This window comes from Crinia signifera, chromosome 7, assembly GCF_055691185.1.
Source record: "Crinia signifera chromosome 7, ASM5569118v1, whole genome shotgun sequence".
In the NCBI taxonomy this organism is placed as follows: domain Eukaryota; kingdom Metazoa; phylum Chordata; class Amphibia; order Anura; family Myobatrachidae; genus Crinia; species Crinia signifera.
In genome coordinates this window covers 174,466-318,644 of record NC_139223.1, presented here as the reverse complement: position 1 = coordinate 318,644, position 144,179 = coordinate 174,466, and the positions used below count along the sequence as shown (strand labels likewise).

The following is a 144,179-nucleotide window of genomic DNA, read 5'->3' as shown; positions in this document are numbered from 1 at the left end:
TTCCCAGGTCACCCGGCAGGTGCACAGGTGTACTCATTACTCACTGACACATTTCCCAGGTTACCCAGCAGATGCACAGGTGTACTCATTACTCACTGACACATTTCCCAGGTCACCCGGCAGGTGCACAGGTGCACTCATTACTCACCGACACATTTCCCAGGTCACCCGGCAGGTGCACAGGTGTACTCATTACTCACCGACACATTTCCCAGGTCACCCGGCAGGTGCACAGGTGCACTCATTACTCACTGACACATTTCCCAGGTCACCCCGCAGGTGCACAGGTGTACTCATTACTCACTGACACATTTCCCAGGTCACCCGGCAGGTGCACAGGTGTACTTATTACTCACCGACACATTTCCCAGGTCACCCGGCAGGTGCACAGGTGTACTCATTACTCACTGACACATTTCCCAGGTTACCCAGCAGGTGCACCTCTGTTGCCGGCGTCTGCCGCGCCGCCTCTGTTGTTTGCGGTCGGCTGGGGTGATGTGTATCACAGTGGATGAAGGTACCCACTTGCGGGGATCAGGTCCTTGTAGGGCAGCGTGATTAGAGACCCGGAAACAGGCTTGCGCCTCAGTTGGTAAATTACCGGCGTCTATCGTGCTGCTTCTATTGTCGGCGTCTGCCGCACCGGTTCTGATGTCTGCGGACGGCTGCAGTGGTCAGTGTCACAGTAGTGGAAGATACCCTCTTGCGAGGATCAGGTCCTTTATAAGTGAACGTGACTTGGAGGCCGTAGGTTAGTGTCGGTCAAAAAGCACAGCGGCAGTGATGTGCCCGTCGGGTCCTAGGCTGCAGTGTTCAGTAAGTGACTCCTCAAGAAAACTAGTTTCGCCACGCTCAGGTGGCTTTTTCAATTGATTCCTGAATTGAAAAAGCCACCTGAGCGTGGCGAAACTAGTTTTCTTGAGGAGTCACTTACTGAACACTGCAGCCTAGGACCCGACGGGCACATCACTGCCGCTGTGCTTTTTGACCGACACTAACCTACGGCCTCCAAGTCACGTTCACTTATAAAGGACCTGATCCTCGCAAGAGGGTATATTCCACTACTGTGACACTGACCACTGCAGCCGTCCGCAGACATCAGAAGCGGTGCGGCAGACGCCGACAATAGAAGCAGCACGATAGACGCCGGTAATTTACCAACTGAGGCGCAAGCCTGTTTCCGGGTCTCTAATCACGCTGCCCTACAAGGACCTGATCCCCGCAAGTGGGTACCTTCATCCACTGTAATACACATCACCCCAGCCGACCGCAAACAACAGAGGCGGCGCGGCAGACGCCGGCAACAGAGGTGGTACGGCAGACGCCGGCGGATTACAACTGAGGCGCAAGCCTATTTCCAGTGGAAAGGTAAAACCAGGGGATGCTGTAGTGACAACTATTCAGCCCTGTCTAACACAAGATTTGAAGTGTCACTCTTGCGTGAATAAGTGCTATTTACAACACAGGTGCCACTAACAACTATCAGGCATCCAAATAGTGAGCGGCAAGAGGTGATTAACCCATTTTGTTCTGCACATTATTATACAGCTCTTCCTATTATAACTCTGGAGAGGTCTGAACCCGTGATGGGACTATAAATATTGGCCCCTACACCATCCAATCAGGACTTGGTAAATATTTGCTGCAGTTCAGTTTTTATATCCATTTTTTCATTTTTATTATTTTTCTCAATTTTTTGAATATCTCTATACAGAATATACATTTTTATTCTGTTTGCATGCATGCATACTATTCCTCATATGTAATCTGTGTTTTGTGTATTGTATCTATGTGTATATCGATTAAATCTTTTTAGTGTACAGAAGGCGCCCACTGGCTCTCTTTTCTTTGTACCCAGCAGATGCACAGGTGTACTCATTACTCACTGACACATTTCCCAGGTCACCCGGCAGGTGCACAGGTGTACTCATTACTCACTGACACATTTCCCAGGTTACCCAGCAGGTGCACAAGTGTACTCATTACTCACTGACACATGTCCCAGGTCACCCAGCAGGTGCCCTGTCGACCTTCAGTCATGTCGATCTTCATGTATGTCAACTTTCAGTGGTGGACATAATGCTTGTCTATCCTATGATCCATACCCCATTATTGATGGGCCCAAACTACTGCATTCCCCGGTGGCCCCGTCATGCACCAGTCTGACACCGGTTCTTTACCAGCTCACCAACCTGGGACATTCCTCTGTGAGAATTATTCAGTTTTCTAAAATCATTGCGAAACCTTGTATCCCCTGAAGGCTTGGTTCCAGCACAGTAGGGTTTTTCCAGGCACTCCTCATTATAACGCCTAGGTGCAGCATTTCCTCCACTTCTCATCTTACCGCAGCTCGTTTAGCCCCAGGAACACAAGAAGGTGTTTGTGCTATCACCAGCGCTGGAGGTGTAATGACATCATTCTGTATCACCTGGGGCCCTGGAGGTGTAATGACATCATTCTGTATCATCTGGGTTTTCCCAGTGATAGAAGAAAAATAACATCCTGGGCGAGATTTAGTGGGTTTACCGTTTTTGCGAAAATGCGATTTTTTTCTCAATTCGCCCTATATCGCCGTTTATTCAAATGACATTTTTTTGTCTGAAATCGCGTATTTAATGGCTGGCGTAATGCCGCTCGAAAAGTGCGATATATGGCGATAAATGGCAATATGGTGCGAATCGAGCCGCAGTAATACGCCATAAATGTGTGATTTCCGGGTTAGGTCATGTGCGTATTTGCGGCCAACCGGAATGCGATTTACACCAATACACCTGATCAGCCCATACAACATGCTAACCTATTGGCCCACCTAAGTCCCTTGCAATACGCATCACACCCCCTATATAAAGGGGCGCAGACGCTATTTTACCCTTTGAAAGGGAGTAAGGCGTTTGAGATGGAGAGGAGCAGTGATAAGGTGCAGAGGAGGCAGAGGGACAGCCGGCTTGGGCCCAAATACCCCAACCACTGGGAGAGGTAGGGGCTTGAGAGGCAGCACTGCCAGAGGCAGGACAGGGACAGCCAGCATGCTCCCAGCAAGAGCTGCGCCAGGGAGAGGCCACATGGTGGAAGCTGAGCAGGTGGCTATGGAGGATGAGGAGGAAGCAGGCACAAGCCAGGAGTCCTCACAGGAGGAACAGAGTGCCAGGCACACAGAGGAGGAGCTGCAAGAGGGGGATTTCTCAGAGGTGGACTGGCCTGTGCAGGAGGCAGAGGAAGCTGACTTGGAGGTGCTGGGGGAAGAAACAGGACAGGAGGAGGAGGGTGCCCCTGAAAATGTGGAGGAGGATGATGCAGTTCGTACAGCTAGTGGGAGGAAAGTCAGGTTCTCTTATGAGGAGAATATGGCCCTGGTGCGTGCACTCTTGCCCCTGTATGACCGCCTGCTTGGTCCTCACCATCACCGCACAAGTGTCGCAAGGAAGAAGGGGATGTGGGACAATATAACCTCCGCGGTCAATGCAGTCAGCACACACAAGAGGAGTGTGCGTAACGTCAAGAAGCGATATAATGACATCAAGCACCTCCTCAAAGCCAAGCTTGCCCTGGAGAAGAAAGAGACCTGTCGCACAGGAGGTGGACCTAGGCAGCAAGTCCGCTTTAAGGCCTATGAGAGGCTGCTACGCCGAATCATCCCACCGGAGGTGCTTCCCGGCATCCACATTGCCGACACAGACAGGCCCCCCACTCCACCGCCAACTGGTAAGTGTCCACACATGTCAACTACACATTTTGGTATGTCATGTGCGCATGCAATTATGGGGAAATGGTTTATGATTTGTGTCTGTGGAACTACGGTACATATCCCAGCAAAAACACATGTTACTAGCTTGGGTTGCTAATTAATGGACTGGGCATTTTGCTGGGTTTTGTAGTTCCACGCACCAATTCATGTGTGCTGTCCTTATCACTGCAGTGTAGATGATTGTCAATCCTCAGGGTAGTTGAACAAGCACTTTACAGTCACTTTCACATGTGTCACCTGATGCTCTTTCCTGTTTGTACCAAATGGAGGACAAAGATCCTGCACTGTCCAAATACTTAAATGAGCTCTTAAGTTCAAATATGTCAAAATCCTTATTTCAAAATATCACAAGAGAACTATGGCTTGGTTTTACTGTATTATCCACATTTTTGTAAGAGTGCCAGTTAGGTGCCAATGTTAACACTGCAAAATGTCTTCCTCTTTTAAACAGCATCATCTATGGAGTCCCAGCCAGCTGTTGTGCGCCATCACCCGCATGCGATTGTTCCCAATGTCCAGTCTGCAGGTGATATATCATACTGTTACACAAAGATATTGCACATTTCATACATGCCTGCCGCCAACACAGTAGCCTGTGCCAAAACACAGCCAGGTCTGCGAGGATCCAAATCCAGAGGTAAAATAATATGTAGTCAGCCATGTAAAGTGCCTAACACATGCATATGACTGCTATGCCTATCATGTCATGTCACATCACATTACATTGCAGTGGCCGATGATAGAGTTAACAATGTTTACCTTAAAAAATGACCTGACCACACATGATGATTGTTTGGATGCATGAACACCATACAAAGGACTGAGAAACCACAACAGCAATAATTGCTCAGGGACATAAGTTGAAAACCACCCCCTGCATGCACAATGCATGAGCGAAACATCAACATTCCAAATAAGTTACCCTGACCCACCAAACAGCATTCTGCATAGCATACTTACCACTGTTATCTCATTCGTAGGCCCTTCACAACCGATGCCAGAACCCACTGATCCCATGCAAACTATGGACGACATGAGTGAAATTATCCTTGAGACGGTGTCATCGTTGGAACCTGCACAACACAAAGCACACCCAGTCAATGTGGCCCCCTATACGCAGTCACATAGCCAGCAGCCCCCAATCAGTCCAGCCACCAACACCCCCACTAATGCGGAGGAGTTGGCTCAATCCATCCATATCTTTAAAGGGAAACAAATCTCTTTTATGGAGATGCAGATCACCCAACTAGAAAGCATTAAGGGGTATGTGCGTAACATAGATCAACAAATGAGTCGAATTTCCCAAAGTGTGTGTGCTAATGTAGGGACACAAATTCGTCTTGTCTCCACATTAGACACACGCTTAGCCGAGATTGGCCAAGCCATTCAGGGCCAAACTACTTGGAAAAGACCCAAGCAATTAATGGGCAAACAACTGCGTTGATGTCCCTACAAACCCAACTCAGCCTCAGTGCTACTAGTTTGTTAGGTCAGCACCAAACCACATCTACGCAAAGTAGTAGCGTGTCCTCCACACACATGAGTGTGTCCCCCACTGCTCCCCCACGGCGTAGTGTCCGTACTAGGGGTGGAGGTGCCACTAGTGGTAAGGGTGCGAATACCCGTGCTCAAGGGAAAAATGAGTAATGTTGTGTGCATTTCCATTTAACATGTGCTGTTCTATCCTTCTACAGTCATGCTGTGATTGTTACTCTGTAATGTTTCTATGCAATGGGCAAAGCCTACATTTTTACGCAAGTAAAAATTATTTGATGCCAGCAACCTTGTTGACATTATTTCCACATGTTTACCCAGACAGTACTTTGAGGTCTTTTGAAATTGTGTAATTTTAGCACATTTGGTTGTGTGTGCTTAATTGTCATATTAATTGTAGTAAATAATGACATGTGAGGGGGATCAGCATTGGCCAGTGCATACTGTAGCTAGCCGCCAGTTGTTTTGGTGAATTCCAACCACGTCAGATCAATAATCCATGTCAGCTCCATCCATTACCCCTATGGTAATTAGCATTTACAATCATTTCCACCAAGTAAGAACTACTTACATTACAGTGTCACAGGTGTCATCATGTTGCAGGAGATGATTTGGACCCTTACGGGGGTGCCAACTATGCAGTGTCTGGGCTGCAGAAATTAATGTGTGCCCTCTACTACTTGGCCACAGGCTCCGCTCAGTCTGTGACCTCATGGTCGTTGAGGTCTCACAAGCCACTTTCTCTAAGCATTTTGCTCAAGTGTTACTTGCTTTCAAGAAGTTGTGGCGCACATACATCAGATTCCCACGTTCTGAGTCAGAGTGGCAGAACCTTAGGGTGGCTTTCAATAGGCCCTCAGCATTTCCTAACATGCTGGGAGCTATAGATTGCACGCACATTGGGCTTCGGGCACCGCACATGAGGGGACACGTGTACGTCAAAAGGCGTGAGCGTCACTCCCTCAGGTGGTTTGAGATGTCAACCTCAAAATCCTCAGTGTGGTTGCAGGCTACCCAGTAAACTGCCATGATGCCTATATTCTGCGGCACTCAGCCCTCTGGGACCGATTCCAGGACCAACAAATGCCAGAGGGCTGGCTACTTGGTAAATACATTTAGCTATTTACAAATGTTTGCCCTTTATGTATAGTGTTACAATGTGTAAATTAAGATACTAAGAAATTACTTCACTCCTGTGGAGTGTCCCAATAGTGTGTGAAACTATACCCACAACTACATGAAATCCTCATTACTATTACAATATGCAGTCAGTCTGCCTAAAATACAACCAGTCATTACCAACAGTAAGTGTTCCCTGGAGTAATGTGCATGTTGTTTTACATCTAAAGTGCCACTGTAGTGTGTAGTCCCCTCTGATATGTGCAAAATGTAGGTGGAACCAGTCCCTCTACTTTAACAGTTTTGCCATGCATATTGCTGTTGTCCCACCTACTCATGTTACCCCAATGCACATACCTTACCATATACTGCACTGACCTCATCTTTTCTGTAAAGGTGACTCATTATATGGGTGTCTCCCACGGCTCATGACACCTCTGCGATCCCCAGAAGGCCCTGCACAGAACCGCTATAGCGAATCACATGTTGCCACCCGCAGTGTTGTGGAACGCACCTTTGGGGTGCTGAAAAGTGGTTTCAGGTGTTTGGACAGGTCATCAGGAATACTGCTTTACCACCCAGCAAAAGTACTGATGATCGTCCAGGCTTGCTGCATGTTACACAACATTGCCCTATACCAACCATCCTTGGTGGAGGATTACAATGCAGCAGTTGTGCAGGAAGCAGAAACTACCACACATATGGTAGTGAGGGGTACGCAGAGGGGGATCTGATGCGTACAGAGATCATCAGCCGCTACATGTGCACTTTATACTAACATGTGCCTTTGGTGTAAGTGTGTTTACATACCATAAACCATTACCCATACATTATTACCAATATTTAGGGGAGTAGTCAGAGGCCAATGGCAGAAGCTGGTTAACCTGAGGTAGCCCTTGCTGAATACATGCTGGTAGGTATATTATTACAATTCGGTATGCCAATTGAAGTTATTACCATACTCACAACATCAATTTACACCCATACCTGCACATTACCATATTGCATTCAGGGCAGCCGAGAGCCCAGGCTTGCTAGAGGGGCCCCGCAGGAGCCCTGGTCCAAGCCCTCCCTCCCCCCTCCATCCCTCCCGGGTAGCAACAGCTGCACACACTTCTACAGCATATGCTGTGCTGACAGCAGGCTTAGCATGTGTGTCTCGCTGACAGCGTGACAGGTCATGCTGAGCCTGCTGTCAGCACAGCACATGCTGTAGGTGTGTGCTGCTGCTGAGATTACAGTTTTTAGAGTTTTCTTTCACCCTCCTCTAAACATTTTGGGGACGTGGCCTAAGTGCGGGAGGTGCCCACAGCTCCCACACTTAGGTCATGCCCCCAAAATATTACCGGGGCCCGGCATTCCTCTCGGCTGCCCTGATTGCATTACAGCATTTAAGTGTTATCAAGTATACATTTGGATATAAGAAACCACAGACACATTTGTATGGTAAATAACATCTTTACTAATGTCATTGAAAAAATAGACTCCTTTTACTGAACCAAACATTTTGTATTCCAGAAAAAATATTGGTACTTATTTCCTAGCACAGCGCCCACGATCTAGATTGTATGTGTCGGGCTGATATCGCAAGCATTGCATGCTTCTTATGTGTTTGTGCGGCAGATTTTTACATTGGAATCAATGTGAAATGGTCCCTGACACCCAATTTTACATTTATTCCAATGTAAAAAGCCCCCAAACCCCAATTTTAATTGCTAACCCCCCCTCATGGGTGAAATGCCCCCCCCCCCCCATTGTTAACGCCACCCCACTATTGACGGCAACCCGAAGCGTGGCGAGCGCGGCGAGCCCGCGAGGGGCGCGGTACGCGCCCCCCGACCTTTTCATACCCCCACTATCCACGTTGGCGTGGAGTCGATTTTATATAGTGTGGCGAGCGCAGCAAGCCACCGAGCCCGAAGCGTGGCGAGCGCAGCTCGCCCCACGAGGGGACGCGGAATACATGTGAAGTAGTCCGCGGGGCTCGCTGCGTTCGCCACGCTTCGGGTTGGTGTTGATAGTTGCCGGTGGCGTTAACAATGGTTATTGGGGGTTTTATTACGATTTTTATGTTATGGCATCTTATGGATCTCATGGATCTTATGCATCTTATGGATGCATAAGATCCATGTGAGATCCATGAGATGAGATCCATAAGATGCGATATTGTACATACAATTAAAAATCTTTTCAATTGTACAGATTGTATGCCTTAATTAAGGCATACAATCTTATGCGATGGGCGCCGTGCTAGGAAATAAGTACCAAAATACTCAATATACAAGTGCTCAATAACAATAGACATCGTTAACATAATCAATCATTTTTTAGATGCTTGAGCACGTGCACATCCCCCCTTTGCCCCTGACCCCAGACCACCCCTGGTTTGCACACTCCGACGTGGGGGGGAAGTGGGTGAGCCACTCACTGCTGTACTGGAGACACTACTTACAGTAGATGTAGGTACCCCTAATAAATTCAGCTCCATATGATTGATTTGTCCCTGCATAGCAATTAAGGCATCGGTCTGTGCAGCTATACAGATGTATCGGGCCTTGTTGTTGCTGGCGATCCGCCAGCAGCATGCTGCTGGTAGATCGCCAGCAACACGGCGCCTCTATGACTGAGACGCGCGTGCGCCCCCCACGCACGCGCGTCTCAGTATCCGGGCAGCGGGGCGGCGAGGCGGACGCAATACTGTCCGCCTCCCGCTCGAGGGGGCTGGGGGGGGACCTCTGGCCACTGTGAGGGCAGGGTTGCCGACTTTCTAAATCTCGTCTCCGGGAGAAGCCAGACATTCAGCAGGAGTTCGTGGGGGCGGGGCTTGAACGTGACATCATTAAGCTCCACCCCATGCTTGAAAATAATCCGTTTTGCACATCTCCGTGGAGGGGGCGGGGCTAAAATGACGCAATTATGACACTTTAGCCCCCTCATCGGAGATAAGCATATCGGGTTATTTAAATGGTGCGGCGGGGGAGTTTTAGCCCGATCAGGGGGGGGGGGACGGAGCGGGGGTCCCTCAGAAACCGTGAGGTTTGCCCACCTTTCCGGGGGACCGGGAGGGGGACCTGATTTTCGGGACCCTCCCGGCCATTCCGGGAGGGTAGGCAACCCTGGTGTATTGAGTGTTATGTCCAGGGCCGGTGCAAGCCCCCCACCCTCCCCAGGCAAAACCCCCCGCACCGCCCGCCGCCCACCGGGGAGGGTGCGGCACGGGGGGGGGGGGGGTTTGCGGAGGTGCGATACTGCCGCGCTGAAATCCCCCCCTGCGGGGAGCGGGCGGCGCGGGGGGGGGGGAGATTGCAGTGTTAATTAACGGGCAGGATGGGGGTCGGGGTGGGGGAAGAGGATTACAGACTCACCTGCTCCCCGCATGCTGGTGCCTCTCTATGGTACTGTACCTCGGTGGCTCAGTACCGCCCTCCAGTGGCCGGCGCCCTAGGCAAATGCCTAGTCCTGCCTAGTGGTGGCGCCGGCCCTGGTTATGTCACATAAACAATGGGTATTATGTACTTACTCATGTACCCCGTGACTTTATGTAATGATAACATTGATAATAAGAGTGATGGCTGCTTCTCATTACATTCATTTCTGTTGGTATGTAGCAGCAGTAGAGGAATGTAATGTAGGCTATTGTGTATGTAACATGGGTGTGTGTACTGTATGTGTAATGCTGTCACATTCATTTCTGTTGGTATGTAGCAGCAGGAGAGGAATGTAATGTAGGCTATTGAGTATGTGAAATGGGTGTGTGTACTGTAAGTTCAATGGTGTCACATTCATTTCCATTGGTACGTAGCAGCAGTAGAGGAATGTAATGTAGGCTATTGTACCTGTAACATGGGTGTGTGTACTGTATGTGTAATGGTGTCACAATCATTTCCGTTGGTATGTAGCAGCAGGAGAGGAATGTAATGTAGGCTAATGTGTATGTGACATGGGTGTGTGTACTGTATGAGTAATGCGGTCACATTAATTTACATTGGTACGTAGCAGCAGGAGAGGAATGTAATGTAGGCTATTGTGTATGTGACATGGGTGTGTGTACTGTATGAGTAATGCTGTCACATTCATTCCCGTTGGTATGTAGCAGCAGTAGAGGAATGTAATGTAGGCTATTGTACCTGTAACATGGGTGTGTGTACTGTATGTGTAATGGTGTCACATTCATTCCCGTTGGTACGTAGCAGCAGGAGAGGAATGTAATGTAGGCTATTGTGTATGTGACATGGGTGTGTGTACTGTATGTGTAATGCTGTCACATTCATTTCGGTTGGTACGTAGCAGCAGTAGAGGAATGTAATGTAGGCTATTGTACCTGTAACATGGGTGTGTGTACTGTAGGTGTAATGCTGTCACATTTTTTTTCCATTACCTGCAGCCTCTGCATCAGCACCCATGTGTCTTGATCACTGTGGTGCAGTTGCACTTCGGGATGGATGATCTGCAAAGGAAATGATGGACAGGCGTTACAGACCTTGCATGGACAGCATTTATTACCAGCATGCAGCGGCGTAGCTTTGATTGGGGCGCCCCCCCCGCCGTTAATGGGGGACGCCTCCCCTCCCTGCCCGTCCGGCCGCCCCCCCGTGCCCCCTCCCCCAAATGCCGCATGCTTACCTGTCGGCGCGTCCCGGCTCCCCTCCTGGCTTCAATAAATTCTATGCAGACAGACCACGATAAAATGGCCGCCCAAATACCGCAGACAGTTTTAGAGAACAGTCTGCTTTATGGGGCGGCCATTTTATCGTGGTCCGTCTCCATAGCATTGATTGAAGCCAGGAGGGGAGCCAGGACGCGCGGACAAGTAAGCATGCACGGGATGGGGGGCGGGGGCATTACTATAGCACCGCAGCCCCCCCGGCGCCCCCATATGCACAGCGCCCCCCCCCTGCGACCGCAGGGGCTGCGGTGCTATAGTTACGCCACTGCCAGCATGTTTCTTTATGTTACAAATAACCCCTAAGACTCACATGGGTGATGGAGACCAATCATTTATGTACATTAATTTGCTATATTTTATTTCATATTATTTAAACATATAATAAACATTGTTTCTGACTGAAAACTGTCAGAAATTCTGCTGTAAGGAGGCGTTACAGCTATGACAACATGACACCTATGTTTGGGCCCACAGACATGTTAACCTATAACATAATATGATTTACATTTGTCCTAAACAAGCAGGTGTGGAACTACATGGCCTAGCATCACCAACAATTGCAATCTATGACCATAAAATTTATCTAGGTTACCCTTGCTGGGATATGTAGTTCCACAGCAGCACTATTGTTATGCTAATGTTACAAGTAGAGATGAGCGAGTCCGGATCTCCGGGATCCGACAGATCCAAACATTGCGATCCGAGCCGACTCAGGAGTTCCCGCCTGAATTCCGGACCGAAAATGAGGCAAAACGTCATCATCCGCTGTCGGATTCTCGCGGGATCGGGATGTTATATAAGACACACGCGGCCCCGCCATCTTCACTCCATTATAGGAGAGGGAAGAGGGTGGGTGGGAGATCTGTGCTCTGTGCTCCGTGGCCTGTGTTGAATTTGATTGATTTTTTTGTTGTAACTAGATGCTGCAGTGCTCACATTCAATTAGGGTCTACAGTGCATGCAGGGGCTGCAGTGCTGCTGACTGTACACTCAGTGTACAGGGGCTGTAGCCTGCAGTGTCCATTATACCAGGGGCTGTGTCCAGTGTGTCAGGGGCTGTGTCCAGTGTGTCAGGGGCTGTGTACAGGGGTGTGTCCAGTGTACAGGGGCTGTGTCCAGTATACAGGGGCTGTGTCCAATGTCCAGAGGCTGTGTCCAGGGGTTGTGTCCAGTGTACAGGGGCTGTGTCCAGTAAACAGGGGCTGTGTCCATTGTCCAGGGGCTGTGTCCATTGTCCAGGGGCTGTGTCCATTGTCCAGGGGCTGTATCCATTGTCCAGGGGCTGTGTCCATTGTCCAGGGACTGTGTCCAGTATACAGGGGCTGTGTCCAATGTCCAGAGGCTGTGTCCAGGGGTTGTGTCCAGTGTACAGGGGATGTGTCCAGTAAACAGGGGCTGTGTCCAGTATACAGGGGCTGTGTCCAATGTCCAGAGGCTGTGTCCAGGGGTTGTGTCCAGTGTACAGGGGCTGTGTCCAGTAAACAGGGGCTGTGTCCATTGTCCAGGGGCTGTGTCCAGTGTACAGGGGCTGTGTCCATTGTCCAGGGGCTGTGTCCATTGTCGAGGGGCTGTATCCATTGTCCAGGGGCTGTGTCCATTGTCCAGGGACTGTGTCCAGGGTGATGGGCTGTATCCGGTGTCCAGTGTAACGGGCTGTGTCCAGTGTGACAGCCTATATCCAGTGTCCAGTGTGATGGGCTATATCCAGTGTCCAGTGTAATGGGCTGTTTCCAGTGTCCAGTGTGACGGGCTATATCCAGTGTCCAGTGTGACGGGCTATATCCAGTGTCCAGTGTGACAGGCTGTGTCCAGGGGATGCAGTTAAAATCCCGGCGGTCGGGATCCCGGCGTTCAGAATCCCGACGCCGGAATCCCGACCGCCGAAATCCCGACACTTTCTCCATCCGTGGGTGTCCACGACACTGCTGGAGGGAGAATAAATTAGCGTGCCAAGCGTAGCGAGGCACCAGGCCCGCTGCGTGGCCAGTGTGAGGCCTATATCCAATGTCCAGTGTAATGGGCTGTGTCCAGTTTGACGGCCTATATCCAGTGTCCAGTGTAACGGGCTATATCCAGTGTCCAGTGTAACGGGCTAGGTCCAGTGTGACGGACTATGTCTAGTGTCCAGTGTGACGGCCTATATCCAGTGTCCAGTGTAATGGGCTGTGTCCAGTGTGATAGACTATATCTAGTGTCCAGTGTGACGGCCTATATCCAGTGTCCATTGTAACGGGCTGTGTCCAGTGTGACGGACTATATCTAGTGTCCAGTGTGACGGCCTATATCCAGTGTCCAGTGGGATGGCCTACATCCAGTGTACAGTGTAACGGGCTGTGTCCAGGGGCAGTGTCCAATGTCCAGGGGCAGTGTCCAGGGACAGTGTCCAGTGTGACAGGCTGTGTCCAGTGTAAAAATAAGAAAAATAAATAAGTAATAAAATAAAAACACATTTTTGGAGGATGATGGAGGAGGAAATAGTGGGAGATCAGCAACCTGATAGAAGTGCTGGAGCTGCTACCACCAGTCAGACTCAGACCGAGAGAAGAGTCAAAGTGTGTCCGCGGATGCCATATGTGAGCCGGACCTTTCAAATACTGTTTATGAAGAGGAGGTTCATTCAACCATTTGCGTGCCCTCTGCAAGTTGTGGAAGATCATCCCCAGTCAAGATGCTGACCTGGTTATTGAAGATGCTTCTGAGGAATTGGATGAGGATGTGTGTTCTGTTGGTGTAGCTGGCACACAGAAGGATGTGGATCATAACGATGTTGTCACGGACGGCCGTTGCAGGTCACGGCGGGTCCGGTACTCACCCCTCCGTGCCTGGCGCCGCCTGTCCGTTCTGGGGGTCTGGTGCGGGCATGCTGCTGAGTCCTGGCCGGCCGGGAGGCACTGTGTGTTGGGCGTGGGTCCCTGTGAGTCTCATGGGAGTTGTGACTGATGAGGTGCTGGGAGGCCGGCGCCGCCATCTTGGATGTGGGCAAAATGCAGATTGGATGCCAGGTTCAGGTTTCCTGCCCTCCTGCACCGTGTAAACCAATGACAGCCACCCACTATTTATTTAGGGGATCTGTCCTGGTGAACTGGTGTCAGTGCAAAGGTTTCCTAGTCTTGTGCAGTTGGAGACTCCTGGCTACTCCTGACTCTGGGAATCCTGACCTCTCCATGCCTTCCTGCTTGTTTGCCGGTGATGCCAGTGCTACTTGCCCGTGGCCTCCTGCCGGTACCCCAAAGTCCGTCTGCACCCCACAAAGTGACATCACCTCCTGGGGTATCCTGCAGCCTGGAAAACAACCCTTTTACAGTCTTCTCCGTACCTCCTGGATTATCACCCACTTCTTTCCCGTGACCTTGCCTGGACTGTTATTCATTTCCATCATTGCCTGTCTTTGCCATAAAACCTCCACTCCACCATCAAAGCTCTCTTTCCCATGTATTGGATCTCCCTCAGTCTCACCAGCCACTTCGTGAGTTATGCAAGCCGTATTGCCTTTTATTATTATTTCCATTGTTTCTAAAGACTTTTGCTCAAAGACGTTATTTGGGACTTTCCATGTTTTCCTTATGTCAAAGCCGTTATTTGAATAAGTGATTTATTTTCATTTATGAAACCATCTATAATAAAACCAGTTCGCTTTAACCCTACTCCATCTGGTCCTAAAGTGATTCCTGAGCACCACACGATCCAACCCAGCCCTCCACCCGTGACAGATGTTGAGGATGATGTTGTTTGTTTCAAGGCACCAATGGAGATAGTTGTTGTCCGGGGTGTGGAAAAGCCCATTCTCATGCCAGGGCAAAAGACAAAAAAATCCACCTCGTATGTATGGAATTATTTCCACCCATATCCGGACAACAACTGTCAAGCCGTGTGTAGCGTTTGCAAAGCTATTGTAAGTAGAGTTAAGGACGTGCAGCACCTTGGGACCTCCTCACTGTTACGTCATTTGCAGCGCCTCTGTAAGGATAAATGTGTGAACACATAAGAGGCGTGGCTACGGAGAGCAAGGAGTGAGACGTGTTGCTCGAGTCTCTCCTGCTCCATGAGCCATCCAGAAATCCTGTTTGATTTGCCCCAGTGACGAGTAGTCCTTGGCGGGAGGAAGCAAGCGAAATTATCCCCCCCCCCCCCTCTGACACAAAGGGGAATAGCCATTACTCACCCGGAGGTGAGGGAAGTTGAGTTGCGGGCTGCCGGCTTCTGACGTGGCGGGAAGGCGCGCCGCGAGACACGGAAGCAACCCAGGCTGGACGGTGACCCCGGATGTGAGACGGGGCTGCTGCCCTGGTAATTGCGGAGGGAGCCTGATCCGGAGACGCAGCGGGGGAGCGCCCAGCAAACCGATCACACAGACCGGCAGAACCTCCAGACAGCACGCGGCACCGTGTATGCGGCACCATTAGCATTGAGCAGTGAGGAAGAGGCGAGAGGTGGGAGACGCCGGCTGAGCACAAGGGGGTGTTGGACCCAGCAGCGCCGGCAAAAGCTCCGAGTGAGAGACGGAACTTGCACCCAGAGGCTGCTGGAAGTAGCGGAGCAACAATCAAAGAGACACTAGACAGTATTGGCGGTCTCAGTACAGAAATTACCAGTAACTGACTGCAGCTCCTGGTGAGAGACGGAGCTGTGGATACTAGAGCCGTGCAGTGAGGCTTTATCTCTCCCCCCGAGTGTGAGACGGGGTGGCTGGAGTAGAAGAGTCATCTGCTTGCTGATATTACAAAGTGAAAGGTGATCATCGGCTCTAACATACAGTAAGCCAATACTGAACGTGAGTAACATTCACCTTTTTTTTTTTTTTTTGCTCTGTTTTTTCAAATGTGATCAAGATAAAAAAGCTTGAAAAATATTAGAAAGTAATTCTAAAGTCGGACTAACAACACCCAATATATCCAAAAAACCTCCCCTCCTCACCGTCTCATTAAAGCATCAAATTGAAAAAGTGGTGCCGAAAAAATGCCTAAAAGCCAGAATGCGGCTGCGGCCAATAAACTAGCAAAATATGCTAGACAATCAGGTACCCTAACACTCCCCACTAGAGAGGAGATCCCCCCTCCGGCCACCCCCCCAGAAGATGAACAAACCGGGCCTACCATACAAAAAGTACTAGACGCCCTCGCAGCAAGCGAGGGGCGATTGGCCAATAAAATCGAAAAAGTCCAAGAAGATCTGGACATAATGAAGCAAGCAGTACAGAGGGTTAAGGAAAGGGTTAAAGAGGTAGAGACCCGTACATCAGTATTGGAAGATCAGGTCTCCCCTATGACTGAAAAAATGGAAAATATGGCCACTCAGCTAAAATTAATTAACTCTAAAATAACAGACCTGGAGGGGCGTTCCCGGAGAAATAATTTAAGGCTGGTGGGTCTGCCCGAAAAAATAGAAGGATCAAATCCGGAACTATTTCTACAAAATTGGTTGATTAAAGTTTATGGCCAAGAAGCATTTTCAAAATTCTTTTCAGTAGAAAGAGCACATCGTGTACCTCTGAGAACACCCCCCCCCCGGAGCACCTGCCCGTACATTTATAGCGAAGATGCTACATCACTCTGACCGGGACACAGTTTTGAAGTTGACCAGAGTTCAAGGTCCATTACTCTGGGATAATACAAAAGTGGCAGTGTTCCCAGATTACGCTATAGGGGTGCAGCGGGAAAGGGCGCAATTCTATGATGTGAAAAAGCGTTTGAGAGACTTGGAATTACAATGGCCCTTATTCAGATCTGTGCGGCCGGAGCCGCATACGGTGCTCCGGCCGCACAAACCAATCCCCGCCCACAATACGGATCGCCACGGCCGTCCGTACACGGACGGCTGGCGATCCGCATGAAAATGGTGGGGCATACGCCTCCACCATGGTGGGAGCTGCCCCCTGCATTCGATGGTCTGCGACCATCGAAGGCAGGGCCGCACGCCCCACCAGCTCCCGCAAGCTGAGACCACACGGACAATCGTCCGTGTGAAAGCTTGTATGGGGGCGGAGAACTGACATCCGGCGATGTCAGCTTTCCGCCCCCATCACTGGCGTCATAGCCTCATTACCATGCATACGCCCCGCGTTTGCATGGGAACGCCCATGAAACGCGGGGCGTATGCATAGGGAAATGAGGGTATGAAGCCCCTCACGCCCCTATACGCCCCCTTTGCGGCGTAGAAACTTTATGTGCGGCGATTTCGCCTGCACATGCGCAGATTGACCTCTGCGCATGTGCAGAGTGAAAACATCGGCGGTACGGCCGCACGCGGGCCGTACCGCTCAGTTCAGAATAAGGGCCAATATGCCATACTTTTTCCGGCTAAGCTTCGTGTAATTTTTGAAGGCGAAACTAAGTTTTTTCTTACACCCAAGGAAGCAGCGGCCTGGCTGGACATTAAATTTCCTGGCAGACGCCCAGTAGGACCTAATTGATCTTGGAAATACCGGACTGTCGAGACCCATGGGGTGTGATGGAGCTTTCCCCCCCCCCCTTTTTTTTTTTTTTTTTTTTTTTTTCTTTTTTTCTCTGTGTTGCACAGGATTGAAATTTAAACACACAAATGAAATAATGATGTAATTGGCACTGTTTTATGAGACACAGAATCTAATGATGTAATTGGCACTGTTTTATCAGACATAGAATCTACAACAGGTTGATCTATTAATGTAGGATTGAAATGATAAATGTTGGGGTGTAAAATTAATTTAAGTCACATGGGGGGTAGTAACAGTAAAGGAGAATTATGTTGATATACAACAGGATGTTGTATTCTCACGAATGCTTGGAAAACACGTTAAAAAGTAAACAGTAATGATAGACACTTAGGTAAATGAGGCTATAAGTAAACACAGATAAAAGGGTATATGTGAAGAAACTTTTATTTTTTATTTATTTAATTATCTATTTATTTATTTATTTATTTATTTTTTTTTCCTTTCTCTCCCTCTCCCTCCCCTTGTTGCATAGTATTGACATTTAGCACCTAATTGAAATAATGCTGTAACTAGCACTGGTTAATGAAACACGGAGTTTATAATAGGATGGTTTATCAATGATGGATTAAAATAATAAATGTTAGTGCACAAACCAAAGCTACGGGGTAGTATTAGGAAGGGAAGATTATGTATATATATAATAGATACTGTGTTTGTATGAAAAAAAAAAAAATGGGATCACTATAGTAATTATAGATAGACAGTTAAATAAGGTTAGAAGCAATCACGAGTAAGAAAAAAAGGGGAGTTCTAAAAAGGGAAGACTTATTGTTAGAATTGAATCTTGATTGATGCTATAAAAATGGATTGGAATAATACAAAATATGAGACAGCAGCAGTAAGGGAGGATAAATTCCTGGGAAAAATAAAAATTTAAAACACGCTGGGCGCTCCACAAGGCACCATTATAAGCAACGTGCTGCTGAGGAGCCCCTGAAAGGGATTTAAAATGCTGACATAAACGCAAATAGAGGACGCATATAATTGCCTCGATATTCGGCTGCTGTCCTATATTTTCAGGATTTAATTGTAAATAGGATTTTAGGTTATAAGTATTCTTTTTTCCTTTTTTTTTTTTTTTTTTTTTTTGGGGGGGGGGGGGGTGTTCTATTTTCATGTCTATAAATATGGACTTCGACACTCTGGTTAGGTAAATCTAAAATGCTAATAGGGGGATGAAGGGATAAAATATCCATGTGTTGAAGATGATCCCTTTTGGATATTTTATAAAACAACCTGTAATATAAAGGCTTCTGGCGGGAGGTAGGGTGGGAGGGGGAAGGGGGGGGGAGAAATGAAATGAATGGAAAATAAATATGCCCTCCAAAGCTGAGGGACTAGTCACTGAGGATTTCCCAAGTACAGGGTTCTTTTTTTGGAGCAGGAGAGAGCACCGTGCTCGTAGCCATTAGATAAATTGCCCAAAACAAGGTGTATACTTGGACTAGGTAATAGAGTAGGGAACGGGAGAAGGAAGGTGGGAGGGGTTATGAAGCATGTCAGGAAGAAAAAAGATATGGGGCATGCAGGGTGGGGGGAAGGGGGGAGGGGAAAGGGGAAGATAACCAGGTTAACAAAGTCGAATTCTGTTATGTCACTCTGCTTATTATGTTATTTCTCCCTCTTTGAGATGGGGGAACAGAAGATAGGTATTCTTGACCAATGGTCAACATGAAATATAGCCTCCTCACATGGAATGTGAGGGGGATTAATGATAAAATAAAAAGATCTCTGATTTTGCGCCAGATCCGACAATATACGGCGGACATAATATGTCTACAGGAGACCCATCTGGTGGGAAAAAAGGTTATGGCCCTTAAAAAACCGTGGATAGGGTGGGCTTACCACTCCACTTTTACCAATACATCTAGAGGTACCTCGATATTGATCCGGAAAGGAACTCCCTTTACCCCAATAACTATCCAAACTGACCCAAATGGAAGATACATATTCATAAAATGTAAACTGGGCCCACTAGAATGCTTAATTATGACAATATATATTCCACCTCCATTTAATTTTGAAATATTGAAAAAAGCTGCCGAATTTATGGCATTATCCCCAAGAGCCCCGGTAATGATATTAGGGGATTTTAATAATATCCTCGACTCTACACTTGATAAGGATGGAAGTGGCAGAAACCGGGGAAGTGGGTTTGCAAACCTGATAAAAGACATGGGGTTAGTTGACGCCTGGAGGACAAGATACCCGGGGGAACGGAAATACTCTTGCTTTTCTAGTTCTCACAATACCTTCTCCAGAATTGACATGGCACTTGTCACTAAAGACTGGATGCCAAGGATAAGTAGAGTGCATTATCTAACTAGGGGTATATCAGACCACTCCCCACTAGAGCTGATTGTGAACCTAGGTGAAGAGAAGGGATTTTCCCTTTGGAAGTTGAATGCTAAATGGCTCACTCATTTTAAAGCTGACGAGAATCTCGAACCACAGTGGCATGAGGAAATCCGTGAATATCTTAGGGGTATTGCCCATCCAGTATTAACTGATGAATCCAGAGCCATGCTGGACGAGCCAATAAGACTGGAGGAAATAGAAGAGGCAATAAGAGACATTCCTGGAGGTAAGGCCCCCGGTACGGACGGCATTCCCCAGGAACTGTACAAGAGGCATAGCAAGTTCTTCTCGCAGAAGCTCCTAGAATTAATCTCGGGGCTTTATGCTGGAAGAACTATATCAGCTTCCATGACAGAAGCCCTAATAGTAGTAATTCCCAAAAAAGACAAAGATTTAAGTCTAGTCGAATCATATCGCCCGATCTCGCTGCTAACCAATGATATTAAAATCTTAGCCAAAATATTGGCAAAAAGATTAAACAAGGTTATCAGCGAGATAATTCACCCGGACCAATCCGGCTTTATACCGGGAAGAACAACCACTACCAACTTAAGGAAGCTCTACTGCCACCTCCAGACACCGCAGCACAATAGCGACAGCTCAGCGGTAGTTGCCTTAGATGCCGCTAAGGCTTTTGATACAATAGAGTGGGAGTTCCTCTGGCAGGTATTGGAATGGATAGGGATAGGCCCAGTCTTTATTAACTGGATCAAGATGTTGTATAGAGCCCCGGTGGCAAGGGTATCTGTCAACGGTTACATTTCCTCAAAATTTGAAATTGGAAGAGGAACAAGACAGGGATGCCCGTTGTCACCGGGGCTATTTGCAATCGCAATTGAACCACTGGCATGCATAGTGAGAGGTAGCCTGGAGGTGGAAGGTTTAAGAATAGGGCAACGGGAAGACCGTATCGCATTATATGCGGACGATATATTACTATTTATTAACAATCATCATAGGACTCTGCCAATAGTTTTAGATCTAATTAATGAATATGGAGACTACGCCGGCCTTAAGATTAATTGGGCTAAGTCATGCGCCCTCCCTCTTGGCGATAATCCCCCTCCGGGCCAGATAACATATTCTCCTCTGAGATGGGTTGACAAATTCTTGTACCTTGGGATATGGGTCTCAAGGAAGACAGAAAATTTTGAAAAGCTTAACGTAACACCTCAAATTGAATATGTCAAAACCAGGGTAAAGACATGGAGTAAGTTGCCCCTGACAATGACCGGCCGGGTCAACCTGACTAAAATGATCATCCAACCAAAAATAGCGTATATCTTGGGACACGCTCCGCAATATCTCCCTCGGAGAATATTTTTGGAGTTGGAGGGTCTAATATCGTCTTTAGTCTGGGGAGGTAAGAGAGCCCGAATTAAGAAAAATTATTTAACAAAACGAAAGGGAGAAGGAGGATTGGCCCTTCCAGATTTCTGGCTATGTTATCTGGCTGCCCAGCTGTCTCGTTTAAAAAAATGGATCCAAAGAGGAGGTGAATATGAGTTGATACAGGAACTAGTGGAGACGGTATCCCCGGGTCACAACCCATTACAATTGCTTTTGAGTGGTAATTTAAAACGCACCTGGCCACCAATGATAGTACAGGGAATTAGGGTATGGAATCATGTTGATAAATTACTGGAGACCCAGGGACTAGATCCAGAAACCCCGCTGCACAATGCTCTCCCCCTGAGGGAATTAAAAGAACTACAAATGGAGAGAACTTGGGTACAGAAAGGTATCAAGGAAATTGGGCAACTGTATGACGGGGATGAGTTGCGATTATTTCAAACACTAAAACTAGAACACTCACTCCCCAATACTCATCTATTTCGTTATATTCAATTAAAGCATGGCCTAGAGAAACAATTTCAGGGCAAAAAACTAGATCTACGTGAGTCCCAAACGAAAAAAGTGATAAAAAGAATCCCCGCTAGACATGAAACTGCATTTTGTTATAAAGTATTAATTAACAACAAACATAAAGATGGGATAGGAGAAATAAAGAGGAGATGGGAAGAGGATTTGGGACTCATCACAGAGGAGGAGTGGGGTAGAGCATTGAACAATGTAAAAACTGCTACAAACCAAGTACGCTTCCAACAGATTCAGCTTTTTTTAATATACAGGACATATATGACACCGGAACGGTTGTTCAAATTTGGTGGCAGAAGTAACACCAATTGCCCCAAATGTCAGGACCCTTCTGGAACTTTTCTTCACCTGCTGTGGACATGCCCTGGCGTGTCCAAATTCTGGGCGGAAGTTATAAACACTTTGGTAACAAAGGGTATTCCGCGTGGAATTTGCACACCTAGAGCGTGTATATTAGCCCTAGAGGAAGAGGGATTGTTGAGTAGGCCAGCGCGGCAATTTTTCAATAATGTATGTATGTTGGCTAAGGTGTGTATAGCGCGGAAATGGATGGCACTTGAAGGGCCAGAAGTAGCCCACTGGAAGGCTCTGGTTCAAGAAACCAAATTGCATGAGAGACACCTGTACTTTATTAGAGGAATGGAGAATAAATACCATCTTATATGGAATAGATGGGGTGATAGGAGCTAAATTAGAAAAGATTCTGATAAGACCAATGTTAACCTGGGGAACATGGGTAGGGTGGGAAGGTAGGAGGGGAGAAAAGAATTAAGATCTGTAATATTGCATATTATACTCGAATTGTGGTATTGGTGCTGCGATGAACTAATCCACCTACGGCTGGGTCATTGATAAGAGGCATGAGGGTATGAATAGGCATAGGTACGTTTATTATTAATTATTTAATTAATTTAAAATTTAAAAAAAAAAAAAATAATATACCTCAAAAAATAAATAAATAAATAAATAAACTGAGAACTACCAAAAGGGAAAAAACAAAATGAGCCGATGGTGGATGGCACATCGCAGCGTCTAGGGAATAAACATGTACACGGTTAAAGGAGAAATATGTATATAATAACATGTATTGTGTGTAAGTCATTTATATGTAAAAGATTTTAATGAAAAATTTATAAATAAAGATCGAATTTAAAAAAAAAAAAAGGATAAATGTGTAGCCCCTCGACCTGATGGCCCCTTAGGTACCCGTGAGAATGTAATCTTAACACTACACACCAAACGCACGGTGGCGAGTCAAGAAACATTCTGGTTTATTAGGAGTTTAACAGTAAGTTAAAAGACATGATACATGGGTGTATACAAGTGCATATTACATTCTGATTGGTCTGTTAGGTTGCAGGGCAAATTCAACAGGGGGGGGCATACAAAATATCATACACAAAGAAATGAGTAACAAGGGGGGTTTTCGATTATAGAGGAGTTTATACATGAACACACTGCATAGCAATTCCAAGAGGGGGGGTTAGGAGTAGAAGCTCAGTGTCAAAGTGATAAGGCACACAGGCTTATTATCTGTAACCTTGAAATGTAGCTATGGAAGAACAGTCTACCCATAATGAGAACAGTCTACGTGCAAATTCTTATATGCTACATGGGTTCTAAATTTTAACCCTTCAATCCCCTCTTAGAATCATGAATTTAGATGATATGATTCTTCTTACTGAATTCCTTATTTCTGTGCTTAGCAAGATATTGTTTGTAGCCTTCAGGGGAATTTGCGTGTGCAGGGGCAATGGATTCATACATAAGTGTATTCTCAATACCTTTGGTAGCAAGTTTTCTACAACATGGTATAATACAAAAAACAACAATACAGATAATAGTAAGAATAATCAATATATAGATTGTTAATTGAACAAGGGCCTGCTTCCAGTTTTCAAACCATCCAAACCATTGGCTCCATGGGTTATCGATGCCTGAATTCTTCTTCAATTCTATTGATAAATCCTCCAGTTTTTTTAATAGCTAGAGTAACTTTACCATTGGGGCCTGTGTTGTCAGGGATATATGTACAACATCCTTCAACTTTTACTATATAAACACAAACTCCTCCTTTCTCTGCTAATATCATATCTAGAGCCATACGATTTTGAAATGTCATTTGTGATGTGGCTTCTAATTGTTCTGCAATGCCTTTTAAAGCATCTTTTGTATCATTTACAAATCTCTGCTGGTTGTAGTAAATGTAATTAATCCAAGCAACATTCTTGCTTGCTGTGATTGTGGGTATGATGGATTCAAAGCCGGCCGCAACTTGGTCTCTGGCCTTGAATTCATCTGGGACCCCTCTTGGGACACCAATTGCATTAATATACACATGTGGATCAAAACTCGCTAAAGGTGTTCCTCTTTTCTTTAGTAATGTCAACATTGGGCCTAGAGGGTGGTATTACTTCAATAAATGTCAATGAGAAGATGGAAATCCATATCTGGTGCTTCATTCTCTTCAGTGGGTTCCGCTGCTTCCCTCAGTTGGAGGTCAAGGCTGTCTGCCTCCGTTAGTACCTCGTCCTGTAGGGGGTCAGAGTTGTCTACTCCCGTTAGTACCCCTTCCTCGATCTGTTCTCTATCCGGGACGTTACTCGGGATTCTCTTTACCCTGGATGCGTGTATCCACACTGGACTCTCTTCTGTAAGGACAGCCGTCCTTGTTACCGCTACGATCTCTGTTTCTGGACCATAGGTGAAATCTCCTGGACCTTTATTTTTGGCGAGGACCTTCACAACGACCTTGTCTCCGACCTGGAAAGGGTGTGTTGGTTCCTGTGGATTAGAAGGATTTTTACAAATAACACCATGTTCAATTTCACTAAGTCTGGTGATGAGGGACCTAACATACTCTTCTCTAATCTGTTCTAGGTTTCCCTCCTGGACTACTAATGGTTTCTTAGCCCAGGGCGTGGGGAAAGGTCTTCCTATTAAAATTTCAAAGGGTGAATAACCCAGAGTCTTTTGGGGGGTCATTCTAATTTCTGCTAGGACAATGGGGAGGGTTTGTTTCCATTTATTAAATGTTCCTCCTGTTGCTTTCCTAAGTTTGTCCTTTAAAGTCCTATTCATCCTTTCCACAATTCCTGAACTTTGGGGATGATAAGGAATGTGAAATTTCCAATCTATTTGCAGTGCTTTTACTAAAGCTTGTGTGATTTTTGCTGTAAAGGCAGTGCCTTTGTCGCTATCTATTTGGAGCGGGCATCCCCATCTAGGGATGATTTCTTGTGTTAGTATGCGTGCAACTGTTTTTGCATCTGTGATGTAAAAATCTTTGTTTAAAAGCATAGCTGTGGTGTTTTTGCTATGGTGTCCTACCCCATGATAGTAAGCAATGAACAATGGGGCGCTTGATTGTGGTATGCATGGTCTCCCCTCTTTGCAGATCAATCCTGTTATAGGATTTTTCTGCAATATTGGAAATAACCAGTCATCCAAGTCTTTTTGTGATGCTGAGCTTTGTAGTTCAGTGATCAGGTTTATCTTTCTACATTTGGCAAGCTCTTGTGAGCGCTATGAGTTCTGCAGCTTGTGCTGATTGATATGGAATGGGTCTCGCTTCTAAAATGTCATTTGGGAGGCGTACCACTGCGTAGCCTGCCTGATATGTCGAGTCATTGGGTCTACTACAAGAACCATCCACAAATACATGGTCAGAACCTGGTATTGGTACAGGGGAAATGTCAAGTCTAGGGGAGGTCTCTGACTCTATTGATGCAGAACAGTCAAGATCGTCAGGAATGTCATCCTGGGAGCCCTTTAGTCCTAAAAGTGCATTTAGAATGGGTGCGGGGCCTAAGGATGCGTTTGCATACTTAATGGTAAGTGAGGGGCTTCCTAGCAACAGAACCTCATATCCACTAAGACGCTGGGCTGACATGTTGTGTGTGTAGCCCTTTAAGTAATGCTACAACATTATGTGTGGTATGGAGAACAGTGGGTGAGCCTAGGGTGAGTGTGGTTGCCATCTCAGCTACCATTGCACAGGCCGCCAGTGCCCGAAGACAGGCAGGCATACCTTGGACCGACACCGGCATCACTTTGGAAAAGAATGCCACGGGGCGCAGCTTACCTCCATGTTCTTGTGTCAGCACACCTGCCATGGTTTTACATTTTGTCCCTTGCATATAAATGAAATAGTTGTACATAGTTTGGGAGGGTCAATGCCGGACTTTTCATCAACATACATTTCTTTCATATGCATTTAACATTTCTTGTGACCATTGTATCTGTTTAGGTTTGTCATTGAGTGTGGCTTGTCTCAAAATGTTATCATAGTAGGAACAGTCAGAAATCCACTGTCTGCAATAATAGTGTTTGGGCGGACCAGACCCAGTACAGACTGAATGCGTTGTGGGCTGACTTTCCTTTCCCCTTTTGTCAAGACAAAACCTAAATAATCAACATTCTTTTTGCACCATTGCATTTTTGCTTTTTGACACTTTGTGCCCACATTCACAGAGCCAGTTTAACAGTGATATACCATCCTCTCGGCATGCCTCCTTTGTTGAACTACAGATAAGCAGATCATCTGCATACTGTAGCAGGACTGAACCATAGGGGGGGTGCCAGGGGGTTGTGGCTTGGAGCACGATGCTGTACACAACAGGGGAGTTAATATACTCCTGTGGCAGTCTGCATCATGTTAACTGCTGGCCTCAAAAGAAAATGCAAATAATAGGTTGTGTCTGGGTGTCCACAGGTATGCTAAAAAATATATTTTTCAAATCGGTTACTGAGAAGTAGGCGGCATCTACAGGGATGGCTGAGATGAGTGAGTTTACATCAGGTACAATGGGTGCAATGGGGACAATTAATTGGTTTATTGCTCTGAGGTCCTGTTGACCATATCTGAGGATTTACAGTGTCTAATTCTGTGTTTGGGTCAGAACTGTCAGTCATGAGCAAGTGTGGTGATGAAACATCAATTCCTTTTCCTGCTTCTGATGGACTGATTGGGATTTCTAGCACAGAGAGAAGATCTCTGCCTAGCAAATTGATTGGGCAGTCAGGTATTACAGTAAATTCATGTTTTTCTATGTCATGGCCCTTTAAGGTCTGTCCCTGCCAGTCAATCTGAAATCTGGGGTTGTCTCTAGGTCTGGGTTGGCTGGGCTGCATGGGGTTACTGACCTGTCGGGGTTTGTTTGAAGGGAACGGACAGTCTCTAGCCCAATGGCTATGCCTTTCACAGTTATAGCAGCTTGTCTGCCTGTTGGGTGGGGTCCCGCAGGAGCCCTCTGAGGTAGCCTGTCTCTAGGAGGACGGAATGGTTTATTCTGTCTCCTAGGATTGTTTTGATTTTGGAAGCGTATGAACGGGGTATGTGATGGTGTGACAGTGTTTCTTTTAACTTCAAAACAATCTGCTGCTTCCTTTTTATACAAATGTTTTTCAAAATCCTTCACTGTATCAGAGGTCCAAGTTGAAACACTCTGCTTCACAGCGAGGATATATATATCGGCAGCAGATTTTTAATGAAAGTAGAAACAAATAAATTATCATTATGCAGAAGCGGCAGACCTGCTTCCTCGGTCCAGCACTTCTTGAATCTCTTCCAGAAATTTGTCACTGTCTCTGTTTACAACTTACAGCGATGAGCGTGCTTTAAACACTTCATTCATATGTGCAGCAAGTTGATCCCACATAGCATCTATGCCTTCTTGTGTGTTAAGTGGGTAACCTACAGCTGTTTGTGTGACTGAGGGTACACTGATAAGTGGGACTTTTTCCCAGTCTCATTTATTGTAATGGTCAATTATATCATTAACAATGAGTCTCATATCTCCTTGGGTAAAGCTGCGTCCTTTGCATGCTTTCTTTAAATATATTATACATCCTATTGGTGTTATTATTGGTTTGGGACAATTTTTAATTATCCTATCCATCCTGCTAAATTGTCTACTCAAGGGTTAATAAAATAGTAATTTGTGGGGGAGACACGGGCAACATATTCTTTACATGTCTCTCCTAGTAAAAGCGGGGGATATTCTGTTTCTTTACTCTAATATAATCCCATAATATAACAGTATATTAGTCAATATGGTCACAATAATATCTGTCACAAGTCAAGTCGCAATTGTACTTAAAATTACTTTAAACAAAATAACATTCAGTAGCCAAATCACTTTGCAAATCTACTTAGGATCACTTTAAACAGCAATAACACTCAGTGGCGTACACTTACCACCCGTTCACTGAGTATCCTTAATACAAAATATACAGCACAATTGTATATAAGACAGACAGAACACTTCAGCGTACGTGCACTTACCACCCGTCTACTGAGTGTTTAAACAAATACACAGTTGCAACATTAACAGACAAACATGTACATACATAAATTTAGGCGATCAGATCGAGGAGGCTTTCTCTGTGAACCCCTGGTTCAATTGCGGTATCCCGGATACCTGTTTCGTAATCTCAAGTCCCGGACTTGAATTACCTTTACGTGGACCCCAGGTCCTTGTATCCCTGATACATTTTATGACGTCATAAATTTCCTTACATACAATTACGTAATATTAAGTCCCGGACTTAAATATTACCTTGTCACGTGTTCCCGGAACACGGAGTGAGTTCAGATTCTCAAATTCAGCAGGTGGCCGCAATCCCGTGGAGGGGACGGCCGGCTGAATCCCAGACGAAGCCCCCAAATTGTAAGGATAAATGTGTAGCCCCTCGACCTGATGGCCCCTTAGGTACCCGTGAGAATGTAATCTTAACACTACACACCAAACACACGGTGACGAGTCAAGAAACATTCTGGTTTATTAGGAGTTTAACAGTAAGTTAAAAGACATGATACATGGGTGTATACAAGTGCATATTACATTCTGATTGGTCTGTTAGGTTGCAGGGCAAATTCAACAGGGGGGGGCATACAAAATATCATACACAAAGAAATGAGTAACAAGGGGGGTTTTCGATTATAGAGGAGTTTATACATGAACACACTGCATAGCAATTCCAAGAGGGGGGGTTAGGAGTAGAAGCTCAGTGTTGAAGTGATAAGGCACACAGGCTTATTATCTGTAACCTTGAAATGTAGCTATGGAAGAACAGTCTACCCATAATGAGAACAGTCTACGTGCAAATTCTTATATGCTACATGGGTTCTAAATTTTAACCCTTCAGCCTCCATCAGAAGTTTTTTTCAAAAGAAACTGTGAACAAACATGTAGCAGCCCGCCCAGCGTCACCGTCCTGCTCCCTTGTCTCTTTTAACTCCAAGGGCCTGCAATCTCCTCAAACACCTGCATCATCCACATCCTCATTGATTATCGGATTGGGAAGTAGTCCTGCACCCAATGTCATGAGCCTGACTGAATCCTCTCCTATCCTGGATTCCTCAGAAGCATCATTAAGAGCTACACCTGTTGCTTCTGCTGCTGCTGCTTCCAGGAAGGGGACCAGGAATGGTAGTCCTGATTATTTGACCAAGCAACTGACTGTAAAACAATCCTTTACAAGGGGGATGAAGTATGCCAGCAGTCACCCCGTTGCACAGCGTATTGCCTACGCCTTAACAACTATGTTGGTATTAGACGTGCGTCCAGTATCCGCAATTAATTCTGTGGGTTTTACCGAGTTGCTTGAGGTCCTGTGTCCCTGGTACCAAATTCCATCTAGGTTCTACTTCTCCAGGAAGGCAATACCCAGACTGTACACGGACATTAAAAATAGCGTTGTTAGTGTCCTAAAAAATGCTGCTGTACCGACTGTCCACTTAACCACGGATATGTGGACAAGCAGAACAGGGCAAACTAAAGACTACATGTCTGTGACTGCTCACTGGGCGGATGTATTGCCTTCAGCAGCAGCACCAACAGCAGCAGCAGCAACATCATTTCCCATTGTCATTCAGAGGCAGGCTACTCTGTGTATCACAGGTTTCAGTAAAAGGCACACAGCGGAAAATCTCCTAGAAAAACTACGGGAAGTCATTGCGCAATGGCTTACCCCACTTGGACTCTCCTCTGGATTTGTGGTATCCGACAATGCCACCAATATTGTGAGTGCATTACATTTGGGCAAATTCCAACATGTCCCATGTTTTGCTCACACAATAACACAATAAATATGGTGGTGCAACATTTCTTGAAAAATGACAGGGGTGTTCAAGAGATGTTGGAAGTTGTCCGGAAAATTTGTGGACATTTTCACCATACCGCAAGTGCGTGCAGGAGATTGCAAGACTTGCAAGAAATGCTAAATTTGCCCTGTCATCAGCTGAAGCAAGAGGTGGTCACGAGGTGGAATTCCACCCTCTATATGCTTCAGCGGATGGAGGAGCAGCAAAAGGCCATCCAAAGCTACACCTCGACCTATGACATAGGGAGAGGAATGGGAATGCACCTGAGTCAAGCTCAGTGGAGAATAATTTCTGTGTTGTGCAAGATCCTGAAGCCCTTCGAGGTTGCTACACACAAAGTTAGTTCTGACACTGCCAGCTTGAGTCAGGTCATTCCCTTGATAGGCCTTTTGCAAAAGCAGTTGGAGAAATTGAAGGAGGAGTTGGAGCAGAGTGAATCTGCTAAATATGTAGGACTAGTAGATCACGCCTTTAATTCACTTTGCAAGGATCCAAGGGTCGTCGATCTCTTAAAATCAGATCATTATATTTTGGCGACAATACTGGATCCTATGTTTAAGTCTTACATTGTGTCTTTGTTACCAATGGGCACAAATCTGCAAAGGTGCAAAGACCTCTTGGTCCAAAAATTGTCAGCTGAAGCGGAAAGTGGCAGGCACACAACTCCTCCTTCAGTTTCTCCCACTGGGGTTTTGAGGAAAAAAATAAATTTTCATACGAGACCCACTACTATTCAGTCCGGAAATATATTTGACATCTGGTCAGAACTGAAGAAGCTTCCTACCATAATGGACATGTCTACTGCTACTGCCTATGAAGCTATCACAATTGATAGAATGGTGGATGATTACTTTAGCGATAGCATCGATATAGGTATGTCAGAATGTCCATTCTATTATTGGCAAGATAAAAGGGTAATGTGGCGGCCTTTGCACACACTGGCTTTGCTTTATATAAGTTGCCCACCCTCCAGTGTATATTCTGAGAGAGTCTTCAGCGCAGCTGGGAACCTTGTTAGAGATCGGCGTAGGAGCTTACTTCCACAAAACATGGAGAAGATGATGTTCATAAAAATTAATTTCAACAACTGGACCTCCTTCACAAGCACTTACGTCCTAATACACACAGTCCTCCTGTATTGGTTGATTCCAGCGATGACGAATTGTGTGTGAAGAAGAGGATGAGGGTGAGGAATCGGATGCTGAGGATGACATCTCGTAAAACCAGTTTGTGCACTGCCCATTGCCAGCTTGTTGAAAATTTCATCTTGCACCTCTTTGTATTTTTTGCTCTTTGGAGCAATTTTTTCTTTTTTTATGATGACATCTTGTAAAGCCAGTTTGTGCACTGCCCATTGCCAGCTTGTTTTGTGGGGGCCCAAACAAACCAAATGTTTCAGCAACATGTGACAGTCCCTGCCGCTGAAATTATTGGTTTGTTAAACTGTGCATGTCCTGTATACAACATAAGGGTGGGTGGGAGCGCCCAAGGACAATTTCATCTTGCACCTCTTTGTATTTTTTGCTCTTTGGAGCATTTCTCTTTTTTTGGGGTAGTTTATTAAACTGCTACCCTGTCTGCCCCTGCAGTGCCGCTCTGCTTCCAAGATGTGCCAGGTTGGAAGTATAAGGTCCACGTGTATGTGATGCCCACTGCTGTCGCTTAGCTTAGTCATCCAGCTACCTCGGTATAACCTTTTGGCCCAACTACAGTCAATGGATACTATTTTGTGAGCTGTGAAGTGATCAAAATTTACTAGAAATGAGTGGAAACTAATGTTGTTGAGGTCAATAATACTTTAGGGGCAAAAACAGGCCCAAATTCTGTTATTTTAGCCATTTTTAGCATTTAAAAAAAAATCTAGATCCAAAACCTGCAAGGGTGGTCTTGCCAAAACCAATCCAGATCCAAAATACGAAGGGAGATCCAGATCTAAAATCAAAACCCGAAAAAGTGGCCGCCACACATTTCTAGTTACAAGAGAGCATTACAGTTATAAAACATTGCAATATATGTTGTACATGAAATGTGGGCACATTTACCAGCTTAGGGTGGCGTTGGTGGCCTATCTGTATCGGCCAAATGGAGCCCAGGAAGGACCTCTGGTGGGATGATACGCTTTAACTTCTTCTTGTAGGAGTTGTATGACACAGGTTTGGGGATTCCTCCTCCAGTCCGGTTAGCCTCTTTAGTTGCCTTTTAAGATCATTAAATCTTTTCTTCACAATTCTTACTGTGTATTTGTGGCTGCTGAATGCGTTCAATGCCTCTGTATTAGAGTCAGTGTCGTTATGCCAGCAAGGGAATGGGGCACGGATGTGTCATTATGCCAACATGAGGTGCGGACAGGGATATGTCATTATGCCAGCCAGGGCCGGCGCTACCCGCTCAGCAGAGGATGCAAAGCAGATGAGAGGCCAGGTCAGCACGCAGCAGCAGTAGTACTGTAGGTGTGAAAAGGGGCGGAGCTTCATGGATGGATGGGGGCGGGGCTACATGGAACATAAGGGGCGGAGCTATGAGGGTGCAAGACTGAAGACACAGGAGAGGATGAGCAGGTGCCAGGAGAGTAAAATGTGAGTGTAGTGCTACTAATGTCAGCAACTGGTGTCAGCACGTTCAATAGGCAGCACTACTAATGTCGGCAACTATTGTGGGCACGTGTATAGTCAGCGCTACTAATGTCGGCAACTATTGTGGGCACGTGTATAGTCAGCGCTACTAATGTCGGCAACTGGTGTGGGCACGTCTATAGGCAGCACTACTAATGTCGGCAACTATTGTGGGCACGTGTATAGTCAGTGCTACTGATGTCAGCAACTGGTGTGGGCACGTCTATAGGCAACACTACTAATGTCGGCAACTATTGTGGGCACGTGTATAGTCAGCGCTACTAATCTCGGCAACTATTGTGGGCACGTGTATAGTCAGCGCTACTAATGTCGGCAACTGGTGTGGGCACGTCTATAGGCAGCACTACTAATGTCGGCAACTATTGTGGGCACGTGTATAGTCAGTGCTACTGATGTCAGCAACTGGTGTGGGCACGTCTATAGGCAGCACTACTAATGTTGGCAACTATTGTGGGCACATGTATAGTCAGCACTACTAATGTCGGCAACTGGTGTGGGCACGTCTATAGGCAACACTACTAATGTTGGCAACTATTGTGGGCACGTGTATAGTCAGCGCTACTAATGTCGGCAACTATTGTGGGTACGTGTATAGTCAGCGCTACTAATGTCGGCAACTATTGTGGGCATGTGTATAGTCAGCGCTACTAATGTCGGCAACTGGTGTGTGCACATGTATAAGCAGCACTACTAATGCTGTGAGCATGTGTGTAGACAGTGCTACTAATGTCAGCAACTATTGTGGGCACGTGTATAGGCAGCGATACTACTGTCGGCAACTGGTGTGAGCATGTGTATAAGCTTTGCTACTACTGTCGGCAGCTGGTGTGGGCATATGGTTAGACAGTGCTACTGCTGTCGGCAACTGGTGTGGGCACGTGTATAGGCAGCGATACTAATCTCGGCAACTGGTGTGGGCATATTTGTATAGGCAGTGCTCCTAATGTCAGCAACTAGTGTTGGCACTTGTATACTACTGTCGGCAACTGGTGTGGGCACGTGTATAGGCAGCGCTACTGCTGTCGGCAACTGGTGTGGGCATATTTGAATAGGCAGTGCTACTAATGTCGGCAACTGGTGTTCGCATATAATTACGCAGCACTACTAATGTCGGCAACTGGTGTGGGCATGTGTATAGGCAGCGCTACTGCTGCCGGCAAGTGGTGTGTGCACGTGTATAGGCAGCGCTACTAATGTCGGCAACTGGTGTGTGCACGTGTATAGGCAGCGCTACTAATGTCGGCAACTGGTGTGTGCACGCGTATAGGCAGCGCTACTGCTGTCGGCAACTGGTGTGAGCACATGTATAAGCAGTGTTACTACTGTCGGCAACTGGTGTGGTCATATGGTTACACAGTGCTACTAATGTCGGCAACTGGTGTGAGCACATGTATAAGCAGCGCTACTACTGTCGGCAACTGGTGTGGGCATGTGTATAGGCAGCGCTACTGCTGTCGGCAAGTGGTGTGAGCACATGTATAAGCAGTGTTACTACTGTCGGCAACTGGTGTGGGCATATGGTAACACAGTGCTACTAATGTTGGTAACTGGTGTGAGCACTACGTATAAGCAGAGCAACTACTTTTGGCAACTGGTGTGGGCAATATGAATAAGCAGCCCTTCAAATATGGGCATATGCAGGAGCTCTCGGGGCATTATGTGTAGCATAATGTGTGTAAATGTCATATGGGCATTATGGTGCATGGCATATTTTGTAAGGCGAATTAGGATGTGTGGCATAATGTGTAATGGGCATTATGGTGTGCTGCATATTATGTAAGGAGCATCATGATATGTGTGGCATAATGTGTAATTAGCTTTACTGTGTGTGGTATAATGTGTAATGGGCATTGAGGTGTGAAGCATAATGTGTTATGGGGATTAAGGTGTAATTGGTACTTTTATGTGACCAAGCCCCTTCCTCATGAAGCCACGCTCCTACATTTTTTAGCGCGCCTGCAGCGCGAACTCTCCCTCTTTTTTAACTCATGGCACCAAAATTGTGCTACTATGTGGTGTCATTTGGAGTGAGAGTACTATTGTGTGCCCATTCCCCTTACTTGTGAGATCACACATTTTTCTTTCGGTGTGCGCTGTCGATTTGTAAAGCTTGGGTGGGCGCAAATTTATAGTTTGCAGGAGGGCGCCGAACCCCCTAGCACCGGCCCTGATGCCAGCAAGGGAATGGGGCAGGGATTTGTCATTATGCCAACATGAGGTGGGGACAGGGATGTGTCATTATGCCAACATGAGGTGCGGACAGGGATGCGTCATTATGCCAACATGAGGTGGGGACAGGGATGTGTCATTATGCCAACAAGGGAGGGGACAGGGATGTGTTACTATGCCAACATGAGGTGGGGACAGGGATGTGTCATTATACCAACATGAGATGGGGACAGGGATGTGTCATTATGCCAACAAGGGAGGGGACAGGGACAGTGGCGGAACTCCCGGAGGCAATGGAGTCATCTGCCGCCGGGCGCCAGCCCTAAGGGGGCACTGGCTTCATTGCTCCCTGATGTTCCAAGCCAGCAGGGCCCCAACACAAGTGTACCGGTAATTGTATGCTGCGTCCCCGAGCGGCGACCCAGGCAGCAGTGAACGGGTCCCCCCCTGCCTATCTAATGAGCGGGGATCCAGGCCGGAAGTTGTACTTTCCTGTCAGCCGCTTGCAGCGTCCAGGGCTGTGAGGAGAAGACGCGGTCAGCACTGTGCATCGTGCACGCAGGGAAGGTCTGATGGCTGCTGATCTCCATGCCATCCCCATGACTCCAGGACTCACTTTCTGCAGGTCGGAGACTGTAGTCTCCTGGAACTGCAGCCGCTGTTTGCCTTACAGGAGCCAAGAGGAACCGGAGACATGGATCGGTAAGTGAGCAGTCTTTCTGCCATTGGTACTCGCAGCCCCCAATGCCTGCCTCTGCATGCCTCCCTGTCAGTGTCATCTATTGACCCCATGTTCCCAGCTCACAGCGCACCCGATGCCAGTCACAGTCTGCCCGGCCACGCGTGATATGCTACTGCCAGGTCTACTGTCATCATCTAGTGAACCAATATGACATGCTCTGTGTCACAGCACACCAATGCCTAGCAGTGCCTGTCTGACCCATGGCTAATATGCTGCTATGCAATGTACTATAACGCCCAGTATCCCCAGACAGTCAAAAGCAATGTATCCCATGCTGGGTCAGCATATCATTCCTTTGCTGCTGTGGAACTACAGATACCAGTATTGCTGGACAGTAAAAATCTAGCTGTCGAATACATGGGTCAGTGTGTAGTTCTTTAGCTATTGTGAACTTCAAATCCCAGTATGCCCCTCTAGTTGGGATTAGATGTTAGCCTAAACCTGGTGCATCCTGACAGTTTGTCTGAGGTTTTGCCTTGTTGTAAATGATTGCCCCTTTAAAAATATGGCCATTCTCTGACAAAGTCCCATAAGGCTCTGGCTTTTCACACACTATTACATTTATCCCTTGGTGTGATATTTACACAGTCATGAATTACACATGTTCTATGGCCCTCCACCCATCTGCCTCCTTCCTCTCCACCTGTCCGTCTGTGCCCCCTTCTCCTTTACCTCTCCATCTGCACCCCCTTCCCCTCCACCCATCCGCCTGTGTCCCCTTCCCCTCCATCCATTCACCTCTTCCCCTCCACCCATTCTCCTTCACCTGTCCGTCTGTGCCCCCTTCTCCTCCAACCGTCCACCTGTGCCCCCTTCTCCTCCACCTGTGCCCCCTTCTCCAACTGTCCCTCTCCTTCCTCTCCTCCTGTGCCCCCTTAGCCTCCACATATCCACCTGTGCCCCCTTTATCTCCACCCATCCCCCCTTACCCCCATCCACCTTCTCTTCCTTGATACTCTCACATATCACGAGCACCCTCTCTTTCTGTCTTATCCTCCCTGACACTCTGTCACTCCCATTTGCAGCCTTCTCTTTTGCACCTCCCTACCTACTGAAACCCTCCCTCTGATGTCCTTTCTCTCTCATCCCTTTCTCCCCGAAACCCCCTCTCTTTCTTTTCCTTCCCTCTTTATCCATGAAACCCTCTTTCTAACTCCCATCTGTGTCCTATTCTCCTAAGGGGAATTGTACTGACAAAGGATGGGGTAGGGGCCTTTCAAAATTTTGTATGGGGACAACAAAGTTCCAATTATACCCCTGCTACCAAGGCAGCAGTGATCAAGGAGCCAGGCAAGCTGTCTGCCTGGCACAATTAATTATTATTAACCCCTTCCCGACATTTGACGTACATTTACGTCATGGCCGGGATGTACTTCCCGACACATGGCATAAATGTACGTCATGACTTTAAACTGTCACTGCGTCTAGAGACGCAGTGACAGAGGGACGATGTCTGCTGTCCCTGACAGCAGACATGTCCCTGCATGCCCAGGGGGGGCTGCGATGCCGCCCCCCCGTCGGCGATCGCTGTGATTGGCTGTTCAGTGTGAACAGCCATTCACAGAGGTTTCCTGTGTTACCAGCGAATCAGACGCTCGGTAACACAGGTGTCAATCACCGCCGGGCGTCAGGGGGCATGAGGGGGTCATCGGTGACGATGACACCTCACCCCACCCTCACCCCACCTGCCCCCAAGGCTGTGATTGGTCCGTCGGACCGACAGCCAATCACAGCCAAGGCGCGACATTTAAACTAACGGTGACTGCGCTGCAGACGCCATTCCGGTCTGGAATAGCGTGCAGAGCGGTCACCGTGCCTATCTGCCGTGATACTGACCTGATCCTTGCTAATACTTACCTGATCCTTGCAAATACCTTACCTGATCACCTGATCACTGCTTGTAGCGTGCTGGACGCTTCCTGGAACTGACTTCTTGGGACTTCCTGCTGCTGCTGCAGTGTGATAGAGAGATAGAGAGATAGAGAGAGAGATAGAGAGAGATAGAGAGATAGTGACAGAGAGAGCTATATTTTGTGTCTGCTACCCCCCCTTTTTGGGGGTGCAGGGTTTTTTTTATATATAAATAACTGTCAGTGCTGCTGCTGCAGTGTCATAGAGTGATAGATAGTGATAGATAGTGATAGATAGTGATAGATAGTGAGAGATAGAGAGATTTGTGTCTGCTACCCCCCCTTTTTGGGGGTGCAGGTTTTTTTTTTATATATATAACTGTCAGTGCTGCTGCTGCAGTGTCATAGAGTGATAGATAGTGATAGATAGTGAGAGATAGAGAGAGATAGTGACAGAGAGTGATAGAGAGTGTATATTTTGTGTCTGCTACCCCCCCTTTTTGGGGGTGCAGGTTTTTTTTTATACATATAACTGTCAGTGCTGCTGCTGCAGTGTCCTAGAGTGATAGATAGTGATAGATAGTGATAGATAGTGATAGATAGTGATAGATAGTGAGAGATAGAGAGAGATAGTGACAGAGAGTGATAGAGAGTGTATATTTTGTGTCTGCTATCCCCCTTTTGTGCTGATCAGTATATCTGTGCTGATCAGCAACTTTTTGGGGGCGCAGGTTTTTTTTTTTATATATATACCTGTCAGTTGCTGCCAGTTGCACTGTCAGTTGCACCAAAGGTTGTGCACCTGCTGCCCCTCACTGGTAATCAGTGTCGCATCACTGATCACCTTTTTTTTTTTTTGAGAGTGCTGTGGGGTCTTTTTTTAATTTTTTTTTTACACACACTGTGATTTTGTGGGTGTCCTGTGGCCACTGTGCGCTGATCAGTGACGTACATCACTGATCAGCTTTTTCGGCACAGGGTTGATCTATTTTTTTTTTTTTTTGATCAAATTCCTGTTGCCTTTGAGCGCTGTTCAGTGACGGACGTTACTGACCAACATCTGTGCTCAATTTTTGGCGCAGGACCTTTTTTTTTTTTTTTTTTAACCCCTTCAATTTTTTTTTTTTTTATTGGGATCAAATTCCTGTATAAAGTATTTTTTTTTTTCTGCACTACATACACACTACACACTACATACCCCCCGGGTTGAAATAAAGTTTGTACCCTCCCCTACACTATACACGTGTTGAAACATTTCACTACCAGTAACACAAAAATAAAAATGGCATCCCAAATGTCATCCCAAATGTCATCCCAAATGTCATCCCAGTCATCCAGAAGAATGTATTCAGCGGAGGAGGCATATGCCATGCTTGCCTCTGACTCTGACACAGCCAGTGATGCAAGCGGGGAATTTGAAGGATTTGTCTTAAGCTCCTCTTCCTCCTCTGGTGATGAGGGACCCCCTCAAAGACGCCCCCGTAGAGCAGCTGAGACCCCCCCAATAATTGATCTCGTATGGACCCCACCACCAGACAATTTTGAGCCCCAGGTTCCTGAGTTTTTGGCCATGCCAGGAATACAATTTGATTCCACAGGTCTCAGAGAAATTGACTTTTTCAAATTATTTTTCTCTGATGATTTTATAAATTTAATGGTGGACCAAACTAATTTATATGCCCAGCAGTTTATTGCTCAAAACCCCACGTCATCATTTGCTAGGTGGACCCCTGTAGATGCAGTAGAGATGATGACGTTTTGGGGTCTGGTGTTTCATATGGGCATAGTAAAAAAGCCAGAAATTAGGCAATATTGGAGTACAGATGTTCTGTACAGCACCCCATTTTACCGTATGGCCATGCCCCGGGCTCGATTTGAGACGATCCTTAAATTTTTGCATTACAACGATAATGCACAGTGCCCTCCCAGAGATGATCCCACCTTTGACCGGCTATTCAAAGTCAGGCCGGTCATTGATCATTTCAGTGCCAAATTTGCAGAGATGTACATCCCTGAAAAATTTATTTGTATTGACGAGTCCCTTATACATTTTAAAGGAAGGGTTAAATTCCGCCAGTACCTTCCCAGTAAGAGGGCAAGGTATGGCATAAAAATGTATAAGCTGTGTGAAAGCACCTCAGGGTACACCCACAGGTTTAGGGTATATGAAGGGAAGGATTCAAGAATTGAACCGCCAGAATGCCCCCCCTCCCTCGTAGGTGTTAGTGGAAAAATTGTCTGGGATTTAGTGCACCCCTTCCTGGATAAAGGTTATCACCTCTATGTGGATAACTTTTACACCAGCATCCCCCTGTTTAAGGCCCTTGGTTCAAGAGGTACAGAAGCTTGCGGTACTGTGCGCAAGAACCAAAGAGGCCTCCCAAAAACGCACATTGCCCAAGTAATGATAAGGGGTGAAAGCAGGGGAATATGCACCGAAAATATGTTGTTGGTCAAATATAAGGACAAGAGGGATGTCCTTATACTGACAACAATTCACGGAGACAGTACCACCTCCGTCCCTGTACGAGTTACCAGTACCCACACCTCCAAACCTAATTGTATCCTGGATTACAATAAGTACATGGGCGGAGTGGATCTTTCAGATCAGGTACTGAAGCCGTACAGTGCCCTGCGGAAAACAAAAATCTGGTACAAGAAGCTGGCCGTGTATATCATCCAGATGGCACTGTATAACGCTTAGGTGCTATTCCGTTCTACCGGCCAGAGGGGGACATTTATGCACTTTCAAGAGGAAGTCATAAAGGGCCTAATATTTGGGAACCAGCAGGCAGAGGGCCCCAGTACTTCTAGTACTGGCCCCCGTATTGTACCAGGGCAGCATTTTCCTGATGAAATCCCCTCCACTGGAAAAAAGGGCAGGACACAAAAAAGGTGCAAAGTTTGCTATAAAAAGGGAATAAGAAAGCAAACTATTTTCCAGTGTGACACTTGCCCCGACAAACCCGGCCTATGTATAAAGGAGTGTTTTAAAATATACCACACATCTATGGATTATTAGGTTCATAATTTCACCGTGCTTCGGGGGTCTTGCTAATGCCACATAGCACCCACCATTCATTCCACCAGAATCTGAGCCGCAAAATCCAAAAATCACTCCTTCCCTTCTGAGTCCTGCCATGCACCCAACTGGTATTTTTCGGTCACATGTGAGGCATTGCCGTACTCGGGAGAAATTGGGGCACAGATTTTGGGGTGCTTTTTCTCCTTCATACCTTCTGAAAATGAAAAATTTTGAGCCAGAACTGCATTTTTGTGTAAAAAAATGTAATTTTTCATTTTCACTGCCCAGTTGTATCAAAATTGGTGAAACCCCTGGGGGTTTGAAATGTACACTATACCCCTAGATGAATTCCCTGAGGGGTGTAGTTTGCAAAATGGGGTCACTTGTGGGGGGGTTCCACTGTATTGGTGCTTTGGGGGTCTTGCTAATGCGACATAGCACCCACCAACATTCCACCAGAATTTGTGCTGCAAAATCCAAATATCACTCCTTCCCTTCTGAGTCCTGCCACTTTTTGGTCACACATGAGGCATTGCCGTACTCGGGAGAAATTGGGGCACAGATTTTGGGGTGCTTTTTCTCCTTCATACCTTATGAAAATGAAAAATTTTGAGCCAGAACTGCATTTTTGTGTAAAAAATGTAATTTTTCATTTTCACTGCCCAGTTGTATCAAAATTGGTGAAACCCCTGGGGGTTTGAAATGTACACTATACCCCTAGATGAATTCCCTGAGGGGTGTAGTTTGCAAAATGGGGTCACTTGTGGGGGGGTTCCACTGTATTGGTGCTTTGGGGGTCTTGCTAATGCGACATAGCACCCACCAACATTCCACCACCAAAAATCACTCCTTCCCTTCTGAGTCCTGCCATGCACCCAACTGGTATTTTTCGGTCACATGTGAGGCATTGCCATACTCGGGAGAAATTGGGGCACAGATTTTGGGGTGCTTTTTCTCCTTCATACCTTCTGAAAATGAAAAATTTTGAGCCAGAACTGCATTTTTGTGTAAAAAAATGTAATTTTTCATTTTTACTGCCCAGTTGTATCAAAATTGGTGAAACCCCTGGGGGTTTGAAATGTACACTATACCCCTAGATGAATTCCCTGAGGGGTGTAGTTTGCAAAATGGGGTCACTTGTGGGGGGGGTTCCACTGTATTGGTGCTTGGGGGGTCTTGCTAATGCAACATAGCACCCACCAACATTCCACCAGAATCTGAGCTGCAAAATCCAAAAATCACTCCTTCCTTTCTGAGTCCTGCCATGCACCCAAATGGTATTTTTTGGTCACATGTGAGGCATTGCCGTACTCGGGAGAAATTGGGGCACAGATTTTGGGGTGCTTTGTCTCCTTCATTCCTTGTGAAAATGAAAAATTTTGAGCCAGAACTGCATTTTTGTGTAAAAAATTTAATTTTGCATTTGCACAGCCCAGTTGTATCAAAATTGTTGAAACCCCTGGGGGTTTGAAATGTACACTATACCCCTAGATGAATTCCCTGAGGGGTGTAGTTTGCAAAATGGGGTCACTTGTGGGGGGGTTCCACTGTATTGGTGCTTGGGGGGTCTTGCTAATGCAACATAGCACCCACCAACATTCCACCAGAATCTGAGCTGCAAAATCCAAAAATCACTCCTTCCTTTCTGAGTCCTGCCATGCACCCAAATGGTATTTTTTGGTCACATGTGAGGCATTGCCGTACTCGGGAGAAATTGGGGCACAGATTTTGGGGTGCTTTTTCTCCTTCATACCTTCTGAAAATGAAAAATTTTGAGCCAGAACTGCATTTTTGTGTAAAAAATTTAATTTTTCATTTTCACTGCCCAGTTGTACCACAATTGGTGAAACCCCTGGGGGTTTGAAATGTACACTATACCCCTAGATGAATTCCCTGAGGGGTGTAGTTTGCAAAATGGGGTCACTTGTGGGGGGTTCCTAACTTTTAGCATCTTATGGTGCCTAGAAACCTACATGGTGCCTAAAAAATAATCTCATAAAAAGGAGGCTCCAAAATCAAGTAGGTGCTCCTTCTATTATGAAGCCTGTGGTTTGGTCAACGTGCACACTAGGGCCACATATAGGATATTTATGAAAACAAAAGAATTGGGGGAATCAATTTTTAGTCACATTTCTCTAGTAAAATGTACTGTGTTCCTTAGAAAAATGTATTAAAATTGCAAATCTGCAAAAAAAATGAAATTTTGAAATTTCACCTACACTTTGTTTTAATTCCTGTGAAACACCTAAAGGGTTAACAAACTTCCAAAATGCTGTTTTGAATACTGTGAGGGGTGCAGTTTTTGAAATGGTATCATTTATGGGGGTGTCTCACATACAAGTCCCTCAAAGTCACATCAGAACTGAACTGGTCCCTAAAAAAATCAGTGTTTGAAATTTTCTTGAAAATTTGAGAATTTGCTATTCATATTGTAAGCCTCCTAGTGTCCAAAAAAATTAAAAGGAAGTTGAAATAATGATGGAAACATAAAGTAGACATATGGTCTATGTTAGTTATTTACTATTTTGAGTGGTATAATTATTTGTCTCACAAGCAGAAAATTTAACATTTTGCAAATTGCTAAATTTTCCATTTTTTTACGACATTTTGGTATTTTTCACAAAAAAACACAGACTGTATCGACCCAAATTTACCACGAATTTGAAGTACAATGTGTCACGAAAAAACAATCTCAAAATCACTGGGATAAGTAAAAGCAAAAAAAAGTTATCCCCACTTAAGTGATACATGTCAGATTTGAAAAAAAGGGCTCTGTCAGGAACGCAAAAACTGGCTCTGTCAGGAAGGGGTTAAAAATTTTTTAATGCAGTGGGGCTGTGATGTTATTGCTGGAGGTTTACTGATAAGAAAGGTGATTCACCACAGGTGATGGCAATCATACATAAAGAGGAAAGTCCAGCATTGTGTCCCTCCTGGAGAGCATCGTGTTGGGAGGTATGCAACATATTGCTTAGGGCTGGCTCTGTGCATCATATTTAATAAAGTGGTGGTGATGGGGGGCACAAATAAAAATATTGCCTCTGGGCGCCTGGGACAAACTTACTCCACTGGACAGGGATGTGTTACCATGCCAACATGAGGTGCGGACAGGGATGTGTCATTATGCCAACAAGGGGAGGGGACAGGGATGTGTTACTATGCCAACAAGGGAGCGGACAGTGATGTGTTACTATGCCAACATGAGGTGGGGACAGGGATGTGTCAATATTCCAACAAGGGGAGGGGACAGGGATGTGTTACTATGCTATCAGGAGGTGCGGACAGGGATGTGTCATTATGCCAACATGAGGTGGGGACAGGGATGTGTCATTATACCAACATGAGGTGTGGACAGAGATGTGTCATTATGCCAACAAGGGAGGGGACAGGGATGTGTTACTATGCCAACATGAGGTGGGGACAGGGATGTGTCATTATGCCAGCAAGGGAGGGGACAGGGATGTGTTACTATGCCAACATGAGGTGGGGACAGGGATGTGTCATTATACCAACATGAGATGGGGACAGGGATGTGTCATTATGCCAACATGAGGTGGGGACAGGGATGTGTCATTATGCCAACATGAGATGGGGACAGGGATGTGTCATTATGCCAACAAGGGAGGGGACAGGGATGTGTTACTATGCCAACATGAGGTGGGGACAGGGATGTGTCATTATACCAACATGAGATGGGGACAGGGATGTGTCATTATGCCAACATGAGGTGTGGACAGGGATGTGTCATTATGCCAACAAGGGAAGGGGACAGGGATGTGTCATTATGCCAACAAGTGGAGGGGACAGGGATGTGTCTTTATGCCAACAATGGGAAGGCACAGGTGTCATGTTGTCTGATGGGCAGGAGGGTGATTCTTGGTGTATTCTCTATGCAATGGAACCATGGACCCATTGTTCTGGTCAACCAGGAAACTCCCCCTCTAATTGGGTAACAATGTGTAAGTCCAGTGCTCAATCTAGAACCTAGAACAAGTGGTGGCCCCTCAGGGAGCCCAGCAGAGATTAGCCCAGTACCTCTGTGGACCAGTCCAAACCTACAGTAGATCTACACATAGGGCCTAATTCAGTCCTGTTTGCTGGGCTCTGAATTTTCAGCAGAGCGATTATCAAGAGATCACACGTGTGCACAGCGCGTAATGTCTCAGCGCACATGGTCTCCTTCCAAACCAAGCCAGCAACAGTCCTTTACTTGGGCTGTAGGCTGGGTGATTGACAGGAAGCTGGTGTATGTAAGAGGGACCCAGCCATTTAATAGGATCTTCTAGAAAAAACGCAGACGGACCAAAGCGCTGCGGAATCTGTGTGCGCTATATAAGAAACTGTTAATAAATAAATAATAAATAAAATGTTTTATAAGAAGGGCCACTGTCATCAGCTCCAGATCTCACCAGCTACTTGGACTCTGTATATACGGGTGGCATTCGCAGCCATACACTGGGGTGAGATTCCACTCTGGCGGAGCAGCTGCTTACTGATCCCTGGGCTCCGAAGATTTGCTGCCCAGCCTTCAGGTCTGAGTCAGTCCCATGGTTCTATGTAGACGTCATTTAGTAAATACTGCCTTTTTTTCATAGAATTTGCCCCGAATCCTTACTAATTTTACCCCTTAGACCTTGGAAGGACCTGAAGACCTTTTCCCTCTGATACAATGTCTGTTCCATTGTTTACTGTGTGACACTCCTGGAGCGCACCTTACACCGGAATGTGTGTACAGTAACTACAGGCCATGTCTGATGGACACAGATAAGGCAGCCTATGTTTGTGGATGTGATACCCAAAAACACACGCTCATAGGACACAGTGATAGGAAGAAGGTTGAATGATATCACTTTTGGAGGGTACAATGAGAGTCATAACCTCCCTGTTATTACCACTGTCTGCAGCAGACGATGGATCAGTTATTACATGTCCTCAGGGCCGGTGCTAGGTTCCTTAGCACCCTAGGCAAAACTTCTTATACCCCCCCCCCTTACATACAACACCCACATTGTAAAAAAATAAAATTTTATATATATATATATATATATATATATATATATATATGGGAAAGTACTTGAACACTGTAGCGCTGATTGTATGTATTGTGTGATCAAATAGTCCAGCAATACCACCTGAGATTAGACTCAGGGGAACAGGAACACCAAAGTCCTTTTAAGGGCTGCAGCTCAATCAACCAACAATCGTGGCTTGCTACGCTCCTGCTCTCTGTGTCTCCCCGGACGTCTGTCCCGTACACCGGTGTCCTGTGTCCCTGCGTCGCAATCCAGCATCAGCACTCAACTGAGACCCGGCCACTCGTGCAGCACGGACCATGTGAGCAGTTTATTGATTGGTTATATTGATAAAGCCTTGTGGTAGCCAGCCCACAGTGTTTTTACTGCAGGTACGGGCATTCTTTTGTTGTACCTTGGATTTTACCGTGTTGGTGTCCAAATAAACCTCTTTTAATACACCAGGAAGCGCTCTCTTCCCATTCCTTTTGTTTTACCTATATATATATATATATATATATATATATATATATATATATATAAACAGTTGTTTGGAGGTGTGGCATTCCCGCAAATTAACAGGACATGAAGCAGTTTTAAAGGCGTATATATATATATATATATATATATATATAGAGAGAGAGAGAGAGAGACACACACAAAAGTACCAACACACTCGCCAGTCCTACGAATGGGGTGCAAACAGCACTCACTTCCCAGGATGGGGTGCAGTGGCCTGTGACCACACACTCTAGGCGACGGGGGGGTGGGGGCAGCAAGACATTATGGGACCATCAGGGAGAGAAGCCGGACTGGGATCAGGAATCATATGGGGGAAGGAGATGGGGGGGGGGGGACGGAGACATAGACAAAGTCCTGGGACATAACAAGGGTATAATCGGGGGTAACTCTCAGGGTGCATCAGGAATGTCATGTAATAAAATGTTATGTTGTAACAGTCACGTTACCCCATTACAGTTCTTAGGTACAGATGATCTTAGTATACGGGAAGGAGGGAATGACAGAGGAAGAATTCCCGGAACTATGGAGAGGGCAGGCAGTGTGCATGGTGGGGAGGCCTGTAGAGAGTCTATTGAAGGGGAGAGGGGAAAGAGGAAGCTAGTAAAGAATTCAAATGGGTCCTGGGGTGAAACTAATCACAATATTAGAGCCATATCTAAAAATAAACATCAATTAAAATGCTTACTGGCTAATGCAAGAAGCTTAGTGAGTAAAATCGGGGAGCTTGAAACGGTGATCAGTAGGGATGACTACGACATCATTGGTATTACAGAAACATGGTGTAATGAGTCGCATGACTGGGCATTAAACATGGAGGGATATACACTCTACAGGAAAGACAGGGAAAATAGAAGGGGCGGGGGTGTGTGCCTATATGTAAATAATAACTTAACATCATGTGAGAAAAATATGAGCACAGACCTGGAAGACGACAACTCGGAGACAGTGTGGGCAGAGATAACCGACAATAATAAGAAACCAAAAAACAAATTTATAATAGGGGTATGCTATAGACCACCAAATATAAATGAAAGGGAAGAGTCTCTTCTTTTAAACCAAATCAAACAAGCATCAAATCAGGGTCAGGTATTAATTATGGGGGATTTTAATTTACCCGACATTGATTGGGAAAACGAAACAGGTAAATCAGCAAGAAGCAATGGGTTCTTAAGCTTACTTAAAGACCAGTTTATTACACAAACGGTAGAAACTCCAACTCGTGATGAGGCGCTCTTGGACTTAGTATTAACAAATAACACAGACTTAGTTTCAAACACAAAAGTAATTGAACAATTAGGGAATAGTGATCACAATATGGTTTCATTGGAAATCAACTTCAGTAAATTACATCAAAAAGGATCTGCAAAAATACTAAACTTCAGAAAAGCGAACTTTGAATTATTCAGGGAAGCCCTAACAGGAATTGGGTGGGAAACGGTTATGGAGGGAAAAAATGCAGAGGAAATGTGGGGTACTCTAAAAAAGGTGCTTGATTCACTAACTATTGAATACATTCCTAAAGTAACTAAAGGTAAATTCAACAAAAAAAAGCCACCATGGTTGGACAAAGAAGTAAGGTCAGCTATCAACAATAAAACCAGAGCCTTTAAATTCTATAAAAATAACTTGAATGAGGAGGCATTCGCAAAATACAAAGAATCAAACAAAACTTGTAAAGGGGTAATCAAAGCAGCTAAAATATTATATGAAGAGTGCATAGCCACTGAAAGCAAAAACAACCCAAAGAAATTTTTTAAATACATAAATAGTAAACGTTTAATTAAGGAAAACATAGGCCCACTAACTGATACTAGTGGAAAAAGTGTTACTGAGGACAAGGGAAAAGCAAAACTGTGAAATGAGTTCTTCTCATCAGTATTTACTAAGGGAGAGCAGATTGTGGAACGAACATTTACCACAAACGGGACAAATAAGCCAGATCTCATTGTGGATTTCACGCCGAAAGAAATAATACTGAGGCTAAGCAAACTCAAAACAAATAAGTCACCAGGGCCAGATGGGATTCATCCGAGGGTATTAATGGAATTAAGGGATGAACTAGCTACCCCCCTACATTATATCTTTAGCAAGTCACTATCGTCAGGTATAGTACCAAAAGATTGGAGAATAGCAGAGGTAGTGCCAATATTCAAAAAAGGAAAAAAGGAAGATCCAGCTAATTACAGACCCGTTAGTTTAACATCAATTGTGGGTAAACTATTTGAAGGATTTTTAAGGGATGGTATCCAGGAATATTTAGATCATCACCTTCTACTCAGTACTAACCAACATGGGTTCGTGAAAAATCGTTCATGCCAAACTAATCTACTAGGGTTCTATGAAGAGGTTAGCAAAAACCTCGATAATGGAAATGCTGTAGATGTGATTTTCCTAGATTTTGCTAAAGCATTTGATACTGTCCCACACAAGAGATTGATTAATAAAATGGAGAACCTAGGATTGGGTGAAAATATCTGCAGATGGGTAGGGAATTGGCTATGTAATAGAGAACAAAGAGTGGTTGTGAATGGTGCCGTATCAGATATGATACCGGTACTAAGTGGAGTGCCCCAGGGTTCGGTTTTGGGGCCCATTTTGTTTAACATTTTTATTAATGATATTGGGATAGGGTTACTCAGCAATGTATCCATCTTTGCGGACGATACAAAACTTAGCAAAGTCATCAAATCACCAGAAGATGTCACCATGCTTCAAAATGATCTTGCAATTCTAGATGAGTGGGCAAAAAAATGGAAGATGAGGTTCAATGTAGATAAATGTAAGGTTATGCACCTTGGGAGACACAACCAGTGTGCAAGTTACAACCTTAGCGGAGAGGAACTGGGTAATTCCATACTTGAAAAGGATCTAGGAGTCCAAATAGACAGCAATCTAGGATGTAGTGCCCATTGTAATGTAGCTACAAAAAAGGCCAACAAAATTCTGGCATGTATTAACAGGGGAATGGAAACTAGGGACTCAAGGGTAATTATGCCACTATATAAAGCATTGGTGAGACCTCACCTAGAGTACGGAGTACAGTTCTGGGCCCCACACTATAAAAAGGACATCATAGAATTAGAAAAAGTCCAAAGGCGAGCAACAAAGCTTATTAGGGGAATGGAGAATTTAAGCTACGGGGAGAGATAAAGCAATTTGGGACTATTTACATTAGAAAAGAGACGTTTAAGGGGGGACATGCTCAACATGTACAAGTATATCAAGGGTCAATATAAGGAACTGTCACACACCCTATTTTCTACTAGAAAGGAATCTAGGACGCGAGGGCATGAGTATAGATTAGAAGAAAAAAGATTTCATTCAGCTAGTAGAAAGAATTTCTTTACGGTCAGAACAGTCAAACTCTGGAACTCTCTTCCCAGAGAGGTGGTAACGGCTGGCTCATTAAATGCGTTCAAGGCAAAGTTGGACAAACATTTACTGGAGAAAAACATCCATGGGTACAAATAAGAAATATAATTTGTCTGTAAAATACCAGAACCAACCAAATCAGCAATGGATATCTATACCAGGTTGAACTAGATGGACGCAAGTCTTTTTTCAGCCTTACCTACTATGTAACTCTAGTAAATACAAACACAGGGGCCCAGCACTCACTACAACAAACTAACTCACCTTAACATTCAAATAATCAATAAATAAATAATGGGGTTTTAGTTCATGAATTGATCAATGCATTTAAGCTTGCAGCCCATCGCCAAGGGACCCCATTTCACTGTAAGTCCTACACTAACAACTGGTTTTCTTAGGAACCTGGCACCTGCTTACACATCATAGCTAAAATGTATATGTGTTTTCCGAGCATGCTAAAACCGGTTTCAAGCAACACTTATTCATGGCTTAATACTACAGGTTTTTTTAAATGTAATCAGTGTTGCATATGCAAGTTTGCACATAAAGATGGAAAACAAATTATCAATCATGATTCAAGTTACTCACAAGATTAAACACATAGGTAATTTATTGTTTGGAATGTACGTGTGGTTATAAATATATAGGAAAAACAAAGAGACCTCTGAAAATTAGAATACAAGAACACGTTAGAGCCATAAAAAAACAAAATGGAAAACCATTCTGTTCCTCGCCACTTTTTACATCTGCACAACTCCGACCCTGATCACTTATCGTTCAAAGCCAGAGAACATATTGTTTTGGGAGAAAGGGGAGGAGATAGAGATAAGAGATTATACCAGAGAGAAATGTTCTGGATTTATTCCTTGAATATGCTGGTACCCTCTGGTTTTATTGATTTTTATGAAATATCACTTTCCTCTGAGCAATTTTTTGATTAGAACAGAAAATGAGAAATTTGAAGGCTTTGTGTTTGAATTATGTAATACCGTATATACTCGAGTATAAGTCGACCCGAATATAAGCCGAGGCACCTAATTGTACCTAAAAAAACTGGGAAAACTTATTGACCCAAGTATAAGCCGAGGGTGGGAAATGCAGCAGCTACTGGTAAATTCCCCTGTATAAGAATACAAGGACACCACAGCTGCTCCCCCTACATAATAACAGGACACCACAGGCTGCTCCCCCTGCATGGGACACCACAGGCTGCTCGGCTTTTACTGACCTTCATCTTCTGTACTGGGGGGGTTGCAGCTGCCGCGCTGTCTGGCTCCACAGGGAGGCAGGGGAGGAGGGTGCATGGCCGCTGCTGTCCTCCTGGTGTTTCCGCCGCTGCCCTGCTTAACGGTGGCAAACTTCAGTGCTCAAGGGAGGTAGAGGGTGCTACTGACCGCTCCATAGGGGGAGGGGGTGTGCGGCGGCAGCCGCTGACTTCCTTCTGCGGCGCCGATGCCCTGCTCCATTCTGTAATGGCCAGGCCTCCTGCACCATACATTTCCTCAATGCAGGAGGCCGGCGACCATGTTTCTGTAGCCGCAGCCATCTTCCCTAAGCCGAGGCTACAATATTAAAGCCACTGACTCGAGTATAAGCCGAGTGGGGCTTTTTCAGCAAATGAAAAGGGCTGAAAAACTCGGCTTATACTCGAATATATACGGTATGTGTTTCTTTTTTACACATACTGTGGATATACAGTATATATATATAGTATGGGTACTCTTTACTTAGAAGGGCGCTCATCTCGGCCATCTCGGGCATCTCGGGCATTGAATGCACTAAAAAAATCAGGTGCGATGCGACAGAAGAGATGCCCGAGATTTCCCATAGGGAACAATGTTAAATGTCTCAATTGACCCGATTTTCCTGTTCAATGCCTCAATTGACCCAATTTTTCCATAGGAAACAATGTTAAATGGGCCACAGAGGCCAAATAGGCACCCTGAAGTGTATAATGGCCACCCGAATTGTTAACGCCACCCCACGATCAACGTCAACCCGAAGCGTGGCGAGCGCAGCGGTACGCGTCCTACGACCTTTTCATACCCCCACTATCCACGTCGGCGTGGAGTTGAGAATAGAAAGTGTGGCGAGCGCAGCGAGCCACCGAGCCCGAAGCGTGGCGAGCGCAGCGAGCCCCGCGAGGGGACGCGGATACCTTCACAGGTATCCGCGTCCCCTCGCGGGCTTCACAGCTGTCCGCGTACCCTCGCCACGCTTCGGGCTCGGTGGCTCGCTGCGCTCGCCACACTTTCTATTCTCAACTCCACGCCGACGTGGATAGTGGGGGTATGAAAAGGTCGTAGGACGCGTACCGCCGCCCCTCGCGGGCTCGCTGCGCTCGCCACGCATCGGGTTGACGTTGATCGTGGGGTGGCGTTAACAATTCGGGTGGCCATTATACACTTCAGGGTGCCTATTTGGCCTCTGTGGCCCATTTAACATTGTTTCCTATGGAAAAATCGGGTCAATTGAGGCATTGAACAGGAAAATTGGGTCAATTGAGACATTTAACATTGTTCCCTATGGGAAATCTCGGGCATCTCGTCGGTTGATCGCACCCGATTTTTTAGTGCATTCAATGCCCGAGATGCCCGAGATTTTTTACTAACGATGCCCACGATCAAAATCGTGGGCGCCCTTCTAAGTAAAGAGTACCATAGTATGTTTTCAATATGTTACTAATAAGTATATGTACACATTCTTTATACATAGATCTATTCCTAGTATAATGTGTTGTATTTATCATATGCAAAACTGGTGGTGATGTATTTATATGCTGGGACCATTTGCATGCTGTTACAATGGGTCCACATTGAACGTCATTATGGCCCAACTATTTTTATGCACACCAAGAAATATGTACACATAAACGTTCTGAGGATACGATAATTATATGTATTTACAGAAGGGCTAAGAAATAGATCCCAAAATAATTATTTTTCTATCTTTTTATTAAGAATAACTATCGTTACTGAATGCATAAGTGTCAAAGGGATTGTCTATGAAAAGGCATAAAACGTCAGCAATAATGATTTTACCTACGCACATGCGCAGTGATAAACCTAAACAGGAGAAAATATCACATTCATATAGCTGAGAAATCAGCTAATGCTGGGTACACACCAGGACGACTAGGGCCCGATTCTGTCAATTTAGATCCAATTCCGACCGGTTGTATGCAGATTGTATGTACTTTTGTGCGTTTTTGTCATTTATTTGATCCGATTCCGATCCGATGCGCGTACACGCCACTCGTTTGGTCGCATCTTTGGTCCTACGTGCTGCAGGTAGGATCCGTCAATCCCAGGCCGACCGACCGTCAATCGCGTGCAGATCGTGAGTGTTTTTTGCCGCCTCCGTCGGCCGTCCGTCGTTTGATCCACCCTATTTGAGTGGCATTTCCTAAACACTCCCCCCGGCGCCATGTTTTTCCACATAGCAAACAGTGCTGGCGCAGCAGTTGGACTCTCCTTCTTGTCTAATCTCCCAGAACAACAACCTGGTATGTTTGCACTCCCAATGCTCTCCTATGCATGCCCACTGTTGCCACCAATGTATATAGTGTGTATAGAGCACTGGTTTGGCAACCGTGCACCCGACCATGTCACTGTTTGCTCGGGTGGGCCCCATTTGTGTGTGTATAGATATAACCATTGTCCACCATTGCAGTATTCCATGCACTCCTCTCTGCTAGGCCCCATTCACCTGTGTGTGTGTTTGTGTATATATATAGATATATACATATAACCATTGTCCACCATTGCAGTATTCCATGCACTCCTCTCTGCTAGGCCCCGTTCACCTGTGTGTGTGTTTGTGTATATATAGATATATACATATAACCATTGTCCACCATTGCAGTATTCCATGCACTCCTCTCTGCTAGGCCCCATTCACCTATGTTTGTGTATATATAGATATATACATATAACCATTGTCCACCATTGCAGTATTCCATGCACTCCTCTCTGCTAGGCCCCATTCACCTGTGTGTGTGTGTGTGTGTGTTTGTGTATATATAGATATATACATATAACCATTGTCCACCATTGCAGTATTCCATGCACTCCTCTCTGCTAGGCCCCATTCACCTGTGTGTGTGTGTTTGTGTATATATATAGATATATACATATAACCATTGTCCACCATTGTAGTATTCCATGCACTCCTCTGCTAGGCCCCATTCACCTGTTTGTGTGAATAGCAATCTGCACAATAAAATGTATAGTGGTTTTCATAAAAGTTTATTAACATCTTAAATACTTAAAACATAAGAACTAGGTAAACTAGTAACTATAAAAATTTAAATATGAAACAAAACATGAATATAACAACTAAAATGGTTTTATCTTTTTACAGTCCCAATGTCCAACGCAAAAGAACAAGAATTTTTAGAAGGGTTTATTGAGAAGTATTGTTCCCATGAATGCCTGTGGCGAACAATGTCCAAAGAGTATTCGAACAAAATGAAAAGAAACCAAGCCTTGGAGGACTTGTCTCGCTACAGTCTCCCATTTCATCCAGAGGCCAATGTAGAATGGGAGGAGGATAATTCGCAGTCTGCATCGGTGAGTCTATTTTTTTTTGGCTATCTAATTGATTCCTCCTGCCAATCCACAGCCCCCTCCCCATTAAAGTAGGCCATATACTCTTCCCTCACCTGTTTGGCTCGTGCACTCCCTGTGAAGTGTTGTGTTGGGGTTTGCAAGGAGGATATCTGCACTACCTCCTCTGGCAGATCTTGGTCTTCTTGGAGTGCTGTGCCTGTAGCCCTTTGCTGTGTGGCTTTTCTGCGGAGCAAATTGTGCAGGACACAGCACGCCGTGACAACCCAGTCAATTTTGTCCACCCTCAGGTTAATGGCAGTGTGGAAAATGCGAAACCGGCTAGCCAGGATGCCAAAAGCATTTTCCACAACACGCGGTGCCCTGGATAGCCTGTAGTTAAAGATCCTTTTGTCATGAGTCAGACCCCTTTGCGCATATGCTTCATGACATGCTCGTGCAGGCCAAAAGCATCGTCTGCCACAAACACAAAGTTAAGCCCCTGTTTAGTTTCCTGGACAGACGGCAAGTGAAGGGTGTTCGCTATGAGCCTTTCGTAGAACTTTGTGTCCTTGAAATGCCACCATCCGATGCACGGCCATTCCTTCCTACATCCAGGAAGATAAACTCATAGTTCGCATTAACCACAGCCATTAGTACAATGCTAAAATAGCCCTTGTAAATAAAGTAGTAGGAACCACTATTGATAGGCTGGGCTATGCGGACATGTTTGCCATCAATGGCTTCACCGCAATTTGGAAAGTTCCATCGCTGTTCAAACTCCTCTGCGATGACTTTCCATTCATTCACGCTGGTAGGGAACTGAAATTAGAAGTAAATAGAATTGATTAGTAAACATGTTAAATTTTTTTACAGCTTGGTGACTACCCACCTGCAACCCCAGACCTTTCTGTCCTATCAGATAATGCATGCACATCAAGCGAAGCTCCTACTCCGGCACGCACTCCGCCACCCACCCTGGAACCCACTCCCCCGTGCCAAAAAAATGCGTGGCAAAGGAAAAAAAGGAGAAGCAGCAGCACATGAAGAATTTATGATGCGGGCACAGCGAGTCCTGCAAAGAAACCCGGACAAACATGACAACTACTTCACTTATGTGGCAGAGTGTGTTCGCAACATGGCTCCGGACCAGCAACTTACTTTTGAAAAGTTATGCATGGAGTTGGTGTATAATGGCAGTTTAGGGTATCTCAACAGTGGCACTAAAATAGTTGGCATGGGTAGTGCACCAGACACACCACTGTCATTAGAATCACCAGTGCCTACTCCGCCTGCCACCATACCACCTACCACCGTACCAGGCCAGTCGAGCACACTTCCAACACATACCCAGTCAACACCTACACAGCCTTCTCAACCCTCCCAGTACCGTCAATTCTACAGTTCTTTACTGATAGAAGATCCGGAGTCTCCTGTTTTTGAGGATCTGTCTTAAAAAATAGGCTATTTTATCATTTACCATCGACATGGTCTCAGCTGCAGGTATGTGATGGCCACTGCTCACATGGCTTATGGCGCACATCAATGGGGCCGGGATCATTGCATCTGCGCCATGTGGGCCGCAGCCTTTACATATCTGCAGCAGTCATCCTCTGCCACACAAGGGCCTGTTTCATAAGTTATTAGAGTGTCTTTTTTTTTTCTACGTATACAGTATGCTGCTACCTGTACCTGCATTACCAGAGGGAGAACAGGATTCTCCTCAATCTGGAGAGCAAACTCCATTTATTGCCCTTTTGTCTTTGCCAATAGTATGGGGTACTGTGCAACAGACATGGTCTCAGCTGCAGGTATGTGATGGCCACTGCTCACATGGCTTATGGCGCACATCAATGGGGACGGAACCATTGCCTCTGCGCCATGCGCCATGTGGGCCGCAGCCTTTACATATCTGCAGCAGACATCCTCTGCCACACACCTGTTTCATAAGTTACCAGAGTGTTTTTTTTTTTTACGTATATGCTGCTACCTGCATTACCAGAGGGAGAACAGGATTCTCCTCAATCTGGAGAGCAAACTCCATTTATTGCCCTTTTGCCTTTGCCAATAGTATGGGGTACTGTGCGGCAGACATGGTCTCAGCTGCAGGTATGTGATGGCCACTGCTCACATGGCGTATGGCGCACATCAATGGGGCCTGGACCATTGCATCTGCGCCATGTGGGCCGCAGCCTTTACATATCTGCGGCAGACATCCTCTGCCACACAGTAGCCCGTACTTATTGGGAAAGTTTAAACTGGGTCATACATACTTAAATGTTTATATATAGTCTGTGTTTTTGTACAATATCTTTTATATATGGTATTATAATATATTTGTGTTTACACAATAAATCTATTTACTATTTTACATGTTTTACATATGAAAGGCCTAAAAGATCTGTTTCTGTCCTAGGCCTAAATTATAAATAAAAATTTTTTGTTTGCACAATAAAGTGTATGGTGTATTTTTCATCCTTACCTTGCAATACTGGTACTGCAGCACCTTCACAATGGCTTTGCAGGTCTCCGGGATGATGAGGCCCAAAGCTTGCGGGGAGATGAGGGATCCAAACTTCAGGTCAGCAAGAGACCGTCCTGTCGCCAGAAACCTCAGGGTCACCACCAGCCGTTCCTCAGCAGTGATAGCCACGCGATACTTGGTATCCTGCTTCTCAATGTGGGGAGTCACCAGACGCAGCAATTCCTGGAATGTGGCATCATCCATCCTCAAGAAGTTCCGGAAATCGTCTGGGTTATTTTCCCTGATGTCCCTGAGCAGTGGCATGTGCGAACGAGTCTGACGCTGCAGTAGCCACTGCTTTGTCCAGCATGATCTTGCTCTCCTGCGCTGGGCCCTCTGACGCCTAAGCTTCAGCACTGCATAATAGAGCAGGTAATGTTGCTGGTGACTACCCATCACTGCATTCTCCATAGTGCAGGGTTAAAAGACACTTTGTAATGGCAGGCAAAACAAAGTAATGTGTAAATAGCTATGTCCAGCGTTCAGCAGGTATAAACCAAGCCTCACTAGTAACAAAGCAGAAATACACTGGTTTAAAATGGCTGCTGCTATTCCTATCCCCCTCTGCTAGTCCAGCCCCTTCATTCAAATTTCAAAGGCCAATCTGACGACGGTCGCATGTGTTCTTGCAAAAAAACAAAAACCAGCGATCCGACCGTCTTAACGACCATCACGGGCGCATCGGGATCGTTCCGCAAAAAAAACACATTTTTTGCTAATCGTTTGCTGGGGACTGCCTGGGAGCTCCCGGGAAGTCCAAGGGAAATCGTTCCATGGTCGTCTATCGGTCGTGGACGACGGTGGTCGTCCTGGTGTGTACCCTACGTCTCGCGTGCATGCGAGCGCAGTCCAGCGAGATCACGGCAACTCTGTCTGAGAAAAAGAGACTTCATAGAAGAGCAGTTACTGAATGTGCGAGTACTCTCTTGAGAATCCAGGAGCCTCATGCATGCATGATAGCAGTGTCTATAGTTAGAAGTGTTACATAGTCGCCATGACAACGCTGGTACCCTGCACATGCGCAATGTACTCTTTCCGGACGCCAAGCAATTAACATAGCTGATATAGTGCATATATATATGCCCTTGATGTATGTCAGCCTAGATAAGCTCATTTACCTGAAACCTGTGACAGCTGCCCCTTTAATACTAATTCAGGTGCTGTGTTTGGGATGGTCTCACCTTTTAAAGCCATAAGGTACATGGCAGTTGAGCTTTAACGCAAGAAAAAAAACACATGTTCATTTTAGCTATGATGTGCAAACAGTTGCCAGGTTCCTAAGAAAACCAGTTGTTAGTGTAGGACTTGCAGTGAAATGGGGTCCCTTGGCGATGGGCTGCAAGCTTAAATGCATTTTTCAATTCATGAACTAAAACCTCATTATTTATTTAATTGATTATTTGAATGTTAAGTAGAGATGTGCGGCGGACACTTTTTCGGGTTTTGGATCTGGATCTCCCTTCGTGTTTTGGATCTGGATTGGTTTTGGCAAAACCACCCTTGCGGGTTTTGGATCTGGATTTTTATGAAAAAATGCTAAAAATGGCTAAAATAACAGAATTTGGGCCTGTTTTTGCCCCTAAAGTATTATTGACCTCAATAACATTAGTTGCCACTCATTTCTAGTCAATAGTTAAATAAATACACACTGACACATATGAAAAATAAAAGTTTAATACATACATACATTACACAAACACACTGATACTTACCTATCTTGATCCCGTAGGTAGGTCCCTGGGTCCGGTCCACTGGCTTGGTTCCGGGGCTGGTCCGGGTCCGGGGCTCCAGGGCTGAAGAGTCCGGGGTCCTGGATCCGTAGTAATCCAAATGGGTACCTGGGGAAGGAAATCCAACTCACCTGTCTTCTGGCGACCACCCCGGCATCTGCTGTTCAAGACGCGCTGCTAAAATGTAGACGCAGTAACTGGTCTATATAGAACTTTAGTCACCCTGCCGGCTGACTAAAGTTCTATATAGACGTGTTTGCGCCTAAATTTTAGTCAGCCAGCAGGGTGACTATAGTTCTATATAAATGGGTTTGCGTCTAAATTTTAGGCACCCTGCCGGCTGACTAAAATTTTGACGCTAACCCGTCTATATAGAACTTTAGTCAGCCGGCAGGCTGACTAAAGTTCTATATAGACCGGTTACTGCGTCTACATTTTAGTCACCCTTTTACTAGTTTAAAAAAAAACGACGTGGGGTCCCCCCCACTGCCGTAACCAGCACCAGGCTAAAAGAGCCGGGGCTGGTATTAAAAAATCAGGAAACCAACCAGATAGGGCTTCACTGATTTTTTAAAACCAGCCCCAAGCTCCAGGTCCGGGGCTGGTTCCCAAAATACGGGGGACAAAATGACTAGGGGTCCCCCGTATTTTAAGAACCAGCCCCAGGCCAAACCAGCCAGCAGGGTAATGCCACAGCCGGGGGGAGACTTTTTATACAAGTCCCCCCGGCCAAAGCATTCATACCTGTGACCGGTCAGCCTGGCCAGGGGTCCTGGGGGAGTGGGGACCCCCCCCAATAAAGGGGTCCCCCCCCTCCAGGACTTACCTGACCAGGCTGAAGCCTGGTACTGTCCCCGATGCCCCTGGACGGTGGGCATCGGGCTGATGGAATAATGTAAAAAAATAGAATAAAAACTATTGTCTTCTCCTGTGGAACTATGAGTCCCAGCAAGCCTCCCCCGCAGGCTGGGACTTGGAGAACCACAAGTCCCAGCCTGCGGGGCATTAAAGGGCCCGCTGGCACTTGTAGTTCTACAGTAAAAGAAAGAGTTAAATAAACACACACTGACAACACAGAAAAATAAAACTTTAATACAAACATTACACACACACATACTGATACTTACCTATCTTGATCCCGTAGGTAGGTCCCAGGGTCCGGGGCTCCAGGGCTGAAGAGTCCGGGGTCCTGGATCCGTAGTACTCCAAAGGGGTACCTGGGGAAGCAAATCCTACTCACCTGTCCTGTCCACCCCGGCATCTTCACTTCAAGCGTCTTGAACAGCAGATGCTGGGGTGGTCGCCAGAAGACAGGTGAGTTGGATTTCCTTCCCCAGGTACCCATCTGGATTACTACGGATCCAGGACCCCGGACTCTTCAGCCCTGGAGCCCCGGACCCGGACCAGCCCCGGAACCAAGCCAGTGGACCGGACCCAGGGACCTACCTACGGGATCAAGATAGGTAAGTATCAGTGTGTTTGTGTAATGTATGTATGTATTAAACTTTTATTTTTCATGTGTCAGTGTGTATTTATTTAACTATTTTTTTTTCTGTGGAACTACTAGTGCCAGCGGGCCCTTTAATGCCCCGCAGGCTGGGACTTGTGGTTCTCCAAGTCCCAGCTTGCAGGGAAGGCATGCTGGGACTCATAGTTCACCAGTAAAAGACAATGGTTTTTAATCTATTTTTTACACCATACCATCAGCTCGATGCCCACCGCCCAGGGGCATCGAGGACAGCACCAGGCTTCAGCCTGGTCAGGTAAGTCCTGGAGGGGGGGGACCCCTTTATTGGGGGGGTCCCCACTCCCCCAGGGCCCCTGGCCAGGCTGACTGGTCGGTAGGGTTAATGCTTTGGCCGCGGGAACTTATATCACAAGTGTCCCCCGGCTGTGGCATTACCCTGCTGGCTGGTTTTGCCTGGGGCTGGTTCTTAAAATACGGGGGACCCCTAGTCATTTTGTCCCCCGTATTTTGGGAACCAGCCCCGGACCTGGAGCCTGGGGCTGGTTTTAAAAAATCAGCGAAGCCCTATTTGTCGGGTTTCCTGATTTTTTAATACCAGCCCCGGCTCCTTCAGCCTGGTGCTGGTTACGGCTGTGGGGGGGACCCCACGCCGTTTTTTTTTTTTTAGTCAAAGCTAGAACGCCCACATGGGCGTTCCAGCTTTGTCAGTATAGTCGCAAGGACGGCAGCATATCGGTCGGACGTGCGTACACACTGCACTTTTGTACCGATATGGGGCCGTCCTGTCGGATGAGAATTAAACTGCAAAGAACCATCGACCGACCGAGTATGGACGGTCAAGACAGTTTTTTGCCGTTTATCGCTCGTACGGGACAGTGTACACACATATACAATTGAACGGCTGTCCGACCCAGAACGGAAGAACGGCCCGACAATTGTATATATGTGTACCCAGCTTTACATTACCGTAATTCTGTCAGTGCATACATGAACGTGCATCATATACCGCCCTCTGGTGGCACCTGTCAGTACAGCCGCAGCTGTGCTCCCTGAGGCGCGCACGTACAGTACACGTGACAAGACACATGACACAACTAACGCGAGTCTTTCTACTACTTCACTCTCGGAGCTGAGACTACAAGTCCCGGCATGCATTAGTGCCTGCGGTGTCCAGTGCGCATGCGTGATTCATTATCACATACGCTATTCCGGTTTTCGCACAGATGTCATGCGAATCCTTGTCATTATGTTTGTCGCGACTGGCAGCGGCCGCGGAGGATCCGGTAGCTTTGGGCCGATCCCTGAGTGAGCTCAGGAGCCGTCACGTGTCCCGGGCCGGTGGGGCGGGACAGTTCCGCAGAAAAGGGGGTCTCGCGCTGCTTCTGGACCTGCTGATGGTGCCCGCGAGGGCGGCAGCGCTGGGAACTTCGCGACGAAACCTGGAGCTCGCGCTCAGTCTGCTGGCCAATAGCTGCACGGAATCGGGGAGCCGCGTGCAGGTGAGTCCACGCCCACTAGCTCAGCAAAAGCTCTCCATTTTGATTGGCTGGATGACCTGTCATTCAACTAGAGTCCCGTCCATCCTTTATGTCATCAGCTGTTATTTATACACACACCCAAGTAGTGTCAGTGTGCAGGCAATGGGTTGTGTGTCCCCCCCCCCCCCCCCCCATAATGTCAATGTGCGGGTAATAGGGTGTTATATCCCCCATAGTGTCAGTGTGCAGGTAATAGGGTGTTATATCCCCCCTATAGTGTCAGTGTGCAGGTAATAGGGTGTTCTATCCCCCCCCCCCATAATGTCAGTGTGCGGGTAATAGGGTGTTATATCCCCCATAGTGTCAGTGTGCAGGTAATAGGGTGTTATATCCCCCCTATAGTGTCAGTGTGCAGGTAATAGGGTGTTCTATCCCCCCCCCCTCCCCCATAATGTCAGTGTGCGGGTAATAGGGTGTTATATCCCCCATAGTGTCAGTGTGCAGGTAATAGGGTGTTATATCCCCCCTATAGTGTCAGTGTGCAGGTAATAGGGTGTTATATCCCCCCTATAGTGTCAGTGTGCAGGTAATTGGGTGTTCTATCCCCCCCCCCCCATAATGTCAGTGTGCGGGTAATAGGGTGTTATATCCCCCATAGTGTCAGTGTGCAGGTAATAGGGTGTTATATCCCCCCTATAGTGTCAGTGTGCAGGTAATAGGGTGTTCTTTCCCCCCCCCCCCCATAATGTCAGTGTGCGGGTAATAGGGTGTTATATCCCCCATAGTGTCAGTGTGCAGGTAATAGGGTGTTATATCCCCCCTATAGTGTCAGTGTGCAGGTAATAGGGTGTTCTATCCCCCCCCCCTCCCCCATAATGTCAGTGTGCGGGTAATAGGGTGTTATATCCCCCATAGTGTCAGTGTGCAGGTAATAGGGTGTTCTATTCCCCCCCCCCCCCCCATAGTGTCAGTGTGCGGGTAATAGGGTGTTATATCCCCCATAGTGTCAGTGTGCAGGTAATAGGGTGTTATATCCCCCCTATAGTGTCAGTGTGCAGGTAATAGGGTGTTATATCCCCCCTATAGTGTCAGTGTGCAGGTAATAGGGTGTTCTATCCCCCCATAATGTCAGTGTGCAGGTAATGGGGTGTAATATTCCCCCATAGTGTCAGTGTGCAGTTAATAGGGTGTTATATCCCCCCATAGTGTCAGTGTGCAGGTAATAGGGTGTTATACCCCCCCATAGTGTCAGTGAGCGGGTAATAGGGTGTTATATCCCCCCCCCCTATTGTCAGTGTGCAGGTAATGGGGTCTTCTATCCCCCCATAATGTCAGTGTGCGGATAATGGGGGTTCTATCCCCCCATAATGTCAGTGTGCAGGTAATGGGGTCTTCTATCCCCCCATAATGTCAGTGTGCGGTTAATGGGGGTTCTATCCCCCCTATAGTGGCAGTGTGCGGGTAATAGGGTGTTATATTCCCTTATAGTGTCAGTGTGCAGGTAATGGGGTGTTATATCCCCCCCCTCCCCATAATGTCAGTGTGTGGGTGATGGGTGTTCTATCCCCCCTCATAGTGTCAGTGTGCAAGTAATAGGGTGTTATATCCCCCTATAGTGTCAGTGTGCAGGTAATAGGGTGTTATATCCCCCTATAGTGTCAGTGTGCAGGTAATAGGGTGTTATATCCTCTTATAGTGTCAGTGTGCAGGTAATAGGGTGTTATATTCCCCCCCCCCCCCCATAGTGTCAGTGTGCGGGTAATGGGGTGTTATATCCCCCCTATAGTGTCAGTGTGCAGGTAATAGGGTGTTATATCCCCCTATAGTGTCAGTGTGCAGGTAATAGGGTGTTATATCCCCTTATAGTGTCAGTGTGCAGGTAATAGGGTGTTATATCCCCTTACAGTGTCAGTGTGCAGGTAATAGGGTGTTATATCCCCTTATAGTGTCAGTGTGCAGGTAATAGGGTGTTATATTCCCCCCCCCCCCCCCATAGTGTCAGTGTGTGGGTGATGGGTGTTATATCCCCCCTATAGTGTCAGTGTGCAGGTAATGGGGTGTTATATCCCCCCCCCTCCCCATAATGTCAGTGTGCAGGTAATGGGGTGTTATATCCCCCCCCCCCATAATGTCAGTGTGTGGGTGATGGGTGTTCTATCCCCCCTCATAGTGTCAGTGTGCAGGTAATAGGGTGTTATATCCCCCCCCCCCATAGTGTCAGTGTGTGGGTGATGGGTGTTCTATCCCCCCTCATAGTGTCAGTGTGCAAGTAATAGGGTGTTATATCCCCCCCCCCATAGTGTCAGTGTGCGGGTAATGGGGTGTTATATCCCCCTATAGTGTCAGTGTGCAGGTAATAGGGTGTTATATTCCCCCCCCCCCATAGTGTCAGTGTGTGGGTGATGGGTGTTATATCCCCCCTATAGTGTCAGTGTGCAAGTAATAGGGTGTTATATCCCCCCCCCCCCATAGTGTCAGTGTGCAGGTAATGGGGTGTTATATCCCCCCCCCCCCCTCCCCAGAATGTCAGTGTGTGGGTGATGGGTGTTCTATCCCCCCTCATAGTGTCAGTGTGCAAGTAATAGGGTGTTATATCCCCCCCCCCCCATAGTGTCAGTGTGCGGGTAATGGGGTGTTACATCCCCCCTATAGTGTCAGTGTGCAGGAAATAGGGTGTTATATCCCCTTATAGTGTCAGTGTGCAGGTAATAGGGTGTTATATTCCCCTATAGTGTCAGTGTGCAGGTAATAGGGTGTTATATCCCCCCCCCCCCATAGTGTCAGTGTGTGGGTGATGGGTGTTATATCCCCCCTATAGTGTCAGTGTGCAAGTAATAGGGTGTTATATCCCCCCCCCCCCATAGTGTCAGTGTGCAGGTAATGGGGTGTTATATCCCCCCCCCCCCTCCCCAGAATGTCAGTGTGTGGGTGATGGGTGTTCTATCCCCCCTCATAGTGTCAGTGTGCAAGTAATAGGGTGTTATATCCCCCCCCCCATAGTGTCAGTGTGCGGGTAATGGGGTGTTACATCCCCCCTATAGTGTCAGTGTGCAGGAAATAGGGTGTTATATCCCCTTATAGTGTCAGTGTGCAGGTAATAGGGTGTTATATTCCCCTATAGTGTCAGTGTGCTGGTAATAGGGTGTTATATCCCCCCTATAGTGTCAGTGTGCTGGAAATGGGGTGTTCTATTCCCCCCCCCCCCCCCCCCCCCCCACACACAATGTCAGTGTGCGGGTAATGGGGGTTGATTGGCTGGATGACCTGTCATTCAACTAGAGACCCATCCATCCTGCGTGTAAGCTGCGCTCTGCTGCGTCTGTAACTGATACTGGCAGATATGATAACAGTGATATCGGAGTCCTATATGCTGACAGCTGTAGTTATTTCCCGTGTGTCAGTTCCCTGCCCAGTGAGGGTTCCCTGCGTGTAAGCTGCGCTGTGCTGCGTCTGTAACTGTTACTGGCAGATATGATAACAGTGATATCGGAGTCCTATATGCTGATAGCTGTAGTTATTTCCCATGTGTCATTTCCCTGCCCAGTGAGGGTTCCCTGCGTGTAAGCTGCGCTGTGCTGCGTCTGTAACTGTTACTGGCAGATATGATAACAGTGATATCGGAGTCCTATATGCTGATAGCTGTAGTTATTTCCCGTGTGTCAGTTCCCTGCCCAGTGAGGGTTCCCTGCGTGTAAGCTGCGCTGTGCTGCGTCTGTAACTGATACTGGCAGATATGATAACAGTAATATCGGAGTCCTATATGCTGATAGCTGTAGTTATTTCCCATGTGTCAGTTTCCTGCCCAGTGAGGGTTCCCTGCGTGTAAGCTGCGCTGTGCTGCGTCTGTAACTGATACTGGCAGATATGATAACAGTGATATCGGAGTCCTATATGCTGATAGCTGTAGTTATTTCCCGTGTGTCAGTTCCCTGCCCAGTGAGGGTTCCCTGCGTGTAAGCTGCGCTGTGCTGCGTCTGTAACTGATACTGGCAGATATGATAACGGTGATATCGGAGTCCTATATGCTGACAGCTGTAGTTATTTCCCATGTGTCAGTTCCCTGCCCAGTGAGGGTTCCCTGCGTGTAAGCTGCGCTGTGCTGCGTCTGTAACTGATACTGGCCGATATGATAACAGTGATATCGGAGTCCTATATGCTGATAGCTGTAGTTATTTCCCGTGTGTCAGTTCCCTGCCCAGTGAGGGTTCCCTGCGTGTAAGCTGCACTGTTCTGCGTCTGTAACTGATACTGGCAGATATGATAACAGTGATATCGGAGTCCTATATGCTGATAGCTGTAGTTATTTCCCATGTGTCAGTTCCCTGCCCAGTGAGGGTTCCCTGCGTGTAAGCTGCGCTGTGCTGCGTCTGTAACTGATACTGGCCGATATGATAACAGTGATATCGGAGTCCTATATGCTGATAGCTGTAGTTATTTCCTGTGTGTCAGTTCCCTGCCCAGTGAGGGTTCCCTGCGTGTAAGCTGCACTGCGCTGCGCTGCGTCTGTAACTGTGACTGGCAGATATGATAACAGTGATATCGGAGTCCTATATGCTGATAGCTGTAGTTATTTCCCATGTGTCAGTTCCCTGCCCAGTGAGGGTTCCCTGCGTGTAAGCTGTGCTGCGTCTGTAACTGATACTGGCAGATATGATAACCGTAATATCGGAGTCCTATATGCTGATAGCTGTAGTTATTTCCCATGTGTCAGTTCCCTGCCCAGTGAGGGTTCCCTGCGTGTAAGCTGCGCTGTGCTGCGTCTGTAACTGTTACTGGCCGATATGATAACAGTGATATCGGAGTCCTATATGCTGATAGCTGTAGTTATTTCCCGTGTGTCAGTTCCCTGCCCAGTGAGGGTTCCCTGCGTGTAAGCTGCGCTGTGCTGCGTCTGTAACTGATACTGGCAGATATGATAACAGTGATATCGGACTCCTATATGCTGATAGCTGTAGTTATTTCCCGTGTGTCAGTTCCCTGCCCAGTGAGGGTTCCCTGCGTGTATGCTGCACTGTGCTGCGTCTGTAACTGATACTGGCCGATATGATAACAGTGATATCGGAGTCCTATATGCTGATAGCTGTAGTTATTTCCCATGTGTCAGTTCCCTGCCCAGTGAGGGTTCCCTGCGTGTATGCTGCGCTGTGCTGCGTCTGTAACTGATACTGGCCGATATTATAACAGTGATATCGGAGTCCTATATGCTGATAGCTGTAGTTATTTCCCGTGTGTCAGTTCCCTGCCCAGTGAGGGTTCCCTGCGTGTAAGCTGCGCTGCGTCTGTAACTGATACTGGCAGATATGATAACAGTGATATCGGAGTCCTATATGCTGATAGCTGTAGTTATTTCCCGTGTGTCAGTTCCCTGCCCAGTGAGGGTTCCCTGCGTGTAAGCTGCGCTGTGCTGTGTCTGTAACTGTTACTGGCAGATATGATAACAGTGATATCGGAGTCCTATATGCTGATAGCTGTAGTTATTTCCCATGTGTCAGTTCCCTGCCCAGTGAGGGTTCCCTGCGTGTAAGCTGCACTGCGCTGCGTCTGTAACTGTTACTGGCAGATATGATAACAGTGATATCGGAGTCCTATATGCTGATAGCTGTAGTTATTTCCCGTGTGTCAGTTCCCTGCCCAGTGAGGGTTCCCTGCGTGTAAGCTGCGCTGTGCTGCGTCTGTAACTGTTACTGGCAGATATGATAACAGTGATATCGGAGTCCTATATGCTGATAGCTGTAGTTATTTCCCGTGTGTCAGTTCCCTGCCCAGTGAGGGTTCCCTGCGTGTATGCTGCACTGTGCTGCGTCTGTAACTGATACTGGCAGATATGATAACAGTGATATCGGAGTCCTATATGCTGATAGCTGTAGTTATTTCCCGTGTGTCAGTTCCCTGCGTGTAAGCTGCGCTGTGCTGCGTCTGTAACTGATACTGGCAGATATGATAACAGTGATATCGGAGTCCTATATGCTGATAGCTGTAGTTATTTCCCGTGTGTCAGTTCCCTGCCCAGTGAGGGTTCCCTGCGTGTAAGCTGCGCTGTGCTGCGTCTGTAACTGTTACTGGCAGATATGATAACAGTGATATCGGAGTCCTATATGCTGATAGCTGTAGTTATTTCCCATGTGTCAGTTCCCTGCCCAGTGAGGGTTCCCTGCGTGTAAGCTGCGCTGTGCTGCGTCTGTAACTGATACTGGCAGATATGATAACAGTGATATCGGAGTCCTATATGCTGATAGCTGTAGTTATTTCCCATGTGTCAGTTCCCTGCCCAGTGAGGGTTCCCTGCGTGTAAGCTGCGCTGCGCTGCGTCTGTAACTGTTACTGGCAGATATGATAACAGTGATATCGGAGTCCTATATGCTGACAGCTGTAGTTATTTCCCATGTGTCAGTCCCCTGCCCAGTGAGGATTCCCTGCGTGTAAGCTGCACTGCGCTGCGTCTGTAACTGTTACTGGCAGATATGATAACAGTGATATCGGAGTCCTATATGCTGACAGCTGTAGTTATTTCCCATGTGTCAGTCCCCTCCCCAGTGAGGATTCCCTGCGTGTAAGCTGCACTGCGCTGCGTCTGTAACTGATACTGGCAGATATGATAACAGTGATATCGGAGTCCTATATGCTGATAGCTGTAGTTATTTCCTGTGTGTCAGTTCCCTGCCCAGTGAGGGTTCCCTGCGTGTAAGCTGCGCTGCGCTGCGTCTGTAACTGTGACTGGCAGATATGATAACAGTGATATCGGAGTCCTATATGCTGATAGCTGTAGTTATATCCCATGTGTCAGTTCCCTGCCCAGTGAGGGTTCCCTGCGTGTAAGCTGCGCTGCGTCTGTAACTGATACTGGCAGATATGATAACAGTGATATCGGAGTCCTATATGCTGATAGCTGTAGTTATTTCCCGTGTGTCAGTTCCCTGCCCAGTGAGGGTTCCCTGCGTGTAAGCTGCGCTGTGCTGTGTCTGTAACTGTTACTGGCAGATATGATAACAGTGATATCGGAGTCCTATATGCTGATAGCTGTAGTTATTTCCCATGTGTCAGTTCCCTGCCCAGTGAGGGTTCCCTGCGTGTAAGCTGCACTGCGCTGCGTCTGTAACTGTTACTGGCAGATATGATAACAGTGATATCGGAGTCCTATATGCTGATAGCTGTAGTTATTTCCCGTGTGTCAGTTCCCTGCCCAGTGAGGGTTCCCTGCGTGTAAGCTGCGCTGTGCTGCGTCTGTAACTGTTACTGGCAGATATGATAACAGTGATATCGGAGTCCTATATGCTGATAGCTGTAGTTATTTCCCGTGTGTCAGTTCCCTGCCCAGTGAGGGTTCCCTGCGTGTATGCTGCACTGTGCTGCGTCTGTAACTGTTACTGGCAGATATGATAACAGTGATATCGGAGTCCTATATGCTGATAGCTGTAGTTATTTCCCGTGTGTCAGTTCCCTGCCCAGTGAGGGTTCCCTGCGTGTAAGCTGCACTGTGCTGCGTCTGTAACTGTTACTGGCAGATACTGTATGATAACAGTGATATCGGAGTCCTATATGCTGATAGCTGTAGTTATTTCCCGTGTGTCAGTTCCCTGCCCAGTGAGGGTTCCCTGCGTGTATGCTGCACTGTGCTTCGTCTGTAACTGATACTGGCAGATATGATAACAGTGATATCGGAGTCCTATATGCTGATACAGTAGCTGTAGTTAATTCCCATGTGTCAGTTCCCTGCCCAGTGAGGGTTCCCTGCGTGTAAGCTGCGCTGTGCTGTGTCTGTAACTGTTACTGGCAGATATGATAACAGTGATATCGGAGTCCTATATGCTGATAGCTGTAGTTATTTCCCATGTGTCAGTTCCCTGCCCAGTGAGGGTTCCCTGCGTGTATGCTGCGCTGTGCTGCGTCTGTAACTGTTACTGGCAGATATGATAACAGTGATATCGGAGTCCTATATGCTGACAGCTGTAGTTATTTCCTGTGTGTCAGTTCCCTGCCCAGTGAGGGTTCCCTGCGTGTAAGCTGCACTGCGCTGCGTCTGTAACTGTTACTGGCAGATATGATAACAGTGATATCGGAGTCCTATATGCTGATAGCTGTAGTTATTTCCCGTGTGTCAGTTCCCTGCCCAGTGAGGGTTCCCTGCGTGTAAGCTGCGCTGTGCTGCGTCTGTAGCTGTTACTGGCAGATATGATAACAGTGATATCGGAGTCCTATATGCTGATAGCTGTAGTTATTTCCCGTGTGTCAGTTCCCTGCCCAGTGAGGGTTCCCTGCGTGTAAGCTGCACTGTGCTGCGTCTGTAACTGTTACTGGCAGATATGATAACAGTGATATCGGAGTCCTATATGCTGATAGCTGTAGTTATTTCCGTGTGTCAGTTCCCTGCCCAGTGAGGGTTCCCTGCGTGTAAGCTGCGCTGTGCTGCGTCTGTAACTGATACTGGCAGATATGATAACAGTGATATCGGAGTCCTATATGCTGACAGCTGTAGTTATTTCCCGTGTGTCAGTTCCCTGCCCAGTGAGGGTTCCCTGCGTGTAAGCTGCACTGTGCTGCGTCTGTAACTGTTACTGGCAGATATGATAACAGTGATATCGGAGTCCTATATGCTGATAGCTGTAGTTATTTCCCGTGTGTCAGTTCCCTGCCCAGTGAGGGTTCCCTGCGTGTAAGCTGCACTGCGATGCGTCTGTAACTGTTACTGGCCGATATGATAACAGTAATATCGGAGTCCTATATGCTGATAGCTGTAGTTATTTCCTGTGTGTCAGTTCCCTGCCCAGTGAGGGTTCCCTGCGTGTAAGCTGCACTGCGATGCGTCTGTAACTGTTACTGGCCGATATGATAACAGTAATATCGGAGTCCTATATGCTGATAGCTGTAGTTAATTCCCATGTGTCAGTTCCCTGCCCAGTGAGGGTTCCCTGCGTGTAAGCTGCGCTGTGCTGCGTCTGTAGCTGTTACTGGCAGATATGATAACAGTGATATCGGAGTCCTATATGCTGATAGCTGTAGTTATTTCCCGTGTGTCAGTTCCCTGCCCAGTGAGGGTTCCCTGCGTGTAAGCTGCACTGCGCTGCGTCTTTAACTGTTACTGGCAGATATGATAACAGTGATATCGGAGTCCTATATGCTGATAGCTGTAGTTATTTCCCGTGTGTCAGTTCCCTGCCCAGTGAGGGTTCCCTGCGTGTAAGCTGCACTGTGCTGCGTCTGTAACTGATACTGGCAGATATGATAACAGTAATATCGTACTCCTATATGCTGATAGCTGTAGTTATTTCCTGTGTGTCAGTTCCCTGCCCAGTGAGGGTTCCCTGCGTGTAAGCTGCGCTGTGCTGCGTCTGTAACGCGTCTGTAACTGATACTGGCAGATATGATAACAGTGATATCGGAGTCCTATATGCTGATAGCTGTAGTTATTTCCTGTGTGTCAGTTCCCTGCCCAGTGAGGGTTCCCTGCGTGTAAGCTGCGCTGTGCTGCGTCTGTAACTGTTACTGGCAGATATGATAACAGTGATATCGGAGTCCTATATGCTGATAGCTGTAGTTATTTCCCATGTGTCAGTTCCCTGCCCAGTGAGGGTTCCCTGCGTGTAAGCTGCGCTGTGCTGCGTCTGTAACTGTTACTGGCAGATATGATAACAGTGATATCGGAGTCCTATATGCTGATAGCTGTAGTTATTTCCCATGTGTCAGTTCCCTGCCCAGTGAGGGTTCCCTGCGTGTAAGCTGTGCTGCGTCTGTAACTGTTACTGGCAGATATGATAACAGTGATATCGGAGTCCTATATGCTGATAGCTGTAGTTATTTCCCATGTGTCATTTCCCTGCCCAGTGAGGGTTCCCTGCGTGTAAGCTGCGCTGTGCTGCGTCTGTAACTGATACTGGCAGATATGATAACAGTGATATCGGAGTCCTATATGCTGATAGCTGTAGTTATTTCCCGTGTGTCAGTTCCCTGCCCAGTGAGGGTTCCCTGCGTGTATGCTGCACTGTGCTGCGTCTGTAACTGTTACTGGCAGATATGATAACAGTGATATCGGAGTCCTATATGCTGATAGCTGTAGTTATTTCCTGTGTGTCAGTTCCCTGCCCAGTGAGGGTTCCCTGCGTGTAAGCTGCGCTGTGCTGCATCTGTAACTGTTACTGGCAGATATGATAACAGTGATATCGGAGTCCTATATGCTGATAGCTGTAGTTATTTCCCGTGTGTCAGTTCCCTGCCCAGTGAGGGTTCCCTGCGTGTAAGCTGCGCTGTGCTGCGTCTGTAACTGTTACTGGCAGATATGATAACAGTGATATCGGAGTCCTATATGCTGATAGCTGTAGTTATTTCCCATGTGTCAGTTCCCTGCCCAGTGAGGGTTCCCTGCGTGTATGCTGCACTGTGCTGCGTCTGTAACTGATACTGGCAGATATGATAACAGTGATATCGGAGTCCTATATGCTGATAGCTGTAGTTATTTCCCGTGTGTCAGTTCCCTGCCCAGTGAGGGTTCCCTGCGTGTAAGCTGCACTGTGCTGCGTCTGTAACTGTTACTGGCCGATATGATAACAGTGATATCGGAGTCCTATATGCTGATAGCTGTAGTTATTTCCCATGTGTCAGTTCCCTGCCCAGTGAGGGTTCCCTGCGTGTAAGCTGCGCTGTGCTGCGTCTGTAACTGATACTGGCCGATATGATAACAGTGATATCGGAGTCCTATATGCTGATAGCTGTAGTTATTTCCCGTGTGTCAGTTCCCTGCCCAGTGAGGGTTCCCTGCGTGTAAGCTGCACTGCGCTGCGTCTGTAACTGTTACTGGCCGATATGATAACAGTGATATCGGAGTCCTATATGCTGATAGCTGTAGTTATTTCCCATGTGTCAGTTCCCTGCCCAGTGAGGGTTCCCTGCGTGTAAGCTGCGCTGTGCTGCGTCTGTAACTGATACTGGCCGATATGATAACAGTGATATCGGAGTCCTATATGCTGATAGCTGTAGTTATTTCCCGTGTGTCAGTTCCCTGCCCAGTGAGGGTTCCCTGTGTGTAAGCTGCGCTGTGCTGCGTCTGTAACTGTTACTGGCAGATATGATAACAGTGATATCGGAGTCCTATATGCTGATAGCTGTAGTTATTTCCCGTGTGTCAGTTCCCTGCCCAGTGAGGGTTCCCTGCGTGTATGCTGCACTGTGCTGCGTCTGTAACTGTTACTGGCAGATATGATAACAGTGATATCGGAGTCCTATATGCTGATAGCTGTAGTTATTTCCCGTGTGTCAGTTCCCTGCCCAGTGAGGGTTCCCTGCGTGTATGCTGCACTGCGCTGCGTCTGTAACTGATACTGGCAGATATGATAACAGTGATATCGGAGTCCTATATGCTGATAGCTGTAGTTATTTCCCATGTGTCATTTCCCTGCCCAGTGAGGGTTCCCTGCGTGTATGCTGCACTGCGCTGCGTCTGTAACTGTTACTGGCAGATATGATAACAGTGATATCGGAGTCCTATATGCTGATAGCTGTAGTTATTTCCCGTGTGTCAGTTCCCTGCCCAGTGAGGGTTCCCTGCGTGTAAGCTGCGCTGTGCTGCGTCTGTAACTGATACTGGCAGATATGATAACAGTGATATCGGAGTCCTATATGCTGATAGCTGTAGTTATTTCCCGTGTGTCAGTTCCCTGCCCAGTGAGGGTTCCCTGCGTGTAAGCTGCGCTGTGCTGCGTCTGTAACTGTTACTGGCAGATATGATAACCGTGATATCGGAGTCCTATATGCTGATAGCTGTAGTTATTTCCTGTGTGTCAGTTCCCTGCCCAGTGAGGGTTCCCTGCGTGTAAGCTGCACTGCGCTGCGTCTGTAGCTGTTACTGGCAGATATGATAACAGTGATATCGGAGTCCTATATGCTGATAGCTGTAGTTATTTCCCGTGTGTCAGTTCCCTGCCCAGTGAGGGTTCCCTGCGTGTAAGCTGCGCTGTGCTGCGTCTGTAACTGGTACTGGCAGATATGATAACAGTGATATCGGAGTCCTATATGCTGATAGCTGTAGATATTTCCTGTGTGTCAGTTCCCTGCCCAGTGAGGGTTCCCTGCGTGTAAGCTGCGCTGCGCTGCGTCTGTAACTGTTACTGGCAGATATGATAACAGTGATATCGGAGTCCTATATGCTGATAGCTGTAGTTATTTCCTGTGTGTCAGTTCCCTGCCCAGTGAGGGTTCCCTGCGTGTAAGCTGCACTGCGCTGCGTCTGTAGCTGTTACTGGCAGATATGATAACAGTGATATCGGAGTCCTATATGCTGATAGCTGTAGTTATTTCCCGTGTGTCAGTTCCCTGCCCAGTGAGGGTTCCCTGCGTGTAAGCTGCACTGCGCTGCGTCTGTAACTGTTACTGGCCGATATGATAACAGTAATATCGTACTCCTATATGCTGATAGCTGTAGTTATTTCCCGTGTGTCAGTTCCCTGCCCAGTGAGGGTTCCCTGCGTGTAAGCTGCACTGCGCTGCGTCTGTAACTGATACTGGCAGATATGATAACAGTGATATCGGAGTCCTATATGCTGATAGCTGTAGTTATTTCCTGTGTGTCAGTTCCCTGGCCAGTGAGGGTTCCCTGCGTGTAAGCTGCACTGCGCTGCGTCTGTAACTGATACTGGCAGATATGATAACAGTGATATCGGAGTCCTATATGCTGATAGCTGTAGTTATTTCCCATGTGTCAGTTCCCTGCCCAGTGAGGGTTCCCTGCGTGTAAGCTGCGCTGTGCTGCGTCTGTAACTGTTACTGGCAGATATGATAACAGTGATATCGGAGTCCTATATGCTGATAGCTGTAGTTATTTCCCATGTGTCAGTTCCCTGCCCAGTGAGAGTTCCCTGCGTGTAAGCTGCGCTGTGCTGCGTCTGTAACTGTTACTGGCCGATATGATAACAGTGATATCGGAGTCCTATATGCTGATAGCTGTAGTTATTTCCCGTGTGTCAGTTCCCTGCCCAGTGAGGGTTCCCTGCGTGTAAGCTGCACTGCGCTGCGTCTGTAACTGTTACTGGCCGATATGATAACAGTGATATCGGAGTCCTATATGCTGATAGCTGTAGTTATTTCCCGTGTGTCAGTTCCCTGCCCAGTGAGGGTTCCCTGCGTGTAAGCTGCGCTGTGCTGCGTCTGTAACTGATACTGGCAGATATGATAACAGTGATATCGGAGTCCTATATGCTGATAGCTGTAGTTATTTCCCGTGTGTCAGTTCCCTGCCCAGTGAGGGTTCCCTGCGTGTAAGCTGCGCTGTGCTGCGTCTGTAACTGATACTGGCAGATATGATAACAGTGATATCGGAGTCCTATATGCTGATAGCTGTAGTTATTTCCTGTGTGTCAGTTCCCTGCCCAGTGAGGGTTCCCTGCGTGTAAGCTGCGCTGCGCTGCGTCTGTAACTGTTACTGGCCGATATGATAACAGTGATATCGGAGTCCTATATGCTGATAGCTGTAGTTATTTCCCGTGTGTCAGTTCCCTGCCCAGTGAGGGTTCCCTGCGTGTAAGCTGCGCTGCGCTGCGTCTGTAACTGTGACTGGCAGATATGATAACAGTGATATCGGAGTCCTATATGCTGATAGCTGTAGTTATTTCCTGTGTGTCAGTTCCCTGCCCAGTGAGGGTTCCCTGCGTGTAAGCTGCGCTGCGCTGCGTCTGTAACTGTTACTGGCCGATATGATAACAGTGATATCGGAGTCCTATATGCTGATAGCTGTAGTTATTTCCCGTGTGTCAGTTCCCTGCCCAGTGAGGGTTCCCTGCGTGTAAGCTGCGCTGTGCTGCGTCTGTAACTGATACTGGCAGATATGATAACAGTGATATCGGAGTCCTATATGCTGATAGCTGTAGTTATTTCCCGTGTGTCAGTTCCCTGCCCAGTGAGGGTTCCCTGCGTGTAAGCTGCGCTGTGCTGCGTCTGTAACTGTTACTGGCCGATATGATAACAGTGATATCGGAGTCCTATATGCTGATAGCTGTAGTTAATTCCCATGTGTCAGTTCCCTGCCCAGTGAGGGTTCCCTGCGTGTAAGCTGCGCTGTGCTGTGTCTGTAACTGTTACTGGCAGATATGATAACAGTGATATCGGAGTCCTATATGCTGATAGCTGTAGTTATTTCCCATGTGTCATTTCCCTGCCCAGTGAGGGTTCCCTGCGTGTAAGCTGCGCTGTGCTGCGTCTGTAACTGATACTGGCAGATATGATAACAGTGATATCGGAGTCCTATATGCTGATAGCTGTAGTTATTTCCCATGTGTCAGTTCCCTGCCCAGTGAGGGTTCCCTGCGTGTAAGCTGCGCTGTGCTGCGTCTGTAACTGATACTGGCAGATATGATAACAGTGATATCAGAGTCCTATATGCTGATAGCTGTAGTTATTTCCCATGTGTCAGTTCCCTGCCCAGTGAGGGTTCCCTGCGTGTATGCTGCGCTGTGCTGCGTCTGTAACTGTTACTGGCAGATATGATAACAGTGATATCGGAGTCCTATATGCTGACAGCTGTAGTTATTTCCTGTGTGTCAGTTCCCTGCCCAGTGAGGGTTCCCTGCGTGTAAGCTGCACTGCGCTGCGTCTGTAACTGTTACTGGCAGATATGATAACAGTGATATCGGAGTCCTATATGCTGATAGCTGTAGTTATTTCCCGTGTGTCAGTTCCCTGCCCAGTGAGGGTTCCCTGCGTGTAAGCTGCGCTGTGCTGCGTCTGTAGCTGTTACTGGCAGATATGATAACAGTGATATCGGAGTCCTATATGCTGATAGCTGTAGTTATTTCCCGTGTGTCAGTTCCCTGCCCAGTGAGGGTTCCCTGCGTGTAAGCTGCACTGTGCTGCGTCTGTAACTGTTACTGGCAGATATGATAACAGTGATATCGGAGTCCTATATGCTGACAGCTGTAGTTATTTCCTGTGTGTCAGTTCCCTGCCCAGTGAGGGTTCCCTGCGTGTAAGCTGCACTGTGCTGCGTCTGTAACTGATACTGGCAGATATGATAACAGTAATATCGTACTCCTATATGCTGATAGCTGTAGTTATTTCCTGTGTGTCAGTTCCCTGCCCAGTGAGGGTTCCCTGCGTGTAAGCTGCACTGCGATGCGTCTGTAACTGTTACTGGCCGATATGATAACAGTAATATCGGAGTCCTATATGCTGATAGCTGTAGTTATTTCCTGTGTGTCAGTTCCCTGCCCAGTGAGGGTTCCCTGCGTGTAAGCTGCACTGCGATGCGTCTGTAACTGTTACTGGCCGATATGATAACAGTAATATCGGAGTCCTATATGCTGATAGCTGTAGTTAATTCCCATGTGTCAGTTCCCTGCCCAGTGAGGGTTCCCTGCGTGTAAGCTGCGCTGTGCTGCGTCTGTAGCTGTTACTGGCAGATATGATAACAGTGATATCGGAGTCCTATATGCTGATAGCTGTAGTTATTTCCCGTGTGTCAGTTCCCTGCCCAGTGAGGGTTCCCTGCGTGTAAGCTGCACTGCGCTGCGTCTGTAACTGTTACTGGCAGATATGATAACAGTGATATCGGAGTCCTATATGCTGATAGCTGTAGTTATTTCCCGTGTGTCAGTTCCCTGCCCAGTGAGGGTTCCCTGCGTGTAAGCTGCACTGTGCTGCGTCTGTAACTGATACTGGCAGATATGATAACAGTAATATCGTACTCCTATATGCTGATAGCTGTAGTTATTTCCTGTGTGTCAGTTCCCTGCCCAGTGAGGGTTCCCTGCGTGTAAGCTGCGCTGTGCTGCGTCTGTAACGCGTCTGTAACTGATACTGGCAGATATGATAACAGTGATATCGGAGTCCTATATGCTGATAGCTGTAGTTATTTCCTGTGTGTCAGTTCCCTGCCCAGTGAGGGTTCCCTGCGTGTAAGCTGCGCTGTGCTGCGTCTGTAACTGTTACTGGCAGATATGATAACAGTGATATCGGAGTCCTATATGCTGATAGCTGTAGTTATTTCCCATGTGTCAGTTCCCTGCCCAGTGAGGGTTCCCTGCGTGTAAGCTGCGCTGTGCTGCGTCTGTAACTGTTACTGGCAGATATGATAACAGTGATATCGGAGTCCTATATGCTGATAGCTGTAGTTATTTCCCATGTGTCAGTTCCCTGCCCAGTGAGGGTTCCCTGCGTGTAAGCTGCACTGCGCTGCGCTGCGTCTGTAACTGTGACTGGCAGATATGATAACAGTGATATCGGAGTCCTATATGCTGATAGCTGTAGTTATTTCCCATGTGTCAGTTCCCTGCCCAGTGAGGGTTCCCTGCGTGTAAGCTGTGCTGCGTCTGTAACTGTTACTGGCAGATATGATAACAGTGATATCGGAGTCCTATATGCTGATAGCTGTAGTTATTTCCCATGTGTCATTTCCCTGCCCAGTGAGGGTTCCCTGCGTGTAAGCTGCGCTGTGCTGCGTCTGTAACTGATACTGGCAGATATGATAACAGTGATATCGGAGTCCTATATGCTGATAGCTGTAGTTATTTCCCGTGTGTCAGTTCCCTGCCCAGTGAGGGTTCCCTGCGTGTATGCTGCACTGTGCTGCGTCTGTAACTGTTACTGGCAGATATGATAACAGTGATATCGGAGTCCTATATGCTGATAGCTGTAGTTATTTCCTGTGTGTCAGTTCCCTGCCCAGTGAGGGTTCCCTGCGTGTAAGCTGCGCTGTGCTGCATCTGTAACTGTTACTGGCAGATATGATAACAGTGATATCGGAGTCCTATATGCTGATAGCTGTAGTTATTTCCCGTGTGTCAGTTCCCTGCCCAGTGAGGGTTCCCTGCGTGTAAGCTGCGCTGTGCTGCGTCTGTAACTGTTACTGGCAGATATGATAACAGTGATATCGGAGTCCTATATGCTGATAGCTGTAGTTATTTCCCATGTGTCAGTTCCCTGCCCAGTTAGGGTTCCCTGCGTGTATGCTGCACTGTGCTGCGTCTGTAACTGATACTGGCAGATATGATAACAGTGATATCGGAGTCCTATATGCTGATAGCTGTAGTTATTTCCCGTGTGTCAGTTCCCTGCCCAGTGAGGGTTCCCTGCGTGTAAGCTGCACTGTGCTGCGTCTGTAACTGTTACTGGCCGATATGATAACAGTGATATCGGAGTCCTATATGCTGATAGCTGTAGTTATTTCCCATGTGTCAGTTCCCTGCCCAGTGAGGGTTCCCTGCGTGTAAGCTGCGCTGTGCTGCGTCTGTAACTGATACTGGCCGATATGATAACAGTGATATCGGAGTCCTATATGCTGATAGCTGTAGTTATTTCCCGTGTGTCAGTTCCCTGCCCAGTGAGGGTTCCCTGCGTGTAAGCTGCACTGCGCTGCGTCTGTAACTGTTACTGGCCGATATGATAACAGTGATATCGGAGTCCTATATGCTGATAGCTGTAGTTATTTCCCATGTGTCAGTTCCCTGCCCAGTGAGGGTTCCCTGCGTGTAAGCTGCGCTGTGCTGCGTCTGTAACTGATACTGGCCGATATGATAACAGTGATATCGGAGTCCTATATGCTGATAGCTGTAGTTATTTCCCGTGTGTCAGTTCCCTGCCCAGTGAGGGTTCCCTGTGTGTAAGCTGCGCTGTGCTGCGTCTGTAACTGTTACTGGCAGATATGATAACAGTGATATCGGAGTCCTATATGCTGATAGCTGTAGTTATTTCCCGTGTGTCAGTTCCCTGCCCAGTGAGGGTTCCCTGCGTGTATGCTGCACTGTGCTGCGTCTGTAACTGTTACTGGCAGATATGATAACAGTGATATCGGAGTCCTATATGCTGATAGCTGTAGTTATTTCCCGTGTGTCAGTTCCCTGCCCAGTGAGGGTTCCCTGCGTGTATGCTGCACTGCGCTACGTCTGTAACTGTTACTGGCAGATATGATAACAGTGATATCGGAGTCCTATATGCTGATAGCTGTAGTTATTTCCCGTGTGTCAGTTCCCTGCCCAGTGAGGGTTCCCTGCGTGTAAGCTGCGCTGTGCTGCGTCTGTAACTGATACTGGCAGATATGATAACAGTGATATCGGAGTCCTATATGCTGATAGCTGTAGTTATTTCCCGTGTGTCAGTTCCCTGCCCAGTGAGGGTTCCCTGCGTGTAAGCTGCGCTGTGCTGCGTCTGTAACTGTTACTGGCAGATATGATAACCGTGATATCGGAGTCCTATATGCTGATAGCTGTAGTTATTTCCTGTGTGTCAGTTCCCTGCCCAGTGAGGGTTCCCTGCGTGTAAGCTGCACTGCGCTGCGTCTGTAGCTGTTACTGGCAGATATGATAACAGTGATATCGGAGTCCTATATGCTGATAGCTGTAGTTATTTCCCGTGTGTCAGTTCCCTGCCCAGTGAGGGTTCCCTGCGTGTAAGCTGCGCTGTGCTGCGTCTGTAACTGGTACTGGCAGATATGATAACAGTGATATCGGAGTCCTATATGCTGATAGCTGTAGATATTTCCTGTGTGTCAGTTCCCTGCCCAGTGAGGGTTCCCTGCGTGTAAGCTGCACTGCGCTGCGTCTGTAACTGTTACTGGCAGATATGATAACAGTGATATCGGAGTCCTATATGCTGATAGCTGTAGTTATTTCCCGTGTGTCAGTTCCCTGCCCAGTGAGGGTTCCCTGCGTGTAAGCTGCGCTGTGCTGCGTCTGTAACTGTTACTGGCAGATATGATAACAGTAATATCGGAGTCCTATATGCTGATAGCTGTAGTTATTTCCTGTGTGTCAGTTCCCTGCCCAGTGAGGGTTCCCTGCGTGTAAGCTGCGCTGTGCTGCGTCTGTAACTGATACTGGCAGATATGATAACAGTGATATCGGAGTCCTATATGCTGATAGCTGTAGTTATTTCCCGTGTGTCAGTTCCCTGCCCAGTGAGGGTTCCCTGCGTGTAAGCTGCACTGCGCTGCGTCTGTAACTGTTACTGGCAGATATGATAACAGTGATATCGGAGTCCTATATGCTGATAGCTGTAGTTATTTCCCGTGTGTCAGTTCCCTGCCCAGTGAGGGTTCCCTGCGTGTAAGCTGCACTGCGCTGCGTCTGTAACTGATACTGGCAGATATGATAACAGTGATATCGGAGTCCTATATGCTGATAGCTGTAGTTATTTCCCGTGTGTCAGTTCCCTGCCCAGTGAGGGTTCCCTGCGTGTAAGCTGCGCTGTGCTGCGTCTGTAACTGATACTGGCAGATATGATAACAGTGATATCGGAGTCCTATATGCTGATAGCTGTAGTTATTTCCCATGTGTCAGTTCCCTGCCCAGTAAGGGGTTCCCTGCGTGTAAGCTGCGCTGTGCTGCGTCTGTAACTGATACTGGCAGATATGATAACAGTGATATCGGAGTCCTATATGCTGATAGCTGTAGTTATTTCCTGTGTGTCAGTTCCCTGGCCAGTGAGGGTTCCCTGCGTGTAAGCTGCACTGCGCTGCGTCTGTAACTGATACTGGCAGATATGATAACAGTGATATCGGAGTCCTATATGCTGATAGCTGTAGTTATTTCCCATGTGTCAGTTCCCTGCCCAGTGAGGGTTCCCTGCGTGTAAGCTGCGCTGTGCTGCGTCTGTAACTGTTACTGGCAGATATGATAACAGTGATATCGGAGTCCTATATGCTGATAGCTGTAGTTATTTCCCATGTGTCAGTTCCCTGCCTAGTGAGAGTTCCCTGCGTGTAAGCTGCGCTGTGCTGCGTCTGTAACTGTTACTGGCCGATATGATAACAGTGATATCGGAGTCCTATATGCTGATAGCTGTAGTTATTTCCCGTGTGTCAGTTCCCTGCCCAGTGAGGGTTCCCTGCGTGTAAGCTGCACTGCGCTGCGTCTGTAACTGTTACTGGCCGATATGATAACAGTGATATCGGAGTCCTATATGCTGATAGCTGTAGTTATTTCCTGTGTGTCAGTTCCCTGCCCAGTGAGGGTTCCCTGCGTGTAAGCTGCGCTGTGCTGCGTCTGTAACTGTTACTGGCAGATATGATAACAGTGATATCGGAGTCCTATATGCTGATAGCTGTAGTTATTTCCCGTGTGTCAGTTCCCTGCCCAGTGAGGGTTCCCTGCGTGTAAGCTGCGCTGTGCTGCGTCTGTAACTGATACTGGCAGATATGATAACAGTGATATCGGAGTCCTATATGCTGATAGCTGTAGTTATTTCCCGTGTGTCAGTTCCCTGCCCAGTGAGGGTTCCCTGCGTGTAAGCTGCGCTGTGCTGCGTCTGTAACTGATACTGGCAGATATGATAACAGTGATATCGGAGTCCTATATGCTGATAGCTGTAGTTATTTCCTGTGTGTCAGTTCCCTGCCCAGTGAGGGTTCCCTGCGTGTAAGCTGCGCTGCGCTGCGTCTGTAACTGTTACTGGCCGATATGATAACAGTGATATCGGAGTCCTATATGCTGATAGCTGTAGTTATTTCCCGTGTGTCAGTTCCCTGCCCAGTGAGGGTTCCCTGCGTGTAAGCTGCGCTGCGCTGCGTCTGTAACTGTGACTGGCAGATATGATAACAGTGATATCGGAGTCCTATATGCTGATAGCTGTAGTTATTTCCTGTGTGTCAGTTCCCTGCCCAGTGAGGGTTCCCTGCGTGTAAGCTGCGCTGCGCTGCGTCTGTAACTGTTACTGGCAGATATGATAACAGTGATATCGGAGTCCTATATGCTGATAGCTGTAGTTATTTCCCGTGTGTCAGTTCCCTGCCCAGTGAGGGTTCCCTGCGTGTAAGCTGCGCTGTGCTGCGTCTGTAACTGATACTGGCAGATATGATAACAGTGATATCGGAGTCCTATATGCTGATAGCTGTAGTTATTTCCCGTGTGTCAGTTCCCTGCCCAGTGAGGGTTCCCTGCGTGTAAGCTGCGCTGTGCTGCGTCTGTAACTGATACTGGCAGATATGATAACAGTGATATCGGAGTCCTATATGCTGATAGCTGTAGTTATTTCCCGTGTGTCAGTTCCCTGCCCAGTGAGGGTTCCCTGCGTGTAAGCTGCGCTGCGCTGCGTCTGTAACTGATACTGGCCGATATGATAACAGTGATATCGGAGTCCTATATGCTGATAGCTGTAGTTATTTCCCGTGTGTCAGTTCCCTGCCCAGTGAGGGTTCCCTGCGTGTAAGCTGCGCTGTGCTGCGTCTGTAACTGATACTGGCAGATATGATAACAGTGATATCGGAGTCCTATATGCTGATAGCTGTAGTTATTTCCCGTGTGTCAGTTCCCTGCCCAGTGAGGGTTCCCTGCGTGTAAGCTGCGCTGTGCTGCGTCTGTAACTGTTACTGGCCGATATGATAACAGTGATATCGGAGTCCTATATGCTGATAGCTGTAGTTATTTCCTGTGTGTCAGTTCCCTGCCCAGTGAGGGTTCCCTGCGTGTAAGCTGCGCTGCGCTGCGTCTGTAACTGTTACTGGCCGATATGATAACAGTGATATCGGAGTCCTATATGCTGATAGCTGTAGTTATTTCCTGTGTGTCAGTTCCCTGCCCAGTGAGGGTTCCCTGCGTGTAAGCTGCGCTGTGCTGCGTCTGTAACTGTTACTGGCCGATATGATAACAGTGATATCGGAGTCCTATATGCTGATAGCTGTAGTTATTTCCTGTGTGTCAGTTCCCTGCCCAGTGAGGGTTCCCTGCGTGTAAGCTGCGCTGTGCTGCGTCTGTAACTGATACTGGCAGATATGATAACAGTGATATCGGAGTCCTATATGCTGATAGCTGTAGTTATTTCCTGTGTGTCAGTTCCCTGCCCAGTGAGGGTTCCCTGCGTGTAAGCTGCGCTGTGCTGCGTCTGTAACTGTTACTGGCAGATATGATAACAGTGATATCGGAGTCCTATATGCTGATAGCTGTAGTTATTTCCTGTGTGTCAGTTCCCTGCCCAGTGAGGGTTCCCTGCGTGTAAGCTGCGCTGTGCTGCGTCTGTAACTGTTACTGGCAGATATGATAACAGTGATATCGGAGTCCTATATGCTGATAGCTGTAGTTATTTCCCGTGTGTCAGTTCCCTGCCCAGTGAGGGTTCCCTGTGTGTAAGCTGCGCTGTGCTGCGTCTGTAACTGTTACTGGCCGATATGATAACAGTGATATCGGAGTCCTATATGCTGATAGCTGTAGTTATTTCCTGTGTGTCAGTTCCCTGCCCAGTGAGGGTTCCCTGCGTGTAAGCTGCGCTGTGCTGCGTCTGTAACTGATACTGGCAGATATGATAACAGTGATATCGGAGTCCTATAGCTGTAGTTATTTCCTGTGTGTCAGTTCCCTGCCCAGTGAGGGTTCCCTGCGTGTAAGCTGCGCTGTGCTGCGTCTGTAACTGTTACTGGCAGATATGATAACAGTGATATCGGAGTCCTATATGCTGATAGCTGTAGTTATTTCCTGTGTGTCAGTTCCCTGCCCAGTGAGGGTTCCCTGCGTGTATGCTGCGCTGTGCTGCGTCTGTAACTGTGACTGGCAGATATGATAACAGTGATATCGGAGTCCTATATGCTGATAGCTGTAGTTATTTCCTGTGTGTCAGTTCCCTGCCCAGTGAGGGTTCCCTGCGTGTAAGCTGCGCTGTGCTGCGTCTGTAACTGATACTGGCAGATATGATAACAGTGATATCGGAGTCCTATATGCTGATAGCTGTAGTTATTTCCCGTGTGTCAGTTCCCTGCCCAGTGAGGGTTCCCTGCGTGTAAGCTGCGCTGTGCTGCGTCTGTAACTGATACTGGCAGATATGATAACAGTGATATCGGAGTCCTATATGCTGATAGCTGTAGTTATTTCCCGTGTGTCAGTTCCCTGCCCAGTGAGGGTTCCCTGCGTGTAAGCTGCGCTGTGCTGCGTCTGTAACTGATACTGGCAGATATGATAACAGTGATATCGGAGTCCTATATGCTGATAGCTGTAGTTATTTCCCGTGTGTCAGTTCCCTGCCCAGTGAGGGTTCCCTGCGTGTAAGCTGCGCTGTGCTGCGTCTGTAACTGATACTGGCAGATATGATAACAGTGATATCGGAGTCCTATATGCTGATAGCTGTAGTTATTTCCCGTGTGTCAGTTCCCTGCCCAGTGAGGGTTCCCTGCGTGTAAGCTGCGCTGTGCTGCGTCTGTAACTGTTACTGGCAGATATGATAACAGTAATATCGGAGTCCTATATGCTGATAGCTGTAGTTATTTCCTGTGTGTCAGTTCCCTGCCCAGTGAGGGTTCCCTGCGTGTAAGCTGCACTGCGATGCGTCTGTAACTGTTACTGGCCGATATGATAACAGTAATATCGGAGTCCTATATGCTGATAGCTGTAGTTAATTCCCATGTGTCAGTTCCCTGCCCAGTGAGGGTTCCCTGCGTGTAAGCTGCGCTGTGCTGCGTCTGTAGCTGTTACTGGCAGATATGATAACAGTGATATCGGAGTCCTATATGCTGATAGCTGTAGTTATTTCCCGTGTGTCAGTTCCCTGCCCAGTGAGGGTTCCCTGCGTGTAAGCTGCACTGCGCTGCGTCTGTAACTGTTACTGGCAGATATGATAACAGTGATATCGGAGTCCTATATGCTGATAGCTGTAGTTATTTCCCGTGTGTCAGTTCCCTGCCCAGTGAGGGTTCCCTGCGTGTAAGCTGCACTGTGCTGCGTCTGTAACTGATACTGGCAGATATGATAACAGTAATATCGTACTCCTATATGCTGATAGCTGTAGTTATTTCCTGTGTGTCAGTTCCCTGCCCAGTGAGGGTTCCCTGCGTGTAAGCTGCGCTGTGCTGCGTCTGTAACGCGTCTGTAACTGATACTGGCAGATATGATAACAGTGATATCGGAGTCCTATATGCTGATAGCTGTAGTTATTTCCTGTGTGTCAGTTCCCTGCCCAGTGAGGGTTCCCTGCGTGTAAGCTGCGCTGTGCTGCGTCTGTAACTGTTACTGGCAGATATGATAACAGTGATATCGGAGTCCTATATGCTGATAGCTGTAGTTATTTCCCATGTGTCAGTTCCCTGCCCAGTGAGGGTTCCCTGCGTGTAAGCTGCGCTGTGCTGCGTCTGTAACTGTTACTGGCAGATATGATAACAGTGATATCGGAGTCCTATATGCTGATAGCTGTAGTTATTTCCCATGTGTCAGTTCCCTGCCCAGTGAGGGTTCCCTGCGTGTAAGCTGTGCTGCGTCTGTAACTGTTACTGGCAGATATGATAACAGTGATATCGGAGTCCTATATGCTGATAGCTGTAGTTATTTCCCATGTGTCATTTCCCTGCCCAGTGAGGGTTCCCTGCGTGTAAGCTGCGCTGTGCTGCGTCTGTAACTGATACTGGCAGATATGATAACAGTGATATCGGAGTCCTATATGCTGATAGCTGTAGTTATTTCCCATGTGTCATTTCCCTGCCCAGTGAGGGTTCCCTGCGTGTAAGCTGCGCTGTGCTGCGTCTGTAACTGATACTGGCAGATATGATAACAGTGATATCGGAGTCCTATATGCTGATAGCTGTAGTTATTTCCCGTGTGTCAGTTCCCTGCCCAGTGAGGGTTCCCTGCGTGTATGCTGCACTGTGCTGCGTCTGTAACTGTTACTGGCAGATATGATAACAGTGATATCGGAGTCCTATATGCTGATAGCTGTAGTTATTTCCTGTGTGTCAGTTCCCTGCCCAGTGAGGGTTCCCTGCGTGTAAGCTGCGCTGTGCTGCATCTGTAACTGTTACTGGCAGATATGATAACAGTGATATCGGAGTCCTATATGCTGATAGCTGTAGTTATTTCCCGTGTGTCAGTTCCCTGCCCAGTGAGGGTTCCCTGCGTGTAAGCTGCGCTGTGCTGCGTCTGTAACTGTTACTGGCAGATATGATAACAGTGATATCGGAGTCCTATATGCTGATAGCTGTAGTTATTTCCCATGTGTCAGTTCCCTGCCCAGTGAGGGTTCCCTGCGTGTATGCTGCACTGTGCTGCGTCTGTAACTGATACTGGCAGATATGATAACAGTGATATCGGAGTCCTATATGCTGATAGCTGTAGTTATTTCCCGTGTGTCAGTTCCCTGCCCAGTGAGGGTTCCCTGCGTGTAAGCTGCACTGTGCTGCGTCTGTAACTGTTACTGGCCGATATGATAACAGTGATATCGGAGTCCTATATGCTGATAGCTGTAGTTATTTCCCATGTGTCAGTTCCCTGCCCAGTGAGGGTTCCCTGCGTGTAAGCTGCGCTGTGCTGCGTCTGTAACTGATACTGGCCGATATGATAACAGTGATATCGGAGTCCTATATGCTGATAGCTGTAGTTATTTCCCATGTGTCAGTTCCCTGCCCAGTGAGGGTTCCCTGCGTGTAAGCTGCGCTGTGCTGCGTCTGTAACTGATACTGGCCGATATGATAACAGTGATATCGGAGTCCTATATGCTGATAGCTGTAGTTATTTCCCGTGTGTCAGTTCCCTGCCCAGTGAGGGTTCCCTGCGTGTAAGCTGCACTGCGCTGCGTCTGTAACTGTTACTGGCCGATATGATAACAGTGATATCGGAGTCCTATATGCTGATAGCTGTAGTTATTTCCCATGTGTCAGTTCCCTGCCCAGTGAGGGTTCCCTGCGTGTAAGCTGCGCTGTGCTGCGTCTGTAACTGATACTGGCCGATATGATAACAGTGATATCGGAGTCCTATATGCTGATAGCTGTAGTTATTTCCCGTGTGTCAGTTCCCTGCCCAGTGAGGGTTCCCTGTGTGTAAGCTGCGCTGTGCTGCGTCTGTAACTGTTACTGGCAGATATGATAACAGTGATATCGGAGTCCTATATGCTGATAGCTGTAGTTATTTCCCGTGTGTCAGTTCCCTGCCCAGTGAGGGTTCCCTGCGTGTATGCTGCACTGTGCTGCGTCTGTAACTGTTACTGGCAGATATGATAACAGTGATATCGGAGTCCTATATGCTGATAGCTGTAGTTATTTCCCGTGTGTCAGTTCCCTGCCCAGTGAGGGTTCCCTGCGTGTATGCTGCACTGCGCTGCGTCTGTAACTGATACTGGCAGATATGATAACAGTGATATCGGAGTCCTATATGCTGATAGCTGTAGTTATTTCCCATGTGTCATTTCCCTGCCCAGTGAGGGTTCCCTGCGTGTATGCTGCACTGCGCTGCGTCTGTAACTGTTACTGGCAGATATGATAACAGTGATATCGGAGTCCTATATGCTGATAGCTGTAGTTATTTCCCGTGTGTCAGTTCCCTGCCCAGTGAGGGTTCCCTGCGTGTAAGCTGCGCTGTGCTGCGTCTGTAACTGATACTGGCAGATATGATAACAGTGATATCGGAGTCCTATATGCTGATAGCTGTAGTTATTTCCCGTGTGTCAGTTCCCTGCCCAGTGAGGGTTCCCTGCGTGTAAGCTGCGCTGTGCTGCGTCTGTAACTGTTACTGGCAGATATGATAACCGTGATATCGGAGTCCTATATGCTGATAGCTGTAGTTATTTCCTGTGTGTCAGTTCCCTGCCCAGTGAGGGTTCCCTGCGTGTAAGCTGCACTGCGCTGCGTCTGTAGCTGTTACTGGCAGATATGATAACAGTGATATCGGAGTCCTATATGCTGATAGCTGTAGTTATTTCCCGTGTGTCAGTTCCCTGCCCAGTGAGGGTTCCCTGCGTGTAAGCTGCGCTGTGCTGCGTCTGTAACTGGTACTGGCAGATATGATAACAGTGATATCGGAGTCCTATATGCTGATAGCTGTAGATATTTCCTGTGTGTCAGTTCCCTGCCCAGTGAGGGTTCCCTGCGTGTAAGCTGCGCTGCGCTGCGTCTGTAACTGTTACTGGCAGATATGATAACAGTGATATCGGAGTCCTATATGCTGATAGCTGTAGTTATTTCCTGTGTGTCAGTTCCCTGCCCAGTGAGGGTTCCCTGCGTGTAAGCTGCACTGCGCTGCGTCTGTAGCTGTTACTGGCAGATATGATAACAGTGATATCGGAGTCCTATATGCTGATAGCTGTAGTTATTTCCCGTGTGTCAGTTCCCTGCCCAGTGAGGGTTCCCTGCGTGTAAGCTGCACTGCGCTGCGTCTGTAACTGTTACTGGCCGATATGATAACAGTAATATCGTACTCCTATATGCTGATAGCTGTAGTTATTTCCCGTGTGTCAGTTCCCTGCCCAGTGAGGGTTCCCTGCGTGTAAGCTGCACTGCGCTGCGTCTGTAACTGATACTGGCAGATATGATAACAGTGATATCGGAGTCCTATATGCTGATAGCTGTAGTTATTTCCTGTGTGTCAGTTCCCTGGCCAGTGAGGGTTCCCTGCGTGTAAGCTGCACTGCGCTGCGTCTGTAACTGATACTGGCAGATATGATAACAGTGATATCGGAGTCCTATATGCTGATAGCTGTAGTTATTTCCCATGTGTCAGTTCCCTGCCCAGTGAGGGTTCCCTGCGTGTAAGCTGCGCTGTGCTGCGTCTGTAACTGTTACTGGCAGATATGATAACAGTGATATCGGAGTCCTATATGCTGATAGCTGTAGTTATTTCCCATGTGTCAGTTCCCTGCCCAGTGAGAGTTCCCTGCGTGTAAGCTGCGCTGTGCTGCGTCTGTAACTGTTACTGGCCGATATGATAACAGTGATATCGGAGTCCTATATGCTGATAGCTGTAGTTATTTCCCGTGTGTCAGTTCCCTGCCCAGTGAGGGTTCCCTGCGTGTAAGCTGCACTGCGCTGCGTCTGTAACTGTTACTGGCCGATATGATAACAGTGATATCGGAGTCCTATATGCTGATAGCTGTAGTTATTTCCCGTGTGTCAGTTCCCTGCCCAGTGAGGGTTCCCTGCGTGTAAGCTGCGCTGTGCTGCGTCTGTAACTGATACTGGCAGATATGATAACAGTGATATCGGAGTCCTATATGCTGATAGCTGTAGTTATTTCCCGTGTGTCAGTTCCCTGCCCAGTGAGGGTTCCCTGCGTGTAAGCTGCGCTGTGCTGCGTCTGTAACTGATACTGGCAGATATGATAACAGTGATATCGGAGTCCTATATGCTGATAGCTGTAGTTATTTCCTGTGTGTCAGTTCCCTGCCCAGTGAGGGTTCCCTGCGTGTAAGCTGCGCTGCGCTGCGTCTGTAACTGTTACTGGCCGATATGATAACAGTGATATCGGAGTCCTATATGCTGATAGCTGTAGTTATTTCCCGTGTGTCAGTTCCCTGCCCAGTGAGGGTTCCCTGCGTGTAAGCTGCGCTGCGCTGCGTCTGTAACTGTGACTGGCAGATATGATAACAGTGATATCGGAGTCCTATATGCTGATAGCTGTAGTTATTTCCTGTGTGTCAGTTCCCTGCCCAGTGAGGGTTCCCTGCGTGTAAGCTGCGCTGCGCTGCGTCTGTAACTGTTACTGGCCGATATGATAACAGTGATATCGGAGTCCTATATGCTGATAGCTGTAGTTATTTCCCGTGTGTCAGTTCCCTGCCCAGTGAGGGTTCCCTGCGTGTAAGCTGCGCTGTGCTGTGTCTGTAACTGTTACTGGCAGATATGATAACAGTGATATCGGAGTCCTATATGCTGATAGCTGTAGTTATTTCCCATGTGTCATTTCCCTGCCCAGTGAGGGTTCCCTGCGTGTAAGCTGCGCTGTGCTGCGTCTGTAACTGATACTGGCAGATATGATAACAGTGATATCGGAGTCCTATATGCTGATAGCTGTAGTTATTTCCCATGTGTCAGTTCCCTGCCCAGTGAGGGTTCCCTGCGTGTAAGCTGCGCTGTGCTGCGTCTGTAACTGATACTGGCAGATATGATAACAGTGATATCAGAGTCCTATATGCTGATAGCTGTAGTTATTTCCCATGTGTCAGTTCCCTGCCCAGTGAGGGTTCCCTGCGTGTATGCTGCGCTGTGCTGCGTCTGTAACTGTTACTGGCAGATATGATAACAGTGATATCGGAGTCCTATATGCTGACAGCTGTAGTTATTTCCTGTGTGTCAGTTCCCTGCCCAGTGAGGGTTCCCTGCGTGTAAGCTGCACTGCGCTGCGTCTGTAACTGTTACTGGCAGATATGATAACAGTGATATCGGAGTCCTATATGCTGATAGCTGTAGTTATTTCCCGTGTGTCAGTTCCCTGCCCAGTGAGGGTTCCCTGCGTGTAAGCTGCGCTGTGCTGCGTCTGTAGCTGTTACTGGCAGATATGATAACAGTGATATCGGAGTCCTATATGCTGATAGCTGTAGTTATTTCCCGTGTGTCAGTTCCCTGCCCAGTGAGGGTTCCCTGCGTGTAAGCTGCACTGTGCTGCGTCTGTAACTGTTACTGGCAGATATGATAACAGTGATATCGGAGTCCTATATGCTGATAGCTGTAGTTATTTCCCGTGTGTCAGTTCCCTGCCCAGTGAGGGTTCCCTGCGTGTAAGCTGCGCTGTGCTGCGTCTGTAACTGATACTGGCAGATATGATAACAGTGATATCGGAGTCCTATATGCTGACAGCTGTAGTTATTTCCTGTGTGTCAGTTCCCTGCCCAGTGAGGGTTCCCTGCGTGTAAGCTGCACTGTGCTGCGTCTGTAACTGATACTGGCAGATATGATAACAGTAATATCGTACTCCTATATGCTGATAGCTGTAGTTATTTCCTGTGTGTCAGTTCCCTGCCCAGTGAGGGTTCCCTGCGTGTAAGCTGCACTGCGATGCGTCTGTAACTGTTACTGGCCGATATGATAACAGTAATATCGGAGTCCTATATGCTGATAGCTGTAGTTATTTCCTGTGTGTCAGTTCCCTGCCCAGTGAGGGTTCCCTGCGTGTAAGCTGCACTGCGATGCGTCTGTAACTGTTACTGGCCGATATGATAACAGTAATATCGGAGTCCTATATGCTGATAGCTGTAGTTAATTCCCATGTGTCAGTTCCCTGCCCAGTGAGGGTTCCCTGCGTGTAAGCTGCGCTGTGCTGCGTCTGTAGCTGTTACTGGCAGATATGATAACAGTGATATCGGAGTCCTATATGCTGATAGCTGTAGTTATTTCCCGTGTGTCAGTTCCCTGCCCAGTGAGGGTTCCCTGTGTGTAAGCTGCACTGCGCTGCGTCTGTAACTGTTACTGGCAGATATGATAACAGTGATATCGGAGTCCTATATGCTGATAGCTGTAGTTATTTCCCGTGTGTCAGTTCCCTGCCCAGTGAGGGTTCCCTGCGTGTAAGCTGCGCTGTGCTGCGTCTGTAACTGATACTGGCAGATATGATAACAGTAATATCGTACTCCTATATGCTGATAGCTGTAGTTATTTCCTGTGTGTCAGTTCCCTGCCCAGTGAGGGTTCCCTGCGTGTAAGCTGCGCTGTGCTGCGTCTGTAACGCGTCTGTAACTGATACTGGCAGATATGATAACAGTGATATCGGAGTCCTATATGCTGATAGCTGTAGTTATTTCCTGTGTGTCAGTTCCCTGCCCAGTGAGGGTTCCCTGCGTGTAAGCTGCGCTGTGCTGCGTCTGTAACTGTTACTGGCAGATATGATAACAGTGATATCGGAGTCCTATATGCTGATAGCTGTAGTTATTTCCCATGTGTCAGTTCCCTGCCCAGTGAGGGTTCCCTGCGTGTAAGCTGCGCTGTGCTGCGTCTGTAACTGTTACTGGCAGATATGATAACAGTGATATCGGAGTCCTATATGCTGATAGCTGTAGTTATTTCCCATGTGTCAGTTCCCTGCCCAGTGAGGGTTCCCTGCGTGTAAGCTGCACTGCGCTGCGCTGCGTCTGTAACTGTGACTGGCAGATATGATAACAGTGATATCGGAGTCCTATATGCTGATAGCTGTAGTTATTTCCCATGTGTCAGTTCCCTGCCCAGTGAGGGTTCCCTGCGTGTAAGCTGTGCTGCGTCTGTAACTGTTACTGGCAGATATGATAACAGTGATATCGGAGTCCTATATGCTGATAGCTGTAGTTATTTCCCATGTGTCATTTCCCTGCCCAGTGAGGGTTCCCTGCGTGTAAGCTGCGCTGTGCTGCGTCTGTAACTGATACTGGCAGATATGATAACAGTGATATCGGAGTCCTATATGCTGATAGCTGTAGTTATTTCCCGTGTGTCAGTTCCCTGCCCAGTGAGGGTTCCCTGCGTGTATGCTGCACTGTGCTGCGTCTGTAACTGTTACTGGCAGATATGATAACAGTGATATCGGAGTCCTATATGCTGATAGCTGTAGTTATTTCCTGTGTGTCAGTTCCCTGCCCAGTGAGGGTTCCCTGCGTGTAAGCTGCGCTGTGCTGCATCTGTAACTGTTACTGGCAGATATGATAACAGTGATATCGGAGTCCTATATGCTGATAGCTGTAGTTATTTCCCGTGTGTCAGTTCCCTGCCCAGTGAGGGTTCCCTGCGTGTAAGCTGCGCTGTGCTGCGTCTGTAACTGTTACTGGCAGATATGATAACAGTGATATCGGAGTCCTATATGCTGATAGCTGTAGTTATTTCCCATGTGTCAGTTCCCTGCCCAGTGAGGGTTCCCTGCGTGTATGCTGCACTGTGCTGCGTCTGTAACTGATACTGGCAGATATGATAACAGTGATATCGGAGTCCTATATGCTGATAGCTGTAGTTATTTCCCGTGTGTCAGTTCCCTGCCCAGTGAGGGTTCCCTGCGTGTAAGCTGCACTGTGCTGCGTCTGTAACTGTTACTGGCCGATATGATAACAGTGATATCGGAGTCCTATATGCTGATAGCTGTAGTTATTTCCCATGTGTCAGTTCCCTGCCCAGTGAGGGTTCCCTGCGTGTAAGCTGCGCTGTGCTGCGTCTGTAACTGATACTGGCCGATATGATAACAGTGATATCGGAGTCCTATATGCTGATAGCTGTAGTTATTTCCCGTGTGTCAGTTCCCTGCCCAGTGAGGGTTCCCTGCGTGTAAGCTGCACTGCGCTGCGTCTGTAACTGTTACTGGCCGATATGATAACAGTGATATCGGAGTCCTATATGCTGATAGCTGTAGTTATTTCCCATGTGTCAGTTCCCTGCCCAGTGAGGGTTCCCTGCGTGTAAGCTGCGCTGTGCTGCGTCTGTAACTGATACTGGCCGATATGATAACAGTGATATCGGAGTCCTATATGCTGATAGCTGTAGTTATTTCCCGTGTGTCAGTTCCCTGCCCAGTGAGGGTTCCCTGTGTGTAAGCTGCGCTGTGCTGCGTCTGTAACTGTTACTGGCAGATATGATAACAGTGATATCGGAGTCCTATATGCTGATAGCTGTAGTTATTTCCCGTGTGTCAGTTCCCTGCCCAGTGAGGGTTCCCTGCGTGTATGCTGCACTGTGCTGCGTCTGTAACTGTTACTGGCAGATATGATAACAGTGATATCGGAGTCCTATATGCTGATAGCTGTAGTTATTTCCCGTGTGTCAGTTCCCTGCCCAGTGAGGGTTCCCTGCGTGTATGCTGCACTGCGCTACGTCTGTAACTGTTACTGGCAGATATGATAACAGTGATATCGGAGTCCTATATGCTGATAGCTGTAGTTATTTCCCGTGTGTCAGTTCCCTGCCCAGTGAGGGTTCCCTGCGTGTAAGCTGCGCTGTGCTGCGTCTGTAACTGATACTGGCAGATATGATAACAGTGATATCGGAGTCCTATATGCTGATAGCTGTAGTTATTTCCCGTGTGTCAGTTCCCTGCCCAGTGAGGGTTCCCTGCGTGTAAGCTGCGCTGTGCTGCGTCTGTAACTGTTACTGGCAGATATGATAACCGTGATATCGGAGTCCTATATGCTGATAGCTGTAGTTATTTCCTGTGTGTCAGTTCCCTGCCCAGTGAGGGTTCCCTGCGTGTAAGCTGCACTGCGCTGCGTCTGTAGCTGTTACTGGCAGATATGATAACAGTGATATCGGAGTCCTATATGCTGATAGCTGTAGTTATTTCCCGTGTGTCAGTTCCCTGCCCAGTGAGGGTTCCCTGCGTGTAAGCTGCGCTGTGCTGCGTCTGTAACTGGTACTGGCAGATATGATAACAGTGATATCGGAGTCCTATATGCTGATAGCTGTAGATATTTCCTGTGTGTCAGTTCCCTGCCCAGTGAGGGTTCCCTGCGTGTAAGCTGCACTGCGCTGCGTCTGTAACTGTTACTGGCAGATATGATAACAGTGATATCGGAGTCCTATATGCTGATAGCTGTAGTTATTTCCCGTGTGTCAGTTCCCTGCCCAGTGAGGGTTCCCTGCGTGTAAGCTGCGCTGTGCTGCGTCTGTAACTGTTACTGGCAGATATGATAACAGTAATATCGGAGTCCTATATGCTGATAGCTGTAGTTATTTCCTGTGTGTCAGTTCCCTGCCCAGTGAGGGTTCCCTGCGTGTAAGCTGCGCTGTGCTGCGTCTGTAACTGATACTGGCAGATATGATAACAGTGATATCGGAGTCCTATATGCTGATAGCTGTAGTTATTTCCCGTGTGTCAGTTCCCTGCCCAGTGAGGGTTCCCTGCGTGTAAGCTGCACTGCGCTGCGTCTGTAACTGTTACTGGCAGATATGATAACAGTGATATCGGAGTCCTATATGCTGATAGCTGTAGTTATTTCCCGTGTGTCAGTTCCCTGCCCAGTGAGGGTTCCCTGCGTGTAAGCTGCACTGCGCTGCGTCTGTAACTGATACTGGCAGATATGATAACAGTGATATCGGAGTCCTATATGCTGATAGCTGTAGTTATTTCCCGTGTGTCAGTTCCCTGCCCAGTGAGGGTTCCCTGCGTGTAAGCTGCGCTGTGCTGCGTCTGTAACTGATACTGGCAGATATGATAACAGTGATATCGGAGTCCTATATGCTGATAGCTGTAGTTATTTCCCATGTGTCAGTTCCCTGCCCAGTAAGGGGTTCCCTGCGTGTAAGCTGCGCTGTGCTGCGTCTGTAACTGATACTGGCAGATATGATAACAGTGATATCGGAGTCCTATATGCTGATAGCTGTAGTTATTTCCTGTGTGTCAGTTCCCTGGCCAGTGAGGGTTCCCTGCGTGTAAGCTGCACTGCGCTGCGTCTGTAACTGATACTGGCAGATATGATAACAGTGATATCGGAGTCCTATATGCTGATAGCTGTAGTTATTTCCCATGTGTCAGTTCCCTGCCCAGTGAGGGTTCCCTGCGTGTAAGCTGCGCTGTGCTGCGTCTGTAACTGTTACTGGCAGATATGATAACAGTGATATCGGAGTCCTATATGCTGATAGCTGTAGTTATTTCCCATGTGTCAGTTCCCTGCCCAGTGAGAGTTCCCTGCGTGTAAGCTGCGCTGTGCTGCGTCTGTAACTGTTACTGGCCGATATGATAACAGTGATATCGGAGTCCTATATGCTGATAGCTGTAGTTATTTCCCGTGTGTCAGTTCCCTGCCCAGTGAGGGTTCCCTGCGTGTAAGCTGCACTGCGCTGCGTCTGTAACTGTTACTGGCCGATATGATAACAGTGATATCGGAGTCCTATATGCTGATAGCTGTAGTTATTTCCTGTGTGTCAGTTCCCTGCCCAGTGAGGGTTCCCTGCGTGTAAGCTGCGCTGTGCTGCGTCTGTAACTGTTACTGGCAGATATGATAACAGTGATATCGGAGTCCTATATGCTGATAGCTGTAGTTATTTCCCGTGTGTCAGTTCCCTGCCCAGTGAGGGTTCCCTGCGTGTAAGCTGCGCTGTGCTGCGTCTGTAACTGATACTGGCAGATATGATAACAGTGATATCGGAGTCCTATATGCTGATAGCTGTAGTTATTTCCCGTGTGTCAGTTCCCTGCCCAGTGAGGGTTCCCTGCGTGTAAGCTGCGCTGTGCTGCGTCTGTAACTGATACTGGCAGATATGATAACAGTGATATCGGAGTCCTATATGCTGATAGCTGTAGTTATTTCCTGTGTGTCAGTTCCCTGCCCAGTGAGGGTTCCCTGCGTGTAAGCTGCGCTGCGCTGCGTCTGTAACTGTTACTGGCCGATATGATAACAGTGATATCGGAGTCCTATATGCTGATAGCTGTAGTTATTTCCCGTGTGTCAGTTCCCTGCCCAGTGAGGGTTCCCTGCGTGTAAGCTGCGCTGCGCTGCGTCTGTAACTGTGACTGGCAGATATGATAACAGTGATATCGGAGTCCTATATGCTGATAGCTGTAGTTATTTCCTGTGTGTCAGTTCCCTGCCCAGTGAGGGTTCCCTGCGTGTAAGCTGCGCTGCGCTGCGTCTGTAACTGTTACTGGCAGATATGATAACAGTGATATCGGAGTCCTATATGCTGATAGCTGTAGTTATTTCCCGTGTGTCAGTTCCCTGCCCAGTGAGGGTTCCCTGCGTGTAAGCTGCGCTGTGCTGCGTCTGTAACTGATACTGGCAGATATGATAACAGTGATATCGGAGTCCTATATGCTGATAGCTGTAGTTATTTCCCGTGTGTCAGTTCCCTGCCCAGTGAGGGTTCCCTGCGTGTAAGCTGCGCTGTGCTGCGTCTGTAACTGATACTGGCAGATATGATAACAGTGATATCGGAGTCCTATATGCTGATAGCTGTAGTTATTTCCCGTGTGTCAGTTCCCTGCCCAGTGAGGGTTCCCTGCGTGTAAGCTGCGCTGCGCTGCGTCTGTAACTGATACTGGCCGATATGATAACAGTGATATCGGAGTCCTATATGCTGATAGCTGTAGTTATTTCCCGTGTGTCAGTTCCCTGCCCAGTGAGGGTTCCCTGCGTGTAAGCTGCGCTGTGCTGCGTCTGTAACTGATACTGGCAGATATGATAACAGTGATATCGGAGTCCTATATGCTGATAGCTGTAGTTATTTCCCGTGTGTCAGTTCCCTGCCCAGTGAGGGTTCCCTGCGTGTAAGCTGCGCTGTGCTGCGTCTGTAACTGTTACTGGCCGATATGATAACAGTGATATCGGAGTCCTATATGCTGATAGCTGTAGTTATTTCCTGTGTGTCAGTTCCCTGCCCAGTGAGGGTTCCCTGCGTGTAAGCTGCGCTGCGCTGCGTCTGTAACTGTTACTGGCCGATATGATAACAGTGATATCGGAGTCCTATATGCTGATAGCTGTAGTTATTTCCTGTGTGTCAGTTCCCTGCCCAGTGAGGGTTCCCTGCGTGTAAGCTGCGCTGTGCTGCGTCTGTAACTGTTACTGGCCGATATGATAACAGTGATATCGGAGTCCTATATGCTGATAGCTGTAGTTATTTCCTGTGTGTCAGTTCCCTGCCCAGTGAGGGTTCCCTGCGTGTAAGCTGCGCTGTGCTGCGTCTGTAACTGATACTGGCAGATATGATAACAGTGATATCGGAGTCCTATATGCTGATAGCTGTAGTTATTTCCTGTGTGTCAGTTCCCTGCCCAGTGAGGGTTCCCTGCGTGTAAGCTGCGCTGTGCTGCGTCTGTAACTGTTACTGGCAGATATGATAACAGTGATATCGGAGTCCTATATGCTGATAGCTGTAGTTATTTCCTGTGTGTCAGTTCCCTGCCCAGTGAGGGTTCCCTGCGTGTAAGCTGCGCTGTGCTGCGTCTGTAACTGTTACTGGCAGATATGATAACAGTGATATCGGAGTCCTATATGCTGATAGCTGTAGTTATTTCCCGTGTGTCAGTTCCCTGCCCAGTGAGGGTTCCCTGTGTGTAAGCTGCGCTGTGCTGCGTCTGTAACTGTTACTGGCCGATATGATAACAGTGATATCGGAGTCCTATATGCTGATAGCTGTAGTTATTTCCTGTGTGTCAGTTCCCTGCCCAGTGAGGGTTCCCTGCGTGTAAGCTGCGCTGTGCTGCGTCTGTAACTGATACTGGCAGATATGATAACAGTGATATCGGAGTCCTATAGCTGTAGTTATTTCCTGTGTGTCAGTTCCCTGCCCAGTGAGGGTTCCCTGCGTGTAAGCTGCGCTGTGCTGCGTCTGTAACTGGTACTGGCAGATATGATAACAGTGATATCGGAGTCCTATATGCTGATAGCTGTAGATATTTCCTGTGTGTCAGTTCCCTGCCCAGTGAGGGTTCCCTGCGTGTAAGCTGCGCTGCGCTGCGTCTGTAACTGTTACTGGCAGATATGATAACAGTGATATCGGAGTCCTATATGCTGATAGCTGTAGTTATTTCCCGTGTGTCAGTTCCCTGCCCAGTGAGGGTTCCCTGCGTGTAAGCTGCACTGCGCTGCGTCTGTAACTGTTACTGGCCGATATGATAACAGTGATATCGGAGTCCTATATGCTGATAGCTGTAGTTATTTCCTGTGTGTCAGTTCCCTGCCCAGTGAGGGTTCCCTGCGTGTAAGCTGCGCTGTGCTGCGTCTGTAACTGTTACTGGCAGATATGATAACAGTGATATCGGAGTCCTATATGCTGATAGCTGTAGTTATTTCCCGTGTGTCAGTTCCCTGCCCAGTGAGGGTTCCCTGCGTGTAAGCTGCGCTGTGCTGCGTCTGTAACTGATACTGGCAGATATGATAACAGTGATATCGGAGTCCTATATGCTGATAGCTGTAGTTATTTCCCGTGTGTCAGTTCCCTGCCCAGTGAGGGTTCCCTGCGTGTAAGCTGCGCTGTGCTGCGTCTGTAACTGATACTGGCAGATATGATAACAGTGATATCGGAGTCCTATATGCTGATAGCTGTAGTTATTTCCTGTGTGTCAGTTCCCTGCCCAGTGAGGGTTCCCTGCGTGTAAGCTGCGCTGCGCTGCGTCTGTAACTGTTACTGGCCGATATGATAACAGTGATATCGGAGTCCTATATGCTGATAGCTGTAGTTATTTCCCGTGTGTCAGTTCCCTGCCCAGTGAGGGTTCCCTGCGTGTAAGCTGCGCTGCGCTGCGTCTGTAACTGTGACTGGCAGATATGATAACAGTGATATCGGAGTCCTATATGCTGATAGCTGTAGTTATTTCCTGTGTGTCAGTTCCCTGCCCAGTGAGGGTTCCCTGCGTGTAAGCTGCGCTGCGCTGCGTCTGTAACTGTTACTGGCAGATATGATAACAGTGATATCGGAGTCCTATATGCTGATAGCTGTAGTTATTTCCCGTGTGTCAGTTCCCTGCCCAGTGAGGGTTCCCTGCGTGTAAGCTGCGCTGTGCTGCGTCTGTAACTGATACTGGCAGATATGATAACAGTGATATCGGAGTCCTATATGCTGATAGCTGTAGTTATTTCCCGTGTGTCAGTTCCCTGCCCAGTGAGGGTTCCCTGCGTGTAAGCTGCGCTGTGCTGCGTCTGTAACTGATACTGGCAGATATGATAACAGTGATATCGGAGTCCTATATGCTGATAGCTGTAGTTATTTCCCGTGTGTCAGTTCCCTGCCCAGTGAGGGTTCCCTGCGTGTAAGCTGCGCTGCGCTGCGTCTGTAACTGATACTGGCCGATATGATAACAGTGATATCGGAGTCCTATATGCTGATAGCTGTAGTTATTTCCCGTGTGTCAGTTCCCTGCCCAGTGAGGGTTCCCTGCGTGTAAGCTGCGCTGTGCTGCGTCTGTAACTGATACTGGCAGATATGATAACAGTGATATCGGAGTCCTATATGCTGATAGCTGTAGTTATTTCCCGTGTGTCAGTTCCCTGCCCAGTGAGGGTTCCCTGCGTGTAAGCTGCGCTGTGCTGCGTCTGTAACTGTTACTGGCCGATATGATAACAGTGATATCGGAGTCCTATATGCTGATAGCTGTAGTTATTTCCTGTGTGTCAGTTCCCTGCCCAGTGAGGGTTCCCTGCGTGTAAGCTGCGCTGCGCTGCGTCTGTAACTGTTACTGGCCGATATGATAACAGTGATATCGGAGTCCTATATGCTGATAGCTGTAGTTATTTCCTGTGTGTCAGTTCCCTGCCCAGTGAGGGTTCCCTGCGTGTAAGCTGCGCTGTGCTGCGTCTGTAACTGTTACTGGCCGATATGATAACAGTGATATCGGAGTCCTATATGCTGATAGCTGTAGTTATTTCCTGTGTGTCAGTTCCCTGCCCAGTGAGGGTTCCCTGCGTGTAAGCTGCGCTGTGCTGCGTCTGTAACTGATACTGGCAGATATGATAACAGTGATATCGGAGTCCTATATGCTGATAGCTGTAGTTATTTCCTGTGTGTCAGTTCCCTGCCCAGTGAGGGTTCCCTGCGTGTAAGCTGCGCTGTGCTGCGTCTGTAACTGTTACTGGCAGATATGATAACAGTGATATCGGAGTCCTATATGCTGATAGCTGTAGTTATTTCCTGTGTGTCAGTTCCCTGCCCAGTGAGGGTTCCCTGCGTGTAAGCTGCGCTGTGCTGCGTCTGTAACTGTTACTGGCAGATATGATAACAGTGATATCGGAGTCCTATATGCTGATAGCTGTAGTTATTTCCCGTGTGTCAGTTCCCTGCCCAGTGAGGGTTCCCTGTGTGTAAGCTGCGCTGTGCTGCGTCTGTAACTGTTACTGGCCGATATGATAACAGTGATATCGGAGTCCTATATGCTGATAGCTGTAGTTATTTCCTGTGTGTCAGTTCCCTGCCCAGTGAGGGTTCCCTGCGTGTAAGCTGCGCTGTGCTGCGTCTGTAACTGATACTGGCAGATATGATAACAGTGATATCGGAGTCCTATAGCTGTAGTTATTTCCTGTGTGTCAGTTCCCTGCCCAGTGAGGGTTCCCTGCGTGTAAGCTGCGCTGTGCTGCGTCTGTAACTGTTACTGGCAGATATGATAACAGTGATATCGGAGTCCTATATGCTGATAGCTGTAGTTATTTCCTGTGTGTCAGTTCCCTGCCCAGTGAGGGTTCCCTGCGTGTATGCTGCGCTGTGCTGCGTCTGTAACTGTGACTGGCAGATATGATAACAGTGATATCGGAGTCCTATATGCTGATAGCTGTAGTTATTTCCTGTGTGTCAGTTCCCTGCCCAGTGAGGGTTCCCTGCGTGTAAGCTGCGCTGTGCTGCGTCTGTAACTGATACTGGCAGATATGATAACAGTGATATCGGAGTCCTATATGCTGATAGCTGTAGTTATTTCCCGTGTGTCAGTTCCCTGCCCAGTGAGGGTTCCCTGCGTGTAAGCTGCGCTGTGCTGCGTCTGTAACTGATACTGGCAGATATGATAACAGTGATATCGGAGTCCTATATGCTGATAGCTGTAGTTATTTCCCGTGTGTCAGTTCCCTGCCCAGTGAGGGTTCCCTGCGTGTAAGCTGCGCTGTGCTGCGTCTGTAACTGATACTGGCAGATATGATAACAGTGATATCGGAGTCCTATATGCTGATAGCTGTAGTTATTTCCCGTGTGTCAGTTCCCTGCCCAGTGAGGGTTCCCTGCGTGTAAGCTGCGCTGTGCTGCGTCTGTAACTGATACTGGCAGATATGATAACAGTGATATCGGAGTCCTATATGCTGATAGCTGTAGTTATTTCCCGTGTGTCAGTTCCCTGCCCAGTGAGGGTTCCCTGCGTGTAAGCTGCGCTGTGCTGCGTCTGTAACTGATACTGGCAGATATGATAACAGTGATATCGGAGTCCTATATGCTGATAGCTGTAGTTATTTCCCATGTGTCAGTTCCCTGCCCAGTGAGGGTTCCCTGCGCGTAAGCTGCGCTGCGCTGGGTCCGTCTGTAATTTTGCTGCTCTTCTATTTCAGGTTCGTGAGCTGGGGGGGATTCCTGCCCTTGGTAAGTAGACTTAGTAGACTCTTTGTATTTCTCAATGTGCTGTCACTTATCTGGGTACATTTTAGACTACACTGCAATTGACGTGTGTTTTCCAGGGATACTCTCACTGTATAAAGTTGTGGCTCTACTCCATTGTATCTGTGTCCCACACTATGCTTTGTAACTTGTAACCCCCCCCCCCGGTGCACGCGTGCGTACACACACACACACACACACACACACACACACACACCCCCCACACCCCCCCCCCCAATACTGTGACTACAATGCCTCTTAGGAGAGCAGAACAGCCAGTGAGTAGAGTGATCGACATAGAGGTTGTCAGGGAAAGAGATGTGGGAGAGAGTTGGGGTCCGAAAAAGGGGGAGTAACCAGAGAGGCTGGGATGAAAGGAAAGATGGAAAAGTGGGGAGAAGAGATAGATATAATTGGAGCTGTGAGATGGAGGGGGAGTGACAGAAGGTTGAGAGAAAGCAGGGGAGACAGCAAGGGAGGGGGATGGTGACTGAGACATTGGTTAGGAGGGAGAATGCACAGGAGAGAGCTAAAGAGAGGAAAAAGACAGTGAGACGTCAGAGAGGGTGAGGTGCTAGGACAAGCGGAGGGGTGAGGTGTCTCGGGGTAAGGTGACGGTGAGGTAATAGGGCAAGCGGAGGGGTGAGGTGTCCAGGGGTAAGGTGATTGTGAGGTGATAGGGAAAGCGGAGGGGTGAGGTGTCTAGGGGTAAGGTGATGGTGAGGTGATAGGGCAAGCGGAGGGGTGAGGTGTCTCGGGGTAAGGTGATTGTGAGGTGCTAGGACAAGCGGAGGGGTGAGGTATCTAGGGGTAAGGTGACGGTGAGGTGATAGGGAAAGCGGAGGGGTGAGGTGTCTAGGGGTAAGGTGATGGTGAGGTGATAGGGCAAGCGGAGGGGTGAGGTGTCCAGGGGTAAGGTGATGGTGAGGTGATAGGGAAAGCGGAGGGGTGAGGTGTCTAGGGGTAAGGTGATGGTGAGGTGATAGGGCAAGCGGAGGGGTGAGGTGTCTCGGGGTAAGGTGATGGTGAGGTGATAGGGCAAGCGGAGGGGTGAGGTGTCTAGGGGTAAGGTGATTGTGAGGTGATAGGGCAAGCGGAGGGGTGAGGTGTCTAGGGGTAAGGTGACGGTGAGGTGCTAGGACAAGCGGAGGGGTGAGGTGTCTAGGGGTAAGGTGACGGTGAGGTGATAGGGAAAGCGGAGGGGTGAGGTGTCTAGGGGTAAGGTGATTGTGAGGTGATAGGGAAAGCGGAGGGGTGAGGTGTCTAGGGGTAAGGTGATGGTGAGGTGATAGGGCAAGCGGAGGGGTGAGGTGTCTCGGGGTAAGGTGATTGTGAGGTGCTAGGACAAGCGGAGGGGTGAGGTATCTAGGGGTAAGGTGATTGTGAGGTGATAGGGAAAGCGGAGGGGTGAGGTGTCTAGGGGTAAGGTGATGGTGAGGTGATAGGGAAAGCGGAGGGGTGAGGTGTCTAGGGGTAAGGTGATGGTGAGGTGATAGGGCAAGCGGAGGGGTGAGGTGTCTCGGGGTAAGGTGATGGTGAGGTGATAGGGCAAGCGGAGGGGTGAGGTGTCTAGGGGTAAGGTGATTGTGAGGTGATAGGGCAAGCGGAGGGGTGAGGTGTCTAGGGGTAAGGTGACGGTGAGGTGCTAGGACAAGCGGAGGGGTGAGGTGTCCAGGGGTAAGGTGATGGTGAGGTGATAGGGAAAGCGGAGGGGTGAGGTGTCTAGGGGTAAGGTGATTGTGAGGTGATAGGGAAAGCGGAGGGGTGAGGTGTCTAGGGGTAAGGTGATGGTGAGGTGATAGGGCAAGCGGAGGGGTGAGGTGTCTCGGGGTAAGGTGATGGTGAGGTGATAGGGCAAGCGGAGGGGTGAGGTGTCTAGGGGTAAGGTGATTGTGAGGTGATAGGGCAAGCGGAGGGGTGAGGTGTCTAGGGGTAAGGTGACGGTGAGGTGCTAGGACAAGCGGAGGGGTGAGGTGTCCAGGGGTAAGGTGATGGTGAGGTGATAGGGAAAGCGGAGGGGTGAGGTGTCTAGGGGTAAGGTGATGGTGAGGTGATAGGGCAAGCGGAGGGGTGAGGTGTCCAGGGGTAAGGTGATGGTGAGGTGATAGGGAAAGCGGAGGGGTGAGGTGTCTAGGGGTAAGGTGACGGTGAGGTGCTAGGACAAGCGGAGGGGTGAGGTGTCCAGGGGTAAGGTGATGGTGAGGTGATAGGGAAAGCGGAGGGGTGAGGTGTCTAGGGGTAAGGTGATGGTGAGGTGATAGGGCAAGCGGAGGGGTGAGGTGTCTAGGGGTAAGGTGATGGTGAGGTGATAGGGCAAGCGGAGGGGTGAGGTATCTAGGGGTGAGGTGATGGTGAGGTGATAGGGCAAGCGGAGGGGTGAGGTGTCTAGGGGTAAGGTGAGGGTGAGGTGCTAGGACAAGCGGAGGGGTGAGGTGTCCAGGGGTAAGGTGATTGTGAGGTGATAGGGCAAGCGGAGGGGTGAGGTGTCTAGGGGTAAGGTGATGGTGAGGTGATAGGGCAAGCGGAGGGGTGAGGTGTCTAGGGGTAAGGTGATTGTGAGGTGATAGGGCAAGCGGAGGGGTGAGGTGTCTAGGGGTAAGGTGATTGTGAGGTGATAGGGCAAGCGGAGGGGTGAGGTGTCTAGGGGTAAGGTGATTGTGAGGTGATAGGGCAAGCGGAGGGGTGAGGTGTCTAGGGGTGAGGTGTCTCGGGGTAAGGTGATTGTGAGGTGATAGGGCAAGCGGAGGGGTGAGGTGTCTAGGGGTAAGGTGATTGTGAGGTGAAAGGGCAAGCGGAGGGGTGAGGTGTCTAGGGGTAAGGTGATTGTGAGGTGATAGGGCAAGCGGAGGGGTGAGGTGTCTAGGGGTAAGGTGATTGTGAGGTGAAAGGGCAAGCGGAGGGGTGAGGTGTCTAGGGGTAAGGTGATGGTGAGGTGATAGGGCAAGCGGAGGGGTGAGGTATCTAGGGGTGAGGTGATGGTGAGGTGATAGGGAAAGCGGAGGGGTGAGGTATCTAGGGGTAAGGTGATGGTGAGGTGATAGGGCAAGCGGAGGGGTGAGGTATCTAGGGGTGAGGTGATGGTGAGGTGATAGGGAAAGCGGAGAGGTGAGGTGTCTAGGGGTAAGGTGATGGTGAGGTGATAGGGCAAGCGGAGGGGTGAGGTGTCTAGGGGTAAGGTGATGGTGAGGTGATAGGGCAAGCGGAGGGGTGAGGTGTCTAGGGGTAAGGTGATGGTGAGGTGATAGGGAAAGCGGAGGGGTGAGGTATCTAGGGGTAAGGTGATGGTGAGGTGATAGGGCAAGCGGAGGGGTGAGGTGTCTCGGGGTAAGGTGATTGTGAGGTGATAGGGCAAGCGGAGGGGTGAGGTGTCTAGGGGTAAGGTGATGGTGAGGTGATAGGGCAAGCGGAGGGGTGAGGTGTCCAGGGGTAAGGTGATGGTGAGGTGATAGGGAAAGCGGAGGGGTGAGGTATCTAGGGGTAAGGTGATGGTGAGGTGATAGGGCAAGCGGAGGGGTGAGGTGTCCAGGGGTAAGGTGATGGTGAGGTGATAGGGCAAGCGGAGGGGTGAGGTGTCTAGGGGTAAGGTGATTGTGAGGTGAAAGGGCAAACGGAGGGGTGAGGTGTCTAGGGGTAAGGTGATTGTGAGGTGATAGGGCAAGCGGAGGGGTGAGGTGTCTAGGGGTAAGGTGATTGTGAGGTGAAAGGGCAAGCGGAGGGGTGAGGTGTCTAGGGGTAAGGTGATGGTGAGGTGATAGGGCAAGCGGAGGGGTGAGGTATCTAGGGGTGAGGTGATGGTGAGGTGATAGGGAAAGCGGAGGGGTGAGGTGTCTCGGGGTAAGGTGATGGTGAGGTGATAGGGCAAGCGGAGGGGTGAGGTGTCTCGGGGTAAGGTGATGGTGAGGTGATAGGGCAAGCGGAGGGGTGAGGTGTCTCGGGGTAAGGTGATTGTGAGGTGATAGGGCAAGCGGAGGGGTGAGGTGTCTAGGGGTAAGGTGATTGTGAGGTGATAGGGCAAGCGGAGGGGTGAGGTGTCTCGGGGTAAGGTGATTGTGAGGTGAAAGGGCAAACGGAGGGGTGAGGTGTCTAGGGGTAAGGTGATTGTGAGGTGATAGGGCAAGCGGAGGGGTGAGGTGTCTAGGGGTAAGGTGATTGTGAGGTGAAAGGGCAAGCGGAGGGGTGAGGTGTCTAGGGGTAAGGTGATGGTGAGGTGATAGGGCAAGCGGAGGGGTGAGGTATCTAGGGGTGAGGTGATGGTGAGGTGATAGGGAAAGCGGAGGGGTGAGGTGTCTAGGGGTAAGGTGACGGTGAGGTGCTAGGACAAGCGGAGGGGTGAGGTGTCCAGGGGTAAGGTGATGGTGAGGTGATAGGGAAAGCGGAGGGGTGAGGTGTCTAGGGGTAAGGTGATGGTGAGGTGATAGGGCAAGCGGAGGGGTGAGGTGTCTAGGGGTAAGGTGATGGTGAGGTGATAGGGAAAGCGGAGGGGTGAGGTGTCTAGGGGTAAGGTGATTGTGAGGTGATAGGGCAAGCGGAGGGGTGAGGTGTCCAGGGGTAAGGTGATGGTGAGGTGATAGGGCAAGCGGAGGGGTGAGGTGTCTAGGGGTAAGGTGATGGTGAGGTGATAGGGAAAGCGGAGGGGTGAGGTATCTAGGGGTAAGGTGACGGTGAGGTAATAGGGCAAGCGGAGGGGTGAGGTGTCTAGGGGTAAGGTGATGGTGAGGTGATAGGGCAAGCGGAGGGGTGAGGTGTCTAGGGGTAAGGTGATGGTGAGGTATCTAGGGGTAAGGTGACGGTGAGGTAATAGGGCAAGCGGAGGGGTGAGGTCTTAAGGTGCAATCAGGTCACATCTAGGGAGCCCCTCATACAAACGCTGCACAGAAACGTCCACGTGATCCACATCCTGCCCGCAGAAACATCTGAGGCAACCAGCTTGGTGCACTGCATAGGTCAGCGCTGGCAGGGTGTGCAATCTGCGGAGGTACACATTACAGGAAAAGCACATGGTGGGGTAGATGTACACTGCACGGTTTGGGGGGGGGGCAGGAATCATGAGAGCAGTACAGGTGGTTAGACGGAGGGGGGCACATTCAAGTATGGGGGAGGTATCGCTATGTAGGCTGGTGCTTTCCCCTCACAGCTCCATGCTCACCATGAGGGGTAGTCCTGGTGTTCTCAGCCATAGGGGTGGTGGTCCTGGTCCAGGTGTTCTCATGGCAAAGGTGAGTTGAGGCCACATGATGTTCCTGTGGTTATAATGCCGTCCTTCAGAAGTAATGTTGGCTTGTTTTTTTGCCTTCTGGTTTCCTTTGTTTGAACGCCGGTATAACGCTGCTATTAATTTAAAACTGACCCCTAATGTCCCAAGGACTGACGTCCCAAACTATACTGAATATATCAGCCTAAAGAAACATATGTCCATCCTGATTTCACTGCCCCTCCCAATACACCTCCCCCACCAGCAGGAGGTGCTAATCACACCTAACAAATGACACAGCACAGATAAAAACCACAATAACCGCTTTGTACAGATTTTAAGCGATTTTCTGCAGTTTAATTCTGAAATATGATTACCCAGATGTTTAAATAAACTCAGCATAAGAGGTGGAATACTCTGCAGACACGTCACTCCCACACCTAACTCTCTGCACAAGTTACATCTGCCCCCTGCAGTGCAGCATGGTGTTACCCAGGTGCTTAGTTCAATCAGTAAAGCATGTGCCTTGCGGTTTCATGATAATTTGCCTGGTAGCAGATAACAAACGTGTGCAAACATAGACCTTGTGCTCGGTCAGCGCCCACCGCTCAGTGTCCTATAGAGACAGAGTACATTATACACAAGTTATACAGTGAATATGGTCATGTGTTGTACTCTTTGTTTATTTCAGTTTCTATCCTGCAGTCCGTGTGTGTTGACTCCATATGGAATCGGGTCTCCCGTGCTCTTGGCAATTTGGCACTGGACCCACACAACAGTATCCTCATTCATGAATCGGGTGAGAAATGGTTCCTTTCCCTGGACAGAGCTGGAAAGTGAGGTGTTGTATAGGTATAGGTGCTGTGTCCAAGCTGCAGGATGGGGGCATCCTACAGGGTGGAGAAGGCCTGACTGGACCAGGCAACATCTAAGGGCAGTATTCAATGACAAAGTTCTCCGTGCATGGAGAGCGTTTTATTTCACTCTCCATGCACTCTCCGTGTTCCGGAGGGCTCGCTGCCACTCCTGCTCCCTCTATTCAATGTGGTTAAGACTCGCCGCCACTCGCGGCGAGTCTTAACCCCTGCAGCGGACGAGCGTCCGCGGCAGGGAGCTTTCAGGGAGCCGGGGGACGGACGCAGCCAGAGAGATTAAAGTCTCCCTGGCTGCTCCAGAGGACTGTGGAGGGGAGGGGGGCTCTCCGGGACCCAGGCAGCACAGGCTGCCCCCCCCTATAGCCAGCGGGGGACCCAGTATTCACTGCACCCCTTCGTGCATATTAACGATCGGGTGCAGTGAATATATGAATATCTAATGAGCGGCTCGAGCGCTCCGGCCCCCTGCTGGCTGCACTGTGTAAAAAAAAAAATATTATTTTTTTTTTTTTAAATTAAATATATATTCATGTGCTATAAGCACATGAATAAAAATAGCATGCCCCTTCACAGAAAAAAACACCTGATTTTTTTACACCAAAATTAAAAAAAAAAACCTTTTAGTTTAAAAGTTCACATTCCAGCTCCCCATCAAAAGATGGAGAATTGCTACACGGAGAGACACGGAGAAAATCACTTAGAAAGACGGAGAATATTTCACATTGAATAGGGTTGCTCGCTTTTGGAGAGCAAAATGCTCCGTCCAAGGCGAACAAAGCACAAATTCTCCACAAAACACGGAGAACTTTTCTCATTGAATACTGCCCTAAGGCTTGTCTGAAACATGAGGCACAAGGCTTTGTTCATGAGGGGTAAGGTATAACATAAGGCTGGTCTGGAACAGGAGGCACAAGGATAAGGGATGGGTGAGGTGTAACATGAGGCATACAACTTGGGCATGAGTGGTGAGGTATAACCTCAGGCTGGTCTGAAACATGAGGCACAAGGCTTTGTTCATGAGGGGTGAGTTATAACCTAAGGCTGGACTGAAACATGAAGCACAAGTATAAGGGTTGGGGTGAGGTATAACCTGAGACACAAGGCTTGGGCAAGAGGGGTGAGGTATATCCTAAGGCTGGTCTGAGACATGAGGCACAAGGTTTGAGGATGGGGGTGAGGTATCAACAAGGCTGGTCTGAGACATGAGACACAAGGATAAGGGATGGGGTGAGGTGTGACATGAGGCTTAAGGATAGGGGAGGGGGGTGAGGTATAACCTGAGGATGGGATGAAACATGAGGCACAAGGTTAAGGGATGGGGGTGAGGTATAACCTGAGGCTGATCTGAAACATGAGGTACAAGGATAAGGGATGAGGTGAGGTATAACATAAAGCTGGGCTGAAACATGAGACACAAGGATAAGTAATGGGATGAGGTATAACCTAAGGTTGGGCTGAAACATGAGGCACAAGGCTTGAGGATGGGGGTGAGGTATCAGTGAGGCTGGGCAGAAACACGTGGCATAAACTAGGCTGGTGCCAGACGTTCCTGTATTGCGTATAATGTTAGGCTGTAACCGTAGCCTCTACCAGTCATCTAGCCCAGGTGTTACTCCTGTGCACAGTACACTGTAAGACCTAGACCCTCATTTATTTACGGAAGCACTTACATGGGTGAGACAATAAGTAAGAATGTATCAAGTTAATCAGTGGCCAAAAGTAAATGCAATGGCTTCTAATCTAATCTATTTATTCATCGGGAGACGTCAGGGGCCACAGGGCTAACGCTGGGTAGTGGAGTGGTGAGAGAACATTCCAGCACCAGAAAGGTTAAACTTCTTGCTGCTTCCCAGGCACTGCTGCTCCATCACCAGGGCCTGGCAGCTGCTCACCATGCATTGGAGAGTGACTTCAGCTGGCCCCGGGCATTCGGGAGACCAAAGCTGTGACTGAGCTCCAGGATCAGGGGGACGCTCTTCCTGCTGGGAGCACGCGCGCACGCACATCTAGCGTCTGTAGCGGGCTGGGCCTCTGGGCTGCCCTAGCAAGTGGACATCTGGTACGCCACTCGCTCCTGCTGGACCACCAGGGATAGTGTGTGGCCAGCGGTGCCGGTAATTTGGGCCACCCGGCGCTGGATCCCCGACATTTTACCGGTGCCACATGAGGCCATCTTCCCTGGTGGTCATTTGTTAGCAGGGGCAGTGGGCTCCCCTCACACATCCACAAAAAACAAATTTCAGACAGAGATGTACTGGCACTTATACAATAGAGCGGTACTTCCCTTCAAGTGTGCTGTTTTCAAGACTGGTCCTCAAATGGGTTGAAATGAAACCTTACAGATGACTTCTTCCCCGGGGACAGGTGGAAGGCATGCCCAGACAGGTTCCCACCATTGAGCCTTCTTGCCTGCCTGCAGCACGTGTGGAGGGGCACGGAGAGCTCAGTCACCCGGGGTTCCACTCCTTCACTGCCAGGACATTTGGGCTAGTCCCCCCTGTACCTCTCCTCCAAGGACACAGGTTACAGAGTTTTATGCTCCGGTCAGCCATTGCTGCAAATGGAGCGGAGTGCCATTTTTACTTCGCATTGTATGCCTTGTGTGCTTGCTGTATATTGTGTATTGTTTTAACACTATCACTGCCTGTCAGAAGTATATAATGTTAAATGTGCCATTTTCAGCTGCCTGTCTCTGCAGAAAGACTGAGATGTCTTCCAGGGATAGTAGTATTAGAGACACTGGGACCCCTGCATTGAGGTCTTGTACATCCTGTAATGCGGGCCTGTACACGATGGTTTATGCACAAGCTGTCACAGTGCGCAGACGCAGCCCACAGCTATGGCATTCTCTCAGGAGCCTGCTTACTCAGGTGATGGCACAGCTAATGGATAAACTCTCCCTTGCACCATCCTCATCCCTGGCATTGGGCCCCCCAGTGGTGGAGCCCCCTTGGGTGTGTGCATTATCTGCCTCCATCCAGAGTATCCAGAAAACCTTACAGGGTTGGACTAATAGCCGAAAGGCTCCAGTCAGGGTGGCTCCTTCCTTCCTGCCCCTCCTCCATCAGGATATTGATTCAGAGGATGAGGAGGAGGGACAACTGGTAGATGACGAGGATGACCCCCAAGGGGTAACGTCTCGTCACCCATTCATGTGACGGCCTTAGTTACGGCGGTAAAAGAGGTCCTAAATTTACAGGACCCCGCTGACCCACCCAGGTCCTCCAGCCCTACTTTTAAATGTCCTAAGTGGACCCTGTATTTCCCAAGTCTTAAGGACTTGGAGGATACCCTCTCTGAGGCCTGGGAGATACCAAATAGGAAGTTTACACTTCCTAGTTGGTTTCCCTCCCTTTACCCCCTCCCTCAGGAGGACAGGGTCCGCTGAGAAACAGCCCCCCAGGGTGGACGCACATGTCGCTAAGATTGTGTGATCCTCTACTCCCCATTACCGCATCCCTTAGGACTCAGCAGATCGGAAGTTAGAGAACTTCCTTAAGCTAATTTATACCACATCTGCGGTGGTGGCTCTGGCATCTGCTTGGGTGGCTAAGGCCATGGTGGAATGGCCTACCGCTTTCATGGCTACTGCTGCAGAGGGTGGGAGTGCAGATGACCTGTTGCCTACTATTGACTTCATACATCAGGCCACACTCTATTTGGGAGAAGCTGCACTGGATGCAGGTACCCCTAACCTCCCGCGGGTATGCTTCGGCTGTGGCGGCACGTCTGTCTCTTTGGCTATGCTCATGGAAGGTGACTCTGACTCTTAGAAAACCCTAGAAGCACTTCCCTTTAATGGTTCCCTTTTATTCGGGTCGGAACTAGACAAATTGTGGCTACAGTGGCTGCGTCCAAGGCAGCTTTCCTACCATCCACAACCACTCCACATCCCCGTGCGGCCTTCCATCCTTTTGTTTCCAGGGCAGGGCAAATTATTTCTCCTTCATTCCCAGGGGACACTGAATGCTGCTTACACTGGGGATAGAGTGGGTGTTAGAAGAGTCGGCACTTTAGATTCTTTTGGAGTGTGACAGGCTCCTCCCCTCTATCCCCCCTCCCAGACTCCAGTCTTAGAAAAGTGCCGGAGGAGTCGGTTCCCCGGAAAGAGGTCTCCTTAGGAGGCTGGATTCTTTATAGGTTTTTAATAGCTTTTTTGATTTTTTACATTCAGGCAGGCAGGTGGCCACTGCCTGCCTGCAACGTGGGATCCCCTGAGCGGTCCAGTCGCCACCGCTTGCGGTGTTCCTCTGTGACCACAGTCACCGGTGACACGCACCGGAGGGTCCCCGTCGCAGCTGCACGCAGCTTGCCTCGGGTCCCGCGACTGACAGCCACAACTCTCAGGGAGAGCCAGGCTGAACAGCGCTACAGTGCGCGGTGGCACCGGTCAGTTCAGCGCGTTGACCGGAGAAAAACTACTGCCGTACTCAAAAGTCGCGCGCTGACAGTCGCGCGGGAAGCCAGCCTGGAGTTCTAACCCGGAAGCGGCTACAGCGTCTGACCCGGCGCCATCTTAACCCCACGAGGCAGTACGGAGGCTGGACGGCTCTCAGAGATTCCAGGTCCTGCACTTATCTCCACACCGCAAAACCGTGAGTGCTGCTGTTTCTGCGGGTGGAGGTGTGTCGGAAGACGGTGGGGTCAGGGCTCGTTGGGGCAGATGTATGAACGGTCGTTATGGGGGAGAAGGGGTATTAGCGCACGTTATGTGCACTGATACCGCTTCTCCCCCATGTATGAAGCGGCTGGGATGCGGTAATGGACAGGGGCGCTATGCGCCCCTGTCCATATCGGCGCTGCTATTAAAATGATAGCAGGCCGAATGTATGAACGGTCAGCATCGCTGACCGTTCCGCACGAAGCCGGGTTTGGCTTCGCCAGCATCAGGCTGGCGAAGCCCTATCTAAACAGCAGGGACAGCGCTGTCCCTGCTGTCAGCTGTGGGCTGCGCTGGGGATCTCGCGTGAACAGCGAGATCCCGCGCATGCCCAGTGCTGCCGGCCGGGGGACAGGAGATAGCGCATCAGTATTAACTGATGCGCTATCTTCAGAAAGGCACATCGCCGAAGGGGGGAGTTAACGCTCCCCCGCTTGGGCAGACAAGATGTTAATACATCTTGTCGATGTCCCTTCCTGCTTCGCCTCGCTATTGAGGCGAAGCAGGAAGTATCATAGCGGCGCGATAAGCGCTGCTATGATACATCTGCCCCACTGTGGGATCGGTGGCTCCTCTCCCCTATCTGTCCTGTTTTCCCTATTCTCACTATTCTATAACTGATAGTGTTTTTCTCTATTCTCACTATTCTATAACTGATAGTGTGTGCAGAATGTCTACCAAGGGTTCCTCCTCTAAGGGCTCACACAAGCTTTTTGTGTGTAAGCGTTGTGAGACCCAGTTTACACAGCATAAGAAAGGGGTTAACTTGTGTGAACCCTGCTATGCTAGGTCACCCAGGGCTGAGCGTTCAGACTCAGTCCCACCACAGGGTGACATGGTGTCCATCATGTCAGCTCTTACAGCTGAGATTGCGGAGGCTCGCAGAGACAGAGAGGTGTTCTATAATCACCTGGCTTCGGTCTCTGCAGCTGAACCCTCATGGGCCAGGGCTCTGGTCCACTCAGTTGACTCCCTAGTTAAGACGGTACAGGTACCAAGGGAGCAGATACCCACTTTGCCAAGGGTCTCAAACAAACGCCCAATGCCGGCACTGTTACAGGAACTGCCGGGCTCACTGGACGATGATGACGCAGACCCTGCAGGGGATGAGTTTGTACAGGATCCTGACCCTGACTTACAGTTTGTGGATGATCAGGCTATTGATGATCCAGATGAGTTACAGGGCATTGAAGCCCTCATTTCAGCAGTTAGGATTACCCTTAATGTGGAGGAGGAGGAGCCTCCCTCCCAGGTTTCCTTGTTTAGTAGGAAGAAAAATCTTCCATTACCTTCCCCTTTTCAGAGGAATTGGAGGCCCCTTTATTGAAGGCCTGGAAGACACCTGATAGAAAATTTCAGATGTCAAAACGTTTTTAACATCAATTACCCATTTCCTCAGGAATCAAGGATGCGGTGGGAAACACCCCCACCAGCGGATACGTCTGTATCACGCCTGTCCAAGAAAGCAACTTTACCGGTACCAACAGCTGTGGCGCTGAAGGAACCGTCTGACCGTAGGTTGGAAACAACACTGAAATCAATCTACACCAATGCAGGGGTACTTATTCGCCCGGCCCTGGTAAGTGCTTGGGTTAACAGGGCAGTGGAGGTATGGGCTCAGGAGTTGGCTCAGGGCCTTTTATCTAACCGCCCAAGAGAGGAGTTACTCCCTTTGGCGGAACATATCAAGGAATCTGCGATTTACCTCGGAGAGGCAGCTAGGGACTCGGCAGAGTTGGCAGCAAAAGTCTCCGCCTCCTCCATTTCGGCCAGACGTACCCTGTGGCTCAGGTCTTGGCAGGCTGAGGCCGAAATCAAAAAGGCAGTGGAGGCCTTGCCATTCACAGGTGATTTTTTTGTTCGGCCAGGAGTTGGACAAACTAATTGCCCAGGCTACCGGGGGGAAGTCAACCTTTTTGCCCTCAGCACCTCCTCCACAGAAGAGAGCTTTCGCGGGGCCATCCTTTCGGTCCTTTCGAGGCTCCTCTAGATTTCGGGGGAAAACCAGAGGCGCCTCTGCGTCTGCCAGAGGCAGAGGTAGAGCCATGTCCTCCTTTACCTTGTCCTCCGCCGCAGCCTTGCGGCGTCCCGAGGCTAAGCCAGCTGACAAGCCCTTGGCATGACGGGCTTCCAGCCCACCTGGGGGACCCCAGGGTGGGCGGCCGCCTACAAGCCTTTCGGGTTCAATGGCTTCAGACTTGCAAGGACAATTGGGTAAGGAGCATCGTGATGCGGGGGTACGCTTTGGAGTTTGCCTTTCCACCACCCAGGCGGTTCTTCACTACAGGACTACCGGTGGATCCCTTAAAAAGAGAGGGGATTCAGAAGGCAATCCATACCCTCCTTCAATCCAGAGTAATAATCCCAGTTCCCCGGGAACAACGCGGCCTGGGATTTTATTCAAACTTGTTCGCGGTCCCAAAACCAGACGGATCCCTACGCCCAATTCTAAATCTAAAACTCCTCAACAATTACATTCTGTATCAAAAATTCAAAATGGAGTCAATTCGGTCTGTAATTGCAAGTCTGGAGCCATTGGAATTCCTGATTTCTCTCGACATAAAGGACGCATACCTCCACGTCCCTATTTGGGAGCAGGATCAGCAATACCTGAGGTTCGCAGTCCAGAACCTGCATTTTCAATTTCAGGGCCTTCCTTTTGGCCTGTCTTCGGCACCCCGGGTGTTCACGAAGATAATGGCCTGCATGGTGGAGGCTCTCAGACGACAGGGCGTCTTCGGTAAATCAGCTCCAGAGGGATGCGTCCCACACCTGTCAGTTCCTAGTCCAGCACGGCTGGATTTTAAATTTCAAGAAGTCGCAGTTGATCCCTTCTCAGAGACTGGTCTTCTTGGGTCTCATCCTAGACACAGTCCAAAACAGGGTTTTTCTCCCTTTGGACAAAATACTCTCGTTACAGGATCTGGTCAAGAAGGTGCTTCAAGATCACCAGGTCTCGGTCCACCTGTGTATTCGGCTCCTTGGAAAGATGGTGGCATCTTTCGAAGCCATACCTTTCAGTTGTTTTCACTCACGGCGGTTCCAACTAGATCTGCTCAGCCAATGGTCGGGATCCCATTTACATCTGCGCCAGTTGGTGAGGCTTGCTCCTCATACCCGTCTGTCTCTGCAATGGTGGCTCAACAAGGAAAAGTTGTTGGAGGGTCGCAGTTTTGTGGAACAAGATTGGACCATTCTCACCACAGACGCCAGCCTCAGGGGCTGGGGGGCGGTGGTGCTGGGACATCAGTTCCAAGGCAGATGGTCAGCACAGGAATCCAAACTCAGTATCAATGTACTAGAGTTGAGGGCTATTCGGTTAGCGTTGGTGCAGGCCACCCCTCTGCTGAAGGGGCGAGCCATACGAATCCAATCGGACAACGCCACGGCGGTGGCTTATATCAGGAACCAAGGGGGCACACGGAGCAAGAGAGCAATGCAAGAGGTGAAGCCGATTCTACAGTGGGCGGAGCGCCACACCATAGCCTTTTCGGCAATTTTCATCCCCGGAGTGGAGAACTGGGAGGCGGACTACCTCAGTCGCCAGGATCTCCACCCGGGGGAATGGGCTCTAAACCCGTCATTTTTTCTCCAGTTGGTACAGAGATGGGGTCTTCCCCAAATCGACCTCATGGCCTCCAGACTGAATTGCAAGCTGCAGACTTACTGCTCTCGCACCAGGGATCCAGCGGCGGCGGCAGTAGACGCCTTGTCAGCTCCATGGCCTTACAGGCTTGCTTACCTCTTCCCGCCGTTTCCTCTCATACCACGGCTACTCAAACGGATCCGGAGGGAATCGACCACGGTCATTCTAGTGGCTCCGGACTGGCCCCGTCGAGCCTGGTACTCGGACCTCCAGCGCCTGTTGGCAGACGAACCCTGGCGGCTTCCTTTACAGGAAGATCTACTGACGCAAGGACCATTCACTTACCCCGATTTACAGCGGCTGCGTTTAACGGCGTGGCTGCTGAAACCATCCTTTTGAAGAAGAGGGGCATTCCGCAGGAGGTAATACCAACTATGTTGAGAGCAAGAAAGGAGGTGACGTCTGTGCACTACCACAGAATTTGGAAGGCTTACGTCCGTTGGTGCGAAAGAAGAAATTTGCCCACTACTGCTTTTTGCCTAGCAAGACTGCTTGGTTTTCTTCAATCAGGTTTGACTGCTGGTTTGCGGCTCGGCTCCCTGAAGGTCCAGATCTCGGCTCTGTCCGTCTTTTTTCATAGAAGATTGGCTTTACTTCCGGAGGTTCAGACCTTGCTAAAAGGGGTCCTCCGTATTCAACCTCCGAGGGTAGCCCCGACAGAGCCTTGGGATCTTCCTTTGGTTCTGGCTTTCTTACAATCATCAAGTTTTGAACCTTTGGAGTCGGTTAGTTTGCGACTACTAACCTGGAAAACAGTCTTGCTTCTGGCATTAGCGTCAGCCAGGCGGGTATCAGAGCTCAGTGCGCTCTCCTGTAGATCTCCTTATTTGGTCTTTCACGAAGATAGGGCGGAACTCCGGACTCTGTTGGATTTCTTGCCCAAGGTGGTCTCGGCGTACCACATGAATCAACCCATAGTGGTCCCCGCATTGTCAGGGGATTCCAGCTCGTTGGATGTGGTACGAGCATTACGCATTTATGTGAATAGGACTGCAGAAATTCGTAAATCAGACGCTCTGTTCGTCTTATATGACGCCAAGAAAAAAGGATGGCCGGCTTCAAAGCAGACGCTAGCACGCTGGATTTGCCTCACCATCAAGCAAGCATATCTGACTTCGGACAGTAGGCCTCCTTCATCAATTTCTGCCCATTCTACACGTTCTGTTGGCCCATCCTGGGCAGCAGCTAGAGGGGTCTCTATGACTCAGTTGTGTAGAGCGGCCACCTGGTCCAGCTCTCAAACCTTCATTCAGTTTTACAGGTTTGATACATTCGCATCCGCAGCGTCCAATTTTGGCCGAGCGGTTTTGCAATGTTCTCAGCGCTCTCCCTCCCATGGGGGTAGCTTTGGGACGTCCCCAGTGTAAGCAGCATTCAGTGTCCCCTGGGAATGAAGGAGAAAACAAGAATTTGGTACCTACCGATAATTTCTTTTCTCCGAGTTCCCAGGGGACACTGAGCGCCCACCCAGGGCAGACACATTGGTTAAGTTACAGTGTGATTGGCAGTTGTGTGGATACTTTCTGTCCTACCTGTTATTACCTCCTCTCTCTGGGAGGCTTTCTGGTCTCTCTCTCTCCTCTCCGGCACAGTTTCTAAGACTGGAGTCTGGGAGGGGGGATAGAGGGGAGGAGCCTGTCACACTCCAAAAGAATCTAAAGTGCCGACTCTTCTAACACCCACTCTATCCCCAGTGTAAGCAGCATTCAGTGTCCCCTGGGAACTCGGAGAAAAGGAATTATCGGTAGGTACCAAATTCGCCAAGTCCTCCAAGGGCAAGCGTCCTTGGGGCCATCAGGCGACCTGACTCTAAGCCAGAGGATAACGGGCATGATGGGGCAGCGTTCCACCTGGGGGATTCGGCCCCATCCTCAATTTAAAATGGCTCAACAAATTTGTCCAGGTCACAAAGTTCATGATGGAGACCTTATGATCCATAGTTCTGGCCTTACAACCAGGGGACTACATGGTGTCCCTGGACATCCAGGATGCGTACCTGCATATCCTCATCAGACTGGAACATCAGCGGTTTCTGCGGTTTGGTAATTGCTGGTTTCAAGCTCTTCCCTTCAGCCTGTCCACAGCACCTCGGGTGTTAACGAAGGTCAAGGCAGCGATGGGCAGCAGACTGGGCAATCAGGGAACCCGGATACTGCTTTATCTGGTTGACCTCGTCACGGCCTAAGAACGGCGCTGCGGTACTCACATGTCCGGGGGCTTCAGTCCTTGAGCTGCTCTATCATTTGGCTGAGGGTGGGAGGTGCAGACGGCAGCTTCCCTAAGGGTCCTGTCTCTGACGCTGGCTCCGGGTGTGGGCGCCGCCATCTTTCTTCTGGATAGGAGGCGCAAATCCCTGCTCTCTTCTGATCTCTGCTGGAGGTCTGGCCAATGACAGTCCCTCAGGAGGGATTTATTCCAGGACACGGAAGTTCCTGTTGCTGGAATAACTTCAGTGCATCCTGACCTTGAGCTGGCTGCAGCATTCCCGAGACTTGCTTCCTCAGGGTTCCCCATGTCTCCAGAGGCCGGTCCTGTGCCTTCTCAGCCCAATCCTTCAGTCTCATTATTATGCCAAGTGGGCAAGCCTTTCAGTTTCGTTATCAATGCCAAGTGGGCAAGCCTTTCAGTTTCGTTATCAATGCCAAGTGGGCAAGCCTTTCAGTTTCGTTATCAATGCCAAGTGGGCAAGCCTTTCAGTTTCGTTATCAATGCCAAGTGGGCAAGCCTTTCAGTGGTTACTAGGACAGGTGGTATATATGCAGTAATCACTGATGGTGGGTATAGTATAGCTCCTATAGGTCCCCATATATGATATAGGTGTAGTAGTTACTAGTACAGTATATATGCAGTAATCTCTGATGCTGGGTACAGTATAGCTCCTAAATGTCTCCATATATGATATAGGTGTAGTGGTTACTAGGACAGGTGGTGTATATGCAGTAATATCTGATGGTGGGTATAGTATAGCTCAGTGGTTCCCAAACTGTGTGCCATTGCTCCCTGGGGTGCCTCGGGACACATGCAGGGGTGCCGCGCCTTGGTGGTCCAGGTCCAACTCAAATTATTAATGGTTAAATATTTATGAGCAAAACCAGTGCTGGTGGCTGCCAATCATAAAATGTGTACAAACAGAAACAAATCCTTCCCTTTACCACATAACTGACCCTAAGAATCGCATATAAACCCAATCTAATTAATTTTTTTGGGCCAAGGGGTGCCGTGAAAAAAACCTGATACTCTAGGGTGCCGTGATTCAAAAAAGATTGTGAACCCCTGGTATAGCTCCTATATGTCTCCATATATGATATAGGTGTAGTGGTTACTAGGACTGGTGGTATAGATGCAGTAATCTCTGATGGTGGGTATAGTATAGCTCCTATATGTCTCCATATATGATATAAATGTAGTGGTTACTAGGACCGGTGGTATACATGCAGGACTGACCTGACGTGTGAGGCACATACTGCTGCTGGAATGACATGAGGTGTGAGACACATACCGCTGCTGGAATGACATGACGTGTGAGGCACATACAGTACTGCTGCTGTAATGACATGAGGTGTGAGGCACATACAGCTGCTGGAATGACATGAGGTGTGAGGCACATACAGCTGCTGGAATGACATGAGGTGGGTGGGTTACATCACATTAGTAGTAGTTTGTTTATTTATATGGCGCCACAAAGTGTCTGCAGCACCGTACCTAGCAAACAAAAAAACAAATTACAAGGTAACGGTGTGTTGATAAACTACTAGCATAAATAGGGGTATAGCTGGTAGAACTAAAAGCAGCATCAGTTCAGAAGTAGGTGTTGACATTGTCATGGAGACTGAAGATGAAGTAGAGGAAGGGAAGAACAGGGCAGGAGGACTGGTGAGGTAAAGAGGTAGGGTGAATACGTGAGGAAGGAGGGCCCTGCTCATAAGAGTTACCAGACTAAAAATAGGTGGGTGGACGAACGAAAAAAAATAGGATAAGTAGGAATGGATGGGAACAGATGGAGGGGTAGCGTAGGCAGGATAGGAGGAGGAGGGATATTAGTCTCCTCTTCCTGAATTCTATGCTCAGTAACCCTCTGTTTGGTCCCCAGGTGCCGTCTCCACATTGGTGCAGATATTACAGAGCTCAGAGGATGCTGGCTGCCTGCACAGCTGTCTGCGAGCCCTACGTATCCTGGGGGATTCCGCATCGCACAGACTGGCTATCTGTCAGCAGGGGGGGTTGGCACCTTGTGTTCCAATGCTTACATCTCCAGACCCCAACTTGGTGTGTGCTGCAGTACGTGCTGTATGTGAGCTGAGCCGCGGGTGTTCTCTGGACTGTGCGGAGAAGCTGAGCCCTATTATACCGACCTTGGTGGCACTAGCCAGCGGAGAGGAAGTAAAAGTAGCAGTGCGCCAGGCTACCGTTGGTACTCTCTGCAATCTCTGTAACCAAGGAGCTTTGCGGCCTATCCTTGGTAATGCTGGCACCATCCAGCTCCTTATATCAGAGGCTAAAGCATTGCGGGGTGCACCTACACGCTGCCTTCCATTGGTGAGAGCCATGTGTCTCTGCTGCCGCGAAGCGCTTAATCGTATCCGGCTCCGGGAGCTTGGAGGACTAGAAATACTTCTGGATCTGCTGAATGATCCCCACTATCAGTGTGTCCACCACAGAATTACTGTAGGCTTTCTGTACTTCTGCCATGACACTTCTGCCCTGGCCCTGCTGGGTGCTGGAGGCCTGGTCTCCCTGTTAGCTGGACGGTTGGAGGAGATGGCTGTGACTGCACAAGACAGGGGAGACTTGCAGAGCTGGAGGCCGGCAGCGGATGGACAGGAGGAGAGAGAATCTGCCTCGTTTGATTTCCCTACAGAACCAAGAACAAAGAGAGAATTGGGTGGCACAGCGGATGAAAGCCTGAGGTGAGCCTTGTGAGTTACTGCTGGTGGCATTGCGGGTGAAAGCCAGATGTGAGCCTTGTACGTTATTGCTGGTGGCACAGCGGGTGAAAGTCTGAGGTGAGCCTTGTGCATTACTGCGGGTGTCGCAGTGGGTGAAAGCTTGAGGTGAGCCTTGTACGTTATTGCTGGTAGCGCAGCGAATGAAAGCCTGAGGGGTGAGCCTTGTGAGTTACTGCTGGTGGCATTGTGGGTGAAAGCCTGAGGTGAGCCTTGTACGGTACTGCTGGTGGCACAGCGGGTGAAGGCACAGTGGGTGAAAGCCTGAGGTGAGCCTTGTGAGTTACTGCTGGTGGCATTGTGGGTGAAAGCCTGAGGTGAGCCTTCTGCATCTGCTGGTGGCACAGCAGGTGGGTGAAAGCCTGAGGTGAGCCTTGTGCATTACTGCTGGTGGCATTGCGGGTGAAAGCCTGAGGTGAGCCTTGTACGGTACCGCTGGTGGCACAGCAGGTGAAAGCCTGAGGTGAGCCTTCTGCATCTGCTGGTGGCACAGCAGTTGGGTGAAAGCCTGAGGTGAGCATTGTGCATTACTGCTGGTGGCACAGGGGGTGAAAGCCTGAGGTGAGCCTTGTGCATTACTGCTGGCGGCATTGCAGGTGAAAGCCTGAGGTTCGCCTTGTGCATCTGCTGGTGGCACAGCGGGTGAAAGCCTGAGGTGAGCCTTGTGCGTTACTGCTGGTGGCACAGCAGATAAAAGCCTGAGGTGAGCCTTGTGCATTACTGCGGGTGTCACAGTGGGTGAAAGCTTGAGGTGAGCCTTGTGCATTACTGCTGGTGGCATTGCAGGTGAAAGCCTGAGGTTCGCCTTGTGCATCTGCTGGTGGCACAGCGGGTGAAAGCCTGAGGTGAGCCTTGTGCGTTACTGCTGGTGGCACAGCAGATAAAAGCCTGAGGTGAGCCTTGTGCATTACTGCGGGTGTCACAGTGGGTGAAAGCTTGAGGTGAGCCTTGTGCATTACTGCTGGTGGCATTGCAGGTGAAAGCCTGAGGTTCGCCTTGTGCATCTGCTGGTGGCACAGCGGGTGAAAGCCTGAGGTGAGCCTTGTGCATTACTGCCTGTGTCACAGTGGGTGAAAGCCTGAGGTGAGCCTTGTACGGTACCGCTGGTGGCACAGCGGGTGAAAGCCTGAGGTGAGCCTTCTGCATCTGCTGGTGGCACAGCAGTTGGGTGAAAGCCTGAGGTGAGCATTGTGCATTACTGCTGGTGGCACAGGGGGTGAAAGCCTGAGGTGAGCCTTGTGCATTACTGCTGGTGACACAGCAGTTGGGTGAAAGCCTGAGGTGAGCATTGTGCATTACTGCTGGTGGCACAGGGGGTGAAAGCCTGAGGTGAGCCTTGTGCATTACTGCTGGTGACACAGCAGTTGGGTGAAAGCCTGAGGTGAGCATTGTGCATTACTGCTGGTGGCACAGGGGGTGAAAGCCTGAGGTGAGCCTTGTGCATTACTGCTGGTGGCACAGCGGGTGAAAGCCTGAGGTGAGCCTTCTGCATCTGCTGGTGACACAGCAGTTGGGTGAAAGCCTGAGGTGAGCATTGTGTGTTACTGCTGGTGGCACAGGAGGTGAGCATTGTGAATTACTGCTGGTGGCATTGCTGGTGAAAGCCTGAGGTGAGCCTTGTGCGTTACTGCTGGTGGCACAGCGGGTGAAAGCCTGAGGTGAGCCTTGTGCATCTGCTGGTGGCACAGCAGATGAAAGCATGAGGTGAGCCTTGTGCGTTACTGCTGGTGGCACAGCAGATAAAAGCCTGAGGTGAGCCTTGTGCATCTGCTGGTGGCACAGCAGATAAAAGCCTGAGGTGAGCCTTGTGCGTTACTGCTGGTGGCACAGTGGGTGAAAGCCTCAGCGTCAGGGCACAGAGAAAAGTACAGGGAGCATTGAGCACATTATGAAATGGGCAGGGCCTGGCACCCTGCAAATCAAGGCTAGCGGGACCACTAGTAGTTTCATCGCCAACCACAACATGGACTCAGTACAGTTATGACATATTAGCCTATTCTTTCCAAAGCTGCTTTATTGAAACAGAAATATGGCATCCACAATCACTACATTTGCATTAAAATATTAGTGTAGCGTACACCAATCCACCAGTCAGGCGCATATGGTGTACATGGCACATCAGCCTTCATTACTAAATATGTTGTGTGTCTGTATAGGGGTGTAATAGATGTATTATGGACTATATAGGGTGTAATAGATGTATTATGGTCATGGTCAGGAGTCAGGACATGTTGGGGGTGCAGTGTCGTATGTCTGTATAGGGTGTAATAGATGTATTATGGCCAGCGGTCAGGACATGTTGGGGTGTAGTGTCTTATGTCTGTATAGGGTGTAATAGATGTATTATGGCCAGTGGTCAGGACATGTTGGAGTGTAGAACCCAATGTCTGTATAGTGTGTAATAGATGTATTATGGTCAGTAGTCAGGACATGTTGGGGGTGCAGTGTCCTATGTCTGTATAGGGTGTAATAGATGTATTATGGCCAGCGGTCAGGACATGTTGGGGTGTAGTGTCCTATGTCTGTATACGGTGTAATAGATGTATTATGGTCAGTGGTCAGGACATGTTGGGGTGTAGTGTCGTATGTCTGTATAGGGTGTAATAGATGTATTATGGCCAGCGGTCAGGACATGTTGGGGGTGTAGTGTCCTATGTCTGTATAGGGTGTAATAGATGTATTATGGCCAGCGGTCAGGACATGTTGGGGTGTAGTGTCGTATGTCTGTATAGGGTGTAATAGATGTATTATGGCCAGCGGTCAGGACATGTTGGGGGTGTAGTATCCTATGTCTGTATACGGTGTAATAGATGTATTATGGCCAGCGGTCAGGACATGTTGGGGTGTAGTGTCCTATGTCTGTATAGGGTGTACTAGATGTATTATGGTCAGCGGTCAGGACATGTTGGGGTGTAGTGTCCTATGTCTGTATAGGGTGTAATAGATGTATTATGGCCAGCGGTCAGGACATGTTGGGGTGTAGTGTCCTATGTCTGTATAGGGTGTAATAGATGTATTATGACCAGTGGTCAGGACATGTTGGGGTGTAGTGTCCTATGTCTGTATAGGGTGTAATAGATGTATTAGGGTCAGCGGTCAGGACATGTTGGGGTGTAGTGTCCTAGGTCTGTATAGGGTGTAATAGATGTATTATGACCAGTGGTCAGGACATGTTGGGGTGTAGTGTCCTATGTCTGTGTAGGGTGTAATAGATGTATTATGGCCAGCGGTCAGGACATGTTGGGGTGTAGTGTCCTATGTCTGTATAGGGTGTAATAGATGTATTATGGCCAGCGGTCAGGACATGTTGGGGTGTAGTGTCCTATGTCTGTATAGGGTGTAATAGATGTATTATGGTCAGCAGTCGGGACATGTTGGGGTGTAGTGTCCTATGTCTGTATAGGGTGTAATAGATGTATTATAGCCAGTGGTCAGGACATGTTGGGGTGTAGTGTCCTATGTCTGTATAGGGTGTAATAGATGTATTATGGTCAGTGGTCAGGACATGTTGGGGGTGTAGTGTCCTATGTCTGTATAGGGTGTAATAGATGTATTATGGCCAGCGGTCAGGACATGTTGGGGTGTAGTGTCCTATGTCTGTATAGGGTGTAATAGATGTATTATGGCCGGTAGTCAGGTCATGTTGGGGGTGTAGTGTCCTGTGTCTGTATAGGATGTAATAGATGTATTATGGCCGGCGGTCAGGACATGTTGTGGTGTAGTGTCCTATGTCTGTATACGGTGTAATAGATGTATTATGGGCAGCGGTCAGGACATGTTGGGGTGTAGTGTCCTATGTCTGTATAGGGTGTAATAGATGTATTATGGGCAGCGGTCAGGACATGTTGGGGTGTAGTGTCCTATGTCTGTATATAGTGTAATAGATGTATTATGGCCGGTGGTCAGGACATGTTGGGGTGCAGTGTCCTATGTCTGTATAGGGTGTAATAGATGTATTATGGCTGGTGGTCAGGACATGTTGGGGTGCAGTGTCCTATGTCTGTATAGGGTGTAATAGATGTATTATGGCCAGCGGTCAGGACATGTTGGGGTGTAGTGTCCTATGTCTGTGTAGGGTGTAATAGATGTATTATGGCCAGCGGTCAGGACATGTTGGGGTGTAGTGTCCTATGTCTGTATAGGGTGTAATAGATGTATTATGGCCGGCGGTCAGGTCATGTTGGGGTGTAGTGTCCTATATCTGTATAGGGTGTAATAGATGTATTATGGTCAGTGGTCAGGACATGTTGGTTCTGTAGTGTCCTGTGTCTGTATAGTGTGTAATAGATGTATTATGGTCAGGACATGTTGGGGTGTAGCGTCCTATGTCTGTATAGGGTGTAATAGATGTATTATGGCCGGCGGTCAGGACATGTTTGGGGTGTAGCGTCCTATGTCTGTATAGGGTGTAATAGATGTATTATGGCCAGCGGTCAGGACATGTTGGGTTGTAGTGTCCTATGTCTGTATAGGGTGTAATAGATGTATTATGGCCAGTGGTCAGGTCATGTTGGGGGTGTAGTGTCCTGTGTCTGTATAGGATGTAATAGATGTATTATGGCCGGCGGTCAGGACATGTTGTGGTGTAGTGTCCTATGTCTGTATAGGGTGTAATAGATGTATTATGGCCAGTGGTCAGGTCATGTTGGGGGTGTAGTGTCCTGTGTCTGTATAGGATGTAATAGATGTATTATGGCCGGCGGTCAGGACATGTTGTGGTGTAGTGTCCTATGTCTGTATACGGTGTAATAGATGTATTATGGCTGGTGGTCAGGACATGTTGGGGTGTAGTGTCCTATGTCTGTATAGGGTGTAATAGATGTATTATGGTCATGGTCAGAGGTCAGGACATGTTGGGGTGTAGTGTCCTATGTCTGTATAGGGTGTAATAGATGTATTATGGCCGGCGGTCAGGACATGTTGGGGTGTAGTGTCCTATGTCTGTATAGGGTGTAATAGATGTATTATGGCCAGCGGTCAGGACATGTTGGGGTGTAGTGTCCTATGTCTGTATAAGGTGTAATAGATGTATTATGGCCAGAGGTCAGGACATGTTGGGGTGTAGTGTCTTATGTCTGTATAGGGTGTAATAGATGTATTATGGCCAGCGGTCAGGACATGTTGGGGTGTAGTGTCCTATGTCTGTATAGGGTGTAATAGATGTATTATGGTCATGGTCAGAGGTCAGGACATGTTGGGGTGTAGTGTCCTATGTCTGTATAGGGTGTAATAGATGTATTATGGTCAGTGGTCAGGACATGTTGGGGTGTAGTGTCCTATGTCTGTATGGGGTGTAATAGGTGTATTATGGTCAGAGGTCAGGACATGTTGGGGTGTAGTGCCCTATGTCTGTATAGGGTGTAATAGATGTATTATGGTCATGGTCAGAGGTCAGGACATGTTGGGGTGTAGTGTCCTATGTCTGTATAGGGTGTAATAGATGTATTATGGTCAGTGGTCAGGACATGTTGGGGGTGTAGTGTCCTATGTCTGTATAGGGTGTAATAGATGTATTATGGCCAGCGGTCAGGACATGTTGGGTTGTAGTGTCCTATGTCTGTATAGGGTGTAATAGATGTATTATGGCCAGTGGTCAGGTCATGTTGGGGGTGTAGTGTCCTGTGTCTGTATAGGATGTAATAGATGTATTATGGCCGGCGGTCAGGACATGTTGTGGTGTAGTGTCCTATGTCTGTATACGGTGTAATAGATGTATTATGGCTGGTGGTCAGGACATGTTGGGGTGTAGTGTCCTATGTCTGTATAGGGTGTAATAGATGTATTATGGTCAGTGGTCAGGACATGTTGGGGTGTAGTGTCCTATGTCTGTATAGGGTGTAATAGATGTATTATGGTCAGCGGTCAGGACATGTTGGGGTGTAGTGTCCTATGTCTGTATAGGGTGTAATAGATGTATTATGGGCAGCGGTCAGGACATGTTGGTGTGTAGTGTCCTATGTCTGTATAGGGTGTAATAGATGTATTATGGCCAGTGGTCAGGACATGTTGGGGTGTAGTGTCCTATGTCTGTATAGGGTGTAATAGATGTATTATGGCCGGTGGTCAGGACATGTTGGGGTGTAGTGTCCTATGTCTGTATAAGGTGTAATAGATGTATTATGGTCGGTGGTCAGGACATGTTGGGGTGTAGTGTCCTATGTCTGTATAAGGTGTAATAGATGTATTATGGTCAGCGGTCAGGACATGTTGGGGTGTAGTGTCCTATGTCTGTATAGGGTGTAATAGATGTATTATGGCCTGTGGTCAGGACATGTTGGGGTGTAGTGTCCTATGTCTGTATAGGGTGTAATAGATGTATTATGGCCAGCGGTCAGGACATGTTGGGGTGTAGTGTCCTATGTCTGTATAGGGTATAATAGATGTATTATGACCAGCGGTCAGGACATGTTGGGTTGTTGTGTCCTATCTCTGTACAGGGTGTAATAGATGTATTATGGCCAGTGGTCAGGACATGTTGGGGTGTAGTGTCCTATGTCTGTATAGGGTGTAATAGATGTATTATGGCCAGCGGTCAGGACATGTTGGGGTGTAGTGTCCTATGTCTGTATATGGTGTAATAGATGTATTATGGCCGGCGGTCAGGACATGTTGGGGTGTAGTGTCCTATGTCTGTATAGGGTGTAATATATGTAATATGGCCAGTGGTCAGGACATGTTGGGGTGTAGTGTCCTATGTCTGTATAGGGTGTAATAGATGTATTATGGGCAGCGGTCAGGACATGTTGGGGTGCAGTGTCCTATGTCTGTATAGGGTGTAATAGATGTATTATGGCTGGTGGTCAGGACATGTTGGGGTGTAGTGTCCTATGTCTGTAGAGGGTGTAATAGATGTATTATGGCCAGTGATCAGGACATGTTGGGGTGTAGTGTCCTATGTCTGTATAAGGTGTAATAGATGTATTATGGCCGGTGGTCAGGACATGTTGGGGTGTAGTGTCCTATGTCTGTATAGGGTGTAATAGCTGTATTATGGCCAGTGGTCAGGACATGTTGGGGTGCAGTGTCCTATGTCTGTATAGGGTGTAATAGATGTATTATGGCCGGCGGTCAGGACATGTTGGGGTGTAGTGTCCTATGTCTGTATAGGGTGTAATAGATGTATTATGGCCGGTGGTCAGGACATGTTGGGGTGTAGTGTCCTATGTCTGTATAGGGTGTAATAGATGTATTATGGCCAGTGGTCAGGACATGTTGGGGGTGTAGTGTCCTATGTCTGTATAGGGTGTAATAGATGTATTATGGCCAGTGGTCAGGACATGTTGGGGTGCAGTGTCCTATGTCTGTATAGGGTGTAATAGATGTATTATGGTCAGCGGTCAGGACATGTTGGGGTGTAGTGTCCTATGTCTGTATATGGTGTAATAGATGTATTATGGCCAGTGGTCAGGACATGTTGGGGTGCAGTGTCCTATGTCTGTATAGGGTGTAATAGATGTATTATGGTCAGCGGTCAGGACATGTTGGGGTGTAGTGTCCTATGTCTGTATATGGTGTAATAGATGTATTATGGCCAGTGGTTAGGACATGTTGGGGGGTGTAGTGTCCTATGTCTGTATAGGGTGTAATAGATGTATTATGGCCAGCGGTCAGGACATGTTGGGGTGCAGTGTCCTATGTCTGTATAGGGTGTAATAGATGTATTATGGCCGGTGATCAGGACATGTTGGGGTGTAGTGTCCTATGTCTGTATAGGGTGTAATAGATGTATTATGGCCAGTGGTCAGGACATGTTGGGGTGCAGTGTCCTATGTCTGTATAGGGTGTAATAGATGTATTATGGCCAGTGGTCAGGACATGTTGGGGTGCAGTGTCATATGTCTGTATAGGGTGTAATAGATGTATTATGGTCAGTGGTCAGGACATGTTGGGGTGTAGTGTCTTATGTCTGTATAAGGTGTAATAGATGTATTATGGCCAGTGGTTAGGACATGTTGGGGGGTGTAGTGTCCTATGTCTGTATAGGGTGTAATAGATGTATTATGGCCAGCGGTCAGGACATGTTGGGGTGCAGTGTCCTATGTCTGTATAGGGTGTAATAGATGTATTATGGCCGGTGATCAGGACATGTTGGGGTGTAGTGTCCTATGTCTGTATAGGGTGTAATAGATGTATTATGGCCAGTGGTCAGGACATGTTGGGGTGCAGTGTCATATGTCTGTATAGGGTGTAATAGCTGTAGAGTGGGAAATGGATAGAAAATGGCTATGCCCATTGACTTTCTTTGCATTATCTGATCAGTCTTCATGGTGTCGTGTAGTGTTGAAGTTGTGAATGTGACCTCTCTGATCTACATGTTGATGGTCTCTGCATCTGTCTTCCAGATTGTGGCTGCTGTCGGAGGGTTATACCGGCAGTTTGGATGAGCTGCCGCCAGAGTTGTTTCTGAACAAAGAGAAGCCTGAAAACGTGTCTGCTAACAATGCATCTGTTGTGTCACCTTTGTCAAAAGACGCCAAAGAAAGTGATCGGTCAGGACTAAAGCCAAACCCACACGTGTCCCAAGCCTCTCATCAGGTCTGCTTGTCTCCATCTTTTTCCCAGCTGTGTACATCTCCCATGCAGGAGATATTGGGATCTCCATGGCCTGTGGGGCCCCGCTCTTCTCCACCATCTGAAGTTTGGAGTCCAGAGTATCCTATTCTCCTTCTGTTGTCCCGTTTCTCACAGCTGTCAGATTGTAGCTATTATTTGGTGTCCCATCCGGTGTTGAGCGGCCTGTTGACATACATCCTCTATCACCCACATCCTTCAAAACGTGCTGCTCGCCTCCTGCATCGTCTGACCTGTGACCCATCATGCCTGGAGGCCTTTATTCGGACAGGCGCTATTTGCACTCTTAGAGCTAGACTGTTCTTGTGTGACCTACCAAACGATGGGCAGCAAAGGAAGGCCACACACCGCAAACCAGCCAAAGATCTCGGTAAGCAGTGAGGGTTGCTGGTGGGATATTTGAGGGCCCATGACTGTCCATGTGTTCTAGATCTCTTTGATTGTGCACATGCATTACTAGCTGACCGTTCTGGTTTATAGTAGCTGCTTATGCAGGCTATTTCTACTGCTAGAGAAAGGAGACAAACCAAAAACCAAAGCTTTCTCTCTATATAAAATACAGGGTAGCGGGATCTTGCCAGTATTAAGTGTATCCGAGCTTTTGCAATATCATACTTCCCAACATGACCCTCTACAGGAGGGACACATTGCTCTGTTTCTGGACCTCTTCCTTAATTAATAATTGCCATCACCTGTGGTGACACCTTTCTAATCAATTAACCTATGTAAAACAGGTGATGGCAATCATATATTATGAGGGAAGTCCAGAAACAGAGCAATGTGTCCCTCCTGGAGAGGGTCATGTTGGGAGGTATGCAATATTGCTAAATATTCAGAGTGAAATTTTTATTATGAAAATATCTACATGTAAGATGAGGAATTCTAAACATAACATACATGTAGGATAAGGAATTCTAAACTTAACATATATGTAGGTTGTGGAAACATAACATACATGTAAGATGAGCAAATCTGCGGGTCTTTGGCCAGGACCTGCAGATCTACTTGTCTGCGGTCTCCGCTTTCCTCATTGTAGGCTCCTGTTAATGGAAAATAGCCCACACAAAATGTCTGCCCCCTTATAGCAGACCATTTTTGACGATGCTAGAGGAGGCGGCGGTGGCGACCTTTGCAGGCGGGACGGTAACGTCACCAGCGCGCTCGTGTAATGCACCCCTGGGACCAGAGATGCCCCTGAAGACGTTCCTGAAGCCCGCCAGGGGACGTGGTGAAGTATGTAAAAAAGGGGGGAGGGGGGCAAACAAAAAACACTGAGATATTTTAAAAAACACTGTTTTTGGAATAGTTTGGTGTTTGGATACACCGTTACGGGATACTCAACCTGTATATTATATTGGGCTGGGCAAGATGCAGGCAGCCAATGTAAGCACTGATAAAGCAGAACAGCACGGAACGCAGTCTAGCAGCTGTATAGTATATAATGGAAGTCTGCGACATGTATACAATGAGGTTGAGTTTTTTTGTTTTTTTATTATTATTTTCAATTTTTTTGCAACAATACTACAACCAGACAGAAAAGAAAATAACAAAGCATATGTAGACTTATTGAACATCTACAGTATGCAGCAGCTGGACGCTATTATTGTACATGGTTTGTGACGGAGCAAATATGACCGACAGAACGTTACGCCTATGATAGGGTATTAGTATTGCGGTTACGTGTACCGTAGGTCAATGAAAAGCAGGATTATATAAATACATCATACGCATAGCGTGGTATCGAGCTCCAATCTGCAGTAACACCAAAGAATAATGACATAAATAAAATACCATAGTAAAGCAATAGAGTCTACCCAATTATCAAGAATATGAAAGTAAATATAACAAAAAAAGGGAAATAAATTAAACAAAACTGTCTAAAGCAAACCTCCCCATTCCAAAACCTCCACCCTGTATAACCTACCCCCAACTCAGGCATACCTGGATCCCAAAACATCTTACCCTTATCCCACTATCTAAACCAGGCATGTCCAACCTGCGGCCCTTCAGATGTGCTAAAACTACACATCCCAGCATGCATTGCCATCATTCTAGCATTCCCTAATAGGCAAATTGTGGCAAGGCATTCTGGGATGTGTAGTTTCAGCACATCTGGAGGGCCGCAGGTTGGACATGCCTGATCTAAACTAACTAAATTAACCCCTGCCACCCACCCAGAAGAAAAGGGGGCAAAAGACTAATGGCCTAAGCTGGGTGGACCTTATCTCTCCCACAACCGACCGTTCTATAAAACCCTGGTGTACAATAGTAGGTATCGTGTGTGTATATAGGAGTGTCCAAATTCTTAGACGGCATAAACAGTATAATGGTATATACAAGGAAAGAAACAAGACCGTTATGAGGATCCTGCTGAAATAAACCTGTTATCAATCATCCTACGTGTAGATCTCCCCCCTCAGAGGGATCGCATGGCCATCCTACACGTAGATCTCCCCCCTCAGAGGGATCGCATGGCCATCCTACGTGTAGATCTCCCCCCTCAGAGGGATCGCATGGCACGTGGCTGACAGAGCTTGGCACGTGGCTGACAGAACCAAGACCTACTCTTCCATAGTAACCATAGAAGCTAGCACATATGGGACTTGGCGATGTCCTAAAAATACACCACTCAGCACATTATAAAAGTAAAAAACAGCATATGGAGAAAATAGCGCAAGTGTAAAAGAATGATCCAAAGCCGGGTGTGAGAGGCATCAGTATGATTAGAATCAATCATCCGGCCAAAACGCCAGTTCCTGAAATGACAGAAATGAACAAATGACAGCCCAGTTCATCTGGAAATAACCAGGAGAGCAGCCAGGATCTATTGTCCAATATTGTAAGCACCAGGTATCAACGAGATCCCAGTGAAGAATACATTCCGGGTGTGATCCGGCATAGGCTCAGCCCTCTCAGTCTCCTGGATACGCTGTGCGATAGTAGTTATATAGCTTATCTGTAGCATTAGCCAAGTGACAAGTCCACTGGCACGGCAGCACTTATATTGAGAAGCCTTTGCGTCGAGGCGTATATAGCCTGAAGGATCTCAGTGACATCCATAGTTCCAGGGAAATTACAGGTGATAGAAAAAGCAAACCAGTCACTGTAAGGAGGCACAAAGGAAAATGGACACCGCCAATCACTCGCCAAATGTACCAGTACAATATACTGTATATGCCCAGCCAAAGTTAGCAGAGCCAGGAGACCGCAATTGTACAGTTCAACTCTGAGTATATGGCCAGCTTATCAGGGGAGCATATGCAGCAGTTCGGATCCTGGGGCTTACCAGTGAGAATAACCGCAGGTATCAGGATCCAAGTAGCAAGTAGCAGGCCCCATATTTTTGAGCCAGGCAGGTCTAGAATGTATCACGGGGCATATACAAGCAGGAGGACAACAAGGAAGCCAGTGGAGATGTTCCTATTCAGGACTCCTCTCCCAAAATGGTGGCGGCACCCACTCAGCAGCAGGATCGCACCATTCAGAATACAGCAGAGACAGCCACTGTGCCCGCCTCACCACCCCCTGACTCTCCCTAGGTCTCCGGCGGCAGCCCCGCTACAAGCCCAGAACAGGATAAAAGCTGCATGTAAAAAACTGCTACACGGCGCAACAAGCAAAATGGCACCGGCGGGTCAGCAAACAGGCAGGTTAGGGCGAACACCTCCAGGTTGGTGAAGGGGATGTCAGGTGGCACAGGCTACCCCTTGAGTAGGGCTGATACAGGATATTTGATCAGGATAGAAGCGGGAGAGCTGGTGTACACGTCCTACACCATAATACTCCCAATGACGGTGAATATTAGCAGCGCTCTCCTGTATAAAGTCTCTATGTCTGAGTGTTCCCCTTTGTCTCTCCCTGCAGGCCGCATGCTGCTGCGCAATCTCCGTATTCAGGCTGAATCTCCCTTTGGAGTGGGAGTTGTGACCCACATGCTGGTGTCTGGGCCACAGAGTGACAGACAACAGTGCGCCCTCTGCCTGCCATTTCTATACAGGTGGATATACAGCAACTTCTTCAATCAATCGCTAGCTGTCCAAACATGATGTAACCCAACTCTCCCAATGCCCCTCTACTACTCCTTCACCCCCACTACACTTGTTGTACACCTCTCTGCTACACCATCACCCCCCGCTATACTTCTCGTACACCTCTCTCCTACACCATCACCCCCCGCTATACTTCCTGTGCACCTCCCTCCTACATCACTCTTCACTACACTTCTCGCACACCTAGCTGCTACACCGTCACTCCACTACACTTCTCGTTCACCTCTGCTACACCATCACCCCCAGTATACTTCCTGTGCACCTCCCTACTACACCATCACTCTTCACTACACTTCTCGTACACCTAGCTGCTACACCGTCACCCCCACTACACTTCTCGTTCACCTCTGCTACACCATCACCCCCAGTATACTTCCTGTGCACCTCCCTACTACACCATCACTCTTCACTACACTTCTCGTACACCTAGCTGCTACACCGTCACTCCACTACACTTCTCGTTCACCTCTGCTACACCATCACCCCCAGTATACTTCCTGTGCACCTCCCTACTACATCACTCTTCACTACACTTCTCGTACACCTAGCTGCTACACCGTCACCCCACTACACTTCTCGTTCACCTCTGCTACACCATCACCCCCAGCATACTTCCTGTGCACCTCCCTACTACACCATCACTCTTCACTACACTTCTCGTACACCTCGCTGCTACACCGTCACCCCACTACACTTCTCGTTCACCTCTGCTACACCATCACCCCCAGTATACTTCCTGTGCACCTCCCTACTACACCATCACCCCCACTACACTTCCTGTGCACCTCCCTACTACACCGTCACACCACTACACTTCTCGTACACCACCCTACTACACCATCACCCCCGCTATACTTCCTGTGCACCTCCCTACTACACCATCACTCTTCACTACACTTCTCATACACCTCACTGCTACACCATCACCCCTACTATACTTCTCGTACACCTCTCTCCTACACCATCACCTCCGCTTTACTTCCTGTGCACCTCCCTACTACACCATCACTCTTCACTACACTTCTCGTATACCTCTCTGCTTCACCATCACCCCCAATATAATTCCTGTGCACCTCTCTGCTACACCATCACCCCACTATAGTTCCGGTGCATCTCCCTACTACACATCAATCTTCACTACACTTCTCGTATACCTCTCTGCTTCGCCATCACCCCCACTATAATTCCTGTGCACCTCTCTGCTACACCATCACCCCCCGCTATACTTCCTGTGCACCTCCCTTATACACCATCACTCCATTACACTTCTCGTACACCTCACTTCTACACCATCACCCCCGCTATACTTCTCGTACACCTCTCTGCTACACCATTACCCCCGCTATACTTCCTGTGCACCTCCCTACTACACCATCAGTCTTCACTACACTTCTCGTACACCTCTCTACTACACCATCACCCCACTATACTTCCTGTGTACCTCATTGCTACACCATCACTTCTCAATACACTTTCCATACACCTCTACTACTCCATCACTCCTTACTATACTTCCTGTGCACCTCCTTACTACACCATCACTCTTCACTACACTTCTCGTACACCATCACCCATCACTACACTTCTCGTACACCTCTTTGCTACACCATTCCCCATCACTACTCTTCCTGTACACCTCTGACACACTATCTCTCCGCACTCTACACCTCCCTCCTACACCCTCTCTTCCCACTATACTGTACTGTACATCCAATGTCAGAATAATGGGAGACATGTAGGTCGAGGGGCCATACTGATGTGGAATTGGGGGACATGTAGGGTGAGGGGCCGTACTGATGGGGAATGGGGGAAATGTAGGGTGAGGAGCTGTCCCAATGGGGAATGGGGGACATGGAGCGTGAGGGGCTGTAATGTTGGGGAATGGGGGCATGTAGCGTGAGTGACTGTTCTGATAGGGGACATGTAGGGTGAGGGGCCATAATGATGGGAAATGATAGGGCTGTACTGATAGGGGACATTATAGGGCGAGGGGCCATGATGATGGGGGACATATAGGGCGAGGGGCCGTACTGATGGGGAATGGAGGAATGATGGGGGACATGTAGGGCAAGGGACCGTACTGATGGGGAATAGGGGACATGTAGGGTGAGCGGCTATACTGATGGGGAATGGAGGAATGCATGTAGGGCAAGGGACCATACTGATGGGGAATGGGGGACATGTAGGGTGAGTGGCTGTACTGATGGGGAATGGAGGAATGATGGGGGACATGTAGGGCAAGGGACCGTACTGATGGGGAATAGGGGACATGTAGGGTGAGCGGCCATACTGATGGGGAATGGAGGAATGCATGTAGGGCAAGGGACCATACTGATGGGGAATGGGGGACATGTAGGGTGAGTGGCTGTACTGATGGGGAATGGAGGAATGATGGGGGACATGTAGGGCAAGGGACCGTACTGATGGGGAATAGGGGACATGTAGGGTGAGCGGCCATACTGATGGGGAATGGAGGAATGCATGTAGGGTGAGGGGCCATACTGATGGGGAATGGGGGACATGTAGGGTGAGCGGCTGTACTGATGGGGAATGGGGGAATGATGGGGGACATGTAGGGCAAGGGACCGTACTGATTTGGAATGGGGGACATGTAGGGTGAGGGACTGTACTGATTGGGAATGGGGGACATGTAGGGTGAGGGGCTGTACTGATGGGGAATGGAGGAATGATGGGGGACATGTAGGGCAAGGGACCGTACTGATTGGGAATGGGGGACATGTAGGGTGAGGGACCGTACTGATTGGGAATGGGGGACATGTAGGGTGAGGGGCTGTACTGATGGGGAATGGAGGAATGATGGGGGACATGTAGGGTGAGGGACCGTCCTGATTGGGAATGGGGGACATGTAGGGTGAGGGGCCATACTGATGGGGAATAGGGGACATGTAGGGTGAGCGGCTGTACTGATGGGGAATGGAGGAATGATGGGGGACATGTAGGGCAAGGGACCGTACTGATTGGGAATGGGGGACATGTAGGGTGAGGGGCCATACTGATAGGGAATGGAGGAATGCATGTAGGGTGAGGGGCCATACTGATGGGGAATGGGGAAATGATGGGGGACATGTAGGGCGAGGGGCTGTACTGATGGGGGACATGCAGGGCCAGAGGCCGTACTGATGGGGATTGATCGGGGACATGTAGGCGGAGCGGCTGTACTGATGGGGAATGGAGGAATGATTGGGGACATGTAGGGCGAGGGGCCGTACTGATGGGGAATGGGGGACATGTAGGGCGAGGGGCTGTACTGATGGGGAATGGAGGAATGATGGGGGACATGTAGGGCAAGGGACCGTACTGATGGGGAATGGGGGACATGTAGGGCGAGGGGCCATACTGATGGGGAATGGGGGACATGTAGGGTGAGGAGCTGTACTGATGGGGAATGGAGGAATGATGGGGGACATGTAGGGCGAGGGGCCGTACTGATGGGGAATGGGGGACATGTAGGGTGAGGGGCCATACTGATGGGGAATGGGGAAATGATGGGGGACATGTAGGGCAAGGGGCCGTACTGATGGGGGACATGCAGGGCCAGAGGCCGTACTGATGGGGATTGATCGGGGACATGTAGGCGGAGCGGCTGTACTGATGAGGTTGTTTACGATAAGTATTAACAGTGTTCTTGTGTCTTGTAGGAAACACTCTCCCCACCGCCAAAATCTGTTGGATGGAGCCCTACGCTTAGTTTTGGATACACTGGTAGTTTCCATGGATCAAGATTATATCTTCCATGTATCAGAATGTCTGTCCTCTATAGTAAGCCCTCACACTGTACCTGCCCCTGCGCCTCTATTTGTCTCCCAGAAGTGCTTATACCAGGAGCTGCTTTCTCAGGGCCAGGGGGATTTGGTGTTTGTCTTAGATGGAGGAGATCATCTAGAGGGTAATAGAGAGGTGGTTTCTACAGGTTGTGAAGTATTCCAGGCGATGCTTCAAGGTGGTTATGCTGAATCTCAACAAAACAAGGTGCATATTGGTGAAGTCCCCTCCTGCGCCTTCTTACCACTGCTTCACTATCTTCATGGCTGCTCCCAAGAGTCTTTGTGTCCTACGTTACAAAAGCTGCAAAATATTCTGCCAGGCCAAGAGCTGGTTCAGTCTCCATTGGCATATACTTTGGCTGCAGCTGGCAGATTCCTTTTGCCAGGCCTTCAAACTGTATTAGAAAATGCAGTGCGAGACTTTCTTCTGAGCTTGGAGAACCTACCTTCTGTATATAACTTTGCAGAGATTCATGAGAGTGCCCAGCTTAGAAGAGATTGTTGCTTTTACCTACTGAAAAGACCACATCAACCTCAAAAAAGGTCAAACGCCCTCTTTCAGTTGTGTGAGAGATCTCAGGATAAGCAGAGGTTGTCCCAGCACCTGGAGGACATTGTTTATGAGAGAAGCTGAACTCCTTCTTTCCATCACATTGTCTTTATCAGTAGCTATCAAGGAGGAAGCCTTTACGCAGTGCCTTTATAAATGTCCTCCCTTACAGAAAGAAGAGCAGTCACCATACGTCTCGCCCCTCTACATGACAATTCCAGCCTATAGATATCTAAGCTCTTTTCCATACATCATTATGTTCAATGCTTCTTCCAGTTCTGCTGAATGTAGCCCATATTGGGAGGAAATAAACCATGTACCATATGCTGCTTCTGTGCCTGTTCTCGTCTCTATTCTTACAAAGCCAACCCCAGCTTACTTTTATATAAAGAGTTAAACAACAAATAATAAAGCAGCGCTATATACACTGTGGAATTGTTTGAATATTAAAAAAAGATTATATTATTTATTTCATTAGCCTACATAGACAATATATATATATATATATATATATATATATATATATATATATATATATATATATATATATATATATATATATATTTTTAGCCAGATCTGTCACTCATCCCCTGTGTATATAACGTTCCCGCCCAGTGGGATACACAAACCCGCCCCCCCCCTAGGGAAAAGACCAGTGTTCTATGTGTCGAACGTTTTCATGTGTATAATGTTCCACCCCCGTGACATCACCTCCCCCCGCCCAGCCAGGGCTACAGTACACGCCCACCATTACTCCACAGCCACCATCCACCATTACTCCTGCACCCACCCGCGACCCCCATCCCGCGATTCACAGTACCCCCGCCACTCCCCCCTTCCCGCAATTCGCGGGACCCCCGCAACCCCTCCCACAAGTCGCGGCACCCCCATTCCTGCGATTTGTGCCCCTGCCTCCCGCGATTCTACACACACACCCCCGTGATTTGCAGACCCCCTCCCGCGATTCGCGGAACCCCCACGTAGCGCCCCCGTGATTTGCGGACCCCCTCGGCACCTCCCGCGATTCGCGGACACCCCTCCCCCGCGCGATTCGCACCCTCTTCCGCGATTCGCGGACCCCCCCTCCCGCAATTCACGGCACCCCCCCTCCTGCGATTAGCAGTCCCCCACGACCACGATTCATGCCCCCTCCTGCTATTCACGGCACCCCCCCACACCCCTCCCACATTCACGAACCTCCACAACCCCCCCTCCCGCAATTCACTGACCCCGACAACCCCCCTCCCACAATTTGCGGAACCCCCCTTCCCGCGATTCAAGCCCCCCACCCACGCCCCCTCCCACGATTTGCGGACCCCCGCCCTCTCCCGCTAATCGCGGATCCCCACACACCCCCCCCTCCCGCAATTTGCTGACCCCGTTCCGGCAATTCCACCCCGCGACCCCGCATTTCATGTACCCCCGTGACAATCCTGGAGGGATCCTGTACCGCCACAAGCAAGTGCCGCCCCTAGGTGGAAAATCCAGCCCTGGCTGCCGCGCTGCAGATATTAATAAAAGATCATAAATAATATAATAGGAATCGGTAAATATTATACGTATATAATGAAATAAAATAAATAAATTATATATATATATATATATATATATATATATAATCAATTGCTTTAGACCCGGCACTATTTAAAAGATAAACTGCCTCCGGTGCCCCCGCATCCAACAAAGCAGTCAGAATACATACAGTAGCGCGGCACCTCAGAGCGGAAGAAATACGGCAAATACTCAGTCTGTTGTCTTATCAACGTTTCATTTCTCTTGGGAAATATCGTCAGGATAACAAGTGCATAATGAATTTAGCTCACCTTATACCATCACTGTTTAGTCAGGATCCGCCTCTCGGGTGACGCCTGCCATTCTACCTGCACAGAGTGTCCACGCCGGCTGTCTCACTGTAGTGACGTCAGCTCCACGGTCTCTCCTGCAGCGCCGTATTGGACAGGCAGCCCGAGTTGCGTCTCCCGATGATTACCATGGTGACCTATATACATAAGTAATACAACGTACTTAAAAGGGGACAAAACCGATACAAAATATGGCAGATAATGCTGTAACAAAGTGGTGCCTTGAAGTTTTGATACATTATTGTAAAATACATCATAGTTACGATATCACCAACCAATTAAAGAAATTTTTTCATTCAATCCTTTTGGGGACAAAACATCTAAGCAGTGGATCCACTGCGTTTCGCAGCGTATTAATGCTGCGTTCCTCTTACCACCTCTTTTGGTTTTAACAACATGATCGATCATGCAATATCGTATGCTAATTAGGTTATGTCTAGCTTGGACAAAATGTTTTGCTAATGGCTGCTCACTATCACCGGTCTCCAAAGCTGTTTTAATGGAAGATCTGTGAGCAGCCATCCGCTCCTTAATTTTCCTGGTGGTCTTACCTATATAGGTAAGACCACATGGGCAAATTATTTGGTATACCACATGGGTGCTTTCACAGGTAAAATTATGTTTTATTCTGTATTCATTACCATTGTGAGGGTGGAAGAATGTATCTCCACTCATCAAATATTTGCAAGTTACATATGAGCAATTGAAGCACCCTGGTTGTTTAATTGATAGAAAATTCTTTGGAGGTACACCTATGTTGGCTATATCAGATTTGACCAATAAGTCTCTTAAATTTCCTCCTCTCTTGAAGCTAGGCAAAATTCTGGTTGTTTGTAATTTAAGATCGCTGTCTGAACTGATAATGGGCCACTGTTTTTTTTACTGTTTGACTAATTTTATCAGATTTGTCGTTGTATTTACACACCCAAGGCATTATTTTATCCGTGTTTTTAATCTTGTTAGTCTGTTCTAACAACAGTAAATCACGGTTAAGCTTCAATACTTTGTTTTTAGTGTTTAATAACTCTTTGATTATAGCCTGGAGAGATGAGACGATCTCTTAATACCCCATTCACACCAGCCTAAATTCCTGGGTTGAGTCCGGGAACAACCCGGTACTACCTCTGGTGTGAAAGGTACCCGGGACAAATTACCGGGCTAATTTTGCCGGCTATCCAACCCGGCTAGGTAGCAGGGTTGTTCCCGGGTTCAACCCGGGGACCTGGCTGGTGTGAAAGGTGTAGGGTATACTTACCCGGGTTGCCGTGTCCTGTCCGACGGGAATTAATGCAGGCGGCGGGCGCAAATGACGGGACAGCCGGTGGATGATTATGACGCAGCTCTCCGGCGGCAGTGAGGCCGCCTGTCCCGTCATCTTCATCCGCCGCCTGTCCCGTCATTTGCGCCGCCGCCTCTGTGGATCCCTGGCCTGTGCAGAGGAACAGCAACCGGGGTGAGTATTCTCCCCACCTACTCTCCACCTCCGCTGCCATCCCGCCAACTGCCTGACGTCATCCCGCCAACTGCCCGCCTCCTCCCCACCTCCTGCCGGCCTCCTTCCCGCCCCCTTCACACACCAGAAAATGCAGGGACATTTCTGGTGTGAATGGGTCCAAACCCAGGAACTGAATTCCCGGGTTTGTCCCTGCATTTCTGGTGTGAAAGGGGTATAAGGCATCTATTTGGGTTTCAGCTGTTACTCTGTCACTGTTGATTCTAAAAAGTCTGATCATTTGGGAGGTAGGGCAAGCTATTTTTGAATTTACTAGGATAACAACTGGACTTTCGTAAAGACAGTGGTGGTGATTTCAGTCTTTTCCACTGCTATCCTATCATCCAGATAGTCTACTGTTTGCTGATGCATTTTGTATGTTCATTTCACCGGACTATCACTGGAGTTATGATTTTGTATAACAGATTCCAGTTCATCCTTAGTGCCAGTCCAGAAAAGAAGTAAATCGTCGATGAATCTTGTAAAAAATAAGATTTTATTGTAGATGGACTCCTGTGAAGTTTTCTTCAGTGACGCGTCAGTGAACAAGCTTTTCGAGCAAAACGCGTGTCCTTTGACGCGCAGGACACCCTCAGGACAGTCCTGTTACCGACCGCCGCGAACGGCGCTTGGCGGGCTCCCCCACAAATGGGACTTGGCTGGCTCCCTCGCATCAGCAGGCTGAGCCTGCGAGTAACCTAGTTAGACGGTGGCTCCGTCCGCCAACTCAGCTGTGCGTCCGGCACTAAGCTGTACACGGCAACTTTGCTGTGACAGGGCAGCTGTACCCCAGTAGTGTAGCTAGTCCCGCACCCTATCTTTCCAAGTGCATTTTTGTCAGTGTGTATAGCATCTGTATATGTATGACCTCTTCCATCCTCCATCGCAGCCACTGATTTTGCTACCTACTTTTCAACCAAAATCTCCTCTCTCAGGACTGCCATCACTGCTGCCATGACCTCACCCTCTCCCTCCTCCCCTCCTACATCTCCACTCCCCTCCTTCCAACCCCTGTCCTCATTTTACCCCACCACTGCTGCTGAAGTCCACTCTATCCTTCAATCTGCTTCTCCCTCCACCTGCCCGCTCGATCCTATCCCCTCCAATATTATCCGTCGTCTCAGTCCGTCAGTCTGCTCTCACCTGGCTCACCTCTTTAATCTTTCCCTATCCTCTGGGATCTTCCCTTCCTCCTTCAAACACGCTCTTGTCTCCCCAATTCTCAAAAAAAAAACAAATCTGGACCCCAACTCTCCATCCAACTACATTCCCATCTCCCTCCTCCCTTTTGCCTCCAAACTCCTAGAACGTCTGACCTATAATCGTCTCCTAAGCCACCTTACTGCTAACTCCATTCTAGACCCCCTCTAATCCGGGTTCCGCCCTTTACATTCCACTGAAACTGCCCTGACCAAAGTCACTAACGATCTACTATCGGCTAAATCCAAAGGCCTCTTCTCTATCCTCATCCAGCTTGATCTGTCGGCTGCCTTTGACACTGTTGACCACCCTCTCCTGCTCAACACCCTCCGCTCCTTTGGCATCACTGGCACGGTCTTCTCCTGGTTCACCTCATACCTCTCCGATCGCTCCTTCTCCGTCTCCACTCCGAGCTCCTCCTCTCCTACTACCCCACAGCCAGTCGGTGTTCCCCAAGGGTCAGTCCTTGGCCCTCTCCTCTTCTCCCTCTACACCACCTCTCTGGGCACCCTCATCAGCTCCTATGGTTTTCATTACCACCTTTATGCTGATGATACCCTAATCTATCTCTCCTCCCCCGACTTATCCCCATCACTCCTGTCCAAGGTCTCCGAATGCCTCACGGCCATCTCAGCCTGGATGACCCAACGCTTCCTGAAACTAAACATGGCTAAAACTGAACTTCTAATCTTCCATCCCCCGAACATCCCCTCTTCTCCCACTATCTCCATCAGCATTGGTGAAACCGAGATCACGTCCACCGACCAAACGCGCTGCCTCTGTGTCATCATTGACTCCTCCCTCTCTTTCACCCCCCACATTCGTGCTCTCTCACAGTCTTGCCGCTTTCACCTACGCAACATCTCACGCATCAGACCATTCCTCTCCACTGACGCGACCAAAATTCTCATTCACTCTCTTGTCATCTCCCGCCTTGACTACTGCAACATCCTTCTCTCTGGGCTACCCCTCACCCGCCTCGCACCTCTCCAATCCATTCTTAACACTGCTGCTAGGCTCATCTTCCTCTCCCGACGCTCTATCTCCGCCTCCCCCCTCTGTCTATCTCTTCACTGGCTCCCCATTCCTTTCCGAGTTCTCTTTAAACTCCTCACCACCACCACCTACAAGGCTCTCTCCTCCTCCACAGCTCCCTACCTCTCTTCACTGATCTCTATCCACACTCCCTCCCCTCCTCTTCGCTCCATCGCTGACCGCCGACTGACCTCTCACCTAATCACCGCCTCCCACTCCCGTGTCCAAGATTTCTCTCGCGCTGCCCCCCTGCACTGGAACAACCTCCCGCCACCCATCAGGCTATCTGATTCCCTTACCTCCTTCAAGCGCTCCCTCAAAACCCACTTTTTTCGACTAGCCTATCCCTCCTCCTAACCTCTTTTGATCCTCCTATCCTGCCTCCGTTCCCCTCCGTTCCTACTTATCCTATTGTATTTCGTTCGTCCACCCACCTATTTTTAGTATGTTAACTCTTATGAGCAGGGCCCTCCTTCCTCACGTACTCACCCTACCTCATAACCTCACCTGTGCTCCTGTCCTGTTCTTCCCTTCCTCTACTTCATCTTCAGTCTCCTTGACAATTTTGACACCTACTTCAGAACTGATGCTGATTTTAGTTCTACCAGCTATACCCCTATTTATACTGTATCTTTCAACACACCCTGTACGTTACCTTGTCATTTGTTTTTTGTTTGCTATGTACGGCGCTGCGGACACTTTGCGGCGCCTTATAAATAAACGTACTACTACTACTATGACATTATCTAACAGCCTTCTATCCTTAAACTCAGCACTTTGTAGCACAACGCCGTCCGTAACCTGTGTTGGGGGCA

At 48.3% G+C, this 144,179-nt stretch overlaps 1 protein-coding gene across 1 annotated transcript; it reads left to right on the top strand.

Annotated features, from left to right (window-relative positions):
• Positions 1–60,566: 60,566 nt before the first annotated feature.
• Positions 60,567–138,108, top strand: ARMC5 (armadillo repeat containing 5). Its single transcript, XM_083152179.1, has 7 exons — positions 60,567–60,932; positions 101,460–101,490; positions 107,388–107,495; positions 119,968–120,784; positions 129,163–129,761; positions 133,256–133,388; positions 137,100–138,108. Exons 1-7 carry the CDS (start codon positions 60,657–60,659, stop codon positions 137,857–137,859), a joined length of 2,724 nt encoding a protein of 907 aa, XP_083008305.1. The 5' UTR covers positions 60,567–60,656; the 3' UTR covers positions 137,860–138,108.
• Positions 138,109–144,179: the final 6,071 nt, after the last annotated feature.

Coding starts and splice junctions, on each gene's coding strand:
- ARMC5 (XM_083152179.1), top strand. CDS start 60,657: ATGTCATGCGAATCCTTGTCATTATGTTTGTCGCGACTGGCAGCGGCC. Junction 60,933..101,459: donor AATCGGGGAGCCGCGTGCAG/GTGAGTCCACGC, acceptor CTTCTATTTCAG/GTTCGTGAGCTGGGGGGGAT. Junction 101,491..107,387: donor GGGGGGGATTCCTGCCCTTG/GTAAGTAGACTT, acceptor TGTTTATTTCAG/TTTCTATCCTGCAGTCCGTG.